This window comes from Aquarana catesbeiana, linkage group LG13 (genome assembly GCF_042186555.1).
Source record: "Aquarana catesbeiana isolate 2022-GZ linkage group LG13, ASM4218655v1, whole genome shotgun sequence".
Classification (NCBI taxonomy): Eukaryota; Metazoa; Chordata; class Amphibia; order Anura; family Ranidae; genus Aquarana; species Aquarana catesbeiana.
The window spans coordinates 10,184,603-10,328,781 of NC_133336.1; the positions used below are offsets into that span (position 1 = coordinate 10,184,603).

General features: G+C 45.1%; 1 protein-coding gene across 3 annotated transcripts; it reads right to left on the reverse strand.

Moving 5' to 3' along the window:
• Positions 1–15,758: 15,758 nt before the first annotated feature.
• LOC141117057 (serine protease inhibitor A6-like) lies at positions 15,759–98,736 on the reverse strand. Of its 3 annotated transcripts, none has more exons than XM_073609659.1 (5): positions 98,526–98,736; positions 54,298–54,957; positions 37,686–37,956; positions 33,626–33,773; positions 15,759–16,012 (listed from the first exon to the last, which is right to left on the reverse strand). In XM_073609659.1, exons 2-5 carry the CDS (start codon positions 54,932–54,934, stop codon positions 15,821–15,823), a joined length of 1,248 nt encoding a protein of 415 aa, XP_073465760.1. In that variant the 5' UTR covers positions 54,935–54,957; positions 98,526–98,736; the 3' UTR covers positions 15,759–15,820. The 3 variants fall into 3 exon arrangements, with proteins under 3 accessions (XP_073465760.1, XP_073465759.1, XP_073465761.1); XM_073609658.1 differs by having other exon boundaries at positions 98,483–98,735; XM_073609660.1 differs by lacking the exon at positions 98,526–98,736 and adding an exon at positions 87,534–87,648.
• Positions 98,737–144,179: the final 45,443 nt, after the last annotated feature.

Here is a 144,179-nt window from a genome sequence, read left to right on the forward strand (position 1 = left end):
TTCCCATCTATAGCCCCTCCACAATTGGGAAAGTCCCAACGGCTGGCAAAACGGGATGCCACAGTCTGCCATTCCTGTGGCGTTGAAGGAAACTGGGAAATCAAACAAGAAAACCAAAATCAATTAATTTGGAAGCTAACATTGCAAGAAAATTAGACAATTAAAAACATTATTCCCCAGCATCAGTATAACATTCAATAATTTAATTGTTCTGGAATAACTAATATGGAAAGGCACACTTATCAGATTGCTCACCCCCTCTGATGGAACATTGATTACATTTTAGGGGGTTGTGAATTCCCTAAAAAAATTACTTTTAGGACACGCAGGAATTTAGGGACTAAAAAGGCTACAAGACTGCAGTTGTCGCACTCTGCAGGTGCAGTTGCTAACCAGCTTACAGTAAATGAGGTAATGTAAAAAGGCATTCATGTTGCAAGGAGTACACAATCACATGCAAGGGCAATTAATGAAAACACTTTGAGGCTTGCATATGATTTGATGATGGAAATCAGCAGAGCTTCTGCTCATTTACTAAAGCACTGGAACAAATGCACTTGTAGAGTGCACATGCATTTTGCAAAGTGCAACATATATTTGCTTTAGACAAATCAACACCACAGAACATTCCAGCAAATTTTAACGAGGGTGGGGGTGGGGGGGTTGTGAAATCTAGATAATTGCTCATTAGCAGCACACTATTTGGAGTGAGTTTAGGTGGGGGGGGGGGGGGGGTTGTGAAATCTAGATAATTGCTCATTAGCAGCACACTATTTGGAGTGAGTTTAGGTGGGGGGGGGGGTGGGGGGGTTGTGAAATCTAGATAATTGCTCATTAGCAGCACACTATTTGGAGTGAGTTTAGGTGGGGGGGGGTTGTGAAATCTAGATAATTGCTCATTAGCAGCACACTAAATACACTCAAACAAAATACATTCCAAATGAGTAGACTAGGTGGATATGTTCCCATCACTTCATGCTGGGAAGGTTATTGAAGGAAAATATACATGCATGACAAAAAATAACAGTAAAAAATTCCAGCATGTGTGAGGATAAAAAGGGGACATTCACACTATATTGCAATGATGGTAAGTAGTGTTTGAAGCAAGAAATACATCACATTATCAAAGATTACATAAAAGAACATGTGATGCTAATAAAAGAAAAATATCTTACCTTAATATAGTCCTTCTGCAGGACCTGTATGATGGCAGAACAGGTCTCTGGGATAATGATCCCCAGAGCCTGGGGGGAGATGCCTGTCGAGAACTTAAGGTCCTGCAGGCTTCTCCCTGTGGCCAAATACCGCAAGGTAGCGACCAGCCTCTGCTCCGGAGTGATGGCTTGCCTCATGCAGGTATCCTGCCTGCTGATATAGGGGGTCAGCAAAGCCAACAAACGGTCAAAAACGGGGTCCGTCATCCGGAGAAAGTTCCTGAAATCCTCAGGATTATTCTCACGGATCTCACGGAGCAAAGGCATGTGACAGAACTGGTCACGCTGAAGCAACCAATTCTTGGTCCATGAACTCCTCCTCGCCCTGTTCATGGACTGGTCTTGGGCTGAAGAATAAACTACAGCACCAAGCACATACAATGCACGAGCTCTACGACGAGTACGTACAGGTAACATGGCTTCAAAACGGTCGGCTGGTCAGAACGCACTAAACAGAACGCACTGAAGAACAGCAAGGCCTGTGAAGAACGACCTGAAAATCAGGAACGAGCGGCCAATAAAACAAAGATTTCTCAATGCCAACTGACCAAACGCACTGAAAAGCAGATACAAACCTCACAAGCACAGACTGAACAACAGTTAAAACGAACTGAAAAATACGAGTCTCACAAGCGCGAATCGTCTCTCACCAAACTTCTACTAACACGAGATAAACACGAGATTAGCAGAAGGAGCCCAAAGGGTGTCGTACGGGCTATTGAACTTCCGTTTTATAGTCTCGTTGGACTTGGTGTACGTCACCGCGTACTAGGCTGTCGTACTTTTGTGTGGTCGTGTGTGCGCAAGTCCGTTCGTAAGAAAGTCTGCCGCAAGTCCGCCGAAGGTACGTCGGAAGTCTGTCGGACAGGCTGTCGGACTTTTGTAGACGAAAAGTCCGACCGTGTGTACGCGGCATTAGACGCCAGGCGGGGCGGCCCTAGCATCCAGTGATCAGTTAGGGTGGCTGCAACTGGTGTGTGTCCAGGAGCCGCAGCCCAAATGCGGAACACTGCCGCACCTCATGGGAAACTTAAGATGTCTGGTGACCAGACGTCCCCGGCCCTGCAAAGTGGGGACAAAACCGGGGACAAACTTTCTCCGGGGACAGTTTCCTCAGTCCGGGGACTGTCCCCGGGAATCGGGGACATCTGGTCACCTTACCTTAGTGCTCAATGTATGCGATCGCATGTGAAGGACTGGGGGTTTTGGTCTGGTAACAGAAACAAAAGTAATTTGGTGGTATATGCAGGTAAATCAGTAATGGATTCTGGAGCCCCCCCTGATCCTGAGATTATTTCTTCTGTTTCTGCTGTCTATATCCTCCACATGTACTTGTAATTGTTTAAAGGCTGAGGATAGACTTTCATGTTCTCTGGATAAATCATTAAACGCTATTGCTAGTTCATCATGTTTATTTTCTAGTAGGTCTGTACGGGAGCCCAGGGCTGCTATTTCTTGAGATAGAGTAGAAGTAGATTTCTGCAATTCTGGCTAGAATTTAGTGAGTAATTTGGTACAAAGTGTGTCTAAGCTGATGTCCAATTCAGCTTTTGAGAGGGGAATGTACTCACTGTTTCCAGGTGTCTCAGAGCTCTGCAGCGTTTTTTCTTTTGCAGGAGAGGGAGACTCTGATGAGGTGGGCAGGGAGCCGGCGCCATTTTTAGCCATGTTGCCCCGTTCAACTGACCTCAGGAAGTAGTGTGTGAGGGACTTCTGCTGTCCTCCTCGCCTCTTCTTCCGCGATGTAGGCATGCACAGGAGTCAATGTGCGGGGATGCTTACTATTTGTGCCAGCTGCGGGTGATAATGTCCCCATTTCTGTGGCTGGAAGCCCTGAGATGGACGGAGCTCTCTTCAGATGCTGCCACTCCGATCCATGCCACGCATCGCCCCCAGCCATCACATTTCTCTAGGCACAAGAATGCCAGAACATTGAAAAACACCCCCCAAATGATCCCTTTTTGGAAAGTAGACACCCCAAGGTATTTGCTGAGAGGCATGTTGTGGCAAAAAATAAAATCTTCCATAAACTCAAGTTTTCGGAAAAAGGCCAAAAATATTTTTCTTTTTTTTCTTACAAAGTTGTCAATCTAATGAGATATTTCTCACACGCCTCATGGGTATACATTGGCATTACAGCCCAAAACTCATTCTGCTACTTCTCCTGAGTATGGGAATACCACATGTGAGACTTTTTCGGAGCCTTGCTATGTACGGGCTCCCAATATCCAAGGAGCACCTTCAGGCTTGTAAATGGCGTAACTTTTGCATTTGATTTCCTGACTACCTATTACAGTTTTGGAGGCCCTTAAATTCCAGGATAGTACCCCCCAAATGACCCCTTTTTGGAAAGTAGAAACTCCGAGAGGCATGGTGAGTATTTTGCAGATCTCATTTTATTACAAGGTTTGTAAATATGAAAAAAGATAAAATTACATTTTGGTTTTCTTTCTTCATTTTCCAATTGGCTCCCACTGCTGTCAATTACAGCCAGTGAGGATCAAGCAGGGGGGGGAATCAGGGCTGAGCCAGGATCTGTTTTTCTTATAGACAGACAGAGGCGGCTTAGGAGAAAGCACACACGAGTGCCCTCGAAACAATCTGCTTTCTCTGGAGGCACTCAGCAGGGCGAGGGGCCAGGAGCATCAGCTGGGGACCAGAGAAGAGGAGGATCGGGGTTGCAAAACCACTACACAGAGCAGGTGAGTATAACATGTTTCTTATAAAAATAAATAAAAATGATCCTTTGATATCACTTTACCTGAGTGCCTAACAAGTGTAATGTGTGTAATATGTGCTGCTTTTCCTCACAGATCTAGCTATTTTTTTCTCCCTGCTTTTCAGGGAGAATAAACAGCCAGATCACTGTTCTTTGTACAAAGCTCTGTGTGTTTGCAAATACAGAAAACTCTGTGCTGTGATTGGCCACAGCAAAATAGCAGGTATTTATCCAAAACTGTTGGCTGAAACCTGCTAACAAACTTGTGCGGTTTCCAATCACAGCACGGGTCAGCAGGGGGCATGTATAACCCAGAATCAGGTGGTGACATATGGGTATGTTGCCTAACCTGCAGCTGCTGCCCGGTGGCAGTAAATCTACTGTGAGCGGGCAGCAAGCAGTTAAGCACACTGACACCAACTGACACCGATACTAAATTTACATTTAAAAATGCTTTTTTTTTAATCCCACCTTAAACACTTGGCCCTGACCTTTAACCCCAATGTTTTGGCTTTGACTGTGACCTTTAATCCCAAAGAAAAATTGCTCCTGCGCACAAGTGGATAACCAGACAAATCGTGTAAAGACACAGGCCTTGCTGCCCTCAAGGATGGGGAATCCTAATAGTCAACAAGAGAAAAAGAGAGAAGGGGCGCACCAGCCATGTGCATTATTCTTTGGATGCAGATTTATTTAAAAAAAATGATAAAAAGGAACTACTGACAAGCAATTGTAGAAGATTTCACAATATATGGTCATAGACTAGCAGCATGCAATCAAAGATGAGCGAAACCCTCCAGAAGTCATAGAGGAACTCACAGGAATCACTGCCAGCTGACGCGTTTCAAAGGGACCAACCCTTCTTCCTCAGAGCTCGGCAGTGAACCCTCCTTCAGGAGTCCTTATATATGTGTGCCTACATGCACTTTCAGTCAATCAGACAGATCGCTTAAGGTCCACCCCCCTTACGCCCCTCAGCCCAGTGGGCGGTCCAGTTAGACCATTGACAACTGAATAAACATACTAATATTAGTGATACAATGCCCATTATGGGGGCAGAACTAGACCATTACTATGGGCAGTGGCATACCTTGCATGCGGTGTGTACAACTGGTTTGCAAGAGGGCCCTCCCAGTCTGTGGTGTCAGGGTGGATAGAAGTCCCTTCAGTAGCCGCTCATGGCTTCTATAAAAAACGGGGAGCCGCACCGCCAGGTCTGCACCATAGTACTAATGCAGATTATCTTCCTAGTAGGTCTTGTATCCTGGAACGATGTCAGCGTGTTTGCGCTCCAGTCAGGAGGAAGGGTTGGGTCTGGTGTCACTTCCTCCATGTCATCCATCACCTGTCAAAGATGTAGGCGGCGGAGGGCTGGTCAGCGCCATATTGCTGGGGGTAACAAAACAAACGTCAGCAAAATACACGCCATAGCCATATAGGCAAGCCGCTGACCAGGCTAGATGAAACACAATAGCCACCCGGCTATTGACTGAAAGTGCATGTAGGCACACATATATAAGGACTCCTGAAGGAGGTTTCACTGCCGAGCTCTGAGGAAGAAGGGTAGGTCCCTTCAAAACGCGTCAGCTGGCAGTGACTCCTGTGAGTTCCTCTATGACTTATGGAGGGTTTCGCTCATCTTTGATCGCATGCTGCTAGTCTATGACCATTTATATTGTGAAATCTTCTACAATTGCTTGTGAGTAATTCCTTTTTATCATTTTTTAATAAATATACATCCAAAGGATAATGCACATGGATGGTGCTCCCCTTCTTTCTTTTTCTCTTGTTGACCTTTGATCCCAACAATGACCTTAATCACAGGCTGATGTCGATTTTTTATCTTTAATTTTATTTTTTCACACACTGTTCTTTATTCAAATGTTTCTCCTCCAGCAAAGAGAAAAACTATAAACTTTTCGGTTTTCTCCATTCAAGAGGAGAAAAAAGAAAACACAGAGAGAGTTGTATAGAGACTGATCACTGCGATTCAGCTGCAGCCCTGATCCGGGTATAACCACCTGATGTCCAAGATGTTTATATATCTACACTTAGCGGAAGTACAGGAAATACTTACCAGAAAATATATTATCTTTTTTTGTAAATATTTTTTTATGCACATTGTGTTCTAAATTTCATGATTGTATTTCACTGCGGCCCTTTTCTAGTCTTTATCTGGCCCTTGGGGCACTATTCCTCCCACTGACACCAATGATGGGACACTATTCCTCCTACTGACACCAATGATGGGGCACTATTCCTCCTACTGACACCAATGATGGGGCCCTATTCCTCCCACTGACACCAATGATGGGGCACTATTCCTCCTACTGACACCAATGATGGGGCACTATTCCCCTCACTGACACCAATGATGGGGCACTATTCCTCCCACTGACACCAATGATGGGGCACTATTCCTCTCACTAACACCGATGATCGGGGAACTATTTCTCTCACTGACAACAATGATGGGGCATTATTACTCTCACTGATAACAATGATGGGCCACTATTCCTCCCACTGACACCAGTGATAGGACACTATTCCTCCTACTGACACCAATGATGGAGCACTATTCCTCCTACTGACACCAATGATGGGGCACTATTCCTCTCACTGACACCAATGATGGAGCACTATTCCTCCCACTGACACCTCTACCAATAACTTCCATCTCTTCCAGCTGACCACCTTAGTATTGGCAATTTCCAGTCTGCCTTCCCAGTTTTTGAGGCCATAATCGCCTGGTCCGAATTCAATGCCTAGTATCTTAATTTTTTCCTGGGACACTGGAAAGGTGTCCGGAAGATCAAACCCCTCACCTTCCTTTCCCATCCAGAAAACTCTTTTCCTGATTGATCTTGGAGCCTGATTCTTTGGAGTAACGTGATGTCAGAGATACCACCTCATCTGCTTCATGGAGCACTATTCCTCTCACTGACACCAATGATGGGGCACTATTGATCTTTTATTGAAAATCAAGCAACCAATTTTATACAAAAGTAAAAAAACAAAACCATAGTACAAAACTTCAACAGAAATCCAAGGAATACATATCCATGTTCAGAATATATACAATATATACATAATCCATTACCAAAACATTTTTAGTAAACGATTTACATAAAGCAGCAGAGAGGGCCTAAGAGGCACAACCCATCACCTATGTACGCAGCCATTTATCAAAAATTATTCCAAAAAATAATAATCTAGGGTGATAAGAGACAGACAGCCACATCCAGGAAAGAGACTCCTGGCAGTCAGGGAGGCTTGAAACCCCTCCACGCCTTCAACCAAGCCCCCTGACTCCGCTTGTCTCTCTCAAGCACCCGAATCTTCTCCACCTCATGCAAAATGTCATACACCACCACCTGAACAGGAAGGATTTTATTCTCAATGGTGACCTGACACCGTGCGTTCCAAGTGAAATAATGGACTACTAGGCTAACTAGAAAAAGTGTATCCAAACAAAAAACACCACCAGTATTGAATGCTCTGTACACCCACTCAGCATATCCATCCTGGAGAGGAAAGGAACAACGATGGCCCACCCCACCTATTTGTACACCTCTATATTAAAAGGGCAATGAAGCAGAAATGGTCCATAGTCTCCTCCTCACCTGCACACGGCTCCCGAGGACAGCTACGATCCATCCCACTGCGGAATTTCAAATTGCCCCGAACATAGAGCCTCCCATGGAAGCACAACCAGGCCAGATCCCTAAATTTAGGGGGGTACTCTGTCCAAATTAATAAGTCTTAACCCTGGCCTCAAAACTGGGCCTGGGCAATCCCTTAAGGCCAGTGGGTCATGAAAGACTTCGCTCAAGACTCAAATCATAAGGACTTTCCTCGGAACCGATCTGAGATCTTCAGCCGACAACCGCCACTGCCATAGTAACTTCAGGCACGGAGCAACATAGGCTGGTAGCTGACCACGATGACCCCTGAGATTCTTCACTTGGCCACCTTCTTCCCAAAGTCGTACAAAAGGCCTAAACCAAGATCTAAATATGCCTACCCATCCAGGAGGTCCCACTGCAAGCATATTACCAATATTAAACTTGAGAAAAAGCAGTGAAAAGAAAAGAACTGGGTTGACCATACCTAAGCCACCTTCCCTCCTGGATAGATAGGTGACATTCCTCTTGATGGGGTTCAGTCTGTTCCCCCCACAACATCTGGAAGAACACACTACTGACCCTAGCATAGAGAGACACTGGCAAGATGCAGACAAAGCTGACATACAAGAAGATCGGAATCAGGTAAGTCTTCATCAGATCAACCCTTTCCCTCATAGATAACTTCCATCTCTTCCAGCTGACCACCTTAGTATTGACAATTTCCAGTCTGCCTTCCCAGTTTTTGAGGCCATAATCGTCAGGTCCAAATTCAATGCCTAGAATCTTAATTCTTTCCTGGGGCACTGGAAAGGTGTCCGGGAGGTCAAACCCCTCACCTTCCTTTCCCATCCAGAAAACTTCACTCTTTTCCTGATTGATCTTGGAGCCTGATGCTTCAGAATACCGTGATGTCAGAGAGACCACCTCCTCTGCTTCATCCGCCCCGGTGACAATCACCGACACATCGTCCGCATAGGCAACAACCCTCAAAGGCGGCTCACCCGGGAGCCCAACTGGTACCCCACACAACATGCCGCTCTCTAGCTTCCTGATGAAAGGGTCGATTGCAAACACATAGAGCAGGGGACTCAGGGGACAACCTTGACGCACTCCAGAGCCAACCTCAAAGGACTGCCCAACCCAACCATTAACAAGAGGAAAGCTTTCTGCTCCCTTATACAAGACTTTCAACCAATCAACAAAACCACCCGGCAGACTGTACTTACTAAGGAGCAACCACAGGTACTCATGGTTAACACGATCAAAAGCCTTTGCCTGATCCAATGTCAGCAAATACTTTCCCCAGCCTGCAGCCCTGCATCGCTCCAAGGCCTCCCGGACAGCTAAAAACGCTGTGAAGGTGCTCCTACCCTGGACCGAACAGTGCTGATGGCGAGAAAGCAAAGACTCTGCTACTGACGATAGGCGCCAGAAAAATATCTTTGCCAGTATCTTTCTATCGACATTAAGAAGGCTGATGGGGTGCCAATTCTCAATCATCGAAGGATCTTTACCCTTTGAAAGAAGAATCACAGCTGAGTGCCTCATGGAAGGGGGAAGTACCCCCTCTGCAAGGCAACTGTTAAAAACCTCTACCAAATGTGGGGCCAGAATAGGCTTAAAAGCTTTGTAAAACTCAGCCATCAAGCCCTCCGGTCCAGGTGACTTTTTGATGGCAAGCTGTTCAATTGTCCTCATGACCTCTTTAACTGTGATCTCCTCTGTCAAATTCATCAATGGGACATCTTCATCATTTAGACCTGGAGTAGAGTCCAAAAAGCTTTGCATCTTGTCACGGTCAAGCTCTTTCCTCCCAAGAAGGTCAGCATAAAAGGACCTCACAACCTCCAGAATCCCTGACCTGGACTTTGTCAAGGAACCTGTACTGTCCTTAAGGCCAATGACCGTTTTAACTGCTACACCTTGTTTGCAGTTCTGGCAAAGGGTCAGGCGAGTGGTACTTCCCATAGTCCCTTTCCAGAACCAAAGAGGCATGCCGGTCATATTGACACTTCCTGAGAAGGAGTTTCACTTCGGAGATTTCCCCAGGATCTCCTCCTCTCGAGAAAAGAATATCCAGCTTCCTCCGTAAACGTTGGTAGGTCATGTATTTATTAAACGGTTTGCTATTGGCTAGGCCCCTGAAGAATCCAGCGATCATCTTTTTGGTCAGATCCCATCACTCAGCCTTACTGCTACAAAAGTTCAGGATGGTCACCTGTGCCTGAAAGAATTCCTCAAAGGATTGTCTAACATGTTCTTCTTTGAGTAGAGTCAAATTCAATCTCCAAATACCCTTGCCCCTTTGAGGGGCGTCTGAAGCATTCAGCACCACAGATAGCATACAGTGATCAGAGAACTCCACTGCCTGCACCACTGGGGGTGAGAAAGCAGAGGTCTCCTTAAAAAAAACAAAAAACTATCTATCCTACTCTGACTATTACCTCGATGAAAGGTGAACCCAGTGTCATCCGGGAGGTGCTTAATGTGCACATCCACAAGACCAGCATCCCTAACCATAAAAACTCTATCATATCCCAGCCTGTCCTTGAAGTGCTTCCTGTCCTTGGGCCTAGTTACGTTATTAAAGTCACCTCAAAAGACCACTTGCCGGGATGTAAAAAGAAATGGCTTGATTCTTGTAAAAAGGCATTTTCTGTCCCACTTCGTGTGCGGCCCATAGACATTAATTAGGCGCAGGTCCTGCCCTCCCACAAGGACGTCTAAGACCATACATCTCCCAATCTTCACCTCAATAACCCGCCGGACAGTTACCATGACAGTTTTAAACAACACCACCACACCGCCGTAAGGCTCGGCCGCAAGAGACCAGTATAATGGACCATACTGCCACTCTCTCTTGGGCATATGAATATCTGCCAAGGAGGTGAGCCTAGTCTCTTGCAAAAATAAAATTTTAGCATCTAATTGGCTGAACAAAAAGAAGGCCATAGAATGAGCTCTTACTGACTTAATTGAGTGGATTGCTTCTTAGCTTCCCTCTGCTGCTCACCAGAAGCCTCTCTCTTTCTTGAGGCCACCTCAAACTCCATTTCAGAATTGGAAATTTGCCCTGAAGTAGTCCCAGATGAGGAAATATGCCACTTAGAAGACCTATGATGGTTGGAGGCAGGCACTGGAGCTTCCTAACCCCGCTCTGTCCTCACCGCCTGCTTCTTCCGCTTCCCCACCTTTCTTCTCTCCTCCAGGTACTGCAGGTCAGCTTCAGAGATGCCCTCATCCCTTGTTTTTTTCTTTGAAGTCCTCAGAGAAGACATCTTTACAGAGGAAGAAGCAGAACCCCTTTTGATAGCCCCCCCACCAAGAGTGGTAGAGAGTTTCTTTAAGTCAGACTTAGGAGGGGTAGACTCCTGGGGGGTAACTGACCCGGGGGGCACAAACTTGGAAGGTTCTGATGCAAGAGGAGAGGGTACACTAGGCTGGGGGGACACAGAGACGGATACAGAAAGAATACTTAAAGACACAGGAAAGGTGGCCACAGGAACTGGAGAGGGATCCTGAACAGGACCAGGGCAGTCAGTCACCGCAGAGGAGGATGGTACACCAGGGGCCTCACCCTCCAACCTGTCCAGCCTTGACAAGTCATCTATTACCTCCTTCTCCATATTGTACCAGGCTTCAGGACATCTGCTGTAGGGGTGGCTAAGGTGCAGGCACAGGTTGCACCTGATCATCTGGGTGCAGTCCTTGGCCATATGACCCTGACCCCGACACACTGAACATATCAAGGCTGAACAGGAGGAGCTCAAATGTCCCTTTTCAACCACAGCGGTGACACAGCTTCGACTGACTAGGGTAGAAAACAGTCATCCTATCCCTCCCTATAAAAGCTGAGGAGGGCAGGTGACAGACAACATTCCCATCCCTGGCCAACCTGACCGTCACTGACCAACCCCCAGTCCAGATGTTACGCTCATCAAGGATTTTATTAGGCTTAGTCAAAACCTTACCATAATTTCTTAACCAGACTTCTAGATCCCGAGCAGGGACGCTCTCATTAGTGAGAATAATTGTGATCTTTTTCACTGTTGACCTCTGTGAAACTGCAACTGGGACCAGACCTTCCCATTCAGGTCTTGACCTGCACCGAACCTCATATCGCTTCCGGGAACAGGTCAAGAACCTCTTGCCTGGTGAAGCTAATAATATATTCCCATGTCCCAGCTACATGTATTAGGGCATAGAGGTCGTTCGCCCCAAAAATCTCCAAAATCAGGTCCACCGTCGCACGCCTTGATGAAGGGATTGCACCACCTACCATTTAAGAATTACTACATTTCTTCTTGGACCCCCAGCAAAAGCCAGAGACCCAGGACCAGAACTTGGGGTGCTCAAAGTGGTAGCTTGTAGGCAGTGCTGTCTCTTGGCCTAGGCCAACAAGGCCCAGGCCTAGGGCGGCACTTTGCGGGGGGCGGCAGAATAGCCGCCCCCCCACACGAAAAAGTCCCCCCACACGTCGTCCCGAGTCTCGCACAGCCGCCTCCCGCACATATACAATCCCCGGCAGCCGGCGACTTGCTGTACTGCGGCACTTATGTGCAGTACAAGTGAATGGAGCGTACTTGGCCAGGTAAGGGGGGAGGGACTAGTACCCCCATAGAGCGGCCGGTGACTGGCCATGCAACTGGCGGAGGCGGAGCTTAATGCTCCGCCCACTCTCCTTCACTGTCATCTTTACTTATTGCGGGGCGGGTCTGTGTCCAGGGGAGGAGAGCGAGGAGGACGTAGGGAACCCCCAGGCAGGGGGAGACGGAACGCACCCAATGACACCCTCCAGGAAGCGGGTGCTGTCGAGCCCCCCCCCAGCTGTGAAGCGGTGACTGCGGCTAAAGGTACTGACACTGTGACAAGGAAGAGGCAGGCTGTCAGACAATTCCCCCGCTCATCCCCTTCCTCTCATCCCCTTCCTCTTTTTCTGTCAGCTGTGCAGGATAAGAGAGGAGGGGGCTCTTTTCAGATTTGCCACCCAGCTTCCTGCTCGTTTTTTCCCCTCCCCATTAGCCACAGCAGAGGCCAATCAAAAGCCTAGGGGAGCATCATGGGAAATGTAGTCCCAGAAGATTAAGCCATTTACTTTCCCTTTCATACATCCCATCTCCTCTTGCATTAAAAACAGGATTGGTGTATATGCTTGTTATTGAATAAACTATTCAAGAGAGCCCAGCACCACCAGAGAGAGTGCCACGCTGCCCAGCACCACCAGAGAGAGTGCCACGCTGCCCAGCACCACCAGAGAGAGTGCCACGCTGCCCAGCGTCACCAGAGAGAGCGCCACGCTGCCCAGCACCACCAGAGAGAGCGCCACGCTGCCCAGCACCACCAGAGAGAGCGCCACACTGCCCAGCACCACCAGAGAGAGCGCCACGCTGCTCAGCACCACCAGAGAGAGCCACGCTGCCCAGCACCACCAGAGAGAGTGCCACGCTGCCCAGCACCACCAGAGAGAGTGCCACGCTGCCCAGCACCACCAGAGAGAGTGCCACGCTGCCCAGCGTCACCAGAGAGAGTGCCACGCTGCCCAGCGTCACCAGAGAGAGTGCCACGCTGCCCAGCGTCACCAGAGAGAGTGCCACACTGCCCAGCACCACCAGAGAGAGTGCCACGCTGCCCAGCACCACCAGAGAGAGTGCCACGCTGCCCAGCACCACCAGAGAGAGTGCCACGCTGCCCAGCGTCACCAGAGAGAGTGCCACGCTGCCCAGCGTCACCAGAGAGAGTGCCACGCTGCCCAGCGCACCAGATAGAGTGCCACGCTGCCCATCCGCCTGCTCAGCGGCGATCAATGGAGCGATCCCCCACTAAGTTAACGGTGTCTGTCAAAACAGATCGAACCCATGTGAAAGGGGCTTTACAGTGTCGCCTCATGAGATAATTTATGAGAGTGTGTTTAGGGGCAGGGGAGGGGTTGGGTGGGAAAAGTGGTAGTGAGTAACTATTAGGCTGCTTTCACACTGGGGCATCGGCGGTAAAGCACCTTCGTGTTTGCAGAGGTTTTCGGCCACTAGCGGGGCGCTTTTAACCCCCACTAGCGGCCCAAAAAGGGCTAAAACGACCCCCGACCACCAGCGATTCAGGGGCGCTTTAGGAGCAGTGTATACACCGTTTCAAAGATGCTGCTTGCAGGAGTTTTTTTAATGTCCTGCCAGTGCATCGCCTCAGTGTGAAACCACTCCGGCTTTCACACTGAGACTGCAGGGGAGCCATTTTTCAGGTGCTGAAAAATGCCTTAGTGGAAATGGGTCTTAAGGCCTGGCTAATGGCTCATGACTTGAAATTTTGAGGCCTGCATTCTACATTCACATCGGTCCCTGCCCTCAAGTAGCTTACAAGTAGGCACTTGGTACCCACTTTTAATGTACAGAGAGGAAGAGGTGGATCCTAAAGAGGAAGGGGTGTGGTTTACAGATGACTGGGTGGGTCTTAAACAGAAAGGGGTGTGGCCTTGACAGGAAGGGGCGGGGTATATTTAAATTAGGGGGTGCACGAGTTTAGTAAGGCCTAGGGCAGCACAAAACCTAAATACACCACTGCTTGTAGGGGGAAAACCTGCTTGGAAGTGGAGTTACCAGGAGCACAATGTACCACCTGAGCAAATGTAGGCTTATCAGGGCCAAGGCCCCACACTGATGTCACAGTAGTCTGTATATTATATTTTTCTTGGACTGAGCTGGGACGGTTGTATATCACACTTGCACAATTGCTATCAGTCACACACACATTCAATTTCCCATCAGGAATAGTCACAGTTTCTGCTGCAGTACCAGCTGTCTCCTGATGTTGCACTGTAGAGTCTTCAGCAGCTGTGGGGCAAACAGCTTTAGACTCAGCTAAAGGAGAGTTAACAGGCTGGGCTGAGACTTGTAGTTCCTCTACAGAAATGTCATTTTTTAAATGCAACTCTTGCTGTGCTGCAGCATCAGCATTGCTACACATAGCATTAGCAACTTGAGTGTCACTGGGCACACTTTCGACATTGCTCATGGTGTTAGATGACAGAAAATAAGTTTTATCCCCTGCTTGGGGCTTGACATTATCAGGCACATTATCTTTTATGTCCTCACCACCAAATAACAACTGATCCCCCTGCATAGGAGACTCCATTGCCTGGATGGCCCTCAGCATGCCTCCTGAGTTCTGGGAAGGCATGAGGCTGCTTACCTCTCCCTGAGGGGGCAGGGGTTAGAAAAGGGGGTCTCCTCCTCCACCTCAACTTTTGCCATCCTTCCAAACCTTTCATCATTGTCAAACTTTTCCTTGAAGGGCCCATCTGTGCCTTCCATTATGGCCACAATGGTCTCCTGGTGTTTCATGGATCCATAGTTCCTGCTGTACAAGCCCTCACGCTGCTTTCGCAAGCGTTTCAGCTCCGCTCTGAGCTTGTAGAGCTTGTCTCTCTCCCTGTTCAGGACCTTAATCCCGGCCACCACTCGCTTCCGAATGGCGTCCGAACCTTCATCCTCACCAGGGGCAGAGAGATCACAAGCCATGGCTTGTACAGAGGAAGGCATGTCACCTGATGGCCCAGGAGATGGCTGCGAGCTTCCAGCAGAAGAGGCCCCACTGGCCTCCATGGCTTCCCCAGAAATGGGCAGGAGGGCTGGGAGAGATTTTACCACCACTCCCCTCTCACATGGATCACCTGGAGAAGCTTCAGAGACACCTTCCTCCTGACACACCTGTGCTCCAATGATGGGTGGGGCACTATTCCTCCCACTGACACCAATTATGAGTCATTATTCCTCCCACTAACACCAGTGATGGGGCACTATTCCTCCCACTGACACCAATTATGAGTCATTATTCCTCCCACTGACACCAATGATGGGGCACTATTCCTCCCACTGATACCAATGATGGGGCACTATTTCTCTTACTGATACCAACAATGGGGCACTATTCCTTTCACTGACACCAATGATGGGGCACTATTCCTCCCACTGATACCAATGATGGGGCACTATTTCTCTTACTGATACCAACAATGGGGCACTATTCCTCCAGACCACAGGCTCTATGTAACTGAGGCAATGTTTATTTTCACTGATGCCCGGGATATTTTCTACCCTCTCTGGGCACAGTCCGGCCCGCCTAAAGTCTGCAGGACAGTAAACTGGCCCTATGAAAAGTTTGGAGACCCCGGGTCTAAATATTTGACAAACCATCCGGAGAATGTACGGCTTTTATTCATCAAGTTTTATTTAATCCTCCGGAATGTTACATTGAGATGGGAACATTGTGGATTATTTCTCTGTAGGGTTGATGACCGTCCCCATGAAAAGAATGCTGTTGGTTTTTTGCTCAATGATGAAGAAAACAAATGGCTTATCAATAAATATCATTGGGCAGAGGGCCGATAAAGCAATCCCTATGCCGGTGGCTGCGGCGGCCTCTGTCCCTTCTTCATCCACACGTATGACGGCCTGGTGTACAGCCTGAAATATAATAACAGACATGAGAAGATCAGCAAATAATCAGCAAACACAACCTGCTCATCTCTGACTCTATAAGATGATTGGTGTCGGGTGATGGGATTTATAATCAGTACAAGAAAAGACCAAGAAACATTCTATATATACAATTATCTTTGTGGGTTTTTTCTAATTATTTTCTCCAGTTCCTTTGCTGACTGTTGGCTAGACCCGAGTTTACCAACCAGAGAGCCACGGCACCCTGAAGTGCCATCTCGGTTCTTCTAGGGTGCCATGACACCCGGTTTGCCCCGTATCAATGCCGTGACTAGGGATGAGCTTCGTGTTCGAGTCGAACCCATGTTCGACTCGAACATCGGCTGTTCGATCGTTCGCCGAATTGCGAACGTTATGGGCCGTTCGCGCTAAATTCGTGTGGCGCGTCACGGCCCATAATTCACTGCGGCATCGCAGTGCATTGCTGGCTGATGATTGGCCAAGCATGCACTATGACCCGCATGCTTGGCCAATCACAGCGCTGTCAGTAGAGAGAGCTGTAATTGGCCAAAGCCAGGGTGGCTTTGGCCAATTATGGCTCAGGGGATTTAGTACACACCCCACACTATATAAGGCCGCCTGCACGGCGGCCCTGTGTAGTGTGTGTTCCGGTGTGCTGAGAGATAGAGAGAGAGAGAGACAGTGTCATTTGATTTGAGTTAGATAGATTAGGCAGAACAGTCAGTCAGTTAGCTGCACTTACAGTGTATTGTGTATATATATGCATCCCAGGTGTTGCATATATATATATACACTGTATTCAGTTTAGCTAGATCCGTTCCTGTTATCTTCTATCTAGACTATTTACATTTAATGCAGTGCGTCCTGCTCACAGTGTTCAGCTAGATCCGTTCCTGCTATTTACATTTAGTGCAGTGCGTCCTGCTCACAGTGTTCAGCTAGATCCGTTCCTGTTATCTTCTAGACTATTTACATTTAGTGCAGTGCGTCCTGCTCACAGTGTTCAGCTAGATCCGTTCCTGCAATTTACATTTAGTGCAGTGCGTCCTGCTCACAGTGTTCAGCTAGATCCGTTCCTGCTATTTACATTTAGTGCAGTGCGTCCTGCTCACAGTGTTCAGCTAGATCCGTTCCTGCTATTTACATTTAGTGCAGTGCGTCCTGCTCACAGTGTTCAGCTAGATCCGTTCCTGCTATTTACATTTAGTGCAGTGCGTCCTGCTCACAGTGTTCAGCTAGATCCGTTCCTGTTATCTTCTAGACTATTTACATTTAGTGCAGTGCGTCCTGCTCACAGTGTTCAGCTAGATCCGTTCCTGCAATTTACATTTAGTGCAGTGCGTCCTGCTCACAGTGTTCAGCTAGATCCGTTCCTGCTATTTACATTTAGTGCAGTGCGTCCTGCTCACAGTGTTCAGCTAGATCCGTTCCTGCTATTTACATTTAGTGCAGTGCGTCCTGCTCACAGTGTTCAGCTAGATCCGTTCCTGCTATTTACATTTAGTGCAGTGCGTCCTGCTCACAGTGTTCAGCTAGATCCGTTCCTGCTATTTACATTTAGTGCAGTGCGTCCTGCTCACAGTGTTCAGCTAGATCCGTTCCTGCTATTTACATTTAGTGCAGTGCGTCCTGCTCACAGTGTTCAGCTAGATCCGTTCCTGCTATTTACATTTAGTGCAGTGCGTCCTGCGCACAGTGTTCAGCTAGAGCCGTTCCTGCTATTTACATTTAGTGCAGTGCGTCCTGCTCACAGTGTTCAGCTAGATCCGTTCCTGTTATCTTCTAGACTATTTACATTTAGTGCAGTGCGTCCTGCTCACAGTGTTCAGCTAGATCCGTTCCTGTTATCTTCTAGACTATTTACATTTAGTGCAGTGCGTCCTGCTCACAGTGTTCAGCTAGATCCGTTCCTGCTATTTACATTTAGTGCAGTGCGTCCTGCTCACAGTGTTCAGCTAGATCCGTTCCTGTTAAATTCCTACTGACCGGCAGGCTTGTCTGGTTACAGTATATAAAGCTACCTGAAGAAAATTACAGGTGTTCTATTTGATCCTATTAGTACCACGGTCAGGCAGCTAGACTATTTACATTTAGTACAGTGCGTCCTGCTCACAGTGTACAGCTAGATCCGTTCCTGTTATCTTCCTACTGACAGGCAGGCTTGTCTGGTTACAGTATATAAAGCTACCTGAAGAAAATTACAGGTGTTCTATTTGATCCTATTAGTACCACGGTCAGGCAGCTAGACTATTTACATTTAGTACAGTGCGTCCTGCTCACAGTGTACAGCTAGATCCGTTCCTGTTATCTTCCTACTGACAGGCAGGCTTGTCTGGTTACAGTATATAAAGCTACCTGAAGAAAATTACAGGTGTTCTATTTGATCCTATTAGTACCACGGTCAGGCAGCTAGACTATTTACATTTAGTACAGTGCGTCCTGCTCACAGTGTACAGCTAGATCCGTTCCTGTTATCTTCCTACTGACAGGCAGGCTTGTCTGGTTACAGTATATAAAGCTACCTGAAGAAAATTACAGGTGTTCTATTTGATCCTATTAGTACCACGGTCAGGCAGCTAGACTATTTACATTTAGTACAGTGCGTCCTGCTCACAGTGTTCAGCTAGATCCGTTCCTCTTATCTTCCTACTGACAGGCAGGCTTGTCTGGTTACAGTATATAAAGCTACTTGAAGAAAATTACAGGTGTTCTATCCCAGCTTAGTGCAGCTACAGGCCATTAGTATGTCTGGAAGGCCAAGAAGGAGAGGCAGACAGTCACAAGCCAATAAGAGAGGGCAAGCAGGCTCTGTGTCTAGTGCTGGTCGTGGAGACGGTGCATCCTCATCAGCACGTGGCCATGGGACACGCTTGGCCTTTTTTTCGGCAGCTGGCCATGTTGAGCCGCAACATGCGGAAGACTTGGTCGAGTGGATGACCAAGCCGTCCTCATCCTCCTCATCCTCTCTCACCCATGCCCAGGGTGCTTTGTCTGGCAAAGCAGCGGCCTCTTCCCTCAGCTCAATGTCATCAGTGACTCCTTCCCTAGCTCCACCATGTCCTCATGAGGATTCCCTCGAACTGTTTGACCACAGTGTTGGGTACATGCTCCAGGAGGATGCCCAGCGTTTGGAAGGCTCTGATGACGATACTGAGCTCGATGAAGGCAGTAACATGAGCGCGGACAGAGGGGGTGCCCAAGAAGGACAGCAATCTGGCAGTCATGCTCCCCCTGCTGCAGCATACTGCCAGGTTTGCTCCAGTGATGAGGAGGGAGGGGATGATGAGGTCACTGACTCAACGTGGGTGCCTGATAGGAGAGAGGAGGAGGAGGAGGAGGAGGAGGAGGAGGCGGCAGCACATCACCAACGAGGCAGGATGCCCTCCAGGGGCCAGCCTAAGGGCAGCACATTGACTGCATCACACCCCAAAGCTCCACATGTGCAGGGCGCTGCAGTCTCTGCGCGTTATTCAAAAAGTTCTTTGGTGTGGGCCTTTTTTGAGACGAGTGCATCAGATCGCACCGCTGCTATTTGCAACATATGTCTCAAGCGTATCTCGCGTGGCCAAAATATCTCCCGCTTGGGTACCACATGCTTGACCAGACATATGTTGACCTGCCATGCAGTTCGTTGGCAAGCGTATCTAAAAGACCCACACCAAAGAACAAAGAGGATCTCTCCTTGCTCCTCATCAGCTGAGATTTCCAACCCCACTAGACCTTCAGTCCTCTCTGAGACCTGCAGTGAGAGGAATGAAGGTGTAGAATTAGGTGTGTCACAACCAAGTACTTGTGGGCAATCTGCTTTTGGTACACCGACGTCAGATTGTACCAGGCAAATTTCCCTGCCCCAGCTGCTGCACCGCCGAAAGAAGTTTGCTCCCAGCCATCCACATGCCCAGCGGTTGAATGCTAGCTTGGCAAAATTGCTAGCACTTCAACTGCTGCCTTTTCAGTTGGTAGACTCTGCCCCCTTCCGTGAGTTTGTGGAATGTGCGGTTCCTCAGTGGCAGGTACCCAAACGCCACTTTTTCTCACGGAAGGCGATTCCGGCTCTCTACCGGCATGTGGAAGGCAATGTCCATGCCTCGCTGGACAGGGCGGTCAGCGGTAAGGTGCATATTACCGCTGACTCATGGTCCAGCAGGCATGGACAGGGACGTTACCTAAGTTTCACGGCGCATTGGGTGACTCTGCTGGCAGCTGGGAAGGATGCAGGACAAGGTGCAGTAGTGTTGGAGGTTGTTCCGCCACCACGCCTCCAAAATGCTGATTGTGACACACCTCTCTCCTCCACCCCCTCCTCTTCTTCTTCCTCCATGGCCTCTTCCTCGGAACCAGCGGTGCTCCGTAGGCGTTCAAGGGGCTACGCAAGTACGCAGGCCAAAAGATGCCATGCGGTGCTTGAGCTGGTGTGCTTGGGGGACAGGAGCCACACTGGGGCAGAGGTTCTGTCAGCTCTGCAGGGGCAGGTTCAGAGGTGGTTGACGCCACGCCAACTTAAGGCAGGAATGGTGGTTTGCGACAATGGCACCAACCTCCTCTCTGCCCTCCGACAGGGACAAATGACCCATGTGCCCTGTTTGGCTCACGTCCTTAACTTGGTGGTGCAGCGGTTCTTGGGCAGGTACCCGGGCTTACAGGATGTCCTGAGGCAGGCCAGGAAAGTCTGTGTGCATTTCCGCCGGTCATATAATGCCAGTGCTCGGCTGACGGACCTCCAAAAGGAGTTTAACCTGCCCAAGAACCGCCTAATCTGTGACATGCCCACCAGGTGGAACTCAACGTTGGCCATGCTGCAGCGGCTGCACACGCAGCAGAGGGCCATCAATGAGTACCTGTGCGACTATGGCACCAGGACAGGGTCAGGGGAGCTTGGTTTTTTTTCCCCACGCCAGTGGGCCATGATCAGGGATGCATGCACTGTCCTGTCACCATTCGAGGAGGCCACGAGGATGGTGAGCAGTGACAGTGCATGCATCAGTGACACTGTCCCCCTTGTCCACCTGTTGGAGCACACGCTGCGTGGAATAATGGACAGGGCACTTGAGGCAGAACAGAGGCAGGAAGAGGAGGACTTCCTTAGCTCTCAAGGCCCCCTTTATCCAGACAGTGTTCCTGCGTGCCCGCCAATCACACAGGAAGAGGAGGAGGAGGAAGAGGAGGAGGAGGAAGATTGTGTCAGTATGGAGGTGGAGCCTGGCACTCAGCATCAGCAGCAGTCTTTAAGGGATCAGTCCCAAGAAACACATGGACTTGTACGTGGCTGGGAGGAGGTGGCTGCGGACCATGTCGTTCTTAGTGACCCAGAGGACTCCGGACCGAATGCCTCAGCAAACCTACGCTGCATGGCCTCCCTGATCCTGCAAAGCCTGCGTAAGGATCCTCGTATTCGTGGTATCAAGGAGAAGGACCAATACTGGCTGGCAACCCTCCTTGATCCACGTTACAAGGGTAAGGTTGCGGACCTTATCTTGCCATCGCAGAGGGAGCAGAGGATGAAACATCTTCGGGAGGCCTTGCAGAAAGGTCTGTGCAACGCGTTCCCAGAGACTGGGAGGTTACAAACTCCTGTTTCTGGACAACGTGTTGCTGAGGCTTCGGTCAGTCAAAGAAGGAGCGGTGGAGAAGGTGGCCGTCTGACCGATGCGTTCAGACAATTTTTTGGTCCGCAGCCCCAAGGTATGATCGGTTCCAGCAACCATCGCCAGCGTCTGTTTTACATGGTGCAGGAATACCTAGGGGCAAGATCAGACTTGGACACCTTTCCCACCGAAAATCCTCTGGGTTACTGGGTCTTGAGGATGGATCACTGGCCAGAGCTTGCACAGTATGCAATTGAGCTACTGGCCTGTCCTGCATCCAGCGTTCTTTCGGAACGCACATTCAGTGCTGCTGGAGGCGTGGTAACCGATCACAGGGTGCGTCTGTCCACCGACTCGGTCGATCGGCTGACCTTCATAAAAATGAATGAGTCTTGGATCACCACCAGCTACCAAGCACCTGATGCTGATGTAACCGAATAATTTTTTTTGAAATCTCAGATCCCTTCAAAGACTGCCTATGCTGATGCTGAGTGACTATCCCTGAGTAATTATCCTCTTCCTCCTCAATCATCACGCTGATAGCTTGTAAGAACATTTTTGGTTCTGGGCGCCACCACCAGTGCCTAAGGCACAATTTTTCAGCCCCTGTTTAACAGGGGCGTGTAATTACAATTTTTGATGTAATACTTTGCAGCAGGGCTCGTTCCTGCATTCCAACTAGAGTGTCTGTGAGGGGTTGCAGTGTTGTGGCACCAGCACCAGTGCCTAGGGCCCAATTTTTCTGCCCCTGTCTAACAGGGGCGTGTAATTACAATTTTTGATGCAATACTTTGCAGCAGGGCTCGTTCCTGCGTTCCAACTAGAGTGTCTGTGAGGGGTTGCAGTGTTGTGGCACCAGCACCAGTGCCTAAGGCCCAATTTTTCTGCCCCTGTCTAACAGGGGCGTGTAATTACAATTTTTGAAGCAATAATTTGCAGCAGGGCTCGTTCCTGCGTTCCAACTAGAGTGTCTGTGAGGGGTTGCAGTGTTGTGGCACCAGCACCAGTGCCTAAGGCCTAATTTTTCAGCTCCTGTTCAACAGGGGCATGTAATTACAATTCTTGATCTAATATTTCACAGCAGGGCCCTGTGAGGGCTTACAGTGTTGTGGCCACAGCAACACCTAAGGCCCAAATTTCTGCTGAGTATATAGGGCAGGACCCTACTTTCAAACATCTAACTTACAAACGACTCCTACTTGCAAACGGAAGGAGACAACAGGAAGTGAGATGAAATCTACCCCTAGGAAGGGAAATTCTCTCCTGTAAGAGTTAATATGGGAAAACAATTTCTCCTTTCCACTGATGCTTTCCAATCCTTGTTCCACAAAAAAACCCAAATTTTCAAAAAACATTTTTCATTGGGACAAAAAAGTGAGGTGAAATCTTCTGAAGAGGAGGAAAGACAGCAAAACAAATGTCACAGGGGTGATAACCCTTCCCTATGTTTTCCAAAAAGCTTAGAAAAGATTTTTTGGCTGGAGCTAAACACGTTAAAAATGTTCAAAATTACAAACAGATTCTACTTAACAACAAACCTACAGTCCCTGTCTTGTTTGCACCGCCTGTATACTGCTGTTCAGAGTATATAGGGCCTGGTGGCCCCACACCTTTCCTTATTTTAATTTGGGTGCGGGGTTCCCCTTAATATCCATACAAGACCCAAAGGGACTGGTAATGGACTGGGGGGTACCCATGCCGTTTGTCTCACTGATTTTCATCCATATTGCCATGACCCGACATGACATTAAACCCGCAAGCAGTTTTAAATGAGATTTTTTCCTTTAAAAATGACATTTGGTGCAGGGACTGTTCTAAACATGGGAAACACGCGTCACTTTACAGGCATACTATAGACACCCCCCAGGTACGATATTTAAAGGAATATTTCACTTTTTTTTTTTTACTTTAAGCATCATTAAAATCACTGCTCCCGAAAAAACGGCCGTTTTTAAAAGTTTTTTTTGCATTGATACATGTCCCCTGGGGTAGGACCCGGGTCCCCAAACCCTTTTTAGGACAATACCATGCAAATTAGCCTTTAAAATGAGCACTTTTGATTTCGAACGTTCGAGTCCCATAGACGTCAATGGGGTTCTAACGTTCGTGCGAACTTTCGGTCCGTTCGCGGGTTCTGGTGCGAACCGAACCGGGGGGTGTTCGGCTCATCCCTAGCCGTGACTTGCCATGGCATGGACAGGTCAGCCGCCAGCACCATACAACAATAGTGCCAGGAGGCATGGCCCCATTTGTTGCTATGATGATGGCAGCGGGCTCACCTGCACCATGGCAATGCATGGCTCTGATCCAAGGCAGATTGTCTGCAGCATTTAAAGTGTTTGTTACCCCAACACTTCATATTCCTGATATGTGTCTGCTGTACCATGTACTTGTATGAGAAAGTCTCCTGTTCTCTTTGTATTGCTTCCTTTGTGTGAAATCCCTGGTGTTCCCGCCAGTCCCTCTGCTTTACTATTAAATACTGACCACACTAAGCAGGAGAGCACACCATGGTCAGTTCTCTAGCTGTGCTGGGAGCTCAGCCTGGTCTCCTCCAATGACTTGTCCTGACACCCCCCACTGTACAGCCATTCACTGGGAAGCTCAGTGTGCTGCTGCTTCTTCTCCCCCAGCTCTTATGCAGCTGAGAACAGAGAGAATGTGATCACTATACGCAATTGTTTTGCCTTTCATTTCTATTTTAAACTGAATGGGTTGTATTACATGATTCTGTTATCCTGACTGGGCGTCATATGATGTCCAGCAGGATAAGCTGTGATTGCGTGCTCCCGGGGGCAATTGGTGGTGTGGGGTGTCAGTCTGACACAATGCATCTCTGATCTAGGTAAAGAGCCTCCGTCCAATCACAGCTGATCACGGTGTAAACAGGAAAAGCCGGCTTTTCCCCCACTCGCACTGACAGGCACGAGTAGAGGAGAGCCGATCGGCTGCTCTCCTGACAGGGGGTGTCTGCGCTGATTTATTATCAGTGCAGCCCCTCCCGAAGATGCCCACCCATGGCCACCAGGGATGCCCATCCCATGACCACCAGGAATGCCCACCCATGACCACCAGGCAAGCCCACTAGAGCCCACAAAGGATGTCAATCAATGCCCATTAGGGATGGCACTCTGTGCCCATCGGTGATGTCTGCCAGGGCCTCCTGATGAGTGCTGCCTATCAGTGCCATCTATCAGTGCCCACCAGTACCCATCAGTGCTGCCTATAAGTGCCCTCCAGTGCCACCTACAAATGCCCATCAGTGCCACCTAAGAGTGCCCATCAGTGCCACCTATAAGTGCCCATCAGTGCCACCTAAGAGTGCCCATCAGTGCCACCTAAGAATGCCCATCAGTGCCACCTATGAGTGCCCATCAGTGCCACCTATGAGTGCCTCTCAGTGCCACTCTCAGTGCCACCTATAAGTGCCCATCAGTGCTGTATATCAGTGTCACCTATCAGTGCCTATCAGTGCTGCTTATCAGTGCCGCCTATCAGTGCTGCATATAAGTGCCTCATCATCAGTGCCACCCCATCAGTATCAATCAGTACTGCCTCATCAGTGCCCATCAGTGAAAGAGAAAACTTACTTATTTACAAAGTTTTGTATCAGAAACAAAAACATTTTTTGGTCTTTTTCTATTTGTAGCGCAAAAAATAAAACCCCCCAGTGGTGATTAAATACCACCAAAAGAGATCTCTATTTGTGGGAAAAAAAATATAAAAATATAATCTGGGTACAGTGTAGCATAACCGTGCAATTGTCATTCAAAGTGCGACAGCGCTGAAAGGTGAGAATTGGCCGGGGCAGCAAGGTGTATAAGTGCCGGTATTGAAGGGGTTATTCAGGGTCACATTAATGCAGCTGTTCGGCATCAAGGCCCACCCGCCGAGAGACAGAATAGATGCATACTGTCTGGGCCAAGAGATTAAGACACAACTGCCATTTGAAACACAAAAAGCTGTTATTCCTTAAGTTATGGATAAACACTGAAGGGTGAATCACTCTTTGGGTCTCCTGTAATCTCAAAATCTCCTTACTTGCTGCTGACTTTTAACCGGTTCCCGACTGGCTCCTGTACTTATATGTCGGCAGAATGGCACGGCTGCGCAAAGTAACGTACCCGTACGTTACTTTGAAATTGCCGCCGCGTGGGGCACGCGCACGCCTGCCGCGATCTCCGTGAGTCAGGTCGCGGGTCCCATGGACTCGATCGCCTCACGGAGAGGATGAACGGGGAGATGCCGTTGTAAACAGCATCACCCCGTTCTGCCTAGTGACAAGTGTCACTCAATCTCTGCTCCCTGTCATCGGAGCAAAGATCAGTGATGTCACACACCAGCCCATCCCCCTGACAGTTAGAAATCACTCCCCTAGGACATACTTAACCACTCCCTGTCCCCTAGTGGTTAACCCCTTCACTGCCAGTGTCATTTATATAGGAATCAGTGCATTTTTATAGCACTGATTGCTGTATAAATGACAATGGTTCCAAAAATGTGTAAAAAATATCCGACATGTCTGCCATAACGTCGCAGTCACAATAAAAATCGCTGATCGCCGCCATTACTAGTAAAAAAAAATGATTAATAAAAATGCCATAAAACTATCCCCTATTTTGTAAACGCTATAACTTTTGCGCAAACAAATCAATAAACGCTTATTGCGATTTTTTTTTACCAAAAATATGTAGAAGAATATGTCTCGGCCTAAACTGAGATAAAAAAATGTTTTTTATATATTTTTTGGGGATAATTATTATAGCAAAATGTAAAAAATAATGCATTTTTTTCAAAATTGTCGCTCTTATTTTGTTTATGGCGCAAAAAATAAAAATCGCAGAGATGATCAAATACCACCAAAGAAAGCTCTATTTGTGGGATAAAAAAAGGACGTAAATGTTGTTTCGGAGCCACGTCGCACGACAGCGCAATTGTCAATAAAAGCGACGCAGTGCCGAATTGCAAAAAAACCCCACTCTGGTCAGGAAGGGGGTAAATCCTTCCGGGGCTAAATTGATTAATATAAGAACACTTACCTGGTCAGGGAGCCCACGATGTCGGCACCTGAAGCCAACCCGACCATCGGCTATGGGTGCAGCCACCGGCATCCTTACTAAGGGAATCAGGAAGTGAAGCCTTGCGGCTTCAAAGCCTGTTTCTCTACTGCACATGTGCGAGTCGCGTGGCGCTTTCTGAATGGTCTGCTGTCTTCTGGGACCAGTGATATCACTGGGGGGGCAGAGGGGGCCATGGCCCCCCAACATTATACTGTGCCCCTCCAATTAAAATAAATGAATAAATGGGACTGGGAGCAGTCTGGAATGCAGGGGACAGGGATGGAGTGAGCCGCCGTATCGCTGGCTCCTGCTCCTCCTCCACCTGATTCCACTCCTGGCCACTGGTTGCTAAAGTCACCTGGCATCTAGCAACCAGTGACGTCAGAGTCAGCATTAGTAGTTCTCTGTCCCCTCCTTCCTCTCTCGCACGCGATTGGTGAGGAGACACAGCCAATCTGCTCCTTCTGCACGCCCCCCCACTGTCGCTCTCCTCCTGTGTGTACCGCTAGAAGTGTGAGCTCGTTAGCTTCACACTTGACTTCCCGCAGTGCACAAAACACACAGGAGGAGAACGGCGGCGCCAGGGGGAGGAAGGAGGAGATCGGATGTGTCTCCTCTCCCATCCTCCCATCCAGTGCGAGAGAGGAAGGAGGGGAGAGAGAACTACCAGGTGCTCATTGATGAGCACTGATAGGAGGCACTGATAGGCGGCATTGATGGGCAATGATTGGTGGCACTGATAGGCTGCACTAGTGGGCACTGATAGGCGGCATTGATGAGCACTAATAGGTGGCATTGATAGGAGGCACTAATGGGCACTGATAGGTGGGATTGATGAACACTGATAGGTGGCACTGATAGGCAGCATTGATGGGCACTGATATGCTGCACTGATAGGCTGCATTGATGAGCACTGATAGTCGGCACTTATGGGCATTGAGCTCTGCTAGGCAGCATTGATGGCCACTGATAGGCTGCACTGATAAAGAGGCACTGATAGGCTGCATTGATGGGCACTGATAGGCAGCACTGATAAGCTGCACTGGTACGCGCCATTGATAAGCAATGATAGGTGGCACTGATAGGTGGCATTGAAGAGCATGTATGTGGGGGTGTGTGGCCTGGACATGGCGGCACGAAGACACACTATACTAGAGCTCCGGGACTACCATGCTCGTCCCGACTAGATAATAGCCGACTGATAGGGTTTTCTTGGAGCATGAGTACAGCCCGAGGGTACAAGACACGATCCACGACAAGGAGAGCCCATCCTCCTGCCTCTCAAACCTTACAGGGGGATATCCAGCACTACTTTGTTCTGCCTCCACGAGGGTCTCCAGGCGCTATAGTGGCGGCACCACGTAGCTCAAGCCGGGCTGTCAGCATTAAGCCGAGCCCACCAGCTCGATCCCCCATGCCCTAAGTTGGAAACCCCGGCGTCTTCACACCATGCTCTGGCGGAAGTCTTCGACCCCCTGCAGGCTGAGAATACAGGAAGTGTGGAAGGAGACATCCAAGCACTGCTGAGGGAGCTTCCCACACGCCGGGACATTGAGGCTTTGATTCTCCGGGTAGAGGAGTCACATCGCTAGGACATCCAAGCGGTAAGGACAGACATTAAAATACTGGCGGAGAGGGTGAGCACAGAAGAGGGACATGTGTCCTCCCTCGAACAGCGGGTAGTGGCCATTGAAAGAGCACAGAATATCCAGGTAGACACAGCAGTGGACTTACAGTTCCACATGGAGGTTTTGGAGGATAGAAGCTGCCAGAACAATTTGTGGCCCCGGGGTATCCCTGAAAAGACTGATGTGGAAGACCTCCAGAAAATAGTGAATGTTATATTTCAGGTGGTCTTAAACTCCCCCCAGATGATGGTTGAATTAGATAGGGTCCATAGAGCTTTGGGCCCCAAATCAAGAGATCCAGAGATACCTAGAGACATTTTATGCCGCCTACATAGCTACTCACAGAAGGAGCAGATACTTAGGGCTGCGTGGGGAGCGGGGGATATTGACTTTGAGGGGATTCCTATTAAAATCTTGTCGGATTTATCTCGGGCTACCCTTCAGCGTAGAGCCTGTCTATGGCCAGTCTTGGACCTGGCTAGAGAACAGGGGTACACATACAGATGGGGATACCCACTGGCGGTGACGTTCCATAAGGCATCATCTTCATTTACCCTCTGTACACCGGCCGATCTCCCGGGATTATTTGCATTTATAGAAGTGGCACCTATCCAGATCCCCAATTGGCTTTTATATATTCCACACACGGGGGTCGCCTGGGTCCGCAAGGTCATGGGAATCGTACTGAAGTACAAGAACAACAGCAGCTCCGATGCAGACCCCAAGTCCTCTGCAAAGAATAGAACCAAGAGCCAAAACCTAGACCTTCAGCTCTATCGAGTGAAAGAGGTGACAGAGAGGACATTAGCGGACGTTCCCCACAGTCCCCTCCATCCTAAGTCCTCAACTTTGGCCCCTGTCCCACATATCAAGATTAGCATCTTGAAGTTCCCGAGATGATGCCATAGGTTATAGCGTTTTGGGACAGTTAATGAATGCAATTACTTATGGAACCAAAAAGCTGCAGGCTCTTTATTGAGGACGCTTTAAGAAGACAGTTACTTACATTCAGAATTTGGTGTATGCTTTTCTGTTTTGTCTAGTATATATTTAAGCAAGGTTGCTCAAGTTGGTTTGGAATTAAAAGAACCAGAAGAATTATGAGTGCATAGGAACCTTTTGGTTATATACTGGGTTTTTTTTTTGTTTTTTTTTTTTATAGGTTTTATCTATTCGGTTGTAGTGTCAGGTTATGGGCTCCTCTTTTATTTGGGTTCTCACCTGTAGCTTCTTAGCACTTGACTGGTAATTAATCTCCCACGTTTAAAGGGGGATTTCCCCTTTTCTTTTTCTCCCCCCCAAATATTAATGGAACCTTTTTTTTTTTTTAAATGGCACGTTAGTAGCACGATTTTGCTATGTTGCAGTTTCTGCAACTCACATACGATATAGTTTTCAAGGCACTGGTTTTGGTTTCACTATATGGATGCAACAACTACCTTGTTTTTTTGTTTTTTTTTTTAAGACATGTGGGTAGCACTGTGTTTTTGAGATTCAGTTTCTGCAACTCGTATTTGATATATTTTTTAGGCACTTATTTGTGTTCTATTATATTGAAGCAACATTGTTCCACCCTTTTTTTTTTATTAATTTTTTTTTTTAAGGCACTTGGGTAACACTATTTTTTTTGGTGTTGCAGTTCCTGCAACTCCTACTTGATATACTTTTCAGACACTTATTTTTGCTCTGTAATATTGAGGCAAAGGTTGTCCTTTTTTTATTTTTTTTTTCCTTCCTTTTCCAGGAGCCTTATACATTGACAATATCACATAATATGGAGCAATCCCTTTTTTTTTTTGGTACACCCCTGAATGGAAGATGACCGTTAACCCCTAACCCCCCCCCCCCAGGTTATGTGGCCGGTAGAGGGCAAGGGGGAAAAGGAGTCTATGGCAGCTTAGAGATGGTCCCTATGAGACCCGTCTCCTTCTCTGTTTTTTTTGGAGAGGGGAATAGGTTATATGTTAGGTTGTATTTATGTTCCCCTTCTAAATATATCTTTATGGTACTCTGGAGATCAGAGGAGGAAGAGGGCTCTCTAACCTCCATGAGTTTTTTTTTTCTTAAAGGATAAACAGCTGGGGAACAATTATATGTTGGGTCCCTCTCTAGAACGTGACTTGAAGGCATGTTTTATAGCGAAGACGTTCTGTGCCTCCCCTATTTGGAATTGTAGAGGGGGGGCCCATTGAGCTATGCACATAGCCATTATTTTGACTTAAAAGGTCCCTTAAAAAGAGAGATGATCTTGGAAAAGGGAAGCCCTCAGACATCGAGGGAAACCTATCATATGCTTTAGATCATAGGCTGTCAATCATACAATATTGCCCTCATGATCCGCAGGTTGCTAGTGGTGTAAGTATTACTATATGCCGATCAACATATTTTAGAATGTTGGCTTTTTTACTTTTACTTTTCATTTTTAATAATAATTTAGAAGGATCGGGAGGGGCAGGTACGCCCAGGGCTCTGTTGTCGACCATCTTCGTCCACAACCATGTATAGGCCAACGCTCGAGTACCGGGTTTAACCGGTGAGCATTTTAGCAATATATTGCTTTTTTCTTTTTTTTTGTGGGCTTAGATCCCCCTCTTTTTTTTGTTGTTGTTGTTTTTTTTCTCCTTCCCCTTTTTCTTTTCTTTTTTTTCTTTTTTCCTGTTCTTTGTCCCTATCCAATACCTTTTCTTATCCTAAATTCCTTCCAATGGAAACCCTCAGTTTGTTCTCGCTTAACGTTAAGGGCTTAAATACGCCGAACAAAAAGGCGGATGCTCCTGCATGATTTGCAACGTCTTAAATCAGATGTTGCATTCATAAAGGAGATGCATTTTAGAGATGACAAAGTACCTATTTTAAAAAGTCGGTTATTTCCGACGGTTTATCACTCTACAAATCAAATAGCAAAGTTAAGGGGGATGTCTATCATCCTCTCTGGCAGAGTACCATGGTTTTTTGTAGATGCGGTCAGAGACCATGTGGAGGGAGTTTCCTGTTCGTAAAGGGCAGGGTGGGCGATGTTGGGGTTACACTGGCGACAGTGTACGCTCCCAATGTACATCAAGAGACATTTCTAGGTAAAACGCTTAAGCGGCTGACTGAATTCACAGAAGGACAGTTGATCATAGGAGGAGACTGGAATTTTTCACTAAATACAGTGGAGGATACTTCCACTGGACTGTCATCTATTTCTTTTAGCGCACGTAATCGTAATGCCCACATTTTGCACAGGAATCAATTGATTGATATATGGTGTTTACTGCATCCTACAGAAAAAGATTATACTTTTTACTCCCTTCCTCATAAGTCTTAATCCCGTATAGATTTTACGAGCTGCCACTATAGGCTCTATCACCTGGTCAGACCACGCACCTATTTTTTGACATATGACTTATGTAACTCTCGGACGAACGGGCCTACTCAGTGGAGATTGAATGAGAGTCTCTTACAGGATAAAGACGTCCTGGAGAACGTAACTAAAGAGTTTGATTTCTATTTTAGCATTAATGATACCCCAGAATGTGATCCTGGAACTGTCTGGGAAGCACATAAGGCAGTTATTAGAGGGGTGCTGATTAAACATGGAGCTAAGATTAAACGGAAACGGGCGGAACAGCTCAAATTATTACTTGATGATTTGACTACCTTAGAGCTTCATCATAAGCAGGCCCAGTCCCCCTCCCTAGAAAAAGATCTTCTGGTTAAACAAACACAAATTTCAGATCTTCTTCATTTTAAGGTGAAGGCGGCACTACAAGTTTGTAAGAAGTTCTCGTATGAGTCTGGGACAAATGTGGGAGATTTTTAGCTAGGACTTTACGTGAGCAGAAATGATTGAATTATATCCCACATTTGGTTTCATCTAATAGGCTTAAGGTCACAAAACCACATGATATATCTCGAGAATTTCAAAAATTGTACAAACCTCTATATAACCTGCAGACAAAGCCCCCTACTCAAGCCCAGATAGACTCGTATCTCTCACAGTCATTAATGTCCCGACTATCAAATGAAGATAGAGATAACCTTGAAAATCCCATAACAATGGAAGAACTTCAGGGAGCTGTAAAGGCCACTAAAATGGGTAAGGCACCGGGTCCCGATATTGATGGCCTGTTTATTGGACTTGATCTGCCTGCTGACTTGGTACCGCATTGCCTGGCTGTTACCCGACTTTGGCCCGCCCTCTGGACTTCCTTTTGCATGCTGATTCAGTGCCCTGCTGCCCGGTTGTTGCTGACTACTGCTCTTCTCCTGGTTCTGCTCCTGTCCATGCTCCGGTGCCCAGCTGCTTCCGCTTCCTGTTCCAAGGATTTTGGCTGCCAGCTCTACCCGCCTTCGGAGGGGACATCACCAGCCAGCTACCCAGCACTCGTGCCACTCCTTGCCTTTACACTTTCTGTTCCCACCTTCAGGAGTGTAGGCGGGAGGAGCAAGGGAGGCCTCCATCACATTCCAGTCTCCACCAGGTACATGATAGATATGTTATTATTTCAGCAGTTTTATATGAGAGAACTAACATTGTCCTATTAGAGGATAGTAGACCTGTGCACTGCCGAAAAATGTGTTCATTTTCGTTTCATTCGATTTTTTTTTTTTCAGGTCATTCGTTATGATCGCAATTCGTAAATTCAAAAATTCGAAAATCCGAAAATAAGAAAGAAAATCTGAAAATTTGAAAGAATAACTAACTAACTAATAATAACTTAACTATTACTAACTATTAAATTATAGGTATTGGAATTTCCTTTCAAAATTGGCTGTTAGTGAACGTAACGAATACAAATTTATCCAAAGTTTCAAATTATCTGAAATAACGAATGCCGCATCCAAACAAATGGAACGGAACAAATTAAAAATACATAATAATAATAATAATAATAATACGTTTTTATTATTATTATTGTTATTTATTTTCATTGATTTGTTACGTTACATTCGTTTAGATTCGGCATTCGTTATTTCGGATAATTCGTAACTTTGAATAAATTTGCATTTGTTACGTTCACTAACAGCCAAACTTGCAAGGAATTTCCAATACCTATAATTTAATAGTTACTAATAGTTTAGTTATTATTAGTTAGTTATTATTTCAGATTTTCGAATTTTCAGGTTTTTGAATTTTCAAATTTTCGAATATTCAAATTTACCAATATTCGGAATAATTTGTTAAATGGGTTTTCGGTAATTTGGATATTTTCAAATGAATGAATTTGAAGAAATTCATTAAAAAAGGAATTTGGAACGAAACGAATGGCACATGTCTAGAGGATAGTAGGTCAGAGGAGAGGTGTTTATGGGCCAAATATAAACTCAATAACAGGAATAATGAAGAGAATGGACTCGTACCGATCCCACTTTAAGCCTGAAATCGGGAGTGATTCCGGAGAAGTTTGCCTCATCAGTGAAAGGGGTTCTGATGCCAACTTTAGCTAACTCATCCTTCAGGTTTATTTTGGAAGTAATATTAAATTTGGGTACATAAATTTCAAAGATCCTGTGAAGTAAACAAACAAAACAAAAACAATGAAGCTTATGAGAACTGGAAAATAGTAATAGCTGCAACAATCATTGGGATAAAAACTTCAACCACCTTTTCTATTCACCCCACTGCAGCTGAGACCCCCATAGAGCTGCTGATCCACCAAAACAATTGTAGAGCCATACATGACCCAGCATTAGAAAGACAACAGGACAATTTAACTACTTGCCGACCGCACACTGTAGTTTTAATGCTACAGTGCGGGCCGGCTGCGCAGAATCATGTACAGTGGAACCTCGGATTGCGAGTAACGCGGTTTATGAGCATTTTGCAATGCGTGCTGTTTAAAAAAAACAATCCTGACTCGCTTTGCGAGCGCAGTCTTGCAAGACCAGCAGGATTCATGTTGCTGGGGTGTGCAGTACTGCATTTGGACAGAGGTGCGGGGGCACTGGTGATGCTTGGAGACACTCGGAGATGCTCAAAAACGATCGGAGACACTCAGAAACACTCAGGGAACACTCAGTTCCCAAGTGTCTCCAAGCATCTCTGAGTGTCTCCGAGTGTTTCCGAGTGTCTCTAGCACCCCTGCACCCCTGGCCACATGCTGTACTTATAGACAAGCAGTGGCTGTGGAATGGATTATCTGAGTTTCCATTATTTCCTATGGGGAAACTCGCTTTGATATACGAGTGCTTTGGATTACAAGCATTCTTCTGGAACAAATTATGCTCGTAATCCAAGGTACATTGGTACAGTGGTACAGTGGTACTTTGGATTACAAGCATAATTAGTTCCAAAAGAATGCTTGTAATCCAAAGCACTCGTATATATCAAAGCGAGTTTACCCATAGGATTCCATGGAAACTCAGATAATCCATTCCACAGTGACTGTTATTGTATGCCGTACCGCATGTGGCCAAAGGTGGGGGGGCACCAGGGACACTCGGAAACACTCAGAGATTCTCAGGGATGCTCGGTTTCCGAGTGTCTTCGAGCTGCTCTGAGAGGTCTCCAAGCGGCTCCAAGTGTCACCGGCACCCCCGCACCTCTGGCCAAATGGGGTACTGCACACCCTAGAGGCTTGAATCCGTCCAATTCCCACCCAATGATTTATGGCCCCCGCCAATCATCAGAACGAGTTACAGGAGAGAGCTGTGTGCATGTAAACCACACAAAGCTTTCTTCTGACAGCGGTGATGTGCCGTTTTTTTTTTTTCTGCAAAGCAGTAAAGCACCACACAATAAATATAGTTAAAGTGTAAGTTCACCTTTACAGAAAAATCTGTAAGGTGAACTTTACCAGGACCCCCTCCTCACCCCTCCCGGCCCCCCCACCCCTCAGTCCCGCTGACCTGGAGCACGGCGATCTCCCATTATGAGCCCCAGTATAGCCGCCTCACGAGTCCCGGGCTTAGAAATCCCCTCAGCTTTCTCTCTTCCTCTTCCCCACTGACAGGACGGGCTACGTGGGTTCTGATCGCTGCCCATGTGACGGCGACAAACAATTAGACTGCTCCTAAACGTACCTCCTGATGGGGCACATTTTGAAGATTATGCCGAGGGGATTTCTAAGCCCCGGACCTGTGAGGACACTCCAGGTCAGTGGGCCTAGGGGGGGTGAGGAGGGGGTCCTGTGTAAGATTTTTCTGTAAAGGGGAACTTATCCTTTAACCCTTTTCCCAGCCATTGTCATTAGTACAGTGACAGTGTATAGTATTAGCACCAATCACTGTATTAGTGTCACTGGTGATGTCAGTGGCAGTTAGCCAGTTTCCAGAAAGTGTCAGTTAGTATCAGATTGCCTGCCGTCCCACTATAAGCGGCCATTACTAGTATATACAAAAAAAATCCACTATATACTGTATACTGAACCATAGTTTGTAGACTCTATACCTTTCACGCAAACCAATCAATATACATTTATTGGGATTTTTTTTTTTTTTACCAAAGACATTTAGTAGAATACATTTTTGCCTAAATTAAAAATTTGTTCTTTATAAAAAAAACAAAAAACAATTTGATGTTTGTTTTATAACAGGAAGTAAAAAATATAGTTTTTTTAAAAATGTTATGCTTTTTTTTTTGTTTGTTTACAGCGCAAAAAATAAAAAACCCAGTGATCAAATTTCACCAAAAGAAATCTCTATTTGTAGGGACGAAATGATATAAATTTTGTTTGAGTACATCATTGCATGACCGCGCAATTACCATTTAAATTAGCGCAGTGCCAAATAGCAAAAAATGGTCATGAAGGGGGTAAAACCTTCCGGAGCTGAAGTGGTTAAACTTGCAGTGAGAGGGATATAAACTGAATGGATTATTTAGGTAGATCCTCACCCTAGAATTGTTGCTGATACATCAATGGCGATTCACATGCATTAGAATCGGATTGTACAACCTCTGCACAATCTTCTCCAGATTTAATGTCCAATTTAATGTTTCATTTTTACACTGCCAGGCCCTGCAGTACTGGAATTAAGCATTAAATACAACTATGTAGTGCGGAGGCTTACCTAAACAAGCCATTCAATCGATAACCAAGTTATAGCTTTCCCCACAACATTTTTGGTAGATCTAAATAAGATTGTATAATTAGAATGTAATGTGCACGGCCCGTTTAAAAAAAAATAAACCTGTCAAGAAAAAAAAAACACAGAGAGTGTATTCCCCGACCTTTCTGACAATGCCAGCTGCCTGAGGGTCATAATGATCCAATGGCATCAAAGCTTCACATCATGCCTGTGGGCCCTGCCCTTGCCCGTTGCAACGGCCTGCCTTTTTTTTGCCTCCTGCCTGCCCTTGTCACACCCCCTGCATGCCTTTATCATCCCTCCTTCCTGCGCTTGTCCCACTATCTGAAAGCCTTAGTCATGCTTTCTGTCTGCCCTTTTCTCACCTTCTTCCTGCCTTTGTCATGCCTCCTGCCTGCCCTTGTTCAGCCTTCTGCCAGCCCTTGCCCTGCCTCCTCCCTTCTTCCTGCCTTTGTCATGCCTCCTGCCTGTCCTTGTTCAGCCTTTTGCCTGTCCATGTCCTTCCTCCTTCCTGCCCTTGTCCCAGCATCTGAATGCTTTTGTCTTTCCTCCTGCCTGCCCTTGTCTCAACTTCTGCCTGCCTTTGTCAAGCCTCCTGCCTGCCCTTGTCCCACCATCTGAAAGCCTTTGTTCTTCCCCCTGCCTGCCCTTGTTCAACAAACTCCCTACCTTTGTCCTTCCTCCTGTTTGCTCTTATCCCCCCATCTGAAAGCCTTTGCCATGACTCCTGCCTGCCTTTGTTTAGCCTTCTGCCTGCCTTTGTCCTTCCTCCTGTCTACCCTTGTTCAGCCTTCTGCCTGTCTCTGTCCTGGCTCCTGCCTGCATTTGTTCTTCCTCCTGCTAGCCCTTTTCCCTTATCCTCCTTGCTCTTGTCCTGCTTCCTGCCTGGCCTTTTCCAGCCTTCTGCCTACATTTGACCTGCCTCCTGTCTGCCCTTGTCCCACATTCTGCTTGCTTTTGTTTTGCCTCTGGTCTGTCCTCGTCAAACCTTCTAATTGTCTTTGTCCTGCCTCCTGCAAGCCCTTTTACCACCCCCTGCCTGACTTTGACCTGCCTGCCCTTGTTCCACCTTCTGCTTCCCTTTGTCTTTCCTCCTGTCTGCCCTTTTCCCACCTCCTTCCTGTTCTTGTTCTGCCTCCTTCCTACCCTATAGGATACTAGTCAACATCACATCACTGCTGATGTCTGTCTTGGGCTGTCTTTCTCCTGTAAGCTAAATGAGTGTATACATGCTCGCCCAGCTAGTTCACTTTCCATATTCAACTGGCATATGGCATGTCAGAATATAGATACATGTTATGCAATTATATAAAAATGTTTTTTAAGTTTGAATAAACATGTAAACAAAGTTTTGTTTTTTTTTGTACATTGGCCTGCAGTGTTCTCCTCTTACGTTTTTCTCCATGATGTCCTCCATCGTTGTATGGTCTCAGCAGACAATCCTTGCTCTACCTCATGGATCTTGCCCGGGTCAGCCATGGCGATGATCATGGATGCGTTATCCTTGTATGGAAGCTCCACCACTGTACAAGGAAGCTTTGTGTCACGGTAATTGTTGTACTGACCCATTTGATGCATCATTGGAACATCCACCATTGTGTTCTTATCAACCTTGAACTTCTGGGTACTTGTAAATGCTGCATAAAAAGCGTGCTGCCATTCTCCTAATAACATAAAACATGCATGTGTTTTAAATCCAATAAAATCTCTGGTGAATGGATAAATAAACTCATGAAATTATTAGATTTGATGCCCCAAATTAATACATGCTCGTGGCATTAAAGCGAATGTCTGGAAAAAAAAGCATATTTAATATATCTCAACAATACCGGTACATTTCCCATGTTTTGTCTCTTTAACCACTTCAGCCCCGGAAGGATTTACCCCCTTCCTGACCAGAGCACTTTTTACAATTTGGTATTGCGTCGCTTTTACTGCTAATTGCACGATCATGCAATGCTGTACCCAAACAAAATTTGCGTCCTTTTCTTCCCACAAATAGAGCTTTCTTTTGATGGTATTTGATCATCTCTGCCATTTTTATTTTTTGCACTATAAACGGAAAAAGACCGAAAATTTGGAAAAAAAATGATATTTTCTACTTTTTGTTATAAAAAAAATCCAAAAAACTCAATTTTAGTCATACATTTAGGCCAAAATGTATTCGGCCACATGTCTTTGGTAAAAAAAATGTCAATAAGCGTATATTTATTGGTTTGCGCAAAAGTTATAGCGTCTGCAAACTAGGGTACATTTTCTGGAATTTACACAGCTTTTAGTTTATGGCTGCCTATGTCATCTCTTGAGGTGCTAAAATGGCAGGGCAGTACAAACCCCCCCAAATGACCCCATTTTGGAAAGTAGACACCCCAAGGAAATTGCTGAGAGGCATGTTGAACCCATGGAATATTTTTTTTTTTTGTCCCAAGTGATTGAATAATGACAAAAAAAAAATTACAAAAAGTTGTCACTAAATGATATATTGCTCACACAGGCCATGGGCATATGTGGAAGTGCACCCCAAAATACATTTAGCTGCTTCTCCTGAGTATGGGGATACCACATGTGTGGGACTTTTTGGGAGCCTAGCCGCGTACGGGGCCCCGAAAACCAAGCACCGCCTTGAGGATTTCTAAGGGCATAAATTTTTGATTTCATTCCTCACTACCTATCACAGTTTTGAAGGCCATAAAATGCCAAGATGGCACAAACCCCCCCCCAAATAACCCCATTTTGGAAAGTAGACACCCCAAGCTATTTGCTGAGAGGCATGTTGAGTCCATGGAATTTTTTATTTTTTGACACAAGTTGCGGGAAAGTGACAATTTTTTTTTTTTGCACAAAGTTGTCACTAAATGATATATTGCTCACACAGGCCATGGGCATATGTGGAATTGCACCCCAAAATACATTCTGCTGATTCTCCTGAGTACAGGGATACCACATGTGTGGGACTTTTTGGGAGCCTAGCCGCGTACGGGGCCCCGAAAACCCAGCACCGCCTTCAGGATTTCTAAGGGCGTAAAGTTGTGATTTCACTCCTCACTACCTATCACATTTTTGAAGGCCATAAAATGACCAGATGGCACAAACCCCCCCCCCAAATGACCCCATTTTGGAAAGTAGACACCCCAAGATATTTGCTGAGAGGCATGGTGAGTATTTTGCAGCTCCCATTTGTTTTTGAAAATGAAGAAAGACAAGAAAAACTTTTTTTTTTTTCTTTTTTCAATTTTCAAAAGTTTGTGACAAAAAGTGAGGTCTGCAAAATACTCACTATACCTCTCAGCAAATAGCTTTGGGTGTCTATTTTCCAAAATGGGGTCATTTGGGGGGGTTTGTGCCATCTGGGCATTCCATGGCCTCCGAAACTGTGATAGGCAGTGAAGAGTAAAATCAAAAATTTACGCCCTTAGAAAGCCTGAAGGCGGTGCTTGGTTTTCGGGGTCCCGTACGCGGCTAGGCTCCCAAAAAGTCTCACACATGTGGTATCCCCGAACTCAGGAGATGCAACAGAATGTATTTTGGGGTGTAATTTCACATATTCCCATGGCATGTTTGAGCAATATATCATTTAGTGACAACTTTGTGCAAAAAAAAAAAAAAAAATGTGTCTTTTTCCCGCAACTTGTGTCACAATATAAAATATTCCATGGACTCGACATGCCTCTCAGCAAATAGCTTGGGGTGTCCACTTTCCAAAATGGGGTCATTTGGGGGGGGTTTGAACTGCCTGGCATTTTATGCACAACATTTAGAAGCTTATGTCACACATCACCCACTCTTCTAACCACTTGAAAACAAAGCCCTTTCTGACACTTTTTGTGTACATGAAAAAAATTTTTTGCAAAAAAATTACTTTGAACCCCCAAACATTATATATTTTTTTAAAGCAAGTGCCCTACAGATTAAAATGGTGGGTGTTTCATTTTTTTTTTTCACACAGTATTTGCGCAGCGATTTTTCAAACGCATTTTTTGGGGAAAAAACACACTTTTTAAAATTTTAATACACTAAAACACACTATATTGCCCAAATGTTTGATGAAATAAAAAAGATGATCTTAGGCCGAGTACATGGATACCAAACATGACATGCTTTAAAATTGCGCACAAACGTGCAGTGACGACAAACTAAATACATTTTTAAAAGCCTTTAAAAGCCTTTACAGGTTACCACTTTAGATTTACAGAGGAGGTCTACTGCTAAAATTACTGCCCTCGATCTGACCTTCGCGGTGATACCTCACATGCATGGTGCAATTGCTGTTTACATTTGACGCCAGACCGACGCTTGCGTTCGCCTTTGTGCGAGAGCAGGGGGGGACAGGGGTGCTTTTTTTTTTTTTCTTTATTATTTTTTTGCTTTTTTATCTTATTTTTAAACTGTTCCTTTCATTTTTATATTTTTTTTTATCATTTTTATTGTTATCTCAGGGAATGTAAATATCCCCTATGATAGCAATAGGTAGTGACAGGTACTCTTTTTAGAAAAAATTGGGGTCTGTTAGACCCCAGATCTCTCCTCTGCCCTCAAAGCATCTGACCACACCAAGATCGGTGTGATAAAATGCGCTGTTTACATCCGGCGAAATCTAAGTAATGAAATACTCGTAGCTTCCAGTTTCTTAGGCCATAGAGATGTTTGGAGCCATTCTGGTTTCTGATCAGCTCTATGGTCAGCTGGCTGAATCACCAGCTGCATTCTCAGATTCCCTGTTGGGACAGGAGAGCCAGAGAAAAACATGGAAGACGGTGGGGGGGGCATTCCCTCCCACTGCTTGTAAAAGCAGTCTAGAGGCTAATTAGCCGCTAGGATTGCTTTTACATGAAAGCTGACCGCTGGCTGAAAAGAATGATACCAAGATAATACCTAAACCTGCAGGCATCATTCTGGTATAACCACTCAAAGTCCAGCAACATACCAATACGTTGCTGGTCCTTGTTGGGTATACATTGTAAACTTTTTTTTCATGCAGCCTGTGGGCTGAACGAAAAAAAGATATTGATCGGTGGGTATGCCCACCATTAGAATACCTCCCTTCATCCACCCACTTCTAATGATGGGCATACATGCACCGTATATATATATGCTGAAGCATGGGGGCATCCTCCCACAAAAGGCAGGAGCAAATCGCTCCTCCACCCACTGCTGCCCCCACGCTTCGGCATATATGCTGAAGTTTGTAACTGTGGTGGTGAAATCACCTCCGACAGCGCTGGAGTCACGGCTTTATGTATCGTGGGAGCAAACGCTGTTGCTGTCGAGATAAATAAATCCGTGCTGCAACTGAATGGCGTACCTGCTAAGCAAATGATGGTTAACAAAAAAACAAAGTAACATTACAGTATAACAGTATTACTTACCATACCTGCAAAGCAAAATACAAAAAAAAAACATAGTAAAAAATAAAACATTTAACGCAACCTGTGCCTACCTAAAATATATATATGCCGAAGCATGGGGGCATCCTCCCGCAAAAGGCAGGAGCAAATCACTCCTCCACCCACTGCTGCCCCCACGCTTCGGCATATATGCTGAAGTATGTAACTGTGGTGGTGAAATCACCTCCGACAGCGCTGGAGTCACGGCTTTATGTATCGTGGGAGCAAACGCTGTTGCTGTCAAGATAAATAAATCCGCTCTGCAGCTGAATGGCGTACCTGAAAACAAAAAAGTGGTTAACAATAAAAAAACAAAGTATAAAAAAATTGCATACCTATAAAGCAAACATGATAAAAACATAACAATAAAACATTGCAGTATAGAATGCCGAACAATAGAGAGAGAATAGAGAGAGAACAATAAAACAACAACTATTTTTGTTTTTTTTATTTTATATATTTTTTTGTGTTTTTTTCTTTTTTTTTTTACTTTTTTTTGTTTTTTTTACACTTTTTTTTGTAACTTTAACTTTTTTAACTGGTACCAGGTTTGGATCTCTCAAAATGCGACAGCATCTTGGGAGACCCTGTGAAAGTGTGTCCTAGTCTGTGCAGTTCTGTACCCTACGCTAATACTCAACTAATGTATGGTAGCGTTCAAAACATTCACCAATGCAAAGACCAGGATTGCCAGGACAGAGGGGACAATAATACCGGGTGTCACGCCTAAATCTGCGCTTGCTGCAGACACAACATCTTTTTTGGGGGGTTTTTTGGGTAGGGGTACTCAGGAGGGCATAAAGAAAATGCCTCTCATGCAGCCGGCTTACTGCATTTGGTTGGGGAAGGTGAGGTGGAGCACCGTCTGGAAACAGAAGGGCTCTGACGATCTCTTCCTGGAATTTAAGGAAGGATCCAGTCCGTCCTGAAGCTCTGTATAGCACATGAGCGTTCAGCAAAGCCAATTGAAATAAATAAACAGACACTTTTTTGTACCAGCGTCTGGCCTTACGGGCAATTAGGTACGGCGCCAACAACTGGTCGTTGAGGTCCACCACTCCTATATTAAGGTTATATTCATGGACACAGAGGGGTTTCTCCACAATACCAGTCGCCGTAGGAATTTGGACCATCGTGTCTGCATGAAGGGAGGTAAGAACGAAAACATTCTTATTGTCCCTCCACTTCACAGCGAGCAAGTTATTACACTGCAAGCAGGCTCTCTCCCCCAGCCTAAGACGGGAATCTACAAGCCGCTGGGGAAAGCCCCAGCGATTAGGTTGCACGGTGCCACATGCTCCAATCTGATTATCAAAAAGGTGGCTAAAAAGTGGCACGCTCGTGTAATAATTGTCCACACCCTTTCCGAATAAGGGTGACACCAAGTCCCACACTATCTTGCCAGCGCTTCCTATGTAGTCAGGGCAGTTTGTCGGCTCTACGTGACTATCTTTGCCCTCGTAAACCATAAAACTACATGTATAGCCTGTGGCCCTGTCACAGAGCTTATACATCTTGACGCCGTATCTGGCACGCTTGCTGGGAAGGTACTGTTTGAATGACACGTGGCCAGAAAATGTAATCAGGGACTCATCAACGCAGACAACTTGATGGGGAGTAAACAAGTCTGCAAAACGTTGGTTGAAGTGGTTTACGAGGGGCAGAATTTTGTAGAGCCGATCGTACACGAGGACGACAGAGTTCATTGTCGTTGAAGTGCATGAACCGCAAAATCTGCTCGTATTGTGCCCTGGCCATGGAAGCAGAGAACAAGGGCGAATGGTAAATTGGGTCAGTGGACCAATATGACCGCAACTCACTCTTTTTATTCAAGCCCATGAGGAGGGAAAGGCCCAGAAAGATCTTAAATTCGGAAACCATAATTGGTTTCCAATCTCTGGCAAGGGAGGACTGGGGATTAGTGGCGATGTGTTGACCAGCGTATAAATTGCTTTGGTCCACAATAGATCTATAGAGATAAAAATCCAGTGGCATAAAGTCAACTGTTTCCACCTGAATTCAGGGTTGGCCAGTGAAAGGGGGAAGTACGGGTGCTGCAGAAGTGGTGGGTACCCAATTCGGATTGACGAATGCAGCAGGAAGAGCACTATGGGTACGACGGGCCTGTGTTCGTCTTCTTGGTGGCAGCGGGACACTACTTGTGCTTGCCACCTCGCCAGCTTGAACTGCACTTATGGGACTCGCCACGTCACCAAGTGTTACTGCAGTGCTGGATGTACGACCAGGGTGTACTAGGCCGCTGGTGCTTGCCAGTTCACCAGAAGGAATAGCGGCACTAGTACTTCTCTGCTCCATACGAGAGCCCTGCGGTTCTTGCACTTCAAGGACAGAAGAAGTTCGGGGTCTGGTACGCAGGGACCACAACTCCGTCGTCAGAGCTATCTGTCATGGAGCCGCTGTCCTCTACAGGATCGTATTCTGAGCCTGAATCTGACAGATGAGTGACTTCCTCTTCACTATCTGTCTTGGTCAGAAACCTGTAGGCCTCTTCACTAGTGTACCTTCGATTTGCCATTTTGGGCTCTAAATTTAGGGGTACACTAGTGAGACTCACAGGCAAAAAAGCTCCTGACTGTTAGCGACTGATTCAAAATGCTACCAAAAAACTGTTATTGATCGCAGGGATCAGGCCTGACTCTGCGAACGCTGCAGTTATGTGTGCTTACTGTTTTGTAAGTGTCAGTGATCGATCAATACTGCACTTGGGTGGGCTGGGCTGGGCCGGGCAGAGGGGCAAAACGCAGGTGCTAGCAGGTATCTGGGCTGATCCCGCTAACACTGCGTTTCAGGGAACCCTAAACTGCTGGGGAGTATAGATCTGATCGGATCAGATATCGATCCGCTCAGATACTATAGCACTAAGGGAGGTGTATGCTGCGTGCGTGGGTTTTAGCGCTACTGGCGCTAACCTGACGCTGCCTGGGGCGACGCAGACCTTATCTGACCCTAAAAACGTAACTTATATCACCGCCGGGCAATTAGGGGGTTAAACCTTTATAAGGTAATAAACGGCGGGTGCCCTAAAACTATAATAAACTATAATAAACTATAAAAAAATAAACTAACTAACCAGCGTCACCCGTAACAGTTATACGGTGATCGCTGGTGAAAGGGTTAACTAGGGGGCAATCAGGGGGTTAAAACCTTTAGCAGGTAGTATATGGGGGTCCCTGTCGCTCAAAAACACTGACAGCGAACCTATATACTTACCTCCCTAACTAGCGTCACCTGTGTCACTAATACAGCGATCAGAAAAATGATTGCTTAGCGACACTGGTGACGGGGGGTGATCACGGGGTTAACCTTTATTAGGGGGGGTTAGGGGGGTACCCTGGACCTAAAGGGGGGTACCCCAGACCTAAAGGGGGCTAACCTAACTGCCCTAACACTTATAACTGTCACAAACTGACACCAATGCAAAAAAAAAAACTGCTATTGGTGTCAGTGTGACAGGGGGTACAGGGAGGTGATCGGGGGGTGATCGGGGGGGTGAAGGAGGGTGAAAAGTGTGCCTGCGTGTTCTACTGGAAGTGTAGTGTTGGTGCAACTTACTTGGATGTCTTCTCTCCTCGGCGCCGGATCGAAAAGACCGGCTCGAGGAGAGATGACATCACTTCCTCTCCCTCTGTTTACATTACAGAGGGAGAGGAAGCATTTGATTCGCTGGGAGCGATCGGGAGGGGGTGGCCATCAATGGATGGCCTCCCTCTGACCTCTCATCGCCCGCGAACAAAAGCAGACCGCCTATGGCACCGGGGGGGGGTCCGTTCGCGGGACCGCGGGAAGGCATCACGTATCAGGTACGTGATTTTGCCTGCCCGTGCCATTCTGCTCACGTATATAGACGTGAGGCAGTCGGCAAGTGGTTAAGCCCTTCCTGCCGACCGGATGCAAATATGCGGCCTCAGCTTGAAGGGTTTGTACTGGGTTGATGCCTGCAGCTGCACGCATGACCCTCCCCCCGGACATCTTGCGTTAAGGGAGTTCAGGCATTCTACAGGTAGCTTTAGAGAGAAAAACACCACCAACCTTCTACAGGTAGCTTTAGCTGAAAACTGTGCAGAGGATGCACTACACTAACTTGTAAATAATGTAGATGCCTGCGGTAGTGATAGGATCAGGAAAACACCACCAACATTCTACAGGTAGCTTTAGCTGAACACTGTGCAGAGGTCGCACTACACTAACTTGTAGCTTTAGCTGAACACAGTGCAGAGGTCACATTACACTAACTCGTAGCTTTAGCTGAACACTGTGCAGAGGTCGCACTACACTAACGTTCAAATAATGTAGCTGGCTGCGGTTGTGATAGGATCAGGAAAACACCACCAACCTTCTACAGGTAGCTTTAGCTGAACACTGTGCAGAGGTCGCACTACACTAACTTGTAGCTTTAGCTGAACACTGTGCAGAGGTCGCACTACACTAACTCGTAGCTTTAGATGAACACTGTGCAGAACAGGCACTACACTAACGTTTAAATAATGTAGCTGCCTGCGGTAGTGATAGGATCAGGAAAACACCACCAACCTTCTACAGGTAGCTTTAGCTGAACACTGTGCAGAGGTCACGCTACACTAACGTGAAAATAAAGTAGCTGAGTGCGGTAGTGATAGGATCAGAAAAACACACTAACTTGTAGCTTTAGATCAACACTGTGCAGAGGTCGCACTACACTAACTTGTTGCTTTAGCTGAGCACTGTGCAGAGGTCGCTCTACACTAACTTGTAGCTTTAGCTGAACACTGAGCAGAGGTGGCACTACACTGACTTGTAGCTTTAGCTGAACACTGTGCAGAGGACGCGCTACACTAACTTGTAAATAATGTAGCTGCCTGCGGTAGTGATAGGATCAGGAAAACACCACCAACCTTCTACAGGTAGCTTTAGCTGAACACTGTGCAGAGGTCGCACTACACTAACGTGTAAATAATGTAGCTGCCTGTGGTAGTGATAGGATCAGAAAAACACCACCAATCTTCTACAGGTAGCTTTAGCTGAACACCTTGCAGAGGTCGCACTACACTAACTTGTAGCTTTAGCTGAGCACTGTGCAGAAGTCTCATTACACTAACTTGTAGCTTTAGCTGAACACTGTGCAGAGGTCGCACTACACTAACTTGTAGCTTTAGCTGAACACTGTGCAGAGGACGCACTACACTAACTTGTAAATAATGTAGCTGCCTGCGGTTGTGATAGGATCAGAAAAACACCACCAATCTTCTACAGGTAGCTTTAGGTGAACACTGTGCAAGGGTTGCACTACACTAACGTGTAAATAATGTAGCTGCCTGCGGTAGTGATAGGATCAGAAAAACACCACCAATCTTCTGCAGGTAGCTTTAGCTGAACACCTTGCAGAGGTCGCACTACACTAACTTGTAGCTTTAGCTGAGTACTGTGCAGAAATCTCATTACACTAACTTGTAGCTTTAGCTGAACACTGTGCAGAGGTCGCACTACACTAACTTGTAGCTTTAGCTGAACACTGTGCAGAGGACGCACTACACTAACTTGTAAATAATGTAGCTGCCTGCGGTTGTGATAGGATCAGAAAAACACCACCAATCTTCTACAGGTAGCTTTAGGTGAACACTGTGCAAGGGTTGCACTACACTAACGTGTAAATAATGTAGCTGCCTGTGGTAGTGATAGGATCAGAAAAACACCACCAATCTTCTGCAGGTAGCTTTAGGTGAACACTGTGCAGAGTTCACACTACACTAACTTGTAGCTTTAGCTTAACACTGTGCAGATGTCACACTACACTAACTTGTAGCTTTAGCTCAACACTGTGCAGAGGTCGCACTACACTAACTTTTAGCTTTAGCTCAACACTGTGCAGAGGTCGCACTACACTAACTTGTAGCTTTAGCTGAACTCTGTGCAGAGGACGCACTACACTAACATTTAAATAATGTAGCTTCCTGCGGTAGTGATAGGATCAGGAAAACACCACCAACCTTCTACAGGTAGCTTTAGCTGAACACTATGCAGAGGTCGCACTACACTAACGTGTAAATAATGTAGCTGCCTGCAGTAGTGATAGGATCAGAAAAACACCACCAATCTTCTACAGGTAGCTTTAGCTGAACATCGTGCAGAGGTCGCACTACACTAACTTGTAGCTTTAGCTGAGCACTGTGCAGAGGTCACACTACACTAACTTGTAGCTTTAGCCGAACACTGTGCAGAGGTCGCACTACAGTAACTTGTAGCTTTAGCCGAACACTGTGCAGAGGTCGCACTACAGTAACTTGTAGCTTTAGCTGAACACTGTGCAGAGGACGCACTACACTAACTTGTAAATAATGTAGCTGCCTGCTGTAGTGATAGGATCAGAAAAACACCACCAATCTTCTACAGGTAGCTTTAGCTTAACATTGTGCAGAGGTCACACTACACTAACTTGTAGCTTTAGCTGAACACTGTGCAGAGGTCGCACTACACTAACTTGTAGCTTTAGCTCAACACTGTGCAGAGGTCGCACTACACTAACTCGTATTTTTAGCTCAACACTGTGCAGAGGACACACTACACTAATGTTGAGATAATGTAGCTCCCTGCGGTAGTGATAGGATCAGGAAAACACCACCAGTCTTCTACAGGTAGTTTTAGCTGAACACTGTGCAGAGGTCACACTACACTAACTTGTAGCTTTAGCTGAACACTGCAGAGGTCGCACTGCACTAACTTGTAGCTTTAGCTCAACACTGTGCAGAGGTCACACTACACTAACTTGTAACTTTAGCTGAACACTGTGCAGAGGATGCACTACAATAACGTTTAAATAATGTAGCTTCCTACGGTTGTGATAGGATCAGGAAAACACCACCAACCTTCTACAGGTAGCTTTAGCTCAACACTGTGCAGAGGTCGCATTACACTAACCCATATCTTTAGCTGAACACTCGGCAGAGGTCGCACTACACTAAAGTTTAAATAATGTAGCTGCCTGCGGTTGTGATAGGATCAGGAAAACACCAACAACCTTCTACCTTTAGCTTTAGCTGAACACTGTGCAGAGGTCGCACTACACTAACTTATAACTTTAGCTGAACACTGTGCAGAGGTCGCACTTCACTATCTTGTACCTTTAGCTGAACACTGTGCAGAAAAGGCACTACACTAACATTTAAATAATGTAGCTGCCTGCGGTAGTGATAGGATCAGGAAAGTACCACCAACCTTCTATAGTTAGCTTTAGCTGAACATTGTGCAGAGGTCGCACTACACTAACGTGTAAATAATGTAGCTGCCTGCGGTAGTGATAGGATCAGAAAAACACCACCAATCTTCTACAGGTAACTTTAGCTGAACACTGCAGAGGTCCCTCTACTCTAACTTGTAGCTTTAGGTGAACACTGTGCAGAGGTCGAACTACACTAACTTGTAGCTTTAGCTGAACACTGTGCAGAGGACGCACTACACTCACTTGTAAATAATGTAGCTGCCTGCGGTAGTGATAGGATCAGAAAAACACCACCAATCTTTTACAGGTAGCTTTAGCTGAACACTGTGCAGAGGTCGCACTACACTAACTTGTAGCTTTAGCTGAACACTGTGCAGAGGTCGCACTACATTAACTTGTAGCTTTAGCTGAACACTGTGCAGAGGTCGCACTACACTAACTTGTAGCTTTAGATGAACACTGTGCAGAGGGCGCAGTACACTAACTTGTAGCTTTAGCTGAACACTGTACATAGGTCGCACTACAGTAACTTGTAGCTTTAGCTGAACACTGTGCAGAGGGCGCACTACACTAACTTGTAGCTTTAGCTGAACACTGTGCATAGGTCGCACTACACTAACTTGTAGTTTTAGCTGAACACTGTGCAGAGGTTGCACTACACTATCTTATAAATAATTTAGCTGCGTGCGGTAGTGATAGGATCAGAAAAACACCACCAATCTTCTACAGGTAGCTTTAGCTGAACACTGTGCAGAGGATGCAATAAACTAACTGTAAATACTGTAGCTGCCTAACTGTGGTACTAATAGGATTAGAAGAACACCAGCAATTTTCTTCAGGTAGCTGTAAATACTGTAACAACACCTGCCTGCCTGTCAGTAGGAAGATAATAACAGGAACGGATCTAGCTAAACTGAATACAGTGTTAATATATATATATATATATATATATATATATATATATATATATATATATATATACATATATATATATACACACACACAAAACACCTGGGATGCATATATATACAAAAATACACTGTAAGTGCAGCTAACTGACTGACTGTTCTGCCTAATCTATCTAACCTAAATCAAATTACACTGTCTCTCTGTCTCTGTCTCTCAACGCCGAAACACGCTACACAGTGCCGAAGTGCAGGCGGACTTATATAGTGTTGGGCGTGTACTAAACCCCCTTAGCCATAATTGGCCAAAGCCCACCTGGCTTTGGCCAATTAGAGCTCTCTGTACAGACGGCACTGTGATTGGCCAAGCATGCGGGTCATAGTGCATGCTTGGCCAATCATCAGCCAGCAATGTACTGCGATGCCGCAGTGAATTATGGGCCATGACGCCCCTCTCAAATTTGGAGCGAACGGCCCATATTGTTCGCAATTCCGCGAACGACCGAACAGACGATTTTCGAGTCGAACATGGGCTCGACTCGAACATGAAGCTCATCTCTATTGAGGAGTTCTACATGGCTCTATACAGCGACCCTGAAATCCCACACGACCCTCCCTCCCCTGACCTGACCGATCGCCTGCACCAGTATCTGGAACGCATTGGAATTCCCAGACTTCAGGCCTCGGACCTCCTTTCCCTTAATGCATCTATCACGGTTGAGGAACTGACGGCCACCATCAAGACCCTGCCTACGCATAAATACCCTGGCCCAGATGGCCTCCCTTATGAATATTACAAATCATTCCTCCCCATTCTCCTACCACATATGTGTAAACTGTTTAACGGCTTTCTTCAGCTAACCCCTATTCCCTCAGACATGCAAAGGTCGTTTCTTATGCGGATCCACAAATCTGATAAGGACCTATCTCTGTGCGCTAGCGATAGGCCGATAGCACTACTAAACTCTGATCTGAAAATCTTCACCAAGCTCCTTTCGAAACGTCTAAACCTGATTCTGCCCTCCTTAATACATAAGGATCAGGTGGGTTTTGTCCCCCTCTGTTAAGCGGGGGACAACACAAGATGGGTCATCGACCTAATAGGTGTGGCGAACAGAGATTGCCTGGAATCTCTAGCTCTTAGTCTAGACGCGGAAAAGGCCTTTGCTTGCCTTGGCTGGCCTTTTCTGTTCGCCACGTTGAGACACGTGGGGTTCCTACAGGCCAACCATCACTTATACACTAATCCCACATCCCAGGTTAAGACTCCTTTCGCTCTGTCCTCCACCTTTCAGATAGCGAATGGGAACCACCAGGGGTGCCTACTCTCACCGTTACTGTTTGCGCTGTGTGTGGAGCCCCTGGCGGTGTCCATTCGTAGAAATCCGGATATCCGAGGGGTCCCGGTGCGGGGGAGGGAGTTTAAATTAGCACTTTTCACAGACGATATCATACTCACCCTGACCCAGCCTAGTACCTCACTGCCCAACCTACATGCTAAACTCGATCTCTATAAATCCCTTTCTGGCTATAAAATAAATGCGACTAAATCGGAGGCTCTCCCAATTAACATCCCAGCAGCAGAAGTGCAAAACCTGCAGCAGTGCTTCCCCTACCACTGGAAGACATCAGCCCTGAAATATCTGGAGGTTCAGATTACTCCGTCTTATGCCACTCTACACCAGGCAAACTCCCCCCCCATTCCGCTCCATAAGAGACCTTCTACAGAAATGGAAGGTCCACCACATATCTCTCCTGGGGAGGGTGGCCTCTGTGAAGATGACCATTGTCCCCAAACTCCTCTATCTCTTCCAGACACTGCCCATCCCAGTCCTGTATGCAGACTTGAGAAGACTCCAGGCGGACTTGGTGCCTTTTGTCTGGAACTATAGGTGACATAGAATACCCCGCTCAGTCCTGATGTCGTCTTGTTCCGATGGGGGGCTGACGTTTCCTGACTTAATTAAATACTACCAAGCAACTCAGCTGCACGCCTTGACCTCCTGGTTTCCCCAACGGTCCTACAACAAATGGACAGAAATTGAAAAAATATTGGTTCGCGCCCACACACCCAATTGGTTTGCTCTGGAAAGCGAATGCGGAGGTAGACTCAGCCCGGCTTTTGGGACCGATGTTTCATCTCAGGTCACTCTGGCGCAGACTATCCCGTGCACATAGACTTGGCTCAGAAAAGTCACTCCTGACCTCCTTGCTCTACAACCCCAGGATGCCTGCTGGTCTCACACATCAGATGTCTTTCCGCTGAGTGACGCGGGATTTATTCCATTTTGGCCACCTAGTGGACCCTAGATCACGCAAAGTGCTCTCATTTACTGAACTCCAGAATAAATATGACTTACCTTGCCAGGTGTTTTATGGGTATTTGCAAATACTTCACTACGCTCTATCTTTCGAGCCGAATCTCCAATTCTCTGCGCCAACCTCCTTTGAGAACCTGGTGATGGAGGGATCCGCACGCCGAAGTTTGATTTCTGACATATACCGGCTGCTAAACTCTTACTCCATCCCCACCCAGGGTAAGCATGCATATATGCTTTGCTGGGAAAAAGTACTAGGAGAAGAAATCCCAGAGGCGACATGGCAGACGATCTGGTCTCAGGCAGCAAAAACCTCTTTTTGCACATTCTACAAAGAGAATGCTTATAAAATCCTCTATTTTGGTACCTGACACCAGATGTGCTCCATGCTATCTATCCCTCTAGCTCAGATAGGTGTTGGCACTGTCAGGGAGCAAAGGGGACCCTCTATCACATTTACTGGAGCTGCCCCAAGATAGTGCCTTTCTGGACAGAAACACAGCTTTTATTATCCCGCCTTCTTGGAGTACAGGTTCCCAAGACCCCAAAATCATTCCTCTTAGGGGTTTCACCCCTGCAGATCCCCAAATATTCCAAAAAACTGCTTAGACATGTCCTAACAGCTGCAAGATGCCTGGTTGCCCTCCACTGGAAACGGCACTCCCCACCCTCCCAGGCAGATTTGTATACTAGAATAAAAGATATAGAGCTCATGGAAAAATGACAGCCAGATTACAGGACAGGCTGGAAATGCATGACAAGGTTTGGGAGGAGTGGCACCGGTAACAAGATCCGCCCTGAGCAGTTGGTCGAGACCCCCCACCCCCCCTTCCTCACCCCCCCCATCTCTCCCTCTTGTGTAGTTTTCTTTCCCCCTTCTTTCTAATTATTCTCTCTTTCTGTTTTCTTTTCCTCTTTTTTTTGGGTTCTACTGTGGCCCATAGCAGACCCTATTTGACATCTAGCAGCTTGCATATGGAGTCAGCAATGACCCCCTACTGTCTATTTCACTGTTTACTGTTACTGAATATGTACTGGTTCTACTGCCATTATAATGAAGTCCGTGTATTACAGTGTCAACTTCTTGTCTATTTACCTGCTGTTATGATTAATAAAAATTGTTATTTAAAAAAAAAAAAGAGTACCTGTCTGGAGCATAATGGATGTGCAGGCGCATGGGTATGTGCAAGCGCACTGATGTGCATGTTCTCAGCCCGGGTTGGCGCCAAGCGGCCTTTATAAGGGAGCTAGTTACCCTCTGTGATTGCTGGCTGATCTTCATTTCTTTAGTGCATTTGTTCCTGTGAAACCTTGCTGTGAATACCTGTTAACGACTCAGCTTGCCACTGGACCTGTCTTCTGCCCGCCTCCTGATTTGACCCCGGCTTGTTTAATGAACTGTCTTTCTCTGCTCTCCTGTGTATGACCCTGGCAATCCTCCTACCTATAACTGGCCTCCACAGCAAGGAGCACTTTAAGAGCGATGCATGTCAAACAAAACCAAAGGAATTTCCAAGCTCAACTTACCGACCAGCCTGCAACCAACCAAATTATCCTGTCTGACAATATGCGTTAAAAACGGGGGTTTCGTTTGCGCACATTTGCAATTGCATGCATAAGCTACAGAGTCCCATCAAGGCACCCTGTTTTCTGTAGTCCTAACTCTAAATTTTGAGAGCTTCCACAGTGGAAGCACATGCATTATAATGGATAGGTAGAGGGCAGGTGAGCCTGGAGGGAGCCCAACCCTCCTTAAAGGCACAGGGGCACACTGGACACCCAGCACATATCACTATGGCAACAAAGGTATCCACTGCGTTGCCTCAACAGTGCTTCCACTGTGGAGGCTCTCAAACTTTTAAGTTGGGACTACAGAAAATGGGTTGCCTTGACAGGGCTTTGTAGCTTACGCATGTATTTGCAAATGTGTGCAAACTAAACCCATATTGCTAGACAGGATAATTTGGTTGGTCGCAGGCTGGATGGTAAGTTGAGCTTAGACATTGCTTTGGTTTTGTTTGACATCCCCTAGACTGAGCCTGTATTGTCAGTGTGCATAGAACTGTTCTTGTGACTAGCAGATTCTGTGCTAGCAGGTAAGACCTGGGGTAATCTACAGCAGCCTCTTCTCGGGTAGCACTACATATGTAATCATCCACTACAGATCCTGTGGCTCTCTTCTTACCCTTAAACAGAACATAGTTGACCAGGGCCAACTTAGTATCTGCAGGAAATTCTTCGACAAGTTCCTTAATTTTGCCTTCAGTTTTATTCTCCACATATTCATTCACTTCTCTTTTAGCCTCTTGTGGGTCATTAAAATTGGTCTTCCTAATTTCAGCAAGATAAAGATACTTTAAATCATCTTCAAAGCTCTTCAGCAAGGTCAGTGTCTGCTGTACAAAGAGGGCATTGCCGATGTCAACTTGAAGGCTGCTTTTTGGTTCATTCAGCAGATGGAGAAGAGTGGAATAAGCCTGGTGGACCTCACTTTCTGTGGAGTTTGTGTTGTTCAGGCTCAAACCTTCCAGGATTTCCTGGTGGGTCTTTGATTGGGTGCCCAACAACAGCATGGAAAAAGCAGAAGAAATACTGAAAGGTGAAAAAACAATATTTTTGGGTGGTGAATCCTTGCCCTGAGAAGACACAGAGGCCAGATGCTTGAAGAAATTAAAGGCAAATTCCGTATTTCCTTTTACTGCTTCTTTTAGTGCTTGGGCTTTTTTTCCACCTTCAGCATCTTCATGGGTCTCTTTAGATTTGTGTTCATCTGAAGCAGTTATGACCGGGATGAGCAAAAGCAAAATTAGGAGGAACTTCATGTCTTCTCAGTATAGACGCTCACCTGCAGGTAATGACAATGTGTTAGTTGAGTCTTTGTTTTCAACCACTAATAAGACTAATGCCGCGTACACACGAGCGGTATTGACGGCAGACTTGGTCCGGCGGACCGGAGTCCGGCAGACAATTCGATCGTGTGTGGTGCTCCAGCAGACTTCTTTTTCCCAAAAGTTTGACGGACCTAGAAATGAAACATGTTTCAAATCTTTCCCACGGACTCGAGTCTGGTCGAAAAGTCCACTCGTCTGTATGCTATTTTGACGAACAAAAAACGACGCTAGGGCAGCTATTGGCTACTGGCTATCAACTTCCTTGTTTTAGTCCAGTCGTATGTCATCACGTACGAATCCATCGGACTTTGGTTGATCGTGTGTAGGCAAGTCCGCTCATTTGGAAAGTCCGTCGAAAAGTCCCCTGGACCAAGTCTGCCGTAAAGTCCGCTCGTGTGTACGCGGCATAAGTGTAACATAACACGATCTCAAGACTTCTAAAATCATCATGGAGGCCTTAAAATGTATGTCTGGGCAAAATAAGTAAAACAAAATCATTAAATATTTGGAATACTTCCACATTTCCCAATGTTTTGTCACTTCAGAATGCTGCAGGTTTATTCAAATTGTTAATCTGTCAAAAATCCATTGGGCTCCCAACTTCCTGCAGTGAGCTGCCATTGCTGCCTCTGCTGCACTCAAATCCCTAGAATTGTTTTCAGTCCTTCCCAGTTCTCCCTACTGGACTACAGAACACCTCCCTCTTATGTTATTGAGATTGGGGGATGTCTGTAGTAGTCCAGGATAGAGAAAGCTGACAAACTGATTTACATTTGTAAATTGCAGTGGTGGGGTCTTGTTTGTACCCCCCACTTGTGTTTACAGTTCTTCATTCAACCCAACAGTCTTTTTTAGGACTTATCTGTGTCAGTAAAACAATTGATTTCTAGCCCTTGCTTTTGCAGAGCCAATGCTTTTTTTCCTACTAGACTTCCCTTACAAAGAGGGCTTTTTTAAGTGGCAAAGGGGGCGGGGTTGGGGTTTTGGGGCTTTTCACTTTTTATTTCATTATATGTTGGTAGGAATTTTTTTAGGATTAGGACACTCAAGGCTCAAGGGAAAAGCAGCCTGTAAATGGATAGAAAACTGGCTAAAAGACCAAATTCAGAGAGTAGTTGTTAATGATTCTTACTCTGAATGGTCTAAGGTTATTAGTGGTGCACCCCAAGGTTCAGTATTGGGGCCCCTACTTTTTAATATCTTTATAAATGATATAGGGCCTGGGATTTCAGTCTTTGCAGATGACACCAAGATATGCAGTGGAATAACGTCCTTACAGGATGTCTCCAATTTACAAGCCGACCTCAATGCTCTGTCTAATTAGGCAACTAAGTGGTAAATGAGATTGAAAGAGGAGCAACACCCAAAAGGGGAAGCTCCACTTGTCCCCCAATTTGCACCTTTCGTGGATGGGGGGGAGCGGGTACTTGGTTTTGATACGTACCTGCTCCCACTTCTGATTGAGTTTGCCAAGCAAACTCAGCCAGAGGTTCAGCCCCCCTCCTCCTTCCCACCCTGCCGCCCCATTCACAAAGCGCAGCATACTTCACGGATGTGCAGTAGAGAGTTGTATGTGAAGCTGCCAGGCTTTACTGCCTGTCTTGCTCTAGCCATAATGGTGGGGATATGATCACCATGTATAAATACATAAGGGGGATATGATCTTCATGTATAAATACTGTATTTATTGCCATATAACACTCACTTTTTCACCATGAAAATTGAGTGCAAATAGTGGGTGCGTGTTATACGCCAATACTTCAATTTTAGCTGCCTCGGAGGGGACAGGGAGGGGGGGCGGGACGAGCGCCATCAGATTACATACAGTGAGAATCTTCTGTTTACTTGGTGGCCTCTGTAATAGAAAGTCCTGTCTCCTGGGCCGCCATTGGACCACTGTTCTGTCTATCATAGGAGATTCTCACTGTATGTAATCTGTCAGCGCTCGTCCCGCCCCCCTCCCTGTCCCCTCTAGGCTGCAGATGAACATCGATCAGGCTGCAATGATGGCAGTGGTGAGGCTGCTGCATTGATGGCAGTGGTGAGGCTGCTGCATTGATGGCAATGGTGAGGCTGCTGCATTGATGGCAATGGTGAGGCTGCTGCATTGATGGCAATGGTGAGGCTGCTGCATTGATGGCAGTGGTGAGGCTGCTGCATTGATGGCAATGGTGAGGCTGCTGCATTGATGGCAATGGTGAGGCTGCTGCATTGATGGCAATGGTGAGGCTGCTGCATTGATGACAATGGCAAGGTTGCTGCATTGATGGCAATGGTGGGGCTGCATTGATGTGGACTAATGAGGCTGCATTGATGGCACTTGTGAGGCTGCAGATGGGCATTGATCAGGCTGCATTGATGGCAATGGTGTGGCTGCAGTTGGGGACTGACCCTTATTTTGCTTCAAAGGTCCTTATTAAAAAGTTAAGTTTTTTTCCTGAAACTTCCCTCTTAAAATGAATGTGCGTGTTATACGCCTGTGCGTGTTATACGCCGATAAATACGGTACATATAGTTCAGTTACATAGTAGGTGAGGTTAAAAAAAGACACAAGTCCATCAAGTCCAACCTATGTGTGCGATTATATGTCAGTATTACATTGTATATCCCTGTATGTTGCGGTCATTCGGGTGCTTATATAATAGTTTTTTGAAACTATAGATGCCCCCCGCTGTTGACGACGGCCTGTGGAAGGGAATTCCACATCCTTGACGCTCTTATAGTAAAGAACCCTCTACGTAGTTTAAGGTTAAACCTCTTTTCTTCTAATTTGAATGAGTGGCCACGAGTCTTGTTAAACTCCCTTCTATGAAAAAGTTTTATCCCTATTGTGGGGTCACCAGTACGGTATTTGTATATTGAAATCATATCCCCTCTCAAGCGTCTCTTCTCCAGAGAGAATAAGTTCAGTGCTTGCAACCTTTCTTCATAACTAATATCCTCCAGACCCTTTATTAGCTTTGTTGCCCTTCTTTGTACTCGCTCCATTTCCAGTACATCCTTCCTGAGGACTGGTGCCCAGAACTGGACAGCATACTCCAGGTGCGGCCGGACCAGAGTCTTGTAGAGCAGGAAAATTATCAGTTTATCTCTGGAGTTGATCCCCTTTTTAATGCATGTCAATATTCTGTTTGCTTTGTTAGTAGCAGCTTGGTATTGCATGCCATTGCGAAGCCTATCATCTACTAGGACCCCCAGGTCCTTTTCCATCCTTGATTCCCCCAGAGGTTCTCCCCCCAGTCTATAGATTGCATTTATATTTTTGCCACCCAAATACATTATTTACATTTGTCTACATTGAACCTCATTTGCCATGTAGTTGCCCACCTCATTAATTTGTTCAGATCTTTTTGCAAGGTTTCCACATCCTGGGGAGAAGTTATTGCCCTGCTTAGCTTAGTATTGTCTGCAAATACAGAGATTGAACTGTTTATCCCATCCTCCAGATCGTTTATGAACAAAATAAATAGGTCCCAGCACAGAACCCTGGGGGACCCTGCTACCCACCTCTGACCATTCCGAGTACTCCCCATTTATCACCACCCTCTGAACACGCCCTTGTAGCCAGTTTTCAATCCATGTACTCTCCCTATGGTCCATGCCAATGGACTTTATTTTGTACAGTAAATGTTTATGGGGAACTGTGTCAAATGCTTTTGCAAAATCCAGATACAAATGTGACCCAGTGACGAAACATGTCGGGGCGTGGCTACACGGCAATCCTATACGTGATTTAGAAGGGAGAGTGAAGGAGGAAGGAGAAACAGGCACAGAGCAAGGGTCAGTGTATGGACGCGGAGGATTATTTACTTCGTGCTGGTGAGACTGTCATCGGCGTTCATACTCCCTGGGTCCGCCGTGGCCATGTACTGTTAAATCACTGTCTGCTGCATGTTTCGCTGTAATGTTAACTGGCTTCCATGAATCGATTTGCCCATTGTTTTTATCCACCATGTGAGTGTATTGGAGTTTGTTTTAGTGTTGAATAAATTCTTTTAAAACGATACTACACTATTGGAGCATTTCTTCTCATCCTTTATGTGAAACATCACCCTGAGGAGAAAGTCTGGAATATATAGCGGTGGATAATAGTGGCGCTGTTTAAGCCCTATAAGAGTGGGTTGAGGCCTATTTTGGGCCAAACACGAAAGTGGGAGGCCTTTATTGCTGGTGAGTTTGAAATTTACAAGGGAGTGGAATCACGTCACTGAGGTGTGGTGGACACTTGGATTTGCAGCACTATCAAGTGGAGACACTTTTACTTTTGGAATTGCCTTCTCATTTTTCACATTATATGTGGACTTTCACTTTTCACTTTTATATATTTTTTTGCATTTTCTGCACATTTTATATTGACTTACTATATTTTGCTTCTTCAGTTTTTTTCAGTTTTTTTCATTATATGTATATTTTTGTGCTGTGAGATTTCTGGTGTGCTGTAAGCTTGACACGAGTGCACTTAGATATCATGGGGTGTCAAGAATATTGATGTTTCACGTGCATTTTGAGTTATGTTATGTGATTTTATTATTGTTTATCCAGGTTTTTGTTTTTTTATGTTGCACTCATGAAGGGTATATCATTTATTGATTAAGTCACTATATGTTATGTGATAATTTACACTAAGGGGCGAATGTAGAGATGTTATTCATTACACCTACTGTTGTAAATTTTGGTATTGCTTTAATCACTATCCTAGCATTTTAAACGTCACTAGGGTTCATCCCACAAGTAGTAGGGCCAGCGCCACTTTTCCATCTCTATCGTAGGGGAATATCAGTCTTCATAAAATCCAGATACACCACGTCTACGGGCCTTCCTTTATCTAGATGGCAACTCACCTCCTCATAGAAGGTTAATGGATTGGTTTGGCAAGAACGATTCTTCATGAATCCATGCTGATTACTGCTAATAATACCATTCTCATTACTAAAATCTTGTATATAGTCCCTTATCATCCCCCCCCAAGGGCTTGCATACTATTGATGTTAGGCTAACTGGTCTGTAATTCCCAGGGATATATTTTGGGCCCTTTTTAAATATTGGTGCTACATTGGCTTTTCTCCAATCACCTGGTACCATTCCAGTCAGTAAACTGTCAGTAAAAATTAGAAACAATGGTCTGACAATTACTTGACTGAGTTCCCTAAGTACCCTCGGATGCAAGCCACCTGATCCCGGTGATTTATTAATGTTAATTTTCCTAAGTCTAATTTTAATTCTGTCCTCTGTTAACCATTATCCTGTGATGTGTCATGAGGATAAACAGTGCAGTTTTGGTTACTGAAGCCCCCCGATTCCTTCGTGAAGACTGAGGAGAAGAATAAATTCAATATCTTCGTCCTCTCCCCATTCTTTGTAACCAGATGTCCTTCCTCATTCTTTATGGGGCCAATATGGTCTGTCCTCCCTTTTTTACTGTTTACATACTTAAAGAATTTTTTTGCTCTCCTCTGCTATGTGTCTTTCGTGTTCTATCTTAGCCGCCCTAAATGCACCCTTGCATTTCTTGTTGCATTCTTTATAAAGTATGAATGCTGATGATGATCCCTCAACCTTGTATTTTTTGAAGGCCTTCTCCTTTGCTTTTATATGCATTTTTACATTGGAGTTAAACCATCCAGGACTTTTGTTCGCTCTCTTAAATTTATTACCCAATGGGATACATTGGCTAATGCCCTTATTTAACATGCTCTTAAAGCAAACCCATCTCTCCTCCCTGTTCTTTGTTCCTAAGATTTTATCCCAATTCATGCCTTCTAGCAAGGTTATTAGTCCCATTATAATAAAACACTTCCCATCCTTTCTGCTAATCCAACGTGTGATAGGAGATCCGTCTCCCTCTCCTCCCTCAGGTTAGGGGGCCTATAGCATACTCCCAGTATTATTTATTTTATTTTAGATAAGGGGGATATGATCTCCATGTATAAATATATAAGGGGGGATATGATCTCCATGTATAAATACATAAGGGGGGATATGATCTCCATGTATAAATACATAAGGGGGGATATGATCTCCATGTATAAATACATAAGGGGGGATATGATCTCCGTGTATAAATACATAAGGGGGGATATGATCTCCGTGTATAAATACATAAGGGGGGATATGATCTCCATGTATAAATACATAAGGGGGGATATGATCTCCATGTATAAATACATAAGGGGGGATATGATCTCCATGTATAAATACATAAGGGGGGATATGATCTCCATGTATAAATACATAAGGGGGGATATGATCTCCATGTATAAATACATAAGGGGGGATATGATTTCCATGTATAAATACATAAGGGGGATATGATCACCATGTAGAAATACATAAGGGGGATATAATCAGCTTTCAATTTGTGTGCTGGTGTCCTTTTTTAGAAAAAAATTCGATGTTGATTGAACTAGATGGTCTTTTTTCAACCAGATTAACTATGTAACTATGTAACTATTGTGACATTATGAAAGGTGAGGTGATCAATGAACGTTATGTTTCACTTCGCATGCGTTCATGTGCAGGGAACTAAGGCGGAATCCGGTCCAGGTTTTACAAACCACCTTAGTAGGGTTGGTTCCAGACCAGATTTTATGGTCAACTTGTGTCCACCAACAGGTGGTATAAATAAAGCAGGACGGGAGCAAAAGATTGCTCTTGGCCTGGGACTCAGGAAGCCATACCTGATAGAGCTGCTGATCTGAAGTTTGTTTTGTGAGAGAAAGAAAAGGTTTGCATTATCTTTGTTTTGTGGGTGACTGGGAGAAGCCCTTCACCTGTGAGTTAGGAACCTGAAATGTTTAGTTAGTTCCTGGATGGCAAGGATTTGTTTTCTGGTTTTATTTTAATTTTCATGCAACCTTTTCTTTCTCTCACAAAACAAACTTCAGATCAGCAACTCTCTCAGGTATGGCTTCCTGAGTCCCAGGCCAAGAGTAATCTTTTGCTCCTGCTTTATTTATATCACCTCAGCATTCTCTTACTTCTTGTAGGAAAACACGTATCTGTGCCTTGTGTCTCTAGTACATTTTGGCTAGTTCTTCTTTATTAACTCTGTCCTCCTGCTGACCAATTTGTACACTGCTTTATCATCTGTGATTCCCTAATGCTTTTAAAGGGTTTGATATAAATTAGCCAGCAGCAGGACAGATTTTCCTGAGCAAATACAGAGAAAGCCTCAGAGAAATTCTATCCAGCCTATTAGTGTTTTATAATAATGGGCCAGACCCCAACGACACATAGACATCTTTTCTGTACAGTGACACCACCTATGTAGTGACATTTTCCTTCCAATGTCACTACTGACATAGGGGCATTTTTTCCTTCCAGTAAAACCACAGGTGTTGGGACATTTTCTCTTACCAGTGACACCACTGACACAGAGATGTTTTTTCCATCCAGTGACATCACTAACACAGAGACATGTTTTCCTTCTAGTAACACCACCTAAGCAGTATCATTTTTCCTTTCACTGACATTAATGACATAGAGGCATTTTTTCCTTCCAGTGGCACCACTGATGCAGTGACATTTTTCCTTCCAGTGACACCACTGACACAGCCCCATATTTGTGCACTGATATTAAACTCTTCAGTTTGGAGTGCACACAATCATTTGCACTATTTGGGCACATCAGAACCATTCCATACATTTCAGTGCAGCATGTGCTGTCTGGGGGGGGGGGGGGGCAGTTTTCCATCTTTCTCCTGGGCATTAGGGTTCATCCCACAAGTAGTAGGGCCAGCGCCACTTTTCCATCTCTATCGTAGGGGAATATCAGTCTTCATAAAATCCAGATACACCACGTCTACGGGCCTTCCTTTATCTAGATGGCAACTCACCTCCTCATAGAAGGTTAATGGATTGGTTTGGCAAGAACGATTCTTCATGAATCCATGCTGATTACTGCTAATAATACCATTCTCATTACTAAAATCTTGTATATAGTCCCTTATCATCCCCCCCCAAGGGCTTGCATACTATTGATGTTAGGCTAACTGGTCTGTAATTCCCAGGGATATATTTTGGGCCCTTTTTAAATATTGGTGCTACATTGGCTTTTCTCCAATCACCTGGTACCATTCCAGTCAGTAAACTGTCAGTAAAAATTAGAAACAATGGTCTGACAATTACTTGACTGAGTTCCCTAAGTACCCTCGGATGCAAGCCACCTGATCCCGGTGATTTATTAATGTTAATTTTCCTAAGTCTAATTTTAATTCTGTCCTCTGTTAACCATTATCCTGTGATGTGTCATGAGGATAAACAGTGCAGTTTTGGTTACTGAAGCCCCCCGATTCCTTCGTGAAGACTGAGGAGAAGAATAAATTCAATATCTTCGTCCTCTCCCCATTCTTTGTAACCAGATGTCCTTCCTCATTCTTTATGGGGCCAATATGGTCTGTCCTCCCTTTTTTACTGTTTACATACTTAAAGAATTTTTTTGCTCTCCTCTGCTATGTGTCTTTCGTGTTCTATCTTAGCCGCCCTAAATGCACCCTTGCATTTCTTGTTGCATTCTTTATAAAGTATGAATGCTGATGATGATCCCTCAACCTTGTATTTTTTGAAGGCCTTCTCCTTTGCTTTTATATGCATTTTTACATTGGAGTTAAACCATCCAGGACTTTTGTTCGCTCTCTTAAATTTATTACCCAATGGGATACATTGGCTAATGCCCTTATTTAACATGCTCTTAAAGCAAACCCATCTCTCCTCCCTGTTCTTTGTTCCTAAGATTTTATCCCAATTCATGCCTTCTAGCAAGGTTATTAGTCCCATTATAATAAAACACTTCCCATCCTTTCTGCTAATCCAACGTGTGATAGGAGATCCGTCTCCCTCTCCTCCCTCAGGTTAGGGGGCCTATAGCATACTCCCAGTATTATTTATTTTATTTTAGATAAGGGGGATATGATCTCCATGTATAAATACATAAGGGGGGATATGATCTCCATGTATAAATACATAAGGGGGGATATGATCTCCGTGTATAAATACATAAGGGGGGATATGATCTCCGTGTATAAATACATAAGGGGGGATATGATCTCCATGTATAAATACATAAGGGGGATATGATCTCCATGTATAAATACATAAGGGGGGATATGATCTCCATGTATAAATACATAAGGGGGATATGATCTCCATGTATAAATACATAAGGGGGGATATGATCTCCATGTATAAATACATAAGGGGGGATATGATTTCCATGTATAAATACATAAGGGGGATATGATCACCATGTAGAAATACATAAGGGGGATATAATCAGCTTTCAATTTGTGTGCTGGTGTCCTTTTTTAGAAAAAAATTCGATGTTGATTGAACTAGATGGTCTTTTTTCAACCAGATTAACTATGTAACTATGTAACTATTGTGACATTATGAAAGGTGAGGTGATCAATGAACGTTATGTTTCACTTCGCATGCGTTCATGTGCAGGGAACTAAGGCGGAATCCGGTCCAGGTTTTACAAACCACCTTAGTAGGGTTGGTTCCAGACCAGATTTTATGGTCAACTTGTGTCCACCAACAGGTGGTATAAATAAAGCAGGACGGGAGCAAAAGATTGCTCTTGGCCTGGGACTCAGGAAGCCATACCTGATAGAGCTGCTGATCTGAAGTTTGTTTTGTGAGAGAAAGAAAAGGTTTGCATTATCTTTGTTTTGTGGGTGACTGGGAGAAGCCCTTCACCTGTGAGTTAGGAACCTGAAATGTTTAGTTAGTTCCTGGATGGCAAGGATTTGTTTTCTGGTTTTATTTTAGTTTTCATGCAACCTTTTCTTTCTCTCACAAAACAAACTTCAGATCAGCAACTCTCTCAGGTATGGCTTCCTGAGTCCCAGGCCAAGAGTAATCTTTTGCTCCTGCTTTATTTATATCACCTCAGCATTCTCTTACTTCTTGTAGGAAAACACGTATCTGTGCCTTGTGTCTCTAGTACATTTTGGCTAGTTCTTCTTTATTAACTCTGTCCTCCTGCTGACCAATTTGTACACTGCTTTATCATCTGTGATTCCCTAATGCTTTTAAAGGGTTTGATATAAATTAGCCAGCAGCAGGACAGATTTTCCTGAGCAAATACAGAGAAAGCCTCAGAGAAATTCTATCCAGCCTATTAGTGTTTTATAATAATGGGCCTGACCCCAACGACACATAGACATCTTTTCTGTACAGTGACACCACCTATGTAGTGACATTTTCCTTCCAATGTCACTACTGACATAGGGGCATTTTTTCCTTCCAGTAAAACCACAGGTGTTGGGACATTTTCTCTTACCAGTGACACCACTGACACAGAGATGTTTTTTCCATCCAGTGACATCACTAACACAGAGACATGTTTTCCTTCTAGTAACACCACCTAAGCAGTATCATTTTTCCTTTCACTGACATTAATGACATAGAGGCATTTTTTCCTTCCAGTGGCACCACTGATGCAGTGACATTTTTCCTTCCAGTGACACCACTGACACAGCCCCATATTTGTGCACTGATATTAAACTCTTCAGTTTGGAGTGCACACAATCATTTGCACTATTTGGGCACATCAGAACCATTCCATACATTTCAGTGCAGCATGTGCTGTCTGGGGGGGGGGGGGGGCAGTTTTCCATCTTTCTCCTGGGCATTGGACTGACTATAGCGTCTCCACCATTAGCTGCCAGCACTGGGGAGCTACAGTTCATTGAGGAAACCATGAATGCCAACATGTACTGTGACATACTGAAGCAGAGCATGATCCCCGCCCTTCGGAGACTGGACCGCAGGGCAGTATTCCAACATGATAAAGACCCCAAACACACCTCCAAGATGACAACTGCCTTGTTAAAGAAGCTAAGCCCCGGTTCACACAGGGGCAGCACGACTTGCAGGTTTCCTCAGCGAGGCGATCTGCAAACGACTTCCGCGGTGACTTGCAAAACGGCTTCTGCATAGAAGTCTATGCAAGTCGCCCCAAGTCGCCCCCAAAGTAGTACAGGAACCTTTTTCTAAGTCGGAGCGACTTGCCTCGCTCCTATTAGAACGGTTCCATTGTACAGAACGGGAGGCGACTTGTCAGGTGGCTAGGTCATCTGACAAGTCACCCCTGTGTGAACCGGCTCTAAGGGTAAAGGTGATGGACTGGCCAAGCATGTCTCCAGACCTAAATCCTATTGATCATCTGTGGGACATCCTCAAACGGAAGGTGGAGGAGCGCAAGGTCTCTAACATCCACCAGCTCTGTGAAGTCGTCATGGAGGAGTGAAAGAGGACTCCAGTGACAATCTGTGAAGCTCTGGTGATCTCCATGCCCAAGCGGGTTAAGGCAGTGCTGGAAAATAATGGTGGCCAAACAAAATATTGACACTTTGGGCCCAATTTGGAGATTTTCACTTAGGGGTGTACTCACTTTTGTTGCCAGCGGTTTAGACATTAATGGCTGTGTGTTGAGTTATTTTGAGGGGACAGCAAATTTACACTGTTATACAAGCTGTACACTCACTACTTTACATTGTAGACAAGTGTCATTTCTTCAGTGTTGTCACATGAAAAGATATAATAAAATATTTACAAAAATGTGAGGGATGTGCTCACTTTTGTGAGATACTGTACTTGATAAAGAGCAAAAATCCTCTAAACAAGTTGTCTGGTTCTTCATCACATGGATACCTTCTGGGTAGATGGGGAAGGTGTGGACATTTTGGCATGGTGTGCTACACCCACCTCATTTAGTCCCAATGACCTTGTAATCGGTACCATCCACTTTATGTAAAGATGGAACTTTCACACTGAAGTGACAGGAGAGGCTCTTTACAGGCGCTTTGCAGGCGTTTTGCAGGTGCCTGTAAAGCGCCTCAGTGTGAAAGTAGCCTTAAGATTGTATTACAATATTTAGTGCTTATATGCTAATGTTAAAAAAGAAGGTGAATTTGGGACTTTAAAGTGGAATTCCACCAACATTTTTCACTCCTCACCATGCTGTACTAATGTGCATCCTTAAAATGAATTGGCAATTTATTTATTTTCCTTTCCTAATTTCCTAATTTCACTTCCTCCTCCTGTGGTGCTGTACCTCATTTCGGTTTTGCATTGGCTCCTGGTAGATCTTGGTCAGCTTGGCATGGCACTGCTCCCGTAACATTTAACATTGGTGTCTTTGGAAATTCTTGGTCAGCTTGGCATGGCACAGCTCCAGTAACATTTAACATTGGCATCTATGCAAAATCTTGGTCAGCTTGGCATGGCAAGCTGACCAAGATCGCGCCGCACTGCACATGCCTGAGATCGGCAGGTGCATGCTGGGTAGCCAGCATGCACGGAATCCAGGAAGAAGGACACTGTGGCTTCAGATGCCTACATTGGAGATGGCCAAGCTGTGCTTTTGAGGACCCTATCCAGACTCCATGTTATTTTTGCTATTTCCATAATTTCTCATAAAACCTTTTCTACATGTTTTACCATCCCATTTTTTATATTCAGGATTGTTGTGCGCTGCTAAGTTGATTGTGCTGTCAACCTATGTGTATTTATATATGGATTTACTCAATTACGCCATGTCAAAGTTCTTACATGAAATTACTTTTGCACATGGTATATGCTCATGGTATGTATTTTGAGATTTACTCAATATGTCAATACATGATTAAATCATACTAAGTCACATTCATCCAAGTCAATTGCCACATTTAAAGTCCCAAATTCCCCTTCTTTTTTAATAGAAACAGGGATGTTGGCATATTTGCATATTTACCTATGTGCCTCATTTAAAGTCCCAATTATATAGTTACATAGTTACATAGTTACATAGTAGGTGAGGTTGAAAAAAGACACAAGTCCATCAAGTCCAACCTATGTGTGTGATTATGTGTCAGTATTACATTGTATATCCCTGTATGTTGCGGTCATTCAGGTGATTATCTAACAGTTTCTTGAAGCTATCAATGCTCCCCGCTGAGACCGCCGCCTGTGGAAGGGTGTTCCACATCCTTGCCGCTCTTACAGTAAAGAACCCTCTACGTAGTTTAAGGTTAAACCTCTTTTCTTCTAGATCCTCCAGACCCTTTATTAGCTTTGTTGCCCTTCTTTGTACTCGCTCCATTTCCAGTACATCCTTCCTGAGGACTGGTGCCCAGAACTGGACAGCATACTGCAGGTGCGGCCGGACCAGAGCCTTGTAGAGTGGGAGAATTATCATTTTATCTCTGGAGTTGATCTCCCTTTTAATGCCAATATTCTGTTTGGTTTATTAGCAGCAGCTTGCATGCCATTGCTGAGCCTATCATCTACTAGAACACCCAGGTCCTTTTCCATCCTAGATTCCCCCAGAGGTTCTCCATCCAGTGTATAGATTGCATTCATATTTTTGCCACCCAAATGCATTATTTTACATTTTTCTACATTGAACCTCATTTGCCATGTAGTCGCCCACCCCATTAATTTGTTCAGGTCTTTTTGCAAGGTTTCCACATCCTGCGGAGAAGTTATTGCCCTGCTTAGCTTAGTATCGTCTGCAAATACAGAGATTGAACTGTTTATCCCATCCTCCAGGTCGTTTATAAACAAATTAGATAGGATTGGTCCCAGCACAGAACCCTGGGGAACCCCACCACCCACCCCTGACCATTCTGAGTACTCCCCATTTATCACCACCCTCTCAACTCACCCTTGTAGCCAGTTTTCAATCCATGTACTCACCCTATGGTCCATGCCAATGGACCTTATTTTGTACAGTAAACGTTTATGGGGAACTGTGACAAATGCTTCTGCAAAATCCAGATACACCACGTCTACGGGCCTTCCTTTATCTAGATGGCAACTCACCTCCTCATAGAAGGTTAATATATTGGTTTGGCAAGAACGATTCTTCATGAATCCATGCTGATTACTGCTAATGATATCATTCTTATTACTAAAATCTTGTATATAGTCCCTTATCATCCCCTCCAAGAGTTTATATACTATTGATGTTAGGCTAACTGGTCTGTAATTCCCAGGGATGTATTTTGGGCCCTTTTTAAATATTGGTGCTACATTGGCTTTTCTCCAATCACCTGTTACCATTCCAGTCAATAGACTGTCTGTAAAAATTAGGAACAACGGTCTGGCAATCACTTGACTGAGTTCCCTAAGTACCCTCAGATGCAAGCCATCTGGTCCCGGTGATTTATTAATGTTAAGTTTCTCAAGTCTAATTTTAATTCTGTCCTCTGTTAACCATGGAGGTGCTTCCTGTGTTGTGTCATGAGGATTACTGAAGCCCCCCGATTCACTCGTGAAGACTGAGGAGAAGAATAAATTAAATACCTTCACCATCTCCCCATCCTTTGTAACCAGAAGTCCTTCCTCATTCTTTATGGGGCTAATATGGTCTGTCCTCCCTTTTTTACTGTTTACATACTTAAAGAATTTCTTGGGATTTTTTTTGCTCTCCTCGGCTATGTGTCTTTCATGTTCTATCTTAGCCGTCCTAATTGCACCCTTACATTTCTTGTTGCATTCTTTATAAAGTCTGAATGCTGAGGATGATCCCTCAACCCTGTATTTTTTGAAGGCCTTCTCCTTTGCTTTTATATGCATTTTTACATTGGAGTTAAGCCATCCAGGATTTTTGTTCGCTCTTTTAAATTTATTACCCAATGGGATACATTAGCTAATGCCCTTATTTAATATGCTCTTAAAGCAAACCCATCTCTCCTCTGTATTCTTTGTTCCTAATATTTTATCCCAATTTATGCCTTTTAGCAAGGTTTGTAGTTTAGGGAAGTTGGCTCTTTTGAAATTCAGTGTCTTAGTGTTCCCTTCATGTTTCCTATTTGTGTGATTTATACTGAAACTAATTGACCTGTGATCGCTGTTACCTAAATTGCCCCGTATTTCCACATCCGTGATCAGGTCTGTATTGTTGGTAATCAGTAGATCCAGTAATGTTTTATTTCTAGTTGGTGCGTCTACCATCTGACCCATAAAATTGTCCTGCAAGACATTAAGGAACTGGCGAGCCTTAAATGAATGCGCGGTTCCCTCCGCCCAGTCTATGTCTGGATAATTAAAATCCCCCATTATGATAACACTTCCCATCCTTGCTGCTAATCCAATTTGTGATAGGAGATCCGTCTCCACTTCCTCCCTCAGGTTAGGGAGCCTATAGCATACTCCCAGTATTATTTTCCCCTTAGCTTCATCACTTTGGAGCTCTACCCATAAGGATTCCACCTCCTCCCTAGCTCCCTCAGTGATGTCATCTCTCACATTCACTTGTACATTATTTTTGATATATAGGCATACCCCTCCCCCTTTTTTACCCTCTCTATCCTTGCGGTATAGGGTATATTACCCTTGAATGTTTGCCAGCCAATCATGAGAGCTGTTGAACCAGGTCTCTGAAATTCCCACAAAATACAAATCCTCCTTGTACAACAGTATCTCTAGTTCACCCATCCTGGCATTGGTGAACATGCCACATAGTTTAGACCAGTCGCATATTGTCCTTGTATTGGGTGTTTTGAGATTGCAACTAGGACTTGCTACTATACTCACCTTGTGTTTTTGTGCTTTGGTTAACCTACCACTAATGCCCCCAATACTACCCTCTGGAATATCTTCCACGCTGGCTATCTCTGTCTCTGGACCCTCCCCCCATTGCCTAGTTTAAAAACCCCTCTAACTTTTTGGCCATCTTCAGTCCCAGCAGATCTGCACCCTCCTCATTTAGATGCAGTCCGTCCCTTCTATAGTACCGGTTACCGACTGAGAAGTCAGCCCAGTCCTTCAGGAACCCAAACCCCTCCCTACCACACCAGCTCTTCAGCCACTTTTTTACTTCCCTAATCTCCCTCTGCCTTTCTGGTGTGGCTCGATGTACCGGTAGTATTCCTGAGAATACTACCTTGGAGGTCTTTTTCCTCAATTTAGCTCCTAAGTCCCTAAAATCGTTCTTTAGGACACTCCATCTGCCTCTGACTTTGTCATTGGTGCCAACGTGCACCATGACAGCAGGGTCTTCCACAGCCCCTCCCAGTAATCTGTCCACAAGATCCGTGATGTGCCGAACCCGAGCGCCCGGTAGACAACATACTGTTTGCCGCTTCAGGTCTTGGTTACAGATTGCCCTCTCTGTCCTTCTAAGAATTGAGTCCCCTACCATCAGAATCTGTCTTTCCTTTCCCTTTGCTGCCCCCCCACTCTCACTGGAGGAGTTCTTCCCCCGGCAGCTCGGAGTGTCCCTCAGCTCCAGCAGTGCTGGTCCCTGACTGGTTTCACCGATTTCACTCAATGGAGCGTACTTATTGGGATGCTCCAGTCCTGGATCGGCCTCCCTGGCACTTCCCCCTCTACCCCTCCTGACTGTCACCCATCTACTCCTTGGTGAGTGGTGAGTTAAAAACCAGAGTTTATCTCCTCCCTTTTTTCTTATATGCTAATTTTAGGTTCTTTATATAATAACAGGTTCACTTCCCAAAATGACTTTGCCAGAAAGATGATACTGGAACAACCTGCTTTTCCCAGGGTACTGGGAATTACTTATTGTGCAATGTGACACTGACAAGTAATCTCTGTGTTCTGTAGTGAGATATCTGGGATGGTCCAAACTGATAAGATGTTTCAATATAACAGAAATGAATGTCTCTTGTAATAAATGATGTTCTGCCTGTGTGAATTTTTAAGCGAATGATTTAATATGTAAATTTTTATGTATGGTATGGTCCATTATGGCAAATGTTCAGGAATGGAGCTTAAAAGGCTCCTGTTTGGTACACCTGCCAGTGGCAAAGGCTCCCAGGGCAAGGCAAATATTGTGCCCCTCTAACTCATGGACCCTGTATAGGGATAACAATATGATCCTCACAGAATAATACATCATAGTGCAAATACATCTATATTCAGCATTATATGCAAAACAAGCTATGATAGTAGAAGTGCTATTTATAAACATTATATAAAGAATGGTTAAATATTATAGATGTGGAAACTAAAATGGCGATTATGAGTTTGTGTGACATATTACCATGTGCTTATCTTAAAGTACCATTGGGAAATATTCCAAGGGGACATGGGTCAGCATGGTACTGTCGTTCTGCTTGTGTGACTCTCTAATAAGACACCCTATAAAAGGGATATTAATCTGTATTAACTCAGAGCATACTGTGACGGCCTTGTATGTGTGCTCTCCGTAATTATGTAATTGCGGTACAAATAAACATGATTTGGAACTCTCTCAGTCTGAAGGTAATTTCACAGGTTTCCTGTAGAATAAGGAACTTGAGATTCAATCTCTATTCAAACCCTTCTTCCATTATGCAGTATATACATATACAGTATCTCACAAAAGTGAGTACACCCCTCACATTTGTGTAAATATTTTGATATATCTTTTCATGTGACAACACTGAAGAAATGACACTTTGCTACAATGTAAAGTAGTGAGTGTACAGCTTGTATAAGAGTGTAAATTTGCTGTCCCCTCAAAATAACTCAACACACAACCATTAATGTCTAAACCGCTGGCAACAAAAAGTCAGTACACCCCTAAGTGAAAATGTCCAAATTGGGCCCAAAGTGTCAATATTTTGTGTGGCCACCAATATTTTGTATGGCCATTTTGTATGGCCATGCAGTGCTTTACAATATAAAAGGGAGACAATACAAAAATAAAATAAAATACAAGAGTTTTGTTGTCGGAAAATTTGAGAACCAGCTCTCAAACATTTGTTGTCGGAAATTCCGACAGCAAATGTCCGATGGAGCATACACACGGTCAAATTTTCCGACAACAAGCTCACATCAAACACTTGTTGTCGGAAATTCCGACCGTGTGTATGCGGCATAAGAGTCTTTCACCCATTGTTGTTTGTGCTAATTAACCCTGCTATTGTATGAAGGAGTTCTGTGTTTATACTTATGATAATGTATAATCTACTGTGTGAAGCTTGGTGACAACAAGTCTGACCTGTAGTGAAATCCTGATTAATCACAACAATGGCCAGGTGGGCATGGAGTCACATCGGCTGCTTTAAGGGATTAGTTAATTAGCTCATGTTAGTCTATGTTTCTGGTTACAGGTGTATTGTTAGAGTAATATGAGCAGGAGGGGGGGAACCTCCTCTTCAATTGTATATAAGTCCAGTCCATGAACAGGGTGAGGAGTTCATGGACCAAGAATTGGTTGCTTCAGCTTGACCAATTCTGTCATATGCCTTTGCTCTGTGAGATCCGTGAGAATAATCCTGATGATTTCAGGAACTTTGTTAGGATGACGGACCCCGTATTTCACCATTTGTTGGCTTCACTGACCCCCTATATCAGCAGGCAGGATACCTGCATGAGGCAAGCCACCACTCCGGAGCAGAGGCTTGTCGCTACTCTGCGGTACTTGGCGACAGGGAGAAGCCTGCAGGACTTGAAGTTCTCGACAGGCATCTCCCCCCAGGCTCTGGGTATCATTATCCCAGAGACCTGTTCTGCCATCATCCAGGTCCTGCAGAAGGAGTATATGAAGGTAAGATTTTTATCCTTTAATATCACATTTTATTGTATTTAATATTTGATAATATATTGTATTTCTTTCCTCATTCCCTAATTACCACGATTGTAATATGCTATGAATGTCCCCTTTCTCTTCATGCATGCTTGAATTTTATGGGGTTATTTTTGGCCTTCATACATATTTGCCTTCACTTACCTCCCCAGCATGGCCTAAAGGCCCTATATTTTTCCCCAAATCATTTTGAACCCTCCCTCCCCCCCAACTGCTAAGTCAGCTGATCCCAATTCTCTATCTATCCTCAATCATCTATCTGTTGACTTTGCCAAACCCATACACACAATACCCATCTCTTTTGTGCTCAGATGTATGGATGAATTCCCCAAAGCATGTAGTGCAAGGGCCTGCCGGTATACTTTCAAATGGTACTGTTTAAAGTTTTTGGATACTATTATTATCTTGATAGGTAATAGCAGAATGTCCAAATGTGCTCAAATGTGTACAGTGTGTATTTATATCTTTGTATTATGACACTTCTTACCTGTCCAGTGGGCTGCCAATAGTGTAACTAAGGAGGGGCTGTTCCAAGTAATACCCATTATTTAGGCATTCATCTCTCAATGAAGTGAAGAGGGTTACCTGTCCAAGATCCCCCCCTATAATGTTAGAAATGGCCCATGAGAGGGGGGAGGGGGAATATGATAGGTGTACCTTATACTTTGGTGATGTAAAATTCACCTTAATGAATGTTATCTGGATGTTGGCCAAGAATGTTTGTGTCTCATCTGCTTTGTCTATGTGCAAAAATACTAAGTTTTTTTGGTTTCCTCATCAGTTTCCTTCCACGCCACAGGAATGGCAGACTGTGGCCTCCCACTTTGCCCAGCGGTGGGACTTTCCTAACTGCGGAGGGGCAATTGATGGGAAACACGTCCACATCGTCCCACCACCCAACTCGGGGTCGTACTATTATAATTACAAGGGGTTCAATAGTATTGTGATGTTGGAGGTGGTGTCGGCTAATTACGAGTTCATGTATGTGGACGTGGGGAAGAATGGCTATCCGATGGTGGAGTCATCGCCCAGACGGAGTTTTACAGGCGTCTCCAGAATGGCAGCTTGGACTTGCCACCTCCAGAAGAGAATGTGGAAGGACTCCCATTCGTCTTTGTTGCGGATGAAGCATTTGCGCTGGGGGACCATCTTATGCGGCCATTCCCGATGAGGACCCTCACCCCGGAACAGAGGGTTTTTTTTTTTTTTTTCCAATAGATTTTATTGAAAGAAATTGCAATACAGGGTATCACATTAGTTGGTATACAACATTTTTTGAACATTTTTACATATACGATTTTGAACATTGTATATATAGATATTTACTTATATATATATATACATACATATATAAATATATATATATAAATATATACAAATACCAGTAGTCTATGCACATTTATATATAGGTGTAGAACCAAAATAACCAGGGTGGGATATATGATGTGGCTTTTGGATGGACATATCATGACGATATAACTGGATGAATCAACAGGGTGGGTCCTGTGGGAGCTACTGGTATAAAAAAAAAACAAAAAGAAAAGAAGGGGGGAGGGGGGGAAAGATGGGTAGAAGGGGGGGGGAGAGTGGAAGCATACATCAGTCGGTTAAAGTATTAAGTAGCTATAGCGTTACAGGAAGAAGAGAGAACGGGAGTGTCTTCCTCCTCAGGAGTGTTAATGAAAGTATCATAATAAGCGAATGAAGTATTTTCGAAGTTTTGTAGTTCCTCTTGGGACAGAGTTGATTGCATGAAGGCCCACCATCTTGAGTAAAATCGTGTGTGGGGGAGTTCTTTTTTGAAGTCGGTATTGAGTTTGTCTCTGTGAAGCAAGGTTAGAAGCTCCCTTTTAAGTTGCGAGGTCTGTGGGCAAAGAGAGGAGGTCCAGTTTTGTAGAATTAGTCTTCTAGCCAGTAAGAGACTGATCAAGGCCCAGTCCTTATATGTAGGGTGGGTGATTGGGGACCACGGGAGCAGTTGGTCATCCCAGTATCCGAAGATGAGGAGTAGGGGGTCTTTCGGTATTTTTAACAGCGTTATTTTGAAGATGTAGGAGATGATTTGGTCCCAGAAAGCGGAAATGGAGGGGCATGACCAGAAACGGTGGGAAAGTGATGGTTTTGGCTGTCGACACATGGGGCAATTTGCTGCACCTTGGACAGTCTTGTCCGAGATGAAGGGTATGTAGGCGCGGTGCATAATCTTTAATTGAGTTTCTCTCCATACCTCATTGGGGGTCAGCTGAAGCGTTTTCTGGTATCCCTGAAGAACCTTTTCCACTATGTCTGAGTCAGGGAAGTCCTTACCCCAGTTTGCTACCGATGAGGAGGCAAGTGGGGGAGTAGTCCTTATCAAGAAAGGTTTATAGATATCCGAGATTTTATAAGAGTCACTGTGGAGTAGTAAGTCTGTGATGGATGTCTGAAATCTCTTACTTTCCTCTCTGCATGAATCTTTTATAAAGCTGACGCATTGTGCGTAGTGTAAAGTATGAGATGTAGGGAGAGAGAAAGTTTCTGCGATGACAGAGAAGTTATGAGGGCGTCCTGTTTCCAGATCACATAGGGTGGAAAAATGTGTGAGGCCTTTTTGTTGCCAAATAGTGAAGGGTTTGTATTCCAAACCCGGTGGGAAGCTGGGATTTCCTTGAATCGGAAGATGTCTGGACATAAAGGGTGAAAGTTTCAGTGCTTTCCGTACTTCCCTCCAAGCTATGGCTGTGTCTCTAAGGAGAAGATTGTGTTGTATAGGTGGGGGAATTGATTTCCACCTGCAATGAAGTAATGCCACCAGGGAGTACGGTTGGGCCATTGAAGCTTCCATGGAGTAGTTAGAGCAGCGAGAAAGTTGCGATATCCAGTCTAGGCTTATCCTGAGTAGGCAAGAGAGGTTATAGGTTCTGATATTTGGGAGACTAATCCCTCCTTCGCGTCTGGGAAGATACAGTTTAGCAAGGGCTATACGTGGTCTTTTGTTCCGCCAGAGAAATTTGGAGAAGGCTTTGTTTAAGTTTTTGATATCTGCATGTTTAAGAAGTAATGGTATCGTTTGGAGAGGGTAAAGTAATCGAGCGAAACTGACCATTTTTATTAGGTGACATCTTCCCAGGAGCGAAAGGGGCAGATCCATCCAGTTATCCAATTCTTGAGAAATTTTTTTCAATAGTGGGGGATAATTTAGATGGTATATTGAATGGGGCAGTCTTCCTATTTTAATGCCTAGATATGTTATGTGTGATTTGGCTACTGGAAAGGGTGAGTGTTGTGCCCAGCGAGGGACAGATAAAGTGCCTATGGGGAGAATTTCGCATTTGCTGTAATTTATGCGGAGACCCGAGCAGAATTTAAATTCATCAAAGATTGTTTTGATGGTGGACATGTCAGAGGAGGGGTTGGTTGAGAAAATTAGGATGTCGTCGGCGAAGAGTGACGTGCGGAGTTCTTGGGATCCTATTTTGATGCCGTGTAATGGGGCCTCTAGAGTAAGGTATCTAGAGAGGGGTTCTAAGGCTATGTTAAAGAGGAGTGGGGATAGGGGGCAACCTTGTCTTGTGCCCTTGTAAAGGCGGAATTCATCCGAGAGAAGGCCTGCCGCCACCAATCTGGCCGCGGGGGAGGCATACATGGCATGTATAAGGTGTTGGAAAGGGCCCGTAAAACCCATTTTTGATAGGGTCAGTGATAGCCATTCGAAGCTAACATTATCGAAGGCTTTTTCCGCGTCCAAAGTGATGATGGCATGGTCCCCCCCTGGGCTGATTTTGGCTTGTTCCAGAGCCATCATTACCTTACGGATGTTCATAGTGGCTGTTCTCCCCTTCACAAAACCTGATTGGGCTGGGTGAATCAGAGAGGGAATGATGGTGGCAAGTCTGGAAGCTACTATCTTTGAGAGAATTTTCACGTCTAAATTTAGGAGTGAGATGGGTCGGTACGAACCCGGTTCTTGGGGGTCTTTGCCTTTTTTTGAAAGTAGTTTGACTATGGCCTGATTCCCAGTCGGTAAGTAGGGGCCGCCAGTCCATATACCATTATAGACGGCGAAGAGAGTGGGTTCGGTAATAGTTTGTAGGGCCTTATAGAATTCTCCTGTAAACCCATCTGGGCCTGGGGCTTTAGAGGGAGCTAGGTTCCGGATGACATTAGATATTTCTTGTAAGGAGATAGGTGCGTTGAGGACTTCAAGTTGGGAGGGAGAGATCGTGGGTAGAGACAGCCTGTCTAGGAAGTGTTTGGCTGTGTTTGTGTCGATAGGGTCGGTGGCATATAGCGAGGAGTAGTATTGTAACATTATTTTGTTAATGTCCTGTTGTGAGGTTTTTATGTCACCTGCGGTGTCCCGAAGGGAGGTGATGTGTGTCGGGCGGAAAGGGCCTTTGCAGAGTCTTGCTAACAGTTTGCCAGCTTTGTTGCCAAATTTATGAAGGGTGGCTGTCATATGTGCCCTGTATGTCCGCTCAAGGGTATCTGCCCAGGTATCAAAATCCCTTTTTGCTACCTGCCAGTGTAGCCTGTTATCAGGGGAGTCCCTAGTGTAGAGAGAGCGTTGCGCCGAGCGCAGGTTGGCACTGGCCCTCTTATAATTTGCCAAAGTGTTTCTCTTGTGAGAGGCAGCGTACAATATGATTCGGCCTCTGAGGAAGGCCTTGCCAGCTTCCCAGAAAAGGTTCGGGTTGTCCGTATGTGGGGAATTAGTCTCGGAGAATTCAGACCAAGCTTTCTCCATGTAGTGTCGAAAGTCTGAGTTATTCTGGAGATAAGCGGGGAAACGCCAAAGTTTAGGAGTAGGGTGTAGGTCAGGGGTATCTAGCGAGATTGAGATGGGGGCGTGATCTGATATGGCTATGTCATGGATATCAGAATTTGAGATCATGGGGATAAGACTGTCAGTGCAGAAGAGGTAATCGATTCCAGTGAAAATGTTGTGAGGGTTGGAGTAAAAGGTGTATTCTCTATCTGCTGGGTGGAAAAGCCGCCAGATGTCATGTAGGTGGAGAGATTCCATAGTGGATGCGAAGTGTGTGAGATCAGACAGAGTGGGAGATGGACGCGTTCATTTGGAAGAGGATCTGTCGTCGATTGGGTGTATGATGGTGTTAAAATCTCCCCCAACTATATGTGGGAGGTGTGGAGAGTGTAGAATCCAGGAGGACAATTCATTAAGAAATTTTTTGCCGGGATTATTTGGGGCATATATGTTAGAAATCACTAGAGTGCTGTTACCCAGTTTTATGTGTGTGGAGAGGAAACGACCCTGGTTGTCTGTTTCCACAGATAGTATCTCGCAGGGAAGGTTTTTGTGGATTAATATGATAACCCCTGCTTTGCGATTGAGTGCACTTGAGCCTAGGACAGTACCCACCCAAAGTTTTTTCATTCGGTGGAGGTCAGAGGTGCTTAGGTGGGTTTCCTGGAGCAGGGCGATGTCTGTTTTTAGTCTTTTGAGGTGACGAAGAATTTTAAGTCTCTTAACGGGGGACCTAAGCCCTTTCACGTTCCAAGAGGTGACTTTCATGTGAGTAAGGTCGAAGGTAGGTTATGTGCCGGTAAATTGTTAACAATATATGTAGACCTGAGGAGAGGAGTTGAACTGGTAGTGCTAACTAGGGTGGACTGGCTCTGAGGAAGGAGTTGTGGCTGAGAGTCTAGTGGCAGATGGATGTTGCTGGGGACAAATAATGAGGAGGGATAAGGAGGGGTAGGAGCAAGGAATAAAAACATCTCATAACAATAGAGGAACTTCTCTTTTTTCCGCATAGAGTCACTGTGCAGGCCAGCTCCCCTAACGATCCAGTCGCTGTACTGAGTGCGCGCCCTGAATGGCGCAGTGTCAATGGCTGCGACGGAGGACCTCTCATAGGTGCAGGATCAGGGGGAGGCCATTCAAAGTGAGGCTATAGGAGGTGAAGTACTATAAAAGGAAAAGAAAACTGTGCCATAATAAAAGAGAACAGACAAACTTAAACAAGCCATATACCTGAGTGTCCAGACATTGGAGTCATTAATACCGAGGAGCAGGCAGAACATATGCTCCTAAAGAAAACATGGTGAGGTAGCAAATCTTCTCATCAGCGGAGGGTGTTACGGTGGGTAGGTCCGGAAGATCTGAAGCGTTTCGGGGAATCTTTCCTCGGGCTTCGCTGGTCCAGAGGGCGAATATTTGGAGAGGCCCTGAGCGGGGAATCAGAGTGAGATTCGGTGCGCAATGAACGCAAGAAGGCTTCCGACTCAGGGGTGTCCTGAAAGGAAAGCTGGTCTCCGTTGGGAGCTTTGATGCGGAGAGTTGCAGGGAAGGCCAATGTGAACTTCATCTGTCGCTGATGTAGCTCTGTGCAGATGTGTTGGAATGCTTTCCTCTTTTTTGAGACTTCTATGGAATAGTCCGCGAAGATCAGGATTTTGATCCCATCAACTTCCAGAGATCTGTTTTGCCGAAACTTTTGTAGGATGACAGTCTTGTCGTTGTAGTTTAGGTACTTCGCTATGATTGGGCGAGGGGATTTGCGATCAGGAGCGAATGTTCCCACTCGGTGGGCCCGTTCTACCGTAAAAGGGCCGGGGAGGCCTAATGCCTCCGGGACGCGTCTGGCGCAGAATTCTGCAATAGCTGAGGACTGTAGTGATTCTGGGACCCCCATGAATCGCAGATTGCTCCTTCTAGATCTGTTTTCTAGATCGTCCAGTTTTTGTAGTATGTACTGATTGGTTTTCTCCTGTGCTCGTTCGGTAGCTTGTGCCTGATAAACTTCTTCTTCCAGGTTTGAAAGGTGGTATTCCACCTCGTGAAGTCTAGTTGAATGTTCTCCTAGTTGTGCCTTGACTTGCCTCATTCCCGCATCCACTGCCTTTTCCACTGAGGAAGTTATCATAGGGGATAGGAGGGCTGCGACGGCTTGAGCTATACGATCCGTATCATTATCCCCCTGGTATGGGGAGGGGGAGGTAGGATGCAGGGAGAGAGGAGAGTGGAGTGAGGAGGGGGGTACTGTGGGATCGCTCACCTCCATGCCTGGTTCGTCGGGCGTGGAATTCAGGAGGACCGGGGTCTCGGGTTGCGTCCGGGCCGGTTGCATTGATGCGGCCGCGTAAGAGCGCGCGCCAGTCTTCTCCACAAATCGGTCCATAGGGTACTTGTGGGGGCTGTGGCGTGACTTCTGGCAGGAGGAGGGGGGTGCGCACTCGATATTGAAGTCCTGTTGTTGAAGGCCTAGATCGGGGCAGGCGGCTGTATTTGGGCCTTTTCTTGACTTGCTAGGGCTGCGTAGGCCTAGATATTTGCTGGGCTAGGCGAATCTGGCGTGGATCCGAGCCGTTCCCTTGGTTAGTGAAGGAGGGGTCCCTGATGAGGGGCAGGAGGGGGGTCGGGCAGTTGTTTTAGTTCCCAGGGTCGTGACGTGAAGGTAGCGTAGGCCGAGACCAGGGCCTCGATTTGCGGCCGGGCCGGGTGAGATCGTTGCGGCCTAGTAGGAGGCCGGTACCTTGGCGATCTGGTGGTCCTAGGGGAGTGAGGGGTCCCCGGTTAGGTTGCAGGCGGTAGGAGGGGGGTCGGGCGGTTGTTTTAAGGCCCCTGTTCCTGACGTGGATGCCGCGTAGGCCGAGACCGGGGCCTTGATTTGCGGCCGGGCCGGGTGAGGTCGTTGCGGCCTAGTCGGAGGCCGGTACCTGACGATCTGGAGATCCTAGGGGAGTGAGGGGTCCCCGATTAGGTTGCAGGCGGTAGGAGGGGGGGACGGGCGGTTGTTTTCAAGCCCCCGTTCGTGACGTGGATGCCGCGTAGGCCGAGACCGGGGCCTCGATTTGCGGCCGGGCCGGGTGAGTTCGTTGCGGCCTAGTCGGAGGCCGGTATCCGGCGATCTGGAGATCCTGGGGGGGTGAGGGGTCCCCGATTAGGTTGCAGGCGGCAGGAGGGGGGGTCGGGCGGTCGTTTTCAAGCCCCTGATCCTGACGTGGATGCTGCGTAGGCCGAGACCGGGGCCTCGATTTGCGGCCGGGTCGGGTGAGTTCGTCGCGGCCTGGTCGGAGGTCGGTATCTGGCGATCTAGAGATCCTAGGGGGGTGAGGGGTCTCCGATTAGGTTGCAGGCGGCAGGAGGGGGGGTCGGGCGGTAGTTTTCAAGCCCCTGTTCCTGACGTGGATGCCGCGTAGGCCGAGACCGGGGCCTCGATTTACGGCCGGGCCGGGTGAGGTCTTCGAGGCCTGGTAAGAAGCCGGTTTCTGGAGCTCTGGAGGTCGGCAAGAGAGCGGGGAACACCCGCGGAGGTGTGCCGGCGTCAAGTGGGGATTGGGCAGGAATTTGTAGGCTGATTTTTGGATCGTGGTGTGGGAGCTGTGAGGAGGCTCAGCTACTCCATGCGGCGCCGGAACCGGAAGTCCAGAGGGTTTTTAATTACCGGCTGGCCAGAGCCAGAAGAGTGGTGGAGAACACATTTGGAATCATGGCCAGCCGGTTCCGCCTATTTCTTACACCCATCCATATGGCGGAGTATAAACTGAATCATATAATCCTGGTGTGCTGTGTTCAACATAACTTTTTACGTCAACATTCTGCCAACTATGCTAGCTCAGTTGGGCCTGAGGCTGGAATGATAAATGAAACAACCCTGACGGCGCTTGAAAGTGGCCGTCCTGGCTTGCCCTCCCTGAGTGCCCGTGATGTCCGGTTAAGATACCTTGAGTTCTTTGCGGGTAGGGGGGCCATCAATATGCCAGACAATTTGTGAAACCTTGATCCAATTAAAAAAAAAAAAACGCAAATCTTTGGTGACATTTACTGCTTGTGTTTGTTTTAGCTGACCCTGACAGAAATGTGGTGAGTCCAGAAAATGGCGTGATTGTGTAACCTTATACAAAGCACTGTTGGGTGTTATTTACTAAAGGCAAAGACACTTCGCACTACAAGTGCACCTGAAACTGCACTGGTAGTGCAAAGAGGATTTGCCCTTAGGAAATAACCCCCATTGTCAGAGAAAACAGCAATTACATCACCACAAACGTGTTGTAGCGTTGAGACAATAATCCACACATTCTTGATTAACAATCTTTTTAATACCTGCACAATCACATGTGCATTTAGAAAAGGTTTTTAAAACAAACCAACATGTTTGTTGTATAACAATTTTTGGGGTGGCATGATCAAAAATAGAAATGTCCATTTAAGATAAAACAGGCATGTGTAAAACCAACAAGAAAGACACAAATCTTGAACTTACAAAGTTCACATTTGGTAGAACTTGAAGGCAATATCAGACATGATTATTTAGGAACTGTGTTTGATATTGCGTTCAGATGGGGTGAAGTCACCCCAGGAAAAGCCAAATTTGGAAGATGCACACAAATTTCCCAATGTCAACATGTGCTACCTGCCATCACGGGGGATCAAGGGACGTGTTTTGGGGGAGAAACCCCTTCCTCTCAGCTATTTTATTATTGAGGAAGGGGTTGCACCCCCAAAATGCCTACATTGATCTCCCGTGATGGCAGATAGCACATGTTGGCACACTGTGTGCATCCTCCAAATTTTGCTTTTCTAAAAATCGCTAAAACATTTTGAACTTTGCAGCACACAAAAAAAGAAAGTGATTTAGAGGGGTTTTAAACTCGCCCCAAAACATCAATGATGTTCTTATTTTTTTTAATAACATTGATGTTTTTCTGGAGGTTTTCCAAAGCTAAATTACACCCCATGATCTCCCCGATCAGGATCTGGGCACTTTCTGATGTGAAAGGATCTGGATCCACAACATCACGATCACCAAAAAAGAGAGAAACCAAACAAAAACAGGTATCAAAAATATGCCAGCATCCATCTCTTACCTGAGCCTGTGGTCGCAGACACTCACCTGTTTTGGTGACTAGTTCGACCACATCTTCTTCCTCCTGCTCTTCTTGTGTTGGGGGGATTTCCCCTTCTTCCAGAGGGGGGGGGGGCTCTGGTCTCCTCGGATGAGGGGTGTCCTCCGAGTCTTTTCTCCCCTATGTAAAACAAAAATGCTATACTTAGCACACAGATATTTGATGGCAGAACTATAAATAGGAAACATTGCTTGGAAGTGGGGTACAATTGTCTATTTTGGCAGAGTTCCAAAATGTAGCATTTTCAGTGTCCTTTTTCAAGCTGCAATACTTTACCTGTTTGGTACAAGCTTCATAGATGGAGACCCCCCTATAGTATACACTGGAGCACCTGTGTGGCCCCACTAATAAAAATGGTGTTCTGGTGTCCCACACTAGTGCTCCAGTGTCCAGATGTGAAAACAGCTGCTCAGTGTCCTCTCCTTACACAGAATCTAGTTTGCATTTCATTCTAGTAACAAAGCCATCTACACAACCAAATTAGTTTCATACAAGTAGGGCATAAAAAATGTGGTCAAATGCATATGGCCAAAACAATGGTGTTTTATAGGCCGAAAGAAAAATGTTTGATACGAACGAATAATGTGCCCATGAACATGAAAGTTGCCATTTTAAAAAACTTTTAAGAAAAGCACATGGAGCAGCATGAGCGTAATAAACATAAAGAATAGGAACACAGCACAACTACTTACTTTTTTGCAGCACTCTCTGGATCTTTCTGTAGTGCTCATGTTCTCGTAATTTGAGGTCCAACCACCGCTTCCAGAGCTGATCTTTTGATCGTCGTACCCCGAAATTCCGGTGCAGACTCCTGACCACTTTCGCCATGATCTTAGCCTTTCTGACATTGGGGTTGGGGTAAGGTCCCTATTTTCCATCATAGTCGTCCTTCTTCAGGATGTCCACCATCTCCAACATGTCCCCAAAGGACATATTTGAGGCCTTAAATCTCCTTCTGGATCGGGACATCTCCGGTTCCGGGCTTTCCTCCTCCTCTTTCCTGTAATTAGCACGCACCTGCTGTGTATCTGCCATATGCTCTTCCCCCACTGCGCAGAATGAAAAGGGGCGGGGAATAGACTAGAAAGAACGTCAGGGGCGGGCGTAGTTACACGCATGCGCAGTGTGTATAAAGTATAACACGCGTGTGTATTACATACAATCTGTGATTGGAAATTGTGAAGCAGGTGATCCCCACAGCAGACATCACCTATTTGAAGATCCTAATTGGTGGCCTGAGGAGTACATATCTATGGGAGCGCAAGAAAGTCCAGGATTCGCAGAGATCTGGAGCAGCAGATGACATCTATGTCCCCAGGATGTGGTACTATGACAGGCTGCATTTTCTGGCAGGTCAGACTGAACCCAGGTCATCACTCTCCAGTCTTCCTTCCACGCTTCCTTGCCCCCCAGCTGAGGCTTCTGACGCCCAACCTGGGCCTTCCAGGCAACAACATGTGGAGGAGCCCAGCTTGAGCAAGGTATAGCATTCCTCTAAATATCTCAGGTTGTCCAATCAATGATGTTAACTAGATGTTAGTTTGGAGTACTAATTTATGATTGTGATTGATGATGTAAAACATTACAACCATGTCCCTTTTTCATACACAGGGAAGTCTCAGCCAGGAGGTGGCCAGGCCGAGCAGGCTGCCTGATATGCAGGTCCCTCCCCTACACCCGCAAAGAGAAAGTGGCAGGAAGAGGAGTACCCTAGAGGAGGCTGCCATAGGCCTCTTTTGGAAGGCTGCAGAGGCCCTGGGAGCACCCCACACTGTGGAGGAGGACTTTGCTGGCATAATTGCCTGTAAAATGCAGTGGATTGAGGAGGGCCAACAACTCATGTGTGAGTCATTAATGTTGGAAGCTCTCAATAAGGGGTTGAGGGCCCAAATAACATCTGCTACCCACATTTGTGACCTCACACATGGTCCTCCTCCTCCAGGTCCTACTCCTCCTCCTCCTCCTCCAGGTCCTACTAGTCCTCCTCCTCCTCCAGGTCATACTCCTCCTCCTGCCACATCTCCAACAGCAGAGCCACAGCCAGGAAGGAAGCGTGGAAGGAAGACCAGAAAGTGATGACCCTGGATCCAGTCTGGTCTGGCAAAAGATGCAGCCTCTTGTAGTACCACAGCCTGGGAACATAGATGTTATCTGCTGCTTTCCGGATCTCTGGGACTTCTGGACCAGACTGCACTCCCTCACATATGGACTCCTCAGGCCACCAATTTTGATGTTCAAGAATTGATGTCTGCCCTGGGGGTCCAAGGCTTCGCTAATTTCTGCTGTTTCTCCAGCGTTGCCTCCCTCTTTGTTTGGTTCTGAGCCCTTAATAAAGGATTTTTGGTTTCAATTATACTTGCTTATGTGTGTTTTCCTTCAAAAAGGACAGTTTGTTGGTGAGGATTCAGGTACATTTCAAATATACAATGTGAAATTAACAAGGGACACCAACACCAAACAATCTCCTTGAGATTAAATAATACAAGATATCACTTAACTTGACACACAAAACACACACAAAAATATTCTGGAGTAAAATTAAAAATAAAATAAAACAAAGATCAGCCTTGGAAAAAATACAAACGTAAAATAAAAAAAAATCTGCCTTTAAAAAAAAATATATATTTTTTTTGTCAGATGTGACAAATCAAAATATATTAAGGGAATCCCGATAAATAATAAAGAAATAAGTTTATGAGAAGTGTGTGTGAATAGCAGCAAAAATACTTCATTCTTGTCACATTATAAAGAAGAAGAGAGTGCGCTGTATTAAACCATTTTTAACATTGCAGCGTGAAGAAAGTGTTGTATCCATTGCGAACGCTAATTTTAGCCGACCGAGCTGTTCCGTCTCGGAATTTCTTCTGAGCATGCGTGGCAGTTTGTGCGTCTGAACAGGCCACACACGGTCGGAATTGACGCGATCGGATTTTGTTGTCGAAAAATTTTATAGCCTGCTCTCAAACTTTGTGTGTAGGAAAATCCAATGGAAAATGTCAGATGGAGCCCACACACGGTCGGAATGTCCGACAACACGCTCCGATCGGACATTTTCCATCGGGAAATCCGACCGTGTGTACGGGGCATAAGAAGTTTGATAAAGATATCTGATAGAGTGTGCCAGAAAAACCCAAACCTCTTTGCTTGCCTTCCTGTCGCTTAGAAGTAAATAAGGAAATAAAATAAGTAGATAAAATAAGGTCATCTTTTTATCTGTGTGGAATTTGTCAGGTGTCATAAGGTAAGATGACACCTTTCCACTGCATTGTATTGTCATTGTATTATAATGAAATGTAGAGTGATGTTACAATATTTGGTGATGTATTGATGCTGACTTTTAATGATTTATATATGAATGCTTTGACTCTAAAGTATAAGATATATATAGTTGGCAGGATGATTCTGGCATTGATGCAGTGAGTAAAAATATTTTCTTTTCCTTGCTGTAATTAGACATTCAGTGTCATCTTAGGGAAAGTACCAAAAAAAAAGTCTCAAAAGTGTCCTGATTGTATTACTGGTTTACACAAATTTGTGTTTCAAGAAGGGTTGACAGTGAAGGGAGTAATGTCACTTATTGGAAGAGCAGGGGAGACTTATCAAGTCTGTCCCCGGTCTTTGAAGTATTGTGACATTAGGGACGTTTTTACCATTTAAAATATAGGTAGAGCGTTAATAACACTTTTTTAAGGTAATACATAAATTGGTGAGGCTAACTTTTGAATAAAACATGCTATTTGAATAATTCTTTTTGCTACTGACATCTCTTGCGAAGGGGAAGTCAGGTGCAAAATTTGGACATTTGGCTTTTTGCCAACAGGGTTCAAGTACTAATATCTCACTGACTGTAATAGATAGTGGGGAATTGTTTGCGGCATTAGTACTACCGCAATTGAAGGCACTGTTTGAACCTGTTGGCATACTGCAAAAAGGAAAAAAGAGACTCAGTATCTAATTAGAATGTTTAGAAAGAAAAAATAAATATGTATGTTGTGGAGATCGGCTGGACCGAGGCTCCCTATAGTATCCTAGCCCATACATTGTTTATGATGGGTTTAGCAGAGTCATGGGATGGTAAATTAAGGGTTAAATTAACCTTCTCTATGCCTGTACCATGTGCCCTAGTTCCCTGTGCCCCACCACCTCCATCTTACATACCACAACGCAGAAGTTGAAAGCTGCAGAGGCTGCACACGCTGTAGAAAGTAAGAATACAAAACACGCAGTTTTAAAACAAGCAGAAAGCACAGAAAAAAAAAGAGGAAGTAACTACGCAGTTAGTTAATTTTCTAGGTTTCCTTTCATGACACAAGACGCCGGATGTAACACTTAAGATGAAATGCACAGTCTTTTAATACAGACTTATCTCAGTAACTTTGTTCCTAAATATGCACTTACTGTGAGACAGCAGATGTCAGACTGGGCTACAAAGAGTATGAATGACTTTCAAGAAAAAAAAAACGTTCATTGAAAAAGACGCAGCAGGATGTTTTGACATCCCAAAACAAACACCAATATCAACACATTATCAAAATGATTTCTTAGGAAATCAAAGGGGAAACTTTTATAAAAAGAGGAAAGAGGGCAAGGATAAAGAGGGAGTTGCATACAGAGAAAGAGGATTTCTTAAAGAAAGGAATCTTAAGGGAAATTGTCTCACCTTGTAATACTCCCAGTAAAAAAGGCAAATGGTGACTATAGGTTTTACAAGACCTAAGGGACATCAATAGCCTAGTGGTACCAATTGCCTAAGTAGTGCCTGATGTGCCATCAATACTTACCACCATACCATACCATGCAGAGTAGTTTACTGTGATTGATTTAAAGAATGTTATTTTCATCCCTGTAGACGAGGAGACACGGCCACTGTACTCCAAGTCACCCTCGGGCCCTGGACTGCCCCTCATGGTTCTGTACTGTTGCAGTATGTTGATGATTTTTTTATTTGTAGTTCTTCAGAGGAGAACTGCTGAGCTGATAGCCTATCTTTATTGAAATGGTTACATGTATGTGGTTACAAAATGTTTAAGAAAAAATTACAATGTTGTCAAAAGAAAAAACAAAAAACAGTTGAGTATTTGTGCTCACAAAAGGAGAAAGAAGAGTCAGTCTGAATGGGTCTGCCCCGCCCACTTAATAGGAAGGACATGCTCACCTTCCTAGGTATGATTGGTTACTGCCACCAATGGATACCTGACTGGTCTTTCAATGACAATATATTGAGACAAGCAATGTCTTTGAAGTAATGTCTCTGAAATGTCTGATACTGTAAAATGGTCTGATGAAATGTTAAATGTTTTTGCCATGTTGCCATGTTTTGCCATTTTGAAATGTGTAATGGTTACCAGCCCGAGCCTCGGCCTCCTTGAATATGGCAAAATGTTTCACTTGTTTGCCAGGGAAAATTGCAGAACCATGGCGGGAGTACTGGCCCAGGAACATAGTTGGAGACTGTACCCTGTAGTTTTTTCTCAGAGGTTGAGCGGATATGAGGTGATTTTGCCGTCCAATCCAAAATTGCACATCAAATATGCTTCTCTCACTGCAGGCCCAGCACCAATTTTAAAACGCCCTTTCATGTTAAAAAGGAGAACAGGATGAGGTCGTGCCACAACTTGACTGCATAAACCTCATTCACCAAGACACATCACCCAGGTCTGATTTATCTTCCACAGCACTACCAGACACACAGAATGTTTTTGTGGATGGTTCTTGCTCTAGGCTATAGTACACTGCAGAGCACACACAGGCCAAAAGACAGAGATAGCCAGGGGAAATGAGCAGGTCTGGCTGACCTTGCTGCTAAATAAGCTGCTATCTCACAGACAGAAGACATCCAAATTGCTATGCTGATACCTGACCTATCCCCATTTGAGGGGTCACTTGCAGATCCCCAGGATTATGCATCAAATTATGAGTTAAGGGACTGGAATGGAAAGGGTGTGTAGAGAGATCCAAGGTCTGGACTTCTCTGCAAAGAGGGGAAACCATGTATACCAACAGCAAGTGCATTCATAGTACCACGGAATAGACCACGCAGGTATACAAGTCACGGCTGATCTTGAACACATGCCCAAACTAGGCAAAAGACAGGAATATCTTTTGATAATTGGGGACATGTTCTCAAATGGTCCAGCTTTTATAGCCAGGGTCTGCCAGGACTTGGTAAAAATTCTCAAGATAGAATGGAAGTTTCACATTCCCTATCACCCTCCAAGTTCAGGAATAGTAGAAAGGATGAACAGAACAATAAAAGACAAGATAAGGAAGGCCACAGGAGGAACCTTTGCCAACTGGAGAAGGGTCCTCCCAGCAGTTCTGGCAGAAATAAAAAATTTTTGTTTTTTTTTAAGTTTTAAATACTGTTTATTGAAAAAGAAATAACAGTACAAAGGTATTGAATTGGCAGTTGCCAAGAAAGATATCAAAACAATGTAAATAACATTAGAAGCGAGATATACATATACCGAAAGCAGGAGCGGGCTCAAAATATATGTGATATCACCAATGAACTCTAGGATAGCATCATACACTCTATCTCATAGAAAAAGACTGCTGGAAGCCAGGATAGAGGAGCTGGAGCTCACAGGTACCAGGGCTCCTCTGGAGTAGACCACGCACCCCAAATGGGATCCTGCTGTGTGTGGACCAACCGAGAGGAGCACTGGGGGTCAAAAAAGACCTTGCCTGGTCCCATCCTGAACTCACGTACAGCCAATCGGTGAATAAAACAAAAACTCTGTTGTAACGATTAGTAACACTATGAACCCAACAGTAATGTAAGAAATACTATCACTTATACTGGGGATTATCCCCAAAATTAGAGGTGGTACATGCTGGACAACTAGATTGTGGAGGTTTTCATTCCGAGAGAGTACAGCATCAATAAGCAACTAAAGGAAGAGAAAGAAGGGAAGGAGAGTTCTGCATGGTCTGTTTCTCTCAACCTGTGTTAATAACACTTAGTGGAGCTTAGGAAGAAGACAGTCAGAGGAAAGGGATAGAGGGAGAAAGGACAGAAGCACAGAAGCGGGGGAAGAGAGGAAGAGGTAGGGGAATGTTAGGAACAGGAATCCTCGTGGAGTGAGGGGGGGGGGCATGAGCCTCCTAGTACTGAGGGGATACCCAGAGATTAGTTAGTTTCAGGTAAGTAGTGGTATACCCAAGAACCGAGCCCAGGGTTCCCATATGAGTCTGAATCTATCAGAGGTGTCTAAAATTCTGCTCGAGATCTTCTCCTGCACCATAATCCAGGAGATTTTCTGTTTGGCTTGGCGAAGGGAAACCAAAGGTTTTTTCCATGCGTGAGCTAACTTTATCTTGGCCCCCAGAAGGATGAAGTGAATCAAAGACCGAGACAATTTAGGTACTTTCGGGATGTTGTCATTCAGGAGAGCTATGGTAGGGCTTTGTTTGACTGCAAAGCCTGTGGATTTGCGGATGAGATTAAAAATTCCGTTCCAGTACCCTCTAATTTTGGGACACTCCCAGAAAGTGTGAAGTAGGGAGCCTATATGGCCACAACCTCTGAAACAGAGAGGCGATGATTGTGGATAGAATTTAGTAATACGAGTGGGTACCAGATACCACCTGGTCATGACTTTAAGGTCTGCCTCCACCAGAGAGGAACTGAGAATGCCCTTGAAGGATCGGAAAAAGCAAGTGTGCCAAGTATCCATGTCCCAATCCAGTAGCAGATCCCGCTCCCATTGCAGCATATAATTCGCTTTCTCCTGGGGCTCCGCTAGTGCAGAGTAGATTAGGGAAATCCCTCCCCTTACACCCATGGCTGAGGAACACCAGAATTCGTAGGAAGTAACCGAGAGCGGGGTTTCCGAACTTTTCCAGATCCCGCGCAAAAAGTGAGATAATTGGTAATAGCGGAAAGTCTCCGATGCTGGCATTTCTAGTTTCGAAATGCAGTACTTAAGTGAAATAGGACCAGAGCTAATGAAGAATTGCCCTATTCTGTAAAGGCCCTTGTCGAGCCACCACCTAAAAGCCTCGATGTTCATACCCGGCGGGAATTGTGGATTGTGGAAAATGTGTGCCAGGGAAAGCCAAGGGGAGGTCAGGTAATGTCTTTTATATAGTGTATCACATAGGGGCATTGAGTGAGACAGAGAGGGGGAAAGAATCGGAGGTTTGTCCTTTTGCGGTCTCCATACCAGGAAGTCCAGAGTATGGTTGGGAGTGGCCTGTCGTTCTATATCCACCCAATCTGGCCTAGGGCCTTTAGAGTAAATAGCTGAAAATTGGCATAGTTGTGTGGCTTGATAATACCACCATAAATTAGAAAGTCCTAAGCCCCCTTTTTTCTTTGGCCGATATAGCACCTTTTCGGAGAAACGATGTCCCTCCCCCCCCAGATAAATCTTGTGATTGAAGCCTGTAATTTGTCCAGTGTGTGTTTTCGGATGGGAATAGGGAGGGAACGAAAGAGATATAGGATCCTAGGGAGTAATGTCATTTTGACCGAGTTTATTCTGCCTAACCAAGACATTTTATACCGAGATCATCTGGGAGTTTCTTGAGCATTGGGGGATAATTGTGGTGGTATAGACGTTCTATTTTTGAGGATAAGAAGATACCTAAATAGGGTAGGGAAGAATCGCACCAGGAGAAGGGAAAGTGGGTCTTGAGCCTCTCTACAAGGTCTTGGGGAGTAGAAATATTCATAGCCATTGATTTGGCCATGTTGACCTGAAGTCCCGAAATGCAGCCAAATGAGTTAAGTAGTTGTAGAATGTTGGGGGTGGAGATGAGGGGGGAGGTGACAAACAGGAGGACGTCATCAGCAAAGAGGGCGCATTTATGAATCTGTTGGCCACACTTCACTCCATGAATGTCAGGGTTTTGTCTTATGGCCAGAACCAATGTTTCTATCGCTATTGCAAAGAGGATCGGCGAAAGAGGGCAGCCTTGTCTAGTTCCCTGCAAAATAGAAATTTCTTCAGAAAGATGGCCTTGTATTTTAATGTGTGCTTTAGGGGAGGAATAAGGGGAAGATATGGTTGTAATGAAGTCTGGGCCAAAGCCCCATTTATGGAGAATAGTAAAAAGGTATGGCCAAGTGACCGTGTCAAAGGCCTTTTGGAGGTCTATAGAAAGGACATATCCTGGTTGGGAAGGTCCCCCCGTCCCATGGAGATTGCATGAGGGAAATTAAGTCTACTGCTCTCCTAATCTGGTCTGGCCCCTGTCTTCCGGGGATAAACCCCACCTGGTCCTTATGGATATAGTTAGCAATGAAGGAGGCCAGTCTGTTTGCTAGAATTTTCGTCACAATCTTTAAATCATTATTAATCAGCGAGATCGGCCTATAATTGCAAACATCACTGGGGTCCTTGCCCTGTTTGGGGATTACTGATATGTATACCAGATTGGCTGTCGGTTCCCAGGGGGATCCCGCGCAAAGAGAATTAAAGAGACGAGCCAGATAAGGAGAGAGGGTATCTGAGAAAGCTTTATAATAGTGTGCGGAAAAACCGTCAGGGCCTGGGGCAGATTCTGTTTTGAGGTTCTTTATGACTTCGCGAATTTCCTCCACCCTGAAAGGAGATTCCATAATGGACCTATGAGAGTCCGAAAGTTTAGGAATATCTAGGTTATTCAGGAAGGAATCAATGGAAGCTGAGTTGTTAGGGTTAGGGGGTGAGTAGAGCTTGGAATAAAAAGCCTGGAAGGTTTCCAAGATCTTTTGGGGGTTTTGGGTAAGAGTTCCTGACCGGGATCTGATTTTAGGCAGAGAGAAGGTTTTTATTTTGGGAGAAAGTTTAGCGGCCAAATGGGGGCCAATTTTGTCTGCCTGAATATAGAATCTGCCACTTAGCCAAGTCAGATGTTTATCTGCAGTGGATGTGAGGGCCAGATTAAGTGCCACTCGGGAGGCTTCCAACTTGGTCAGGGTTGCAGGAGATGGGTCAGCTTTGTGGGACCTACTAAGGGACTGGAATTCTCTTTCAAGTTGCAAAATATCTGCTTTCCTCTCCGTTTTGAGTTTAGATGCCATTTGGATCATTTTTCCTCTCAGAACGGCTTTGTGAGCTCCCCAGAGGAAACTCGGAGTCGTATCTCCTGTGTCATTGAGATGGAAAAATTCCCAGATTTCTTTTTTTAAAATTATGCAGTTGACTGGGTTGGAATAGTAGTGATTTACTTAGGCACCACTGGGGAGGCCCAGAGGGCGAGAGGGAGCAAGAGATTTTAAGTGTCACTAAGGAGTGATCTGACCAGGGGACTTCCTGTATGGAGGCTTGGGATGCTGTGTGAATATCCGAATTCAGGAGGAATATATGATCACTTCTGGCGTATGTATTATGAGGTGCCGAGAAATAGGTATAGTCCCTCACCGTGGGGTTTAGTTCCCTCCTCGAGTCTATCAAGCCCATGTCATGCAGAAGACGGGCAATTCTGAGGCTTTGTGTGCGTGGATTCCTTAAACGAGATCTCCCTTGAGAGGACTTGTCCAGCAGTTGATCAAAGGTGATGTTGGAGTCACCCCCCATGATCACCCTGCCTTCCAGGTGAGGGGATAGGATTGATAGCATGGAGGTAAAGAAACATGCCAGTCAAGGAGGAATATGCACCATAGTGGGAACTACTTGTTGTAACTACATTGGAAATGATACTAAGACTGAAGATGCCATCATTTCACATGTAGAAAAGCTACAACAAATGAAGGTTAAATTTTGCAAAGAACATACCGAAACTGCTTGGGTGGAAGGTAGCTGGGAAAGCTGGCTTTCCTGGCTCAATCCCCTCAACTGGTTTTCTGGTATTGCAGGATGGTTTTCTGGAATTTTGCATGGTATTTTATATATTGTAGGAATTATAGTCCTCATAATCCTGATAGTTAAATGCGCACCTATGTTATGCAAATGTTGTTTGAAGATCATCACACGTGCTGGTACTAATATTGGTTCTTCTGAGCCCTTAAGGTCTCGAGCCAGAACTGCTCATGAGATGGTGGTTCGTATACCTGGAGATCAACCTAAAGACACAGAAGAAGCTTAAAAGGGATACCGAAAGAATTCTAAACACAAGGAGGGGCTGTGAAGATATGAAATAAATGAACCATATCTTCTAATGTATCCAGAGTTCCTCTTCAACTTTCTTTTGTATTTCTGATAATTCTTATACTTATTTTTCTGTAAAATGTTTCTGAATTCTTTTGGTATTGCAACACAAGTGGCTGACCAGTTGACAATAAAACTTTCCGCCGATAACCTGACATAATTCTCGGAAAGGATGTGAGATGGGAAGATGTTGACATAGAAAGTCCCTGTCTAAAAGTCAAAATGACCTTTCCCAAATAATTATTCTTCCCTTTCTGTCAAAATAATTTGTTAATTAAAAATTAACGATACTCAGGTCAAGATGACCTAAATATAAAAAAACAAAACAACTGGCAAGAAACTGTGTTGACATACTTGGTGAAATGCGTACTTGTGACGTATAATTTTGGGCTTTTGCCCCTCCTAGAATGTAATGTAACAAATCCTTATAAATATTGTACTCGCATTATAATTTGGATCACTCTCCTGACACAAATGGGAGAGGGGTCCTCTGTATGTACGGAGCATATTCTGAAGTAAACATACATGAGACTAATGCAGCTGGCGTTGATGTCTTTTATTTCAAGGCTATACTTGACAGTACCACTCTGTGTGTGATTTGAGGCTAGGACGGAGGTTCACCTTCCAGCAGGACAATGACCCCAAATACACTGCTAAAGCAACACTTGAGTGGTTTAAAGGGAAACATGTAAATGTGTTGGAATGGCCTAGTCAAAGCCCAGACCTCAATCCAATAGAAAATCTGTGGTCAGACTTAAAGATTGCTGTTCACAAGTGCAAACCATCCAACTTGAAGGGGCTGGAGCAATTTTTCAAGGAGGAATGGGCAAAAATCCCAGTGGTAAGATGTGGCAAGCTCATAGAGACTTATCCAAAGCTACTTGGAGCTGTGGCTCTACAAAGTATTGACTTTAGGGGGGTGAATAGTTATGCACATTGACTTTTTCTGTTATTTTGTCCTATTTGTTGTCAGTGGCTTTTGGAGGGGACTGAATGCTAGCCTCTTGCCTACTCATTATGGGCCCCGGATTTTAAGGGAACAATACTCTTTGTGAGGTGTATGCCTGGGGACCCTTGAAGTAATGTTACTTTGGATTCAAAGTCCATGTCTCCCCAAGACACACAGACTCTGGGATCCCTGTATAGGGCCTAACTGCCATGTTAAATATAGTGACTGCTTCACACTGTGTTGATGTCATCAGCAAGTCACCTGTCCAGGGTTGTCTGCTATAATGTGTTTATTGCAAGTATGTCTAGTGTGCCTTCTAAGGCTCTTTCATCCATTGTTATTTGTGCTAATTAACTCCACTATTGTGTGAAGGAGTTCTGTGTTGATATTTATGATGATATGTATTGCATAGTTAGTGAGCTAGGAGACGACAAGGCTAACCTGAAAGGTCGTATCTCTGAGTCACCTAGTCTGGTTAAATGATTAGTTAATTAGCTTATGTTAATTAGGTTTCTTGCTATAGTTCTTATTGTAATCCTGGTGTATATACCATATATACTCGAGTATAAGCCAAAATTTTCAGCACTTTTTTTGTGCTGAAAATGCCCCCCTCGGCTTATACTCGAGTCAAGCACTTTTCTGCAGCAGAGAATGTCATTTTCCGAACTGACTTTAGGGCCCCGTATCTCGGGGCCACTTGATGCTAGGAACCCCAAATTTGGTTTGCAAACCCAGTGGAACTAGCACTACAACATATCCAAAGCTGGGGTTCCTAGCACCAAGGAACCCCAGCTTTGGAAATGATGTAGTGCTAGTTTCACTGGGTTTGCAAACCAAATTTGGGATTCCTAGCACCAAGTGGCCCCGAGATACAGGGCCCAATTTTGGTTCGGAAAATGTCATTCTCTGCTGCAGAAATGTGCTTGACATTTTCCGAACCGACTTTGGGGCCCCGTATGTCAGGGCCACTTGGTGCTAGAACCCCAGCTTTAGATATGTTGTAGTGCTAGTTCCACTGGGTTTGCACACCAAATTTGGGGTTCCTACCACCAAGTGGCCCAGAGATACGGGGCCTCAAATTCGGTCAACTGTGTCCATCTGCAGCAATATCATTTCGGGACCCTTTGGGTCTAGAGACCCCAAATTTTGGCTGCAGCTAAGGGGGCATCTAGGAACCCTTAACTACTGAGTTTGAAGTTCGGGGGACCTATGGCTGCAAATGGGCACAGTGAGGGGGCAAATGAGCATTGCTAACCCTCTTTTCCACTAATGCCCCGTACACACGGTCGGACATTCCGACAACAAAGTCCATGGATTTTTTCCGACAGATGTTGGCTCAAACTTGTTTTGCATACACACGGTCACACAAAGTTATCGGAAAATCCGATCGTTCTGAACGAGGTGATGTAAAGCACGTACGTCGGGACTATAAACGGGGCAGTAGCCAATAGCTTTCGTCTCTTAATTTATTCTGAGCATGCGTGGCACTTTGTGCGTTGGATTTGTGTACACACGATCAGAATTTCCGACAACAGATTTTGTTGTCGGAAAATTTTGTAGCAAGCTCTTAAACTTTCTGTGTCGGAAATTCAGATGGAAAATGTGTGATGGAGCCCACACATGGTCGGAATTTCCGACAACAAGGTCCTATCACACATTTTCCATCGGAAAATCCGACCGTATGTACAGGGCATTACAGTAGCTGCGCATTTCTCACCCTAGGCTTATACTCAAGTCAATAAGTTTTCCCAGTTTTTTGTGGTAAAATTAGGTGCCTCAGCTTATATTCGGGTCGGCTTATACTCGAGTATATGCTGTATTTGTGTGAGATCTCAAATAAAACAGTCTATTTCTAGTGTACTCCAAGACTGGTGTCTGGTTCTTGGGGGTTACTATAGTTAGATCCATTGGTCTTGTGTTCCAGAACTTAGGAAGCGATATACTGACGGAAGCACTTGAGCGGAACGTGGGATGTTCCCGTCACATAAATCTCTAAATGTTAACATAAAAAAATCAAAAACATGAAAGCAATATATTGCAAACAAATGACATATTTTCATATTCTTGTGTATGATGTGAAATCATAAATATGCATTGGTGCCAAAACAATGGTGACCTAAACCTTCCCCAGTGGGCACACATTCCCCCTATTAGATAATGACAATCCAACAAAATATAATCCTTCTGCTCACATCTCTAACCATATACTCTATATCCCTTAGAAAGTAATACCCTATAGTGGAGTCATCGGTATATTAGAAGTTGCAAACCTTTCCAAAAAGGCTAAAACACCTGGATATGACTACCAAACATCTCTAGGTACAAAAAGGAGTATAAAGCCAAGCACACCAAGATACCTGAACACATAAAAAAAATGATGAAATTTTAGGAACACTTCGGAATGTTTTTGTTTTTTTTCTGTCTGTTTTCTCTTCTGTTTTTTTGGTTCTTACCTATGCAGAATACAATATAATCTACAAATCTACAAAATGATACATATACATTGTAACCTTACTATGTTACTTTGGTTGAGGCTCCTTGTACTCTTCCTTTTTTGGGAATGTGGAGGAGACATAGTACGAGTAATGTTTAGTTTGGGGAGTTGGTAATGAATTGTAACCATGCTATGTTCTGTCTATTATATGTGATAGAAAAGGTCAACTGTATATTATTTACTGAACAATACCTGCATATGGCAATAAAAACCGTAAAAATAATGATGATATTTATTAATTCACATTTCCTCTGCAATCATTCTGATAGTGAGCCGTTGGTCACAGTTGAGAACAGACCTCACTGCATCCACATTCTGTTCCGTTTTTGACCGACGGCTCGCTATCAGAATGTGCACATCACCACATCAGTCACTGATAGACCCGACCTCCATGTAAAGCACATATCCAATAAAGCACAGGTGTGTGTAGACTTCTGAAGAAGAGCACAGAGCAAGGAGAAAGCATGCAGCCAGGGAGATGAGCTCTCTAAGCATGAGAGATAAGAGAATAAGCTGAAAGTTTAAATTGCCATGTATGATTACAGCACCAGCCATGCAAGAATTGCCTGAATCATGGGTACTATACCGTGCTGTCTTCTGGGTAATGGGTTTCAATTGAAGGAACTCACAATTGCAGTTATTTGTGACTACAATTGAATATCCATCCAATGCTTCTCATCTTAGGCCCATCCACATTTCATTAGTATCCAGGTGGTCTATCTGTCATCTGCTGTGCTCCACAAGTTTCAGTGCAGTGCAGCTCCACTTCAATGTCACAGACTCTGCCGGGCTGCAGCTGTCATGTGATTTCAGTAGGAAAAAACACCAACGTGTTTTATCTACTTCTGTGTGGACTTTCCAAAGCTGACACACCTTGTAACCATCCCTTACAACATTTTGGTCTGCAGTTTTTTTTTTATGTATGATTTTTTTTTTCCGTATGATTTTTTTTTTCCTTCTAGATGTGTTTGTTACATATTAATACTTTTGATGTTTAAAGAGAAAAAACACACTCAGAGTATCTGCTGCTCATCCCCATATACAGTGGATATAAAAAAGTCTACACACCCTTGTTAAAATGTCAGGCTTCTGTGATGTAAAAAAATGAGACAAAGATAAATCATTTCAGAACATTTTCCACCTTTAATGTGACCCATAAACTGTACAACTCAATTGAAAAACAAACTGAAATCTTTTAGGTGGAGGGAAGTAAAAATAAAAAAAAATAAAATGATATGGTTGCATAGGTGTGCACACCCTTAAACTAATACTTAGTTGAAGCATCTTTTGATTTTTTTATACAGCACTCAGTCTTTTTGGGTATGAGTCTATCAGCATGGCACATCTTGACTTGGCAATATTTGCCCGCTCTTCTTTGCAAAAACACTTCAAATCTGTCAGATTGTGAGGACATCTCCTGTGCACAGCCCTCTTCAGATCACCCCACAGATTTCCAATGGTATTCAGGTCTGGGCTCTGGCTGGACCATTCCAAAACTTTAATCTTCTTCTGGTGAAGTCATTCCTTTGTTGATTTGGATGTATGCTTTGGGTCGTTGTCATACTGAAAGATGAAGTTCCTCTTCATGTTCAGCTTTCTAGCAGAAGCCTGAAGATTTTGTGCCAATATTGACTGGTATTTGGAACTGTTCATAATTCCCTCTACCTTGACTAAGGCTCCTGTTCCATCAGAAGAAAAACAGCCCCAAAGCATGATGCTGCCACCACCATGCTTCACAATGGGTACTTTTGGTGTTGTGCAGTGTTGTTTTTGCGCTAAACATATCTTTTGGAATTATAGCCAAAATGTTCAACCTTGGTTTCATCAGACCATAACACATTTTCCCACATACTTTTGGGAGACTTCAAATGTGTTTTTGCAAAATTTAGCCAGGCTTGGATGTGTTTCTTGGTAACAAAAGACATATGAATAATACAGGAGATTGTTGTCACATGTACCACACAGCCAGTACTTGCCAAATATTCCTGCAGCTCCATTAATGTTGCTGTAGGCCTCTTGGCAGCCTCCCTGACCAGTTTTCTTCTCAGCTTTTTCATCAATTTTAGAGGGACGTCTAGTTCATGGTAATGTCACTGTTGTGCCATTATTTTCTCTACTTGATGACTGTCTCCACTGTGTTCCATGGTATATCTAATGCCTTGAACATTCTTTTGTACCCTTCTCCTAACTAATACCTTTTAACAAAGAGATCCCTCTGATGCTTTGGAAGCTCTCTATGGACCATGGCTTTTGCTGTAGGATGCGATTAAGAAAATGTCAGGAAAGACCTACTAGAACAGCTGAACTTTATTTGGGGTTAATCAGAGGCACTTTAAATGATGGAAGGTGTGTACTAACTATTTAACATGAGTTTGAATGTGATTGGTTAATTCTGAACACAGCTTCATTCCCAGTTATAATAGGGTGTGCACACTTATGCAACCACACTATTTTAGTGTTTTGTTTTTACCCCACCCCCCACCCCTAAAAGATTTAATGTTTTTCAATTGAGTTGTACATATATAGGTCACATTAAAGGTGGAAAAAGTTCTGAAATCATTTATCTTTGCCTCATTTTTTACATCACAGTATGATAGGAGGGGTGGCACTGGAGGGCAGTATGATGGGAGGGGTGGTAGTGGAGGGCAGTATGATGGGAGGGATGGTAGTGGAGGGCAGTATGTAGTAGAGGGCAGTATGATAGGAGGGGTGGTAGTGGAGGGCAGTATGATGGGAGGGGTGGTAGTGGAGGGCAGTATGATGGGAGGGGTGGTAGTGGAGGGCAGCATGATGGGAGGGGTGGCAGTGGAGGGCCGTATAATGGGAGGGGGTGTAGAGGGCAGTATAATGGGAGGGGGTGTAGTGGAGGGCAGTATGATGGGAGGGGGTGTAGTGGAGGGCAGTATGATGGGATGAGGGTAGTGGAGGGCAGTATGATGGGATGGGTGGTAGTGGAGGGCAGTATGATGGGAGTGGGGCAGTGGAGGGCAGTATAAGGGGATTTTACAGCATGACTGGAGGGGGGGCAGTGTATGGGAGGGAGCAGCGTGACCATGAACGTCCTCAGGGCACTGCAGGGAGCATTTCTCCTACCTCTCTTCCAGCGGCAGGAACAACCTGCTTCAGGCGAGACCAAGAGTTGGGGGACCGAGTCGGGGGCGGAGCTGGCGGTCCTTTCGATGACTGTGGAGCCTAGGAACGAGGAGGTGGAAGTTAATTCCTCCTCCGGCTCACTCTGAATGCTGGGCCCCCACTCTCTTCCTTGTCATGACATCACTGGTTGCTAGACGCCAGGTGGGCCATGGCTAGCAACCAGTTGTTTGGGCAGTGAGCCAGGCAGCGCCTGGTGGTTAATAATAAAGCAAATCTTGGCCAGGCAGTGAGTGACAGCGGCCGCATTTTTAGGGGGTATCAGATCGGCCCGGGGGCAATTCCGGGACACTATATTGTCCCGGAATGAAGGTGCCCGGGACAGACCTCCCAAGGCGGGACTTTCCCAGGCAATCCGGGACGGTTGGGAGGTATTGGTTTTAATGCATTAGGGTAAAAAAAAAATTCTACCTTTACAACCTCTTAAAAGAGAAGTATGGGTTTTAGTTTTTTATTCCTGTTCATACTTACCTCGGTGGATGGAGCATCAGACGGATACTGCAGCTTTCCCCAGGCGTCTCTGCACTGGGAACCGAGCCACCAAATACCGCCGATGGCTAGGTTCTCACAGATCCCCGAGAGGAGGGCTGCTGACTGTCAGTCAGCGTCTCTCCTCTCTGATCCTCCACGCTCATTGGAGCGCGGAGCTGTGGAGGGGCGGGGAGCGGTTTGCTGAGACTGCCATCAATTAAGGCAGCTGGTGGATCCAGACTTGGGAAGTTGGGATGGCGGACTGCCTTGACTGATGGCAGTTACGTCAGCGGAGAGTGGACTTCAGACTTTCCCCTGAAAATGGTCACAGGAGTGCAATTTGTTTTGAGGAGAAGCCCAGCCAAACGAGCCCAGGCTGGACTTCTCCTTTAAAACATTATGAGATTCTGCTATACAGTCCCCCCTAGTGGCCAGAAGCAGCATTGTGGCAACTTTTTAATTTTTCAGAATTTTTAGGTCATACAGGATACTATGAACTTCACACATAGAGGCCTGAAAAATGGTTGATTGGCATGGGTGTTTCAGCATGGTAAGTGTCCAGCTGGAAAAAGTGTATAGGTTTAGTTATTAACACTTATATTATGGAGAGTACAGCCATATTTAACCCCCTGCCACACAGCCTTTTGTAAAATGACGGCTGGGCAGGAGTCCTTTTAATTTTGGGAGAACGTCATAAGACGTTCTCCCAGGATCGTGCCTCACGCACACCCCATAGGCGTAATCTGTCACTCGCTGTGTCCATGTGATCGCTGTGACCAATCACGATGTCTACCTGTGTATTGTCTTGTTGAGTACCGTGTATTGTCTTGTTGAGTATTAGTGTCAGGAAGCTAGTTGTTAGTTAATTTCGACAGGGTATAATCCCCAATCCTCATTAAATTAGTAGGTACGATGCCCGGAGGGTAATGAGATGCAACTCGGTGTAAATCTTGCGGTATGTATACATTCTTTGATCATCCGATCGAGGGCGAATACTGCTGTGCAAAATGTAAGCACATTGTTTCCTTGGAAGCCAAGGTTCTGAAACTGGGGAAGCAACTGTCAGCACTGAGAAGACTCTCCATACTAAAGGAGAGTCAGTAACGTACACCATGGCAGGGGCCAGCACAGAGGCGGGTGGAGACAAAGAGGTGCAGGCACTAGGAAAGAGTAGATGGTCGACAGTCAGGAAGGGGAGAGGGGGAAGTGCCAGGGAGGCCTATCCAGGGCTGGAGCATCCCAATAAGTACGCTCCATTGAGTGACATTGGTGAAACCAGTCAGGGACCAGCACTGCTGGAGCTGAGGGACTCTCCTAGCTGTCTCCTAGCTAACTTCTCCAGTGAGAGTGGGGGGGAAGTGAAGGGAAAGGAAAGACATATTCTGGTGGTAGGGGACTCAATTCTTAGAAGGACAGAGAGGGCAATCTGTAACAAAGACCTGAAGCACCGAACTGTATGTTGTCTACCGGGCACTCGGGTTTGGCACATCATGGATCTAGTGGACAGATTACTGGGAGGGGCTGGGGTAGACCCAACTGTCATGGTGCACGTTGGCACCAATGACAAAGACAGAGGCATATGGAGTGTCCTAAAGAATGATTTTAGGGACTTGGGAGCTAAATTGAGGAAAAGGACCTCCAAGGTAGTATTCTCAGGAATACTACCGGTACATCGAGCCACACCAGAAAGGCAGAGGGAGATTAGGGAAGTAAACAAGTGGCTGAGGAGCTGGTGTAGTAAGGAGGGGTTTGGGTTCCTGGAGGACTGGGCTGACTTCTCAGTCGATCACCAGTACTATAGAAGGGATGGACTGCACCTAAATGAGGAGGGTGCAGATCAGCTGGGGGAAAAGATGGCCAAAAAGTTAGAGGGGTTTTTAAACTAGGCGATGGGGGGAGGGCCCAGAGGTAGAGATAGTCAGCACGGAACATATTCCAGAGGGTAGTATTGGGGGCATTACTGGTAGGTTGACTAAAGCACATAAACCCAAGGTAAGTATAGTAACAAGTCCTAGTTGCAATCTTGGAACACCCAAAAAGAGGATAGTATGCGACCGGTCTAAACTACGTGGCATGTTCACCAATGCCAGGAGCCTGGCAGACAAGATGGGTGAACTAGAGATACTGTTGTACAAGGAGGATTTGGATTTTGTGGGAATTACAGAGACCTGGTTCAACAGCTCTCATGATTGGCTGCCAACCATTTAAGGGTATACCCTTTATCGCAGGGATAGAGAGGGTAAAAAAGGGGGAGGGGTATGCCTATATATCAAGAATAATGTACAAGTGAATGTGAGAGATGACATCACTAAGGGAGCTAGGGAGAAGGTGGAATCCTTAAGGGTAGGGCTCCAAAGGGATGAAGCTAAGGGAAAAATAATACTGGGAGTGTCAGGCAAATGTCCATAGGAGAACTGGCAATAGTGCCAGTACTAGTAATGGTTGCCTCCAGCACATCCCTGTGCGCACTAATGCTAATAGTGCGAACGGATGCACGCAGATTCACAACTGACTCAACAGGCAAACGCGCAGAAGTGCCAATCGGCAAATGCACAGCGCGACAGATGCGGCCACTTGCTGGCCTATATAAGACTGCTGCTGAGCCCCTCTCATTGCTGGATTGTCATCAGCCTTCCTGTATTCCTTAGCCTCTGTGCAATCGCTGTTTGGATCTCCCGTTGTGACCCGGCTTGTTCCTGACCTGTTTGATCTGCTCTCCTGGTTTGACCCCCTGGCTTGCTTCACTGACTTGTTGCCTTCTCCACTACCTGATCCCAGCTTGTATCACAGACTTTGTTAAAGTTATCTGTTTCTGCCTGCTTCCTGATACCAGACCCTTGGCTTGTCTCCGTTTCTGCAAACCGCCTTTTCCTCCTGCCTGATCTCCTGTGTTTGACCCCTGGCCTGGCTTCCACTACTGTTCCTTGTGCACACCTTGCCAAGTGTCATGAGGATTCCTAGATACTTCAGCCTTGCTGTGTTTCCCGTAATGCTCAGTGTTCTTCAATTGCCCACCAGTATCTCTCTCCGGAACCCATCTGCCAACCTGTGCTTCTCTGGGCACTACACCCTCTGTACCCAGCTTCAGGGGTGTACTGAACTCAGCCGCAAGTGGAGCCCTCTCAGCATTTCGGCCTCCTACCAAGTAAGTGACAGGAAGTATGCTATAGGGCCCCTAACCTGAGGGAAGAGGGGGAGACGGATCTCCTATCAAAAGTTGGATTAGCAGCAAGGATGGGAAGTGTTATTATAATGGGGGATTTTAATTATCCCGACATAGACTGGTGGAGGGAACCATGCATTCATCTTATGCCCTGTACACACGATCAGACATTTATCGGACATTCCAACCACAAAATCCGTCTGATTTTTTGTGCCAAACTTGTCTTGCATACACACGGTCGCACAAAGTTGTCGGAAAATCCGATCGTTCTGAATGCAGCGACGTAGAACACATACGTCAGGACTATAAACGGGGCAGTAGCCAATAGATTTTGTCTCTTAATTTATTCTAAGAATGCTGAGCACTTTGTGCTTCAGATTTGTGTACACACGATCGGAATTTAAATGATCGGATTTTGTTGTCGGAAAATTTTATATCCTGCTCTCAAACTTTGTGTGTCGGAAATTCCGACGGAAAAAGTCCAATGGAGTCCACACACGATCGGAATTTCCGACAACACAATCCGATCGCACTTTTTCCGCCGGAAAGTCCGACCGTGTGTACAAGGCATAAGGCTCGTCAGTTCCTATATGTCTTGCAGGACAATTTCATGGTTCAGATGGTAGACGCACCAACTAGAAATAAAGCTTACTGGATCTACTGATTACCAACAATACAGACATGATTACAGATGTGGAAATGCGGGGCAATTTAGGTAACAGCGATCACAGGTCAATTGGCTTCAGTATAAATCACACAAAAAGGAAACATAAGGTAATACAAAGACACTGAATTTCAAAAGAGCCAACTTCCCTAAACTATGAACCTTGCTAGAAGGCATAAATTGTGATAAAATCTTAGGAACAAAGAATACAGAGGAGAGATGGGTTTGCTTTAAGAGCCTATTAAATAAGGGCATTAGCCAATGCATCCCACTGGGTAATAATTTAAAAGAGCGAACAAAAGTCCTGGATGGCTTAACTCCAATGTAAAAATGCATATAAAAGCAAAGGAGAAGGCCTTCAAAAATACAAGTTTGAGGGATCATCATCAGCATTCAGACTTTATAAAGAATGCAACAAGAAATGTAAGGGTGCAATTAGAGCGGCTAAGATAGAACATGAAAGACACATAGCGGAGGAGAGCAAAAAAAATCCCAAGAAATTCTTTAAGTATGTAAACAGTAAAAAAGGGAGGACAGACCATATTGGCCCCATAAAGAATGAGGAAGGACATCTGGTTACAAAGGATGGGAAGATGGCGAAGGTATTGAATTTATTCTTCTCCTCAGTCTTCACGAGTGAATCGGGGGGCTTCAGTAACCAAAACTGCAGTGTTTATCCTCATGACACAACACAGAAAGCACCTCCATGGTTAACAGAGGACAGAATAATTAAAATTAAACTTGGGAAACTTAACATTAATAAATGACCGGGACCAGATAGCTTGCATCTGAGGGTACTTAGGGAACTCAGTAAAGTAATTGCCAGACCATTGTTCCTAATTTTTACTGACAGTCTACTGACTGGAATGGTACCAGCTGATTGGAGAAAAGCCAATGTAGCACAAATATTTAAAAAGCACCCAAAATACATCCCTGGGTATTACAGACCAGTTAGCTTAACATCAATAGTATGTAAACTCTTGGAGGGGATGATAAGGGACTATATACAAGATTTTAGTAATGAGAACGGTATCATTAGCAGTAATCAGCATGGATTCATGAAGAATCGTTCTTGCCAAACCAATATATTAACCTTTTATGAGGAGGTGAGTTGCCATTTAGATAAAGGAAGGCCGTAGACGTGGTGTATCTGGATTTTGCAAAAGCATTTGACACAGTTCCCCATAAATATTTACTGTACAAAATAAGGTCCGCTGGAATGGACCATAGGGTGAGTACATGGTTTGAAAACTGGCTACAAGGGCGAGTTCAGAGGGTGGTGATAAATGGGGAGTACTCGGAATGGTCAGGGGTGGGTAGTGGGGTCCCCCAGGGTTCTGTGCTGGGACCAATCCTATTTCATTTGTTCATAAATGACCTGGAGGGTGGGGTAAATAGTTCAATCTCTATATTTGCGGACGATACTAAGCTAAGCAGGGCAATAACTTCTCCGCAGGATGTGGAAACCTTGCAAAAAGATCTGAACAAATTAATGGGGTGGGCAACTACATGGCAAATGAGGTTTAATGTAGAAAAAAAATTAAAATAATGCATTTGGGTGGCAAAAATCTGAATGCAATCTATACACTGGGGGGAGAACCTCTGGGGGAATCTAGGATGGAAAAGGACCTGGGGGTCCTAGTAGATGATAGGCTCAGCAATGGCATGCAATGCCAAGCTGCTGCTAATAAAGCAAACAGTATATTGGCATGCATTAAAAAGGGATCAACTCCAGAGATAAAACGATAATTCTCCCGCTCTACAAGACTCTGATCCGGCCGCACCTGGAGTATGCTGTCCAGTTCTGGGCACCAGTCCTCAGGGGGGATGTACTGGAAATGGAGCGAGTACAAAGAAGGGCAACAAAGCTAATAAAGGGTCTGGAGGATATTAGTTATGAGGAAAGGTTGCAAGTACTGTACTGAACTTATTCTCTCTGGAGAAGAGACGCTTGAGAGGGGATATGATTTCAATTTACAAATATCGTACTGGTGACCCCACAATAGGTAGAAAACTTTTTCGCAGAAGGGAGTTAACAAGACACGTGGCCACTCATTAAATTTAGAAGAAAAGAGGTTTAAACTTAAACTACTTAGAGGGTTCTTTACTGTAGGAGCGGCAAGGATGTGGAATTCCCTTCCACAGGCGGTGGTCTCAAAAAACTATTAGATAAGCATCTGAAGGACCGCAACATACAGGGATATACAATGTAATACTTACATATAATCACACACATAGGTTGGACTTGATGAACTTGTGTCTTTTTTCAACTTCACTTACTATGTAACATGACAATTGTACACAATGAAAGGCTTTGATTGATGTCTTTCATTGTGTACTATTGTGATGTGCTCTGTGATTGATCACAATGATCACATGGTACAGACAGGGCCAATCACAGCCCATTTGTACCATGTGATAAACATCACTTTTAACTATAAAATTCACACTTAGAAGCATACTGTCACCAGTCAGTGACCCTGATCACCGCCACACCAGTTATATGATGACGCTGTACTGCACTGGTGACAGTATGTTAACAAAAAAAAAATGTGAAAAAAAGCATTTTTTTTAAATGTATTAATTTTCCAAAAAAAGTGACAAAAAATTTCAAAAAAACTTAAAAAACTTGTCATGCCTCTTACTAAATACCTTGGACTGTTTATTTTCCAAAAAGCGGTCATTTGGGGAGTATTTGCACTGTCCTGGCATTTTCGGTCCTCAATAACTGAGATTTTAGTACATCAGGATTGATTTTTAGATATATACCACGATATAGACTCTTTAACTTTCTCTCAGACTTAATAATATACACTGATTTTGCTTATTTTCACCAAAGAAATGGAGCAAAATACATTTTGATCTAAATTTGTGAAGAAAGATTATTTATTTGCAAAATTTTATAACAGAAAAATTTGTGTTTTTTTCAACATTTTCGGTCTTTTTTTTGTTTATTTAGCAAAAGGTGAATAAATACCACCAAAAGAAAGCTCTATTTGTGTGAAAAAAAAATTATAAAAATTTAGTTTGGGTACAGCGTTGGATGACTGCGCAATTGTCAAAGTGTGAGAGCGCTGAAAGCTGAAAACTGGCCTGGGCAGGAAGGGGGGTGAAAGTGCCTGGGATTGAAGGGGTTAAATGCCGATCTATGTAGATGTAATTATAATTTATAACAGAATTATAATAAAAGTGGAGAAAACAGGAAAGGAACCAGTTTTTCTGGTTTCTTGTTCGCATTGCAGTTACAGTATAATGACAAGTCTTTGCACTTAGTCAATACTTCCTCATATAATCGTGTAGCTGCCCTTTTAAAGTGCAATATGTCACATTACTATAGATATTTAAAAACAAAAAGTGGCACTTACTAGTTCATTTCTTTACAAAAGAAATCTCAGTGATCTTTGATCTCTTCCATGATGTTCAGGTAGATCTTCACCTCTCAAAGGTTGCCTATCCCGGCTTTAAAGAGATTGGACTTTTGTATCTAAACAAAGACATAAATGATGTGTAGCGCTACCCCCGAAGGAGCCGCTGGAAATTGCCCGGGTTCTTTTCCCAGTAGATTGTCCCCACAGCCAGGCACACGATCACAGTCACTCATTGTCTTGGGATACTCCAAATAGAGAACTATGTGCAGGTTGAGGGATCTCCTTTCTGAAAAGCTGAAGCAGAAGTCCTTTCATAAAGCAAACTGTGGACTTGGCTTTGTAATAGAAGCACATTAAAGGGTAAGTTCACCTTTGTACACTTTGTTTTTTCTAAATTCCAGCTCCCCTATGTACCAATATTAGGGATGAGCCCGATGTTCGAGTCGAGAACACCCTTTAAAAGTCTATGGGAGAAATCAAAAGTGCTCATTTTAAAGGCTTATATGCATGGTATTGTCATAAATAGTGTTTGGGGACCTGGGTCCTGCCGCAGGGGACATGTATCAATACAATTTTTTTTTTTTTTTTAAACGGCCGTTTTTTCGGGAGCAGTGATTTTAATAATGCTTAAAGTGAAACAATAATGCCCTGTACACACGTTCGGACATTGAACGGACATTCCGACAACAAAATCCTAGGATTTTTTCCGACGGATGTTGGCTCAAACTTGTCTTGCATACACACGGTTGCACAAAGTTGTCGGAAGATCCGATCGTTCTGAACGCGGTGACGTAAAACACGTATGTCGGGACTATAAACGGGGCAGTAGCCAATAGCTTACGTCTCTTAATTTATTCTGAGCATGCATGGCACTTTGTACGTCGGATTTGTGTACACACGATCGGAATTTAACCAGACGGATTTTGTTGTCGTAAAATTCTATATCCTGCTCTCAAACTTTGTGTGTTGGAAATTCCGGCGGAAAAAGTCCGATGGAGCCCACACACGATCGGAATTTCCGACAACACAATCCGATCGAACTTTTTCCGTCTGAAAATCCGACTGTGTGTACAGGGCATAAAAGTGTAATATGCCTTTAAATTTTGTACCTGGGGGGTGTCTATAGTAGGCCTGTAAAGTGGCACATGTTTTCCGTGTTTAGAACAGTCCGAGAGCAAAATGACATTTCTAAAGGAAAAAAAGTCATTTAAAACTACTTGCGGCTATTAATGAATTGTTGGTCCCGGCAAAACAAAAAAAATGGCATTGGATCCCCCACAGTCCATTACCAGGCCCTTTGGGTCTGAATATTAACCACTTGCCTACTGGGCACTTAAACCCCCCTCGTGACCAGACCAATTTTCCGTTTTCAGTGCTCTCACACTTTGAATGACAATTACTCAGTCATGAAATAATGTACCCAAATGAGTTTTTTGTCCTTATTATAATACAAATAGAGCTTTCTTTTGGTGGTATTTGATCACCTCTGGGTTTTTTATTTTTTGCGCTATAAATGAAAAAAGACTGAAAATTTTGAAAAAAAAAGAAACACATTTTTCTTAGTTTCTTTGATATAATTTTGCAAATTATTATTTTTCTTCATAAATTTTAGCCACAATTTATACTGCTACATATCTTTGGTAACAATAACCCAAATTAGTGTACATTATTTGGTCTTTGTGAAAGTTAGAGAGTCTACAAGCTGTGGTGCAAATCATAAAGAATAGATCACCTGAAGTACTGACGGCCTATCTCATTTCTTGAGACCCGAACAAGTCAGGAAAGTACAAATACCCCCCAAATGACCCCTTTTTTGAAAGTAGACATTCCAAGGTATTTAGTAAGAGGCATGGTGATGATTTTGATGTTGTCATTTTTTTCCCACAATTCTTTGCAAAATGAAGATTTTTTTTCCACAAAATTGTCATTGTAATAGGTTATTTCTCTCACATGGCATGTTTATACCACAAATGACACCCCAAAATACATTCTGCTACTCCTCCAGAGTATTTTGATACCACATGTGTGGGACTTTTTCATAGCCTAGCCACTTATAGAGGCCAAACATGCAGGGAGCACCATCAAAATTGTAAAAAAAAAATGGCGTGGGGGTCCCCCCAAAAATCCACACCAGACCCTTATTTGAGCATGCAACCTGGCAGGCCACAGGAAAAGAGGGGGGGCAAGAGAGTGCCCCCCTCCTAAAGCGTACCAGGCCACATGCCCAAAGCACCTTGTCCCCATGTTGATGCTACCCCCAAAGCACCCTCCCCATGTTGAGGGCATGTGGCCTGGTACGGTTCAGGAGGGGGGGGGCGCTCTCTCATCCCCCCTCTTTTCCTGCGGCCTGCCAGGTTGCCTGCTCGGATAAGGGTCTGGTATGGATTTTTGGGGGACCCCATGCCATTTTTTTTTAATTTTGGTGCGGGGTTCCCCTTAATATCCATATCAGACCTGAAGGGCCTGGTATAGAATTTGGGGGGATCCCTAGCAATTTTTTTTTTTAATTTTAGTTCGGGGTTTCCCTTAATATTCATACTAGACCCAAAAGGGCCTGGTAATGGACTGTGGGGGAATCGCATGCCGTTTTTTTCAATGACTTTAACGGTGTTCGTGTGAACAAATTTCTTGCCTGTTTGCATGTTCTGCTGTGAACCAAACCAATGTAACATTCATGTACCTTTTTGCAAAAATATTAAATCTTTCCATTAAATCTACAGTCACTTACTTTTCTTGTCCTCATCCATGTTTCCAGACGTTTCCATTAGTAATATCTTCTTCCTGATCAGACTTTAGGTCATGACACAGGAAGGAGATGACCAGCTGACCTCATTAGCACACACCCTGCATCATCCACCCACCCCCAGGTGCACATTTTTTAAATGCAATCAATCAGTGATCACCCTTCTCACTAAATACACAATATACAATCAGATTGCATAGTGTATGGCCATCTTTATACAAGTACATAGGAGCAAGTGGACAGAAACACTCAGCTGTTAAGCCCCGTTTACATCTCTGCATAGCAGGAACTCACATTCCCACATACGTTTTTTTCTTTTTGCGAGGGGGGGGTGTTTCAGCATTTTCACTCATCACACATAGGACAGCCCACCCACCTGAATGGACCGCCCTACACATAGCAATCACCCCAAAGAAGCTTCAGAACTACTTCTTTAGAGTGGAGCTTCGGTGCGTTTTTTACTGCGATGTTTGGTGCAGCGCATTTTGGAAATGCAAGGAAACGCAGAGATGTTAATGGAGCCGCATTGTTCTCGTGTTATCCCACCAATTTCACTTTCAGACCCCATTCACATCTAGCATAGTGGGGAGCGAACGTTTTGTGTCTCGTTTTTCCTGTGACACGCATAGGACAGCCGTTGGTGGTTAATGTGTTTAATGAGACATTTTGGCGTGCTCGGATAAGGGTGTAACCAACGGGCTGGCCTATGCGTGTCACAGGAAAAAGGAGACACAAAACGTTCGCTCCCCACTATGCTAGATGTGAATGGGGTCTGAAAGTGAAATTGGTGGGATAACACAGGAACAATGTGGCTTCAATCACATCTCTGCGTTTCTTTGTATTTCAGAAATTCGCTGCACCAAACATCGCAGTAAAAAACGCACCGAAGCTCCACTCTAAAAAAAAAAGTTTCTTTGGGGCGATTGCTGTGTGTAGGGCGACATGTGAGTTCCCGCTATGCAGAGATGTGAACGGGGTTTGACAGCTGAGTGTTTCTGTCCTCTCCCTCCTATGTACTTGTATAAAGATGGCCATCCACTATGCAATCTGATTGTGTAATTAGTGAGAAGGGTGATCACTGATTGATTGCATTTCAATTAAAAAAACGTGCACCTGGGAGTGGGAGGGTGGATGATGCCGGGGGTGTGTGCTAATGAGGTCAGCTGGTCATCTCCTTCCTGTGTCATGACCTCTAGTCTGATCAGGAAGAAGACATTACTAATGGAAATGTCTGGAAACGTGGATGAGGACAAGAAAAGTAAGTGACTAGATTTAATGGAAAGCTTTGATATTTTTGCAAAAAAAAGTACATGAATGTTATATTGGTGCATATGGGAGCTGGAATTTAGAAAAAAAAAGTGTACAAAGGTGAACTTACCCTTTAATGTCTGGGCCAAACTCCCATTACCTGTGGCTGGAAGGATCAATCTGATAAAGATTATCCTTCTCCCCAAATGTCTGTATGTAACATCCCACATGCCCACGGTGGCACCCAAGTCATTTTTCAATACATTAGATACAATGTTTACGTCCTTTATTTGGGGGAACAACAGGCAAAAGTTGAAATTCTGGAATGGCGCTTCCTAACTAACACTACTACTACCTGGCAGGACAACGGGCCACCTAGTGGATTGGCTGGTTCATGTCACTCCGGTGGTGGTGGAGTCACATTTGGCGAATGGACTTCAATTAAAACATTTATTAATAGCCTTGGAAGCGCCTCTGGACTTAATGTCAAAAGTTTGCCTGCCGATTTTGGCCTTAGCCTGACTGGTCTGGAAAGAGGCTAAATGCCTTGATGGATTTGCTGACATAAACGTAGCTTTACCTCGGTGGCATAACCCCGTGTTTCCTCAGATGCTGAAATGAACGGACAGTGCCTTCTGGGAGCATAGGAGATGAACTATCTTGGATGACATTTATAACTGGATATGTGCTGGCTTCTTTTGCTGACTTATAAGGAAAGTATGATCTCCCACAGACAATATTCTACCGCTACCTACAGCTTTGCCACGCTTTACAAGCCCAATTTGGAATTAATGCACCCCGGTTCTCGGACTACCCCTTGGTAGGTATGTATCGCCCTGGGATTAAGTCAGGGAGCTCCTCACAAATTTACTAGCCAGGAGTAGTAACAATGGTCAATTGCTAGAGATTCATTGATTTCTCCCTAAGTTTGGCCTTGTTGCACTTTTCTCTTCTACTGCTAGGTGGCTGGGTACTTGGTGGTATTAGATACGAGAAGGACAACCCAAGGTCAGGTTATGGGTATATGGGGTATCTCAGCCAATGGGCAGGGATTTTATTGAATCCCTTGGCCTGCTGGGAGAATATATATATTCAGGTGATGTCAGGTGATCTGTGTTCTGTGCCTCCTGGACGGCTGTCTGGGTGGACGTGTGTCGTACTCCCTTGTCTACTAGGCCAGAGATTGGGGCTATCCCGGGGGCATCTGGCTGCCAGGCTGTGTGAGGACCTATCCAGAAGTAAGAGGGCAGCGCAGGGTTGGGATTGCAGCCTGCAGTCGAACCAGAAGTGACGGTTCTGCCGGCTGGAGAACCGGTCAGTGGTCGGAGGTAAAAGGGAAGCTGTCGCCACTAAGGGACCTACCACCTTTTCCAGGGACCACAGTGAGTAACTGAAGCAAGTACCGGAGCAGCAATCTCACTGAACGGACACGGTGGAGAATCGGGAAACTTCAGGCTGTGATCAAGTCAGGGACCCAACTAACAGAGGTGACACTTGTAGAACAGCCTTGTGACCGAGCCAGTAAGCAGGGGTGAAGTTGAGAAGTATTTGGAGTGCCAAGCTAGGGACCCAGCAGAGAAGCGTGGGTGACGCTTGAGGGGGATGCCACCGCAAAGCTTTGAGGAGCTCCAGAGATTCAGAGCCAGTGAATCAGAGGGTCCAGTGAGAGTTCAAGGGGCTGAAGAACTACAAGTAGAAGTTGTAGTGAAGCAAAGAGGACTGTAACATTTTGAGTTAGGAACTGTTAAAGACTGTTACCATAGGAGACAGCAATCCTGCATGTGCAGATGTGGCACCTTGCTGGGGGCCTTTCCCTGTACGGCTGTCCTCCTATTGAAGTCTCGGAGTCTTCCAATTGAAATTGCAACTGCTTAAAGGGGTTGTAAACCCTCCTTTTTTTATATATTTTTTAAATAACAAACATGTCATAGTTACCTCCACTGTGCAGTTCGTTTTGCACAGAGTGGCCCCGAACCTCCTCTTCTGGGGTCCCTCGGCGGTGCTGGTGGCTCCCCCCCCACATTGAGTGTCCACTTTGGGAAAAACGACCTCCTTGGTGGACACCCATGCAGGCACGCTCCCGAGTCCCGCATCTGTGTCCATTTACACAGAATGCAGGACTCGGCCCGCCCCCTGGCACCGCATCATTGGATTTGATTGACAGCAGCGGGAGCCAATGGCTGCGCCGCTATGAATCTATCCAATCGGAACACGAGACACCAGCTACAGATGGTGTGCTCATTCCAGGACAGAGGATGACAGAGTCCAGGTAAGTAAAACGAGGGCTCGGGGGGGCTGCAGCACTAAAAAAGATTTTTCACCTTAATGCATAGAATGCATTAAGGTGAAAAACCATGAGGTTTTACAACCCCTTTAAAGGGTGTCCTGGCCCTAACCCTCTTTCCTCCTCAAAATATAAAAGGACTGTCAAGAGAAATAAAATCTCTTTTGCATCCAAGAAGTGTCTGGCGCCCAAAAACTCTATCCACCGTGCACCCACTATGCCTCACAACCCCCCACATACAGAAGGATGTCAGCTATCTTTGGTCCTAAAAGTGCTCATTAGACTGGACAAGTCCAGAGATCTTGCCACAGGTATATTGAGGTCTCAGGGCCCCAAGGGCTTCATCCAGGGCCGTCTTTAATATTGATTGGACCCTGGGCAAAATTTTTCTTGGGGTCCCCCCATGCAGTTTCGCTCTCCACCTGCTCTGAGACATACAATAAATAGCAGCTAGACTCAAAATCAGTTTACTGAATCAGATCAGGCAGCGATTGCAATCGGTTGCCAGAGGTTACAGTGTATCATTACCGCTCATTGACTGGTTGCTAGAGGTTACAGCACACATTACGGCTCACTGATTAGTTGCTAGAGGTTACAGCACGCGATTTCTGCTTGTTGATTGGTTGCTAGAGATTACTGTGGATATGACCTCAGGGGGGCATGATATACATATCAATTCCGCTGGCCACCGCTTTTTACATATGAATGTCACTGCTATTTACATATGAATGCCGATAATTTACATGTAAACACAGGGTCTGCAGGTGAGTTACCTGTACACAACAATAGGGCAGAGCTGGGCAGCATTAGTAGCAGCACTTCACACTGAGATATTGGGACACAGCACAGGACTAAAAGCTTAAGGGACGAGGGAATTTAAGCCAGGATAGTTGGCAAGTATGAGGCAGCTGCTTTGGGCCCCGCAATAATGACAGGGCCCAGGGCAGCTGCCCCTTTTGCCCTGCCTTAAAAACGGCCCTGGCTTCATCTCTGATGTTTACTCCCGCCTTCTACATAAAGCTGTCATTAGTACTCCCCTGGCAGCTCAGGCTAAGTGGTAGATACTCATATCTGATTTGTCTGAAGAAGACTGGGAGGGGGCGTGCTCTTCCCATTGTATATGCTGCATCAATCATATTTATCATCGGTAAGGTTACACGCTATGCACCACATTCCTACACCTGGGCTCACTCATCACAGAGCTGATCTTAATCATATCATGTGGTTAAGTCCAGTTATAGCTGGATATTGGAAAAGAGTAAGGTAAAAGGGTAAAACCGCGCTAAAGAACTAATAAACTAAATGCAAAAGAGCAGCAGCGGCTCAACTGTATGATACATACACAAAACTAAAAAGGGTTAGAAATGAGCTGCGCTAAAGATCATATGAATGGTAACAAAAGTGAACAGAAACCAAAAACACCAAAGTGCAAAAATAAATTAAATCGAGATCTGTGAATCGCTCTTCCAAGTGTGTGAATCACTTATCAGAGTCATCTAGTGACAATAACAGAAATAAAAAATGAATACAGATGACACAAAGTGTGGAAAACACTAAACAAAAGTGTTAATGTGAACATAAACCTTATAAAAATATGATAAATACATAAAATAAAAGTTCTGAGATGAGACACAAGGCTGTGAATCACCCTTTGTGATGTATGACCCGCTATTCACAATCCACTCGGATGAATTTATCACAATTATTTACAAAAAAATGTGACATTTGTGTGTATCCCTCTTCAGAAGGTGTGAATCACTTTTCGAAGTCCCCACTAATATGATCAACACAATAGTGTGAATCGCTCTTCAGAGTGAGTAGATCACGGATTTCACACTTACCAGACAGAAAGCTGTATAATAACCCAGCCGGGGCCTTTAATCACCAGTTGGAATCAGACAGCAGCTCTCATCCAAGGGCCACCTACGATGGGACCAGACAGATGATAATAGAATTGAAGGCGAATCCCCGTGAGATCAATCTCAGTCATTGACGGTACACAAGATAACCCGAGGAGAGAAACAGACTGGCCATAGTGTAAAACCAACGGACCAATTTATTAGATAAAAAAGTTACTTAACCCCTTCAATACAGGGCACTTATACACCCTCCTGCCCAGACCAATTTTCAGCTTTCAGCGCTGTCGCACTTTGAATAACAATTGCGCGGTCATACAACACTGTACACAAACTAAATGGTTATCATTTTGTTCCCACAAATAGAGATTTCTTTTGGTGGTATTTGATCACCTCTGCAGTTTTTCTTTTTTGCTAAACGAATAAAAAAAGACAGAAAATTTTGAAAAAAAGATATTTTTTTTGTTTCTGTTACAAAACGTTGTAAATAAGTATGTTTTCTCCTTCACTGATGGGCACTGATAAGGCAGCACTGATGGGCACCGATGAAGTGGCACCAATGAGGTGGCACTAATGAGCACTGATGATGGGCACTAATATGTGGCACTGATGGGGCACTAATAGGCGGCACTGATGGGTACCCATAGGTGGCACTGATGGGCACTGAAAGGCGGGATGGGTGGCCACTGATAGGCGGCACAGATGGGCACTGATAGGCAGCACAGATGGGCACTGATAGGTGGCATGGATGGGTACACATAGGTGGCACTGATGGGCACTGAAAGGCGGCATGGGTGGGCACTGATAGGCGGCACAGATGGGCACTGATGGGCACTGATAGGTGGCACTAATGTACACTAATAAATGGTAATGATGGATGTCAATCAGTGCCAAACAATAATGCCTGCCAATCAGTGATGCCCATTGTGGGCACTGATTGGCATCCCTGGTGGTCTAGGGTGTCATACCTGGTGGTGACATCCCTAGTGGTCCTGGTGGCATCCTTGTTGGTCCAGTGTGAGCATCCTCGGGGGGGGGCTGCGCTGATAATTGATCAGCACAGACCCCCCTATCAGAGAAACAGCCGATCGTCTCTCCTCTACTTGCATCTGACAGACATGAGTGAGGAAAATCGGATCAACAGCTCTTCCTGTTTACACTGTGATCAGCCGTGATTGGACATTAGAGACTCTTTACATGCGCGGCCCCTGGGGGCGCACAACGGCTTGATATCCTGGCGACGGCATATGATGTCCGGTCAGGTTATTGAAACCACTTTGTCGCCGTCATTTTACTATATGGCGGGCAGCAAGTGGTTAAGAAACTTAAAATACAGCATGTAGAAAGAAAATCAGGCAGGCCATGGCAAACGCCCGTCCCTGCGCGTTCGCAGCAACAAGGTGATGTCAGCACGACCCTCCATCCGACGCGTTTCATAACAATATGACGTAGTCCTGGGGCACAGGCGGCGTGCTGACTCACCGCATTAAATAGTGTGTGAAATAAAGGACCACGCCTCGGACTGAGCTTCAGGTGGGCAGACCCAAAACCTCCATTTTGGAAAAGGGAAGAGTCAATTATGACCTAGATGTCTATGAATAGATCATGTACATTAAATTTGTCCAAAATGATAAGTAAACCAAAAAACTATAATTAATATTCTAATAAGGACATATAAAATACCATGGTGTGAATATTATATCAATCACCAGTGTCAGATACATAACAATCGTATCACTGCTCCCACTAGTGGTCAATATGTAAAAAACATTAAAAACATTAGTAAATTAAATATATGACCAGCCTATCCATCAGATCAATAAGGAATACGAAAGGGGAATGATCATTGTGTTGAAGATAACCCTCTCAAACGAGAATACAAAAAGGGGGATATAGCAACACTAAAGTTGATCAAGATAAAAGTGAAAAATATAAATTTCCCCTGATATGTGATTGCAACCCCAAATGGGCCAAATTATATGGTAATTGCTTATAATTGGGTCACAATCCCCACATCACCAAGGTGAATTAAAAGTGGCTGTAAACCCCCAAAAATTTTTTTTTCATTAAGACTTAATTAAGAGTTTACCAAGACACGTGGCCCCTCATTAATCTTAGAAGAAAAGAGGTTTAACCTTAAACTACTTAGAGGGTTCTTTACTGTAAGAGCGGCAAGGATGTGGAATTCCCTTCCACAGGCGGTGGTCTCAGCGGGGAGCATTGATAGCTTCAAGAAACTATTAGATAATCACCTGAATGACCACAACATACAGGGATATGTAATGTAATACTGACACATAATCACACACATAGGTTGGACTTGATGGACTTGTGTCTTTTCAACCTCACCTACTATGTAACTATGTAACATGACAATTGTACACAATGAAAGGCTTTGATTTGTATCTTTCATTGTGTACTATTGTGATGTGCTCTGTGATTGATCACAATGATCACATGGTACAGACAGGGCCAATCACAGCCCATCTGTACCATGTGTCAGGGAAAGTTGACGCCTCTCTCTATAAGCAAATCATTTCTTTGCGCTTAAAAGCACAAAAACAGCCCTCTTATATAATGCAGGAATGCGCGCTTTTATATCTCCAAGTAACATAGACACAGATGCTGGTATCACCTTGAGCTTAGCAGAATCCTCCAGAGAATAGCCAGCTCCTTTTATTTATACTATAAACATGAATAACAAAGGAAGGTGGTGGCTTCAGAATCAGCCAATCAGACACCTGTATTCTTTCAAAAGAACCAATCACACACGTTGTCAGGGCTGGGCTCAGCCCTTCCTTCTCTGAGCTGACCGCTCAGCTGTCAGCTAATTGCCAGCTCCCATCTTTCTCCACAGTTACCCAGCTGTTGTTGATTCTGCTCGTCAGTCCTGCCTACTTAAAGCGGAGTTTCACCCAAAAGTGGAACTTCCACTCATCTGATTCCTCCCCCCCTCTGGTGCTACAATTGGCACCTTTCAGGGGGGTGCAGATACCTGTATTAGACAGGTATCTGCACCCACTTCCGGGAATAGACTCCCGCGGGAGTCACGACCCCTCCCGCACCCCCCCCTGCTGTCTCCTGGGAAACACACAGGTCCCAGGAGATAGCGGGGACCACTTAGGATGCGCAGCGCGACTCGCGCATGCGCAGTAGGGAACCGGGAAGTGAAGCCGCAACGCTTCACTTCCTTATTCCCTCACCGAGAATGGTGGCGGCAGCAGCCGAGAGCCGAGCTGTTGCTCGGCTTCGGCTGCCGACATCGCTGGACTCCTGGACAGGTAAGTGTCCGTTTATTAAAAGTCAGCAGCTGCAGTATTTGTAGCTGCTGGCTTTTAATCATTTTTTTTCAGGTGGACTCCCGTTTTAAGCCGTCCAGTCCAGAAGAGCTCTGCCTTTGCATTTGTCAACATCACAGAGACTTTTCTCCTGTGTTCCTGTTGAAGACTTGCTCGGCTGACGTTCCTTCTGGCTTCTGATCTTGCTTTCTGTACTACTACATTTATCTCTGGCTCTCTGACATTTGCTTGGCTGACTACCTGATCCAGTTACTGAACCCTGGCTTTTTTTGACTATGCTTACTCTGTTTACCTTTTTATTATTATTAAACAAGTGTGATTTAAAGCGGGGGTTCACCCACACCGCCAAAAAAAAAAAAATATTAAAAGCCAGCAGCTACAAATACTGCAGCTGCTGACTTTTAATACATGGCCACTTACCTGTCCCAGGGTCTAGCGATGTCGGCAGGGGATGCCGAGAACCCGCTCGGTTCTCGGCAGCTGCCACGGCCATCCTAGGTGAGGGAATCAGGAAGTGAAGAGTTGCTGCTTCACTTCCCGGTTCCCTACTGCGCATGCGCGAGTCGTGCTGCGCGTCCCTAGTGGTCCCCACTCTCTCCTGGGAGCTGTGTGTTCCCAGCAGACAGCGTGGTGGGGACGGGAAGAGGCATAGACTCCCATGGGAGTCTATGCCGGAAGTGGGTGCAAATACCTGTCTTAGACAGGTATCTGCACCCCCCTGAAAGGTGCCAAATGTGACACCGGAGGGGGGGAGGGTTCCGAAAAGCGGAAGTTTCATTTTTGTGTGGAACTCCGCTTTAACTATACTTCTGCCTCAGTCTGATTCATGGTTCCTGATACATGTATATATTCAAATAGAAATACAGTAGTGATGTGGGCAGATGTCATGTGCAGGGCCATGCAGCAAGCATCTTTGTGAGACACAGAGTGTCTCACAATTTGAACACTACTTACATGGCTCTGAACACGATTGTGTGCACATTCCCATTGCTACCAATGATGCGAAAGAAATCAGTTCTTCTGGTTTCTTGTTCTCATAGCAGTTACAGTGTAATGGAAAGTCTTTGCACTTAGTCAATACTTCCTCATATAATCGTGTAGCTGCCCTTTTAAAGTGCAATATGTCACATTACTATAGATATTTAAAAACAAAAAGTGGCACTTACACCGTGTAATCCAAAAAATTACATCAAACTTGAAACAAGCTAAATATAAAAAAGTCCACATTTGGCGTGAGTCTGTGTATTAGAAAACAAGTTTCTCATGAAGTGAACATTTAAGGATGGCTGAGTTCATATTTTTACAATGATGTGTTCGATTATATTTTTCTAGGTTTGGAGCCTTACTAGTTCATTTCTTTACAAAAACAACTCAGTGATCTTTGATCCAGAGGCATAACTAGACCCTTCAGGGCCCCGGTGCAAGAAACCATGATTGGCCCCCCTTCCATCTGAGCCCCGGGCTTCCAATTTTGGGAGGGTGTCCATGGACATCCTCCCAAAACCTTGCTTCCCGCATGACCCCTGGGACGTGCATCCAGCGCAATCACAGCGGTCCTTTACCATGTGATCAGCTTATCACATGTAAACAGACTTGACGGTTATCCGCACCCCTTTCCTCCCACGCTGTGTCTGTGTTAGGAAAAGACTGCCGTTAACTGTCTAGAATGTCAGGAAATTGTTTACACTGATAATCAGTGCCCCAATCAGTGCCATCTATCAGTGCTCATCAATGCCACCTATTAGTGCCCATCAATGTCGCCTATCAGTGCCCATCAATTCCGCCTACAAGTGTTACCTATCAGTGCTCATTAATGCTGCCTATTAGTGCCCATCATTTCTGTCTATCAGTACCACCTATCAGTGCTCATTAATGCCATCTAACAGTGTCCATCATTGCCACCTATCAGTACTCTTCAATGCTGCCCATCAATGCCCATCAATGCCACCTATCAGTGCAGCCTATCAGTGCAGCCTATCTGTGTCCATTAGTGCCTCCTATCAGTGCCCATCAATGCCTTGTATCAGTGCCCATCAATGCCTCGTATCAGTGCCCATCAATGCCTCCTATCAGTGCCCATCAATGCCTCCTATCAGTGCCCATCAATGCCTCCTATCAGTGCCTCTTATCAGTGCCCATAAATGCCTCCTATCAGTGCCCTCCATCATTGCCCATCAGTGCCTCCTATCAGTGTCCATAAATGCCTCCTATCAGTGCCTATCAGTGACTTCTATCAGTGCCCATTAGTACCTTCTATCAGTGCCCATTAGTCCCTTCTATCAGTGCCCATCAGTGCCTTCTATTGGTGCTCATTAGTGCCTTCTATCAGTGCCCATAAATGCCACCTATCAGTGCCTTCTATCAGTGCCCATCAGTGCCTGCTATCAGTGCTCATCAGTGCCTCCTATCAGTGCCCATCAGTGCATCCCATCAGTGCTCATCAGTGCCTCCTATCAGTGCCCATAAATGTCTCCTATCAGTGCCCATCTGTGCCTTCTATCAGTGCCCATCAGTGCCTTCGTTCTATCAGTGCTCATCAGTGAATCCTTTTAGTGCCCATCAGTGTTGTCTGCCTTCTCAGGACAGAACGGCTCTGAGCAGAGAGCATGACTCTCATGGAACAGCAGCACAGAGACACCGGCATTGACAGTTCTATTTCCCTCTCCGTCCGTCCTCTCTCGCAGGGGATGACAGAGGACACACAGCTGATCTGCTCCCCCTTCTCCCCCCTCCTCTCTCCTGTGTGCTCTGCGGGAAATGTGAGCTTGTTAGCTTCACACTTGAATGCCCGCGGAGCACACACAGGAGAGAGGAGGGGGGAGAAGGGGGAGCAGATCAGCTGTGTGTCCTCTGTCATCCCCTGCGAGAGAGGACGGACGGAGAGGGAAATAGAACTGTCAATGTCATAGTCTCTGTGCTGCTGTTCCATGAGAGACACGCTCTCCACTTGTGGCCGTGTGAATAGCAACCCCACTGGGCCCCCGACAGTGACGGGATGCCAGGGCCCAGACGCAAGTGCGACTGTTGCGACCCTGGTAATTCTGCCACTGCTTTGATCTCTTCCATGATGTTCAGGTAGATCTTCGCCTCTCAAAGGTTACCTATCCCTGCTTTAAAGAGACTGGACTTTTGTATCTAAACAAAGACAGAAATGATGTGTAGCGCTACCCCCGAAGGAGCCGCTGGAAATTGCCCGGGTTCTCTTCCCAGTAGATTGTCCCCACAGCCAGGCACACAATCACAGTCACTCATTGCCTAAAAAAACTGTCTATGGGTGAGTCTTGGGATACTCCAAATAGAGAACTATGTACAGGTTGAGGGCAGAGATCTCCGTTCTGAAAAGCTGAAGCAGAAGTCCTTGCATAAAGCACCCCTAAGCTCCCCTATGCACCAATATAACATTCATGTACTTTTTTTGCAAAAATATCAAAGCTTTCCATTAAATCTAGTCACTTACTTTTCTTGTGCTCATCCATGTTTCCAGACATTTCCATTAGTAATGTCTTTTTCCTGATCAGACTTTAGGTCATGACACAGGAAGGAGATGACCAGCTGACCTCATTAGCACACACCCTGCATCATCCACCCTTCCACTCCCAGGTGAACCTTTTTGAAATGAAATCAATCAGTGATCACCCTTCTCACTAAATATACAATCACATTGCATAGTGTATGGCCATGCTTATACAAGTACATAGGAGGGAGAGGACAGAAACACTCAGCTGTTAAGCGGGGGGGGGGGTTTGTGTTTCAGCATTTTCACTCATCACACATAGGACAGCCCACCCACCTGAATGGGCCGCCCTACACACAGCAATCGCCTCAAAGATGCGATTTTTGATGCAGCGCATTTCTGAACTGCAAGGAAACGCAGAGATGTGAATGGAGGCGCATTGTTCTTGTGTTATCCCACCAATTTCACTTTCAGGCCCCATTCACATCTAGCATAGTGAGAGCGAACGTTTTATGTCTCGTTTTCCTCATGACACGCATAAGGCAGCCTGTTGGTTAAATGTGGTTAATGAGACATTTTGGCACTTTGTGGGTTTTGTATTTTTTACGGTGCGTTTTGCAGCATTTGTCCTTCGTTTTTTAACATGACAAAATGTGTGTTTGTTCCTGTGTTTGGTGCGCCGTTAACAATTAATGGCACTGAGGAGGACCCGGTGCCGGACGGAGACGGTAGGCGAACCACGAGTGGGGGAAAATATTGTGTGGCAGTCCGTCCTCTGATACCCCCAGAAGGACATCAAGTAGCTCTTGAAAACTATGGCTCATTGAAGGAGTAGTGAGTGTGGAAGCTCACGGAGGTGAGAGGGACAGACTGTGTAGATTGAGCCCCTCTATGCAGCCGGACCAGCTAGCCTGTAGACCTGAAGGTCTGAAGAACGGGTAGGAAATATACGGCATTGTATTTAAAGGTGGTGAAAAAAGGAAAAGTAAAGCAAAGTTTTCACCAGGTAGCTGGTGAGGCAGTATTAGGGGAAAACTGTCAAAAGCTACCAGGACAATGATGGTGAACCTGGGCACCTCAGATGTTTTGGAACTACATTTCCCATGATGCTCATGCACTCTGCAGTGTAGTTGAGCATCATGGGAAATGTAGTTCCAAAACATCTGGAGTGCCAAGGTTCACCATCACTGTTCTAGGACATCTGCATTAGCTTGCTTTCATTTATCAGCTTGCTCTATGGACTGTCTACCTGCTTGCCCTTTTATCAATGCCTCTTTTTTAGAAGCCTGAACTTTCCTACCAGCTTGATTGAACTTATTTGCATATATCTTTCTGCTTCTATTTGCACAGCCGCATAGCTGCTTATTACCCACCTGTATAATCTGTATAACTCTCTACCACCTGAGGAAATATATGCAGTAATGCCGCGTACACACGGTCGGACTTTTCAGCTACAAAAGTCCGACAGCCCGTCCGACAGACTTTGGACAGACTTTGGACGGACTTTTGGCGGACTTTCAACAGACTTTCTAACAACCGGACTTGCCTACACACGATCACACCAAAGTCCGACGGATTCGTACGTGATGACGTACACCGGACTAAAATAAGGAAGTTGGTAGCCAGTAGTCAATAGCTGCCCTAGCGTGGGTTTTTGTCCGTCGGACTAGCATACAGACGAGCGGATTTCTGGGTCCGGCGGAGTCACGACGTAAAGATTTGAAGCATGTTCCAAATCTGAAGTCCGTCAGATTTGCAACTGGAAAAGTCCACTGAAGGTCCGGTGAAGCCCACACACGATCGGATTGTCCACCGGATTTGGTCCGTCGGCGTCCGTCGGACAAGTCCGGTCGAAAAGTCCGACCGTGTGTACGCGGCATAAGACTTGTGTTTCTGTATAACAATTGCATAATACCTATATAATACCCACATACCTGCCTGCATTCCTACTCGTACACCAATTTACAGTGTGTATACTTACTTGTTCTACCTCCATCATCAATGAGGAAGCAAATGAGGAAGAATTACCATTAGCCTACAGGGTCTGCTCTGTCTTGGCCTGTGGAAAGTGTTATGTGAGGCGCTTGTTATAGCTCATAAGTTGGGATCAGTGGGCTGTTTGCTTTTCCCTTTTTTTTTTTGCATAATTTTTAGAGCTTGAACTTTCTTCCAGTGTGATTGAATCTGTCTGCATATATATTTCTGCTCACACCAGTACAGGTGCATAGTCGCAAAGCTGCTTTACTAGTACAACTTCTATCACTTGAAGAAATACATGCATTAAGACTGTGTTCTGGTATAACAATTACAAGAAATTCAGGAAACATTTCAATATCTGCCTGTATTTTTACCCGTACATCTACCTGCTGTTTGTTCATGCACCTGTATTACCTGTTTGACCTATGAGGAATGAGGAAGAATGATTAATTGTCTTGGTCCGTGGAAACTGTTCTGTGAGGTGCTTGCACTCACATTCTCTCTAGAAGTGAAAGCTGGAATAATATCAGAACTATTCAGGCTTATATGGTGAAAAAGGAAAACTAATGCAAAGTCTCGATCTGGCAGTTAGCTGGCGAGGATTTACTTAAGGGAAGGACTACCTTACGTTTGGAGGAGGATTGTTTCAGCCTGCTTCAGCTTGCTTGAGCCTATAAGTTTTCATTCGCGGACTGTTTCCCTTTTTTCTCTTTCCCCTTTTTTTTTTTTTTTTTGCATTTAACCCTACAGCTTGATCTTTTTGATTAACCAGATTGAACCTGTTTGCATATATTTCTCTGCCTCTATTTGCACAGTCGCATAATCGCAAAGCTGCTAAATATTTATCTGTACAACTTTTTATCACTTGAGGGGATATATGCAATAAGATTTGAGCTTTGTTATAACAACTACAAAACATTTAAGAAATATTTTAATATGCATACCTATATTGGTCTGCTTTTATAGTCTTTAAGGTGTTTTGTTGTGTATTTATACATCTACACACCAGCTAGCCAGTCAGTCAGCCAGCCAAATAATTTTATAAGGTTGATGAGTATTTCTGAATGCATTGGATCATTTGAATAACAGTCACAACTACCTACCTACCTACCTACCTACCCTGTGGCATTTCTGTCTCCTTGCAGCTTTACTTGAATTTCTAGTTTTCTTCTCCTCCCGAATGCTTGCCTTTACACGGATTGCATGCAGACCTTGCATAAATTTGTATAGCTACCTAAATACTTACTCGCATCCTCATTTGCAGTTTATTTATGGCGGATTACTTATGTGGGAATTTAACTGAAATGCTTATATGAGGGTATATTAATTTACATGAATGAGAAAATGTGTGCAAACAATTAGTGAATGAACTCTGCGAAAAAGATATACATAGAGTCTACCTAATCACCATATACATGTATACCACAATTCGGTTCGGTCTGTGACTGTAGGCATCCTCTTCTTTTATCATCCTGTGAGCCGCTGCTGAGCCAACCCTGCAAATGCCTCTCCTGTTATAGGAGTGGCTATCAGGTTACGAGCGCTGTCTCTCCAAAGTGTGATGACACTTCTGCCCACATCGGGTGAGTGGGTGTGGTTACCTCCCCCTTAGCCCTGTTAGCTCACAGGCCGATGCCTGTAATGGGAAGGAGGCTTGGAGTGCAAACACTAGTGTGCGATGACGTTGTTACGGCAGCGTCATACATGTGATCACAGATGGAGGGTGCTTTATGGCTGTGATTGGCCTATACAGTCACATGACCATCCGGCGAGGAAGGTGTGTGCTTAGATGATCTCTGATTGGTCATCATGCCTGCCCAGTGTCAGCACTTCCAGCTGAACGGCGGCTTTGTTAATTTTAAGGTCTTTATATAGCGTGGTGCTTAACACTAGGTTTTATGCCCCAGTTGAAGGACTTTTGTCCGAAACATGTCGCAGTTGATAAGCCTTTGTGCTTTTTGACACCACGCGATACTGATTTTTACTTTTTATGTGATCACACCTTGTACCCACCTGACTAGATGGATTGTACTGTTGAGCTTTGGCATTTTTTAATAAATTTCTATTTTTTGGAGGCCCTTTTCTTCTCCTTTTTTTTCATGGTTTGATGCGATATCATTGGGAGTTCGTACATCTTATCAAGTGTGACCACTCCATGGGAGTCCGAGTTCGCTGGCTTGGGGGGTCCTAGCTACACCATTTGTTTATCAAGGCTTTGGATGAGAGTATGGAGGTGCATTTCCACACTGGCTTCTTCCATCAAACACCTGCTGGATTGTTGAATCCAAACGCCTGATTGACCCACCGCCGTATTTCCATCTTTATGCTGCAAAATATCTTATGAAGAGGTTATTCCTGTTACATATAGTGGTCGATTAATTACCACCTACATGCATCATCTACACATGGGACTTCACTTTATCCACTGAGGAATCTCCTATTTTTTGGTTCACCACGGACAGTTTTGGTTTCAGGTTTTTTTGCTGTCTTATATGGACATTTCACATATCACTTTTTTTCTTGTGACAAACTTTCTTGATTTGTTTCTGTTGTAAATTGTTCACGCTGGTGTTTGACTTACAAGTCACCACCAGCTTTATATTTATACTTTAAGTGACACTTCACTTTTTCACTTTGTTATATATTAACGCTGCATTTATATATATTTTGTATTTTTTCACTTATCTGTGCAGTCCACTATACTGTTTATGCTAGCGGCTTTATTATTTTATATATTTTTTTCACTAGTAGCGCGACATTGTCTCATACTCAATGTATACCACAATATTTCATATGTGCAAAACCAAAAAATTACTAAAACTACTGTTAGGTGCAAAAATAAAAAACAAACATATACAGAGTCCGGGAGTATATAATTCCCACAGAATATTAAAGTGCAAAAATTGATAATGGAGTGTATCATTCCAGTATGGTAAACACCAAGTTCAATTCCCAGATGAAAAAAGGGAAAAGCCAAGGAGACAAAAAAGAAAGAACGTTGGAGAGACCGTTGAAGGATGAAGGCAACAGGTAGGTTCCACCGTCACCAAAAGAACAAGGGATAGCTTCTCCCTGGAGCATACACCCAAAGAAAAGAGGGGACCCTTACTGGATGCGATGGACCCCCTATCACAGTGAGGTCATAAGCACCTGCAGATACAGCCCTCTGCGGTGTCTCTGATCGATCAGAAGTATCCGGAACTCGAAACTCTCAATGTCTTTCTCTCTCTGTGTATCTCTCCACTGTTCACGTGTAGGGGGGCTCTCCCTCTAGTAGGTATCGATGTACTTTCCCAGGCCGGAACAGGCCGTGTAAAGAAATAAAAAGAGCTCCAATAGTGCGTTATCCTTAAACGCTAGATTTATTGTTAAAAAGGGTCTTTACCAAATATCAGATACAAAAAATCAGATACAAAAAATGTTAAAAATCTTGTCGGCAAACAAACACTAAAACGTACGCCCGTGCTTCCGGGGTCGCGTAGTCCTGCCCTGACATGTTTCGTCACACCTGACGTTCTCAAAGGGCACGGGCGACGCATCGAACACCATAATTACTAACAGGGAGGCAACCAAGCCTCGTTTTCGTGTGACAGCCATATTGGAAGATACGAACCAATCATTCTCAATATTGTAAAAAGGAAGAAGGGCGAGCGTACGGCCCACAATACTAACCAACCTCACCCTTCCTCCTGAATGGGGCCAGCTAGAGCCAAGCCTCATCCTCGCAACCAGCTAACCCGGAAGACGAGCTAGTACACCTGAGACCTGTATTTAATAAAGTAATCTTACACTACATAAAAAATACACAATTTTCAAAACCTTATCCCCTTGAATCTCCAGGCCAATCATATGGCTGGTACTGCAAAAAATATAAAATAATGTAAAAAATAAAAATATATAATTTTGTATTGCACTACCAAAGGTCTGTGACGTATGTAGCACTACCAGCAGGGCTTTTTTTCAGCTGGAACTTGGTGGAACTCACCTCTGGCCCAGACTCCCTGTTCACCACTATTACTTGAAAACACAAAAGTCCGGCTTCAATGCTTACAGGTGACAGCTTGTTCCCCAACTGCTCCCACAGATCAGATCTCCTGAGTGGCTCCTACTAAGTGTACGATGGAGACAAAGAATATGCAGGTACCCGGGGTGCAGTGCAAATGCCAACATAACCACTGGATGATCTTCCCGCATGTAAGAGAGTTGGAGCCAACTACAGTATGCAGGGAGATACTAGAGCCAGCTGGGTGCTTCAGATTAATACAGCAACAAAAATAAGGCATGTGGAAGATGGTGGAGCTTTTAGGGAGATGATGGGGGCAGTAGAGGGGGGTTTGCATGCAGAGGTCAGAGTTGAAGAGGGGTGGATGGATGGTGCAGAGGTAAGCAGCTGTGGAAGAAGGCTGAATTCTGCACTCTGTGTGTAGGGCACCCCTGAATTCTGCACTATTTACTTAGCACACCCTGAACTCTGCAGTCTGTGTGTAACCCCCTCCCTGAACTCTGCACTCTGTACATAACGCACTCCTCCTGGTATTTAGTGACTCTGTTAAGACCCTTCCACTGTTAGTGAAATTTGACCACACCCACTATTTGATGCGGTTTGGGGGGTGTGTGTAGAGGGGGGGTCGTGATCGAGTTCCTCTACTTATTTTCAGAGAAAAAAAACCCTGACTACTGGACATATATGTGAAAATTCTGTATGCGCAAATCAAAGGATCTCGTATACAACTTGAATTCCAAAATTCAAAAACTACAATGGTAAATCAAATGTCAGTTTAGATGTGAACCCAAAAAGAGGCCATGAGGAATTTCAGGGAGAAGCTATCCCTTGTTCCTTTGGTGGTGGTGGAACCTACCTGTTACCCTCATCCTTCAACGGTCTCTCCAACGTTTTTTTTTTTTGTCTCCTTGGCTTTTCCCTTTTTTCATCTGGGAATTGAACTTGGTGTTTACCATACTAGAAGGATACACTCCATTATCGACTTTTGCACTTTAATATTCTGTGAGAATTATATACTCCCGGACTCTGTATATGTTTGTTTTTTATTTTTGCACCTAACAGTATTTTTAGTAAAGTTTTGGTTTTGCACATATGAAATATTGTGGTATACATGTATATGGTGATTAGGTAGACTCTATGTATATTTTTTTCGCAGAGTTCATTCACTAATTGTTTGCACACATTTTCTCATTCAAGTTTTTCAATTTTGATTAGCGCGGCCATCCTTTTCCTTTTTTATTTGTTGTTACATGAGTATCGCATGTTCTTTTGGTAAGGTTTTTCATCATAGAAGTATTTTATCACTACACACCTTTAGCGCGATATATGCCCCCTTACATTGAATATATTAATTTAGAAATTGAGTAGGCAGTAGCTCGCTTCAGTATAAAATGTGTAGATAGGTCTAAACATATTTTCGTATGAAGTGACTGAACATTTGCATTATTATTTGCATATTTATCCGAAAACTTTCTGGTATAATCTCTTCCTGTTTAAGGACCCGCTTGATCGGTAAAGGATTATATTTTGGGAGGTGGACATATAGAGTAAAAACAATTTGACAGGAGGGAATAATGGGGAGAAAAGGAGTTAAAACCAATCAAGCAGAAAGCGGGAACTGTAATTCTATAAAGACATGCATGGTACAGGATAAAATGGATCAAAGAACGAAACAGACAGTTGAGTGTGTTGAGGAAATAACCCCCGTGCCAGAGGGGCAGATAAATGAAACTGATCTGGGAGAAGAGGGAGTTTCGCAAAAAGATCAAAAACAAAAGAGAATGGAGAAAGAAACAGTTAGATTACAAGCACTTCCTACAAAGCAAGACATGGTAGAGATGATGTCTCACTTAGTGTCAGGAAAGGGTTTGCCGTTGGTGGCACCGTCGGTCTCTTGGATCGCCGTACCAGTGTCCACCAGCGGGTGTCTTCCAACACTCTGGATCTGTAGTGGAGGGATTCACCTGTTGGTGGCACTCTTGGAGCCTTTGCTGTAATACCAGTGTCCACCAGCGGGTGTTTCCCGGCACTTTGAAGCAGACAGCACTTCCTGCATTCAGGTGTCACTTGGGGCTAAATACAGGCATTCATATAAATACCCGGCTGATGATAGCTCTCATCGCCTTGGTATCGTCCTTGCGCCCTGACCTGCTAGCCTGCGACCTGAACCTGTACCCGTATCTGTACTTGATCCTGAGCCTGTATCTGATCCCCATCCCGAGCCTGTCCTGATCCTGTCCCTCCTGTGTTCCAGTTCCCTTTCATCCTTGCCTCGTGCCCTGATTCCCATTCATCTTTCCCCATCTGCTGATTCCCTGTGTATGACCCTCGCTTGGCTTACATTTGTGATTCTGGAACTGCCCTTGTTTATCTGCTGATCCTCTGTGTATGATCCTGGCCTGGCTTACATTCTTGATTACGGTATTCCCCATCTACTGTGTATTTTTATTTGTTATTTGTGGGTCACTGTTTGGTTTATTGTCACTGTTTGGTATTGGAGGTGTTTGTGTATTTATATATCACTAATCTTAATGAACGTTTATATTCACTTACATGCGTTTTTGGTTCTCTCTGTGCAATCCACACAGTCTGGTCTTCCCAATTCATGACAGTTAGAATGCATGATTAAAGGAGAACTTAATGCCACAAGAATGGATATACAGAATGTGCTACAAAGGGTAGAAGAATCTGAAGCTCATTTAGATGTTCATAAAAAAGCGATTATGGAGTTGCGGGAGAGAGCTGAACTGGATTGGCTGGAAATGAGGAATATCCGTTATAGGCTTGAAGACCAAGAAAATCGGAATAGGCGTAACAACTTAAAGTGGAGTTCCATCTACAAATGGAACTTCCACTTTTTAGAATCCCCCCCCCCGGTGTCACATTTGGCACCTTTCAGGGGGGAGGAGGGAGCAGATACCTGTCTAATACAGGTATTTGCTCCCACTTCCTGGAATAGATCACCGTGGTGATCTGCGCCACTTCCGGTGCCTACTCTGTCCTCCCCCGCTGTCTTCTGGGATTCTCATCCTTACTAATCCGACTGTTTCCCTGGCAGAAGTACAAAAACTGCTCAATTGGTTTAGCTCGGTCTCATACTATAAAGTCAACACGACCAAATCCTTCCTATTAGATATAAACATAGACGCCACCAGGAAAAACCTCTTACAACTACAATACCCATTCGCGTGGGCAGATACTGACATATCCTACTTAGGTATTCAACTCCCAAGGAAAACTAAGAATTTGTACTCATGCAACTTTCTACCACTCCTCCAAAAAATCCAATCAACTTCACAACAAATAGTAAAACACGAACTTTCATGGACAGGTAGGCTTGCGGCCTTTAAAATGATATGCCTCCCCCAAATACTCTACTATTTCAGGACTCTACCCATCCCTCTGCCCGCCAACTTCTTCAGATCCCTCCGAACGATATTTAACAAATTCCTTTGGAATGGCAAACGGCCTAGATGTGCCCATCACAAACTGGTTAAACACAAACTAGTTGGAGGAACGGGATCTATAGATTTTGAGGATTATTACTTGGCAACCATCTTAGCCCAATTACCCTCCTGGGTCCAAAAGTACCCGAACACACTATGGGGACAAATTGAGAACTCCTCACGCACATGGCCCAATTTGAAAACCTGGCTAATAAGCACCCCGCTAGGCACTACAATACCAACGTCTATATCTCCAACCATGAGAGCATCGGCACACGCTTGGATAAAATCATCAGCCCTACTGACATTCACACCCACCAAGCCAAAATCCTATATTCCCTTAAACTCTCTACTACATCTAGTACCTGAACTCTCGCTATCAATATGGACCCTCAAAGGCATACACTCCCTGCAAGATTTAATACATGACAACCGCATTAAAACATTCTCCCAACTACAATCCGAATTTACTCTACCTACATCCGAACACTTCACTTACCTACGTATACATCACTACCTGAATACTATTCCTCTTCCTATCTACAGTATTCACCCCAAGACCTGGGATTACCTTACAAAGCCTGCCACTAAAACCAAAAGTATTTCCCCCTTTTTTTTAACATCCTCCACCAAAAACACATCTTTTCCAAACTAAATTTACACCACAGCTGGGAAATTGACCTTGCCCAGACTTTTACCGACACTCAATGGCAACAAGCCCTCAAATCTGTCTATAAAGCCACCAAATGCGCAGCCCTATGGGAACTCACACAGAAAATCTCACTACGCTGGTATTTAACTCCGGCCAGAATAGCATCCTTTAATCCACGAATCCCCAACACTTGCTGGAGATGTAAATCTTCTCCAAGCGACTTACTCCATGTTTTTTGGACATGTGCCAAACTACATCAATACTGGGAAAGCATCTTTCATTTAATCTCGAACATAACCCACATCAAGATTCATCCCTCACCGTCACTTGCGATCCTAAACCTAACTATTGAGGTCATCCCTCATCCATTCAGACTTGTAATCACTTAGTAGCCCTCCATTTCAGTTACGAGATTACATCAGCCGCATACACTGACCAGGCAACAAAAATTCACATTAACTGGCAACCATGGACAGACTGGACTAAACACTGCGCACCTCACACAATTTAGAATTGAAACACAGATCTTTCTTTCTTGACCGAGCAATACCAATTCCTTTACAAGAGCAATTTGTTACATGTAATAGCTAGTAATTTCTAGCTCACCTATATTACCGTATATCTATAGAAAAAAGGTCCTCTTCACTCCTCTGGCACTAGAGCTCCCACCTGGGGTGCAACACTAGTGAAGTGGACTGACTATATATATATATATTTCTGTATTTCTAGGACTCTTTATGGATATACATTCTCTACTTGTTACAACAGATCCCTGTTTGTGGTTATAAATTTATACCTTGTATTATCTACCCAGACGTCGTTGCACGACGTACAATGCTTAATTGTACATTGTATTTTCTCTGAAAAAATGTAATAAAAATATGGAATTAACAAAAATTTTTTTGGGGGGGGCACAAAGAAACCAAAAAATTCTGAAAAAAAAAAAAACATCAATTGTGCCCATCAAATGCTGCCAATGTGTCATCAAACGCTGCCACTGTGCCATCAAACGCTGCCACTGTGCCATCAAACGCTGCCACTGTGCCCATCAAATGCTGCCACTGTGCCCATCAAATGCTGCCACTGTGCCCACTAAATGCTGTCACTGTGCCCCATCAATGCTGCCACTGTGCCCCATCAAATGCTGCCACTGTGCCCCATCAAATGCTGCCAGTGCGCCCATCAAATGCTGCCACTGTGCCCATCAAATGCTGCCACTGTGCCCATCAAATGCTGCCACTGTGCCCATCAAATGCTGCCACTGTGCCCATCAAATGCTGCCACTGTGCCGTCAGATGCTTCCAGTGTGCCAATCAAATGCTGCCACTGTGCCCATCAAATGCTACCAGTGCGCCAATCAAATGCTGCCACTGTGCCCATCAAATGCTGCCACTGTGCCATCAAATGCTGCCACTGTGCCCATCAAATGCTGCCACTGTGCCCATCAAATGCTGCCACTGTGCCCATCAAATTCTTCCAGTTTCCTCATCAAATGCTGCCACTGTGCCCATCAAATGCTGCCAGTGTGCCCATTAAATGCTGTCACTGTGCCCCATCAAATGCTGTCAGTGCGCCCATCAAATGCTGCCACTGTGCCATTGAATGCCGCCACTGTGCCATTGAATGCCGCCAGTGTGACCCCCCGCCTGGTCACGGTCTGCCCGGCACTTACCCTGCCTCGGTGGGGCAGCGGGTGTCGGTGACGAGCGGGGTCCTTCATGTGTCTCCTCCCATCCTCATCTCCCGTCCTCTCGTCCTGATAGGCATCCAATAGCGGCGCCTGTCGTTTCTGCCAATCAGGTGACGGGTAACAGACCCAGCACCTGATTGGTGGAGAGGTGGTTTAGTGTTAGGAAAGGGAATATTCATTCCCTTTCCTAACACACCTGGGTGGACTGCGAGCGTCAAGCATGGCGCTCACAGTTCACCTATTTTGAAGCCTATTAGAGCCTGGGGCTCTAATCAGGTGCTTCAAAAACACCCCTGAAAAGGGGTCGGGCGCCTGAATGGGGGGTTGCAGTGGCGGCCATGGATAGATTCATGCAATGCATGAATCTTTCCATTGGTCATAGGGGGGTGGCTGAAGAGAGGGGGGCGGCGTCCATGCGCCCTTATGGACGCACCGCCACTGTTCCCTGGACCCTTGAGCAGTGCCCGGGTGTCCAAACGGTCAGTCCACCCCTGGATATCTGTACACTGAGTGCTATTCCCTATATATAACACTGACATCTGTACATGGAGTAGAGTGGATTTGCACTCCATGTACAGATGTCAGTGTTATACATAGGGAATAGTAGTCACTAAGTGCTATTCCCAATATATATAACACTGATCTCTGTACACAGGATGCTAGTACCTCTGACATTGATATCTGTCATATCTGTACACTAAGTTGCACTCAGTGTACAGATATCAGTGTGAACTCACTATAGAATTCAGGGTAAGTAGATATAGGTTAGGGAATAGCACCTGTTGGAAGGGCACTGGGAAGGAGCACTCAGCCTGCTTGGTATACATTAAAGCAGTGTGACATACTAAACAGCTGGCCTGGTGATCACACACTGACCTGCTGCTGTGTTGCACAGAGTCTGACAGCTTTGAGACCGGTCCATGCTGCCGTGCACTGCCTCCAGCTCTCTAAGTTCAGCACCGCCTGTCCTCCACGGCAGGAATGTAGACTGAGGGCGAGGCTGAGACTAACTCCCCGGGGAGAGAGGTGGCCGGTGCAGATGCCACTGCCATCATCCCCATGGCTCCATGATCATTCTCTCTTCCCAGCCAGAGACCTTTCCTATATCTGCATTAGGCCGCCGGGTGGCAGACCACGGGAGCCGCAGAAGAGGAAAAGGTGCGCGGAGCCAGGGCAACACTGACACGGCCTTGCTCTCGACCCGGCCTCACTCTGAGAGTCTGTGTGTGTGTGACATCACTGGTTGTTAGACCCTAGCAACCAGTGATCAGTTAGGGTGGCTACAACTGGTGTGCGTCAGGGAGCTGCAGCCCAAATGCGGAACACTGCCGCACCTCACGGGAGACTTAGGATGTCTGGTGACCAGACGTCCTCGGCCTTGCAAAGTGGGGACAAAACCGAGGACAAACTTTCTCCGGGGACAGTTTTCTCAGTCCGGGGACTGTCCCCGGAAACCGGGGACGTCTGGTCACCTTACCTTAGTGCTCGATGTATGCGATCACATGTGAAGGACTGGGGGTTTTGGTCGGGTAACAGAAACAAAAATAATTTGGTGGTATATGCAGGTAAATCTGTAATGGATTCTGGAACCTCCCTGATCCTGAGATTATTTCTTCTGTTTCTGTTGTCTATATCCTCCACATGTACTTGTAATTGTGTAAAGGCTGAGGATAGACTTTCATGTTCTCTGGATAAATCATTAAACGCTATTGCCAGTTCATCATGTTTATTTTCTAGTAGGTCTGTACGTGAGCCCAGGGCTGCTATTTCTTGAGATAGAGTAGAAGTAGATTTCTGCAATTCTGGCTGGAGTTTAGTGAGCAATTTGGTACAAAGTGTGTCTAAGCTGATGTCCAATTCAGCTTTTGAGAGGGGAATGTACTCACTGTTTCCAGGTGTCTCAGAGTTCTGAGCAGTTTTTCTTTTGCAGGAGAGGGAGACTCTGATGAGGTGGGCAGGGAGTCGGCGCCATTTTTAGCCATGTTGCCCCATTCAACTGACCTCAGGAAGTAGTGTGTGAGGGACTTCTGCTGTCCTCCTCTCCTCTTCTTCCGCGATGTAGGCATGCACAGGAGTCAATGTGCGGGGATGCTTACTATTTGTGCCAGCTGCGGTTGATAATGTCCCCGTTTCTGTGGCTGGAAGCCCTGAGACGGACGGAGCTCTCTTCAGATGCTGCCGCTCCGATCCATGCCGCTCATGTGCCCCCAGCCTATCACATTTCTTGAGGCACAAGAATGCCAGAACATTAAAAACACCCCCCCAAATGATCCTTTTTGGAAAGTAGACACCCAAAGGTATTTGCTGAGAGGCATGTTGTGGCAAAAAATAAAATCTTCCATAAACTCAAGTTTTCGGAAAAAGGCCAAAAATATTTTTCCTTTTTTTCTTACAAAGTTGTCAATCTAATGAGATATTTCTCACATGCCTCATGGGTATACATTGGCATTACACCCCAAAACTCATTCTACTACTTCTCCTGAGTATGGGAATACCAAGTGTGAGACTTTTTCGGAGCCTAGCTATGTACGGGCTCCCAATATCCAAGGAGCACCTTCAGGCTTTCAAATGGTGTAACTTTTACATTTGATTTCCTGACTACCTATCACAGTTTTGGAGGCCCTTAATTTCCAGGATAGTACAAACACCCCCCAAAATGACCCCTTTTTGGAAAGTAGACACTCCAAGAGGCATGGTGAGTATTTTGCAGATCTCATTTTATTACAAGGTTTGGAAATATGAAAAAAGATAAAATTACATTTTGGTTTTCTTTCTTCATTTTCCAATTGGCTCCCACTGCTGTCAATTACAGCCAGTGAGGATCAAGCAAGGGGGGGGGGGGAATCAGGGCTGAGCCAGGCTCTGTTTGTCTTATAGACAGACAGAGGCGGCTTGAAAGAAAGCACACACGAGTGCCCCCGATTCAAGCTGCTTTCTCTGGGGGCACTCAGCAGGGCGAGGGGCCAGGAGCATCAGCTGGGGACCAGAGAAGAGGAGGATCAGGGTTGCAAAACCACTACACAGAGCAGGTAAGTATAACATGTTTCTTATAAAAATAAATAAAAAATGATCTTTGATATCACTTTACCTGAGTGCCTAACAAGTGTAATGTGTGTAATATGTGCTGCTTTTGCTCACAGATCTAGCTATTTTTTTCTCCCTGCTTTTCAGGGAGAAGAAACAGCCAGATCACTGTTCTGTGTACAAAGTTCTGTGTGTTTGCAAACACAGAAAACTCTGTGCTGTGATTGGCCACAGCTGATCAGCAAGTATTTAGCCAAAAATGTTGGCTGAAACCTGCTAACAAACTTGTGCGGTTTCCAATCACAGCATGGGTCAGCAGGGGGCGAGTATAACTGAATCAGGTGGTGACATATGGGTACATTGCCTAGCCTGCAGCTGCCACCCAGTGGCAGTAAATCTACTGTGAGGGGCAGCAAGCAGTTAAGCACACTGACACCAACTGACACCGATACTAAATTTACATTTAAAAATGCTTTTTTTTAATCCCACCTTAAATACTTGGCCCTGACCTTTGACCCCAACGTTTTGGCTTTGACTGTTACCTTTGATCCCAAAGAAAAATTGCTCCTGCGCACAAGTGGATAACCAGACAAATAATGCGAAGACACAGGCCTTGCTGCCCTCAAGGATGGGGAATCCTAATAGTCAACAAGAGAAAAAGAAAGAAGGGGCGCACCAGCCATGTGCATTATTCTTTGGATGTAGATTAAAAAAATGATAAAAAGGAACTACTCACAAGCAATTGTAGAAGATTTCACAATATAAATGGTCATAGACTAGCCGCATGCGATCAAAGATGAGCGAAACCCTCCAGAAGTCATAGAGGAACTCACAGGATTCACTGCCAGCTGACGCATTTCGAAGGGACCAACTCTTCTTCCTCAGAGCTCGGCAGTGAACCCTCCTTCAGCAGTCCCTATATATGTGTGCCTACATGCACTTTCAGTCAATCGGACAGATCGCTTAAGGCCCACCCCCCTTACGCCCCTCAGCCCAGTGGGCGGTCCAATTAGACCATTGACAACTGAATAAACCTACTAATATTAGTGATACAATGCCCATTATGGGGGCAGAACTAGACCATTACTATGGGCAGTGGCATACCTTGCATGCGGTGTGTACAATTGGTTTGCAAGAGGGCCCTCCCAGTCCGTGGTGTCAGGGTGGATAGAAGTCCCTTCAGTAGCCGCTCATGGCTTCTATAAAAAATGGGGAGCCGCACTGCCAGGTCTGCACCATAGTACTAATGCAGATTATCTTCCTAGTAGGTGTTGTATCCTGGAACGACGCCAGCATGTTTGCGCTCCAGGCAGGAGGAAGGGGCGGGCCTGGCGTCACTTCCTCCGCGTCATCCGTCGCCTGTCAAAGACGTAGCGGCGGAGGGCTGGTCAGCGCCATATTGCTGGGGGTAACAAAACGAAGGTCAGGAAAATACACGCCATAGCCATATAGGCAAGCCGCTGACCAGGCTAGATGAAACACAATAGCCACCCGGCTATTGACTGAAAGTGCATGTAGGCACACATATATAGGGACTGCTGAAGGAGGGTTCACTGCCGAGCTCAGAGGAAGAAGGGTTGGTCCCTTCGAAACGCGTCAGCTGGCAGTGACTCCTGTGAGTTCCTCTATAACTTCTGGAGGGTTTTGCTCATCTTTGATTGCATGCTGCTAGTCTATGACCATTTATATTGTGAAATCTTCTACAATTGCTTGTGAGTAGTAACTTTTTATAACTTTTTTAATATATCTACATCCAAAGGATAATGCACATGGCTGGTGCGCCCCTTCTTTCTTTTTCTCTTGTTGACCTTTGATCCCAACACTGACCTCAATCACACGCTGATGTCGATTTTTTATCTTTAATTTTATTTTTTCACACACTGTTCTTTATTCAAATGTTTCTCCTCCAGCAAAGAGAAAACATATAAAATGTTCAGTTTTCTCCATTCAAGAGGAGAAAAAAGAAAACATAGAGAGGATTGTATAGAGACTGATCACTGCGATTCAGCTGCAGCCCTGATCCGGGTAAAACCACCTGATGTCCAAGATCTTTATATATCTACACTTAGCGGTAACTACAGGAGGGAAATACTTATCAGAAAATATATTATCTTTTTTTGTAAATATTTTTTTATGCACATTGTGTTCTAAATTTCATGATTGTATTTCACTGCGGCCCTTTGCTTGTCTTTATCTGGCCCTTGGGGCACTATTCCTCCCACTGACATCAATGATGGGACACTATTCCTCTCACTGACACCAATGATGGGGCACTATTCCTCTCACTGACACCAATGATGGGGCACTATTCCTCTCACTGACACCAATGATGGGGCACTATTCCTCTCACTGACACCAATGATGGGGCACTATTCCTCCCACTGACACCAATGATGGGGCACTATTCCTCCCACTGACACCAATGATGGGGCACTATTCCTCCTACTGACACCAATGATGGGGCACTATTCCCCTCACTGACACCAATGATGGGGCACTATTGCTCTCACTGATACCAATGATGGGGCACTATTCCTCTCACTAACACCGATGATCGGGCACTATTTCTCTCACTGACAACAATGATGGGGCACTATTACTCTCACTGATAACAATGATGGGGCACTATTCCTCCCACTGACACCAGTGATAGGACACTATTTCTCCTACTGACACCAATGATGGGGCACTATTCCTCCTCCTGACATCAGTGATGGGGCACTATTCCTCTCACTGACACCAATGATGGGGCACTATTCCTCTCACTGATACAAATGATGGGGCACTATTCCTCTCACTGACACCAATAATGGGGCACTATTCCTCCCACTGATACCAATGATGGGGCACTATTCCTTCCACTGATACCAATGATGGGGCACTATTCCTTCCACTGACACCAATGATGGGGCACTATTCCTTCCACGGATACCAATGATGGGGCACTATTCCTCTCACTGACACCAATGATGGGGCACTATTGATCTTTTATTGAAAATCAAGCAACCAATTTTATACAAAAGTAAAAAAAAAAAAAACCCATAGTACAAAACTTCAACAGAAATCCAAGGAATACACATCCATGTTCAGAATATATACAATATATACATAATCCACTACCAAAACATTTTTTGTAAACAATTTACATAAAGCAGCAGAGAGGGCCTAAGAGGCACAACCCATCACCTATGTACGCAGCCATTTATCAAAAATTAATCAAAAAAATAATAATCTAGGGTGATAAGAGACAGACAGCCACACCCAGGAAAGAGACTCCTGGCAGTCAGGGAGGCTTGAAACCCCTCCACGCCTTCAACCAAGCCCCCTGACTCCACTTGTCTCTCTCAAGCAGCCGAATCTTCTCCACCTCATGCAAAATGTCATACACCACCACCTCAATGGGTAGGGTTTTATGCCGAATGGTGACCTGACACCGTGCGTTCCAAGGTGAAATAACGGACTGCTAGGCTAACTAGAAAAAGTGTATCCAAACAAAAAAACCCCACCAGTATTGAATGCTCTGTACACCCCCTCAGCATATCCAGCCTGGAGAGGAAAGGAACACCGAGGGCCCGCCCCACCTGTTTGTACACCTCTATATTAAAAGGGCAATGAAGCAGAAAATGGTCCATAGTCTCCTCCTCTCCTGCACACGCCTCCCGAGGACAGCTACGATCCACCCCACTGCGGAATTTCAAATTGCCCCTAACATAGAGCCTCCCATGGAAGCACAACTAGGCCAGATCCCTAAATTTAGGGGGTACTCTGTCCGAATTAATAAGTCTTAACCCTGGCCTCAAAACTGGGCCTGGGCAATCCCTTAAGGCCAGTGGGTCATGAAAGACTTCGCTCAAGACACGAATCATAAGGACTTTCCTCGGAACCAATCTGAGATCTTCAGCCGACAACCGCCACTGCCGTAGTAACTTCAGGCACTGAGCGACATAGGCTGGTAGCTGACCACAATGACCCCTGAGATTCTTCACTTGGCCACCTTCTTCCCAAAGTCGTAGAAAAGGCCTAAACCAAGATCTAAATATGCCTACCCATCCAGGACTTTCCACTGCAAGCATATCACCAATATTAAACTTGAGAAAAAGCAGTGAAAAGAAAAGAACTGGGTGGACCATACCTAAGCCACCCTCCCTCCTGGATAGATAGGTGACATTCCTCTTGATGGGGTTCTGTCTGTTCCCCCACAACATCTGGAAGAACACACTACTGACCCTAGCATAGAAAGACACTGGCAAGATGCAGACAAAGCTGACATACAAGAAGACCGGAATCAGGTAAGTCTTAATCAGATCAACCCTTTCCCTCATAGATAACTTCCATCTCTTCCAGCTGACCACCTTAGTATTGGCAATTTCCAGTCTGCCTTCCCAGTTTTTGAGGCCATAATCGCCTGGTCCAAATTCAATGCCTAGTATCTTAATTTTTTCCTGGGACACTGGAAAGGTGTCCGGAAGATCAAACCCCTCACCTTCCTTTCCCATCCAGAAAACTCTTTTCCTGATTGATCTTGGAGCCTGATGCTGTGGAGTAACGTGATGTCAGAGATACCACCTCATCTGCTTCATCGGTCCCAGTGACAATCACTGACACATCGTCTGCATAGGCAACAACCCTCAAAGGCTGCTCACCCGTGAGCCCCACTGGTACCCCACACAACATGCCGCTATCTAGCTTCCTGATGAAGGGGTCAATTGCAAACACATAGAGCAGGGGACTCAGGGGACAACCCTGATGCACTCCAGAGCCAACCTCAAAGGACTTCCCAACCCAACTATTAACAAGAGAAAAGCTTTCTGCCCCTTTATACAAGACTTTCTACTAATTGACAAAACCAGCCGGCAGACCATACTAAGGAGCAACCACAGGTACTCATGGTTAACACGATCAAAAGCCTTTGCCTGATCCAATGTCAGCAAATACTTTCCCCAGCCTGCAGCCCTGCACTGCTCCAAGGCCTACCGGACAGCTAAAACCACTGTGAAGGTGCTCCTACCCTGGACCGAACAGTGCTGATGGCGAGAAAGCAAAGACTCTGCTTTGTAAAACTCAGCCGTCAAGCCATCCTGTCCAGGTGACTTTTTGATGGCAAGCTGTTCAATTGCCCTCATCACCTCTTCAACTGTGATCTCCTCTGTCAAATTCATCAATGGGACATCTTCATCATTTAGACCTGGAGCAGAGTCCAAAAAGCTTTCCATCCTGTCGCGGTCAAGCTCTTTCCTCCCAAGAAGGTCAGCAAACCAGGACCTCATGACCTCCAGGATCCCTGACCTGGACTTTGTCAAGGAACCTGTACTATCCTTAAGGCCAATGACCGTTTTAACAGCTACACCTTGTTTGCAGTTCTGGTAAGGGTCAGGCGTGTGGTACTTCCCATAGTCCCTCTCCAGAACCAAAGAGGCATGCCGGTCATATTGACACTTCCTGAGAAGGAGTTTCACTTCGGAGATTTCCCCAGGAACTCCTCCTCTCGAGACAAGAATATCCAGCTTCCTCCGTAAACATTGGTAGGTCATGTATTTGTTAAACTGTTTTCTATTGGCTAGGCCCTGAAGAATCCAGCGATCATCTTTTTGGTTAGCTCCCATCACTCAGCCTTACTGCTACAAAAGTCCAGGATGGTCACCTGTGCCTGAAAGAATTCCTCAAAGGATTGTCTAACATGTTCTTCTTTGAGTAGAGTCAAATTCAATCTCCAAATGCCCTTGCCCCTCTGAGGGGCTTCTGAAGCATTCAGCACCACAGATAGCATACAGTGATCACAGAACTCCACTGC

What these genes read in the sequence shown, in the direction of transcription:
- LOC141117057 (XM_073609659.1), bottom strand. Translation starts at nt 54,934, where the DNA reads ATGAAGTTCCTCCTAATTTTGCTTTTGCTCATCCCGGTCATAACTGCT. An exon ending in CAACTATGTTCTGTTTAAGG is followed by an intron (nt 37,957 to 54,297) that starts GTAAGAAGAGAG and finishes TTATGTTATTAG; the next exon opens with GAGAATGGCAGCACGCTTTT. An exon ending in TCAGGCTTAAAGTGGGATCG is followed by an intron (nt 16,013 to 33,625) that starts GTACGAGTCCAT and finishes ATTATATTTCAG; the next exon opens with GCTGTACACCAGGCCGTCAT.